Here is a 121,896-nt window from a genome sequence, read left to right on the forward strand (position 1 = left end):
ATTGACTGTATATAACACTATGTCAAATAATCCCACCTATACATTCTGTATGAATATTGTCACTCAAAATTTTATAATGATGTTTTAAGCCACTGTGACAGTTGCACTAATCAATACTGTTTTTTAAGATCTATAGAAGACTTGTGTGTAGCTGAAATTAGTAATCACAATAAAATTTGTTTGCAATCTTGACTTTGATGATTGTTAGACCTTAATATGTTAAATAAAAAAATTAGACCCGATCACTCATCTCCAACACTGACGGTGATAACAAACATGATCCATTATAGTCCAACACCACTGATCTGTCTACTAAAGCGAGTTATTTTACTGGCTTATAGAAACATCATTTAAAGGTAACGTGGAAGTGTGACGTCACATAATAAACTGCGTAGATGCGACATGTAAGTAAAAAGAGGGGTGTTGTTGACTGTAAATGCTAATTACAACTAAGCAAAAAGTTTTTAAGAGTCCACACTGCAGGATGTGCAAGTAGTTATCACTAAAGTGGCAGTAAGAACTACAGCATGATATTTCGGTTTCCAGCCAGTACAAACATACACAGAACAATTCTGTGGAAAGATTTATAATTTACAAGAGATCCTTGAAGGAGAGGATGTCACAACAATTGAAATGAACAGGTCTGCCCATGATCACAACCACCATTACATGAAAGTATGGTTACAAGAATATTTCTCAATCTGCCACATTATTTAAGTAAACTGATTGAAACGGAATATAGGAAAGATGGAAATGAAAGGAGACTGAAGCAAGATGAAGATCTTCGTAAGAGAAACAAACAGTGGTTAAAAGCTTTGCAAATGTACATGAAAATGTAAGCAGGTTCATATAAAGTGAAATGTGGCACCATGAGGTAATAAACGACTAACAATCTTTCTATAGGTCATCACTAAAAGGAATTCGAAAAAATTCAAAGGTAGTGTAAAGACTGACAGTTACATGAGTTCTGCATAATGTTCTGTTTTCGTGTTCAATAACTTTCGACATTTGTTAAAAGTCCATTTGTCGCTATGTAAATTGGAAGATATCAGTGATTCGTTCTTGTGTGCATATATTAAACGTACACATGTCTGTAGTACAGAGGCAAATAGCTTTATTTTTTAACATACAACGAGACGCCCGTTCTGGTAACCTGGCCCTCCATTTCACAGCTGCATGATGTTCTCATATTCGCTCCTGTTTGTGTAGAGTAGGTTATGTGACATCTCAAACTTGAATTACAAATCTATAGGCATTCAAAGATATTACAAGTATGTTTTTGTTCATTGATTTTATCTTTTGAGTTGCTACAAAGTGAAAACAGTTCTTCTTTTTCTTTAATAATACTTTAGTTTTCTGTTTTATATGTGGTTGGCAACCAGTAAACTTGATGCGGAGACGTGTGGTGTCACTGCTTACGATCATTAACATGCGGTGAACCAGCTTTATTGCCGTGCCCACGCACTATGTTGAAGGAAGAGGCTTGTTGACGGAATAACTAGAGCAGTTTTGGTCGTGACACATTTATTCTTCGGAAGACTTACACTATGTCACAAATGCAATGCGTCATTAATGTTCGACCGTACAGGCGTGTTGTCCTAGCGGTACGGCTCGATCAGAGATCCCAGAGGGTATACACTCCAATGATGAGCTGTGGCACATGCGCGTGGACCGAGCGAGATAAAGGCCGCGTTGCCAAATGTCCAGCTCCCGGCGCAAGCGGAAGTGCCGCCATGTCCACGGAAGGGAGGAAGTGACTGTCAAATGGAAGGGTGCACTCTGCAAAACGAGCGACTGTGTTTCAGACTGCGCGTACGCGTTTGCGGGGAACTCGCGTTGACTCGACGCACGCGGTCAGCGATGGCGAAGTCGGTGGAGTGGAGATGTGTGTCGCGCTGCATTGACCAGCTCGCACTGTTTACTTGCTTTGTTCCATGCGTCCGATGCGTGACATACCGTTGCCAAAATTCGGCGTAGCGGTATAGCTGCACTCGTGAATTTTGGGCGTCGTTACTTGTGTCGGCTATGCCGTAGTTCAGCCCCTCGCGCTTTTGAACGGTACGGCCGCCACACAGATCACCCCCCTTCGAGAGCTCCGTAGCTGCTAAAACGCGGCAATCTTTCTGTGGCGCTCGTGTGTTTAATGTTCGCGTCTTGCGTGATGACAGTGCAGCGGCGTTGGCAGGGGTCGGTTAGCGTTGGAAGGGCGGCGGTCCGTGACGTCAGCGCACCGGACCGGTGAGCGTCCGGTTGCCGTGTCCTCGCACGGTCGGCTAGTAACAGCGGCGCGAAGCACTGGCTACAACGGTCCGTAGCATGCGTGGCGAAAGAGCGCGCTGCAGATCATTTGGTATGACGTCTCGAAGGCACTGACATCTTAATAACAACGCCGAGCATCTACAAGAGCTACAGGAAAAGTTCACTATTTACATTGTTCAGAGTGGCAAGTCCTAGTGTTCATATGTTACAACGTTCCACAAGTTCACTGAGTGACTCACTCGCGGGAACACAGCGCAGCATTCGAACCGACCTCGACGCTCGAGACAACGGAGGTCCGGAGAATATGCGCGAGTGTGGTACCATCGTGACTCGAACGCGGGTCTGGGAGACGCGACAGATAATCCGGGCAGTGTAGAGTGCAATGTCTGGAGCTCAACAGCGACGCAGATACGTTAAACTGACGCGGATGCCGAACCGGCCCCGCCGCCCGACGCGGCGGAGGCAGAGGGTCGCGAACGCAGGTCCGGGAGCTGCGACGGACACGGGAGGCATTGTCTGGGGCTCCACTGGAGGTACCGGCCGAGGTCGCGGGCAGCTGGAGCCTGATCTCTACATTGGACGCCGGCTCGTGGACGCTGGATTCTGAGGGCGTTCGGCGGCTCGGGCGCGTGTTTGCTGTTTTGGGTGGCGTGGCGCATTGGTGACGCAGCACGGCCGTTTGAATCGGACGCGGCGGCCGGCGCGCATGACGTAGTCCACTGGCGGCTGCGGTGGGGACGACAGGTGCGCCTGTGGTGGGCGCGTTCCGGCCTTCGACCATAGATACTAGAACACTGGCCTTGCTGTGCAGAAGCTATAGGGCTGGTGTGGCTCCACAATAAACTACGTGACTGTTGGCAAAACGTGGCGGGATTTCAAAACAGCAGACTGCCAGCCTATGTTTGTATCGTATTTTCCCCACATTTCTCAATTGACTGCCAAATTCTTCCAACAAAAATTACTTTTTATTTGCGAAAAATTATACCAGAACTACATTTGATCTGGATTTGTTCACAGTACCATTTATAAAATCTAACAAATACAAAGAATGCCACTCTGGTGCGCAGCGAGACGAAATTACCATAAGCTATCAATTAAAGTAAAATTTCGTTAAAATTCTTTTAAACAGTAAGAGTGGGCTCATGTCAAAACTTTAAACATTGGATTCACCGCGTTTTGAGCTCTAGTCACTTATAAAAGAAAATGGGATATGGGAATCATGTCAACTATAGGCGCCAAAATTTTCAGTATCAATTTTAGGTGTACTTCAAAGGTTCATTTCCCAATATTTTTGCAAAAGTTTAAACTATCAGTTTAAAAAAAAGTGATATTTTAGATGAAAGGTGAGACTTTCAAGTTTCAGAAAATAATTTTGCAGCCTACATTTATTTAATAGTATTAGAAGGTAGAAAAAATTCTGTTAATGTGTCGACTATAGGTGCTCTTACCTTATTATAATCTCATTTGAATATACAAATCCTTGCTACCTGTGGGCTATTAAGTGCCTCAAAATGAATAGTGCATATACCAAAGTGAATATTGTGCACCGTAGTAAAAGATGTCAATTATGGCTCAAGAAACACCTATAAAATTTCAACTGAAACAGTCATTACAGCTCTCAGTTTAACCAGGGCAGGCCATAAATTAAAAGTTCCAAGAGACTATGCAATTATTTTAATTTTTTAAAAGGTATTTCTTCACAGTTGATGAAGCCAATCTCAAGGAAAACTCTTTTCAACGTTAAAACACTGATGTCAACTTCTGTCTCAAGATAGTCCTTCTGTGCGGAAACAAACTGCAAAATAATTCCCACAATGAACTGTGACAGTATATAATTTTTAAGAGAACTATCTAAGGGACACTTTTCACTCCTAATATTGCAAAACTGTACTGACCCTCATCCAGATTAAGAGCCATTTTCCAGAGCACAAACAGGTTAGAGATCATCTGCCAAAACAAAAACATTTGGTAGTCTCTCAGTACAATAAGAATAGGGGCTCTCATTTTAGAAAAATAATGCCTGTATAGTGATCTGATTTTGTTCTGACACTGTGTGGGATCATGAGGAAATTTTTCCTTGCCTCTGCATAATAATCATGTGGGTATAAATCAAATAAAACTCCCATTTAATTACATATTAATGATTATCATTGCAGTTTGTGAACAATTTGAATAGCTTACTACAAATGCAGCAGAAGACAATTAGTCAACCTAGAGCTTAAAAACTCACTTTTTTAACAGAAATTTTAGGCTTACCTTAGGAGTAACCTTTACAGATAGGAAAAGTTGTTCTTACGCTGAAAAGTAAAGTCTGCTTTCTGCAGAGTTCATAAACTGCCAATGCCATGCACAATGTCACATTTTCATGATGTTCTGTACCAAATTTTGGAAATTGTTGCATATGAATGAAATATATATACCTGTACTTGCTTCATTCAAACAGCATTCCGAATTTCTTATTGCAAGCTTATGCGACAAATCCTTAGTACCTGGTGTCTGTAGTGGATGCATATTGCCAGAGGTGAACACTATCCATTGCAGTAACAATTGAGGTAACAGAAATACTTTTGTGCTTGACACTCCAATGATATTTACAAACATGCACTGCGAGCACCATGCACAATCTCAGATTTTCACCAAGTTTCTTAGCAAATTTTGAAAGCTGTTGCATATGAAACTGGTTTATACTTTTGCATACGTACCTGTACATGCTTCACTCAGAGCCTAATGAATTTTGTATTACAATCTCATCTGACAAATCCTTACTACCTGGTGGCTATTACGTATCTATAGCAGACATAATTTACCGAAGTAAACACAATCCATTGCACCAACTACAGTTGACTAAGAATAAAGAAACTGTTTTTTACTTTTACTTGAAACAGCTTTTGGGGGTTTGAGTTTCCATAGATAACATGAAAAGAAATACATGTGCATTCTTTCAAGTGCTTTTCTCATTTTAAATTTATTACACTTTTTCTCAGTTGCTGCATGTATTCAACGAAAACTAACATCTCTTGGGAAAAACTAGATATTCAGAAAAAATTAACTCAATACTTTATTTCACAACATTATTTTATTTCTTACAAAATTTTATTCTACATTTCCTTTCTTTCAACACGATATTTTCCAACAGATTTATTTCTTAAGCCCATTTTCTAATGGGGCAGAACAATGTTTAACAGATAAAAAGATATAGAAGACACTGACAAGAGAATAAATCTAGTAAAAAATAAGGGCCCAAACAAATTAACAACACAACATACAGACCTAGAAGGAACAAAAAATAAAAAAAGACAGTACATAAATATATATTCTGTTAAGAGCAAAAGAATATCTAGGTTTACATAAAACAAATTAATCCAATTGGTCTGAAAACAGAAGTAAAGTCCAAACATATATTCAAAAAGGCTTTGTGGATGCAGTACGGGCACTTAAAAAGGCTAAGAACTCCAGATATCTCTTTAATTTGTGCAGACATGGTTCAAACATTAATAATAATAAACAACATAACCTTGGCAATTATTAACTCTAATGTAATAGGGATCAGGCATAGAATATTTAATGCCCCTTAAACAGCACAGTTTTTGTGTATAAACTCCTCATACAACCTTTCTGGAATTTTTCTGTCACAGACTTTCCAAAATGGTGATTTCTAATTTTAAAATACTCAAATAAAATTGATTTAATTAGAGCATTTCTGTGATTTTCTGTGGGCTCAAAGTCCATAATATGTTTGTTGATGGATTGAAAAACACTACAATCAACATCTGCCATAGCACATGAAACAAGAACAAACATAACATTTTTCTTTTGCAACATCCCCTTCGCCTTTTGCAACTGATAAGCTTGCTCTGCTGCTTTGCAAATTTTAATAACGTCAGCAGAAGGCGTAACTAAACCTCCCAAATTCTTTCTTCTGATTAGTCCAATGTCACTCTCCACTGCCCCACACAAGGAATTTGCACATTCTACACAATGTACTAACTTAGTCAATTTACACACAATGAATCCTGCTATGTATGCAACAACATTCTGTACATAATTTGACAGCTGTTCAAATGAGACAGTAGGAATGCTGTATGAGTGATCATGAGAGACTGATGCAACATCTAGGCCTAACTTCTCTGAATTACAATTGATAGCTGATGTAAATGGGTTAGATTGCATCACATCCAGTCCAGAAAATACACTGAGAATGGAACAATCTGCAGTATCCAAAGTAGATCCAAATTCTGACCCTCTTCCCTGCTGATGGATAAGCAATTGTTTGTAGGTTGCTTTGAATTGAGCTGCTGTGGGATTGTTGTTATCATCACCATATCTTCTGATTGAGCTGAAAAATGTCTATGTGGTCCTGTAGCAATTTATATGTAAGCAAGAAATTTAGTTTTGGTTGAGAGCTGTCTATGAGGGAAACATATAATTTTCTTGGGCTCTGTATACATACAAGAAAGCCAAGGAAACCAGTCTTTCTGTTAGTATACAAAATAAATGGCCCATTAGCCTCAAGTCTCAGCTCCTTAATATATTTTTCCACTTCATCAAGAAATGGTAAAATATGGCCAGCTGTCTGCATTGATAGAGGTGATTTATACCCTTTGGACAGGAGATTCCTACTATTGAAACAATCAAAAAGGTTGTTCATTGTCCTTATAAATTTAACTGTATGTTCACATCCTTTAAAGTCAGCTAGCTGCAAATCTTTATCAAGGAATTCTAGAGCATTAGCTACACTACCGCTAAATGTTTGCACAGCAATCCTGACATTGATTTTATGATGATACTACTCAATGTGTTTTGTTCTTACTTTTGTAGCAGCCAGAAGTTTCTCCACTTTTTGCAGCTCATGTAATTTTAATACATAATCCCATTTTATTGGATTTCTGTTTCCATCGAAAATGACATCTTTACCAGCTAATATATTGCGTATTAACTAGAACATGTGACGGAGCAAAGAATATGCAAACATCATCCTTACATAGAGGGTGTTTAAAAACAGATTTTATTCTGCACGTTTAAAGACAGGCTCCTAGCTTGTCTACCATTGCAGTGTTTACATGAGCACCATCAAAAGTAACAGAAATTACTTCTGCTCCAACATCATATGTAAATTTCAACACCTCCTTAAGTAGGTTTGATTTTTCAACAGCACCCACGCCATTGACTAAAAAGTAGCCAATTGGAATTTTCCATGAACCATTAACAGCAGTCAACATGAATGTTCATGCCTCATTTGCAACAGGCAGATTGTCATTGTCAAGATCTGTACCATAATCTATGTAACCAATAAACTTATTTCCACAAAATTCAACATGCTTCCTTATGGCAACCTCATCAAATGACATGACACAAAGCAATTTCTTACCTTTGCTAACGAGTTCCTGACACTTTATTCTAAGTGCTATTGCTGCTTCTTTACTGAAACCAGGATCCCCATCAACAACACTTTCAACAACATTTTCTTAATGTTCGTGGATGTGGCAGTGATGTTTTAAAATTTTTCCTTACATAGCTATATGCCTTGCTACTGTAAAAATTTAGTGTTAGAGCAAAGGTCCGAAGAGCTGCTGGATACATATTTGCTTCTTTACCTTTGCTGACACGTTGGAGCAACTCCAAAGTACCAGGTGGCAACATCTGATAGCAGAAAGCCACATCATTTAAGCATAAGTATTCCAACCTGCAATCAGTCATACGTTTTAAAAATGACAGGCATTGTAAATATACTTGCCTTTAGTAAATTACCCAGGGATTCATTTATAACACGATTATTTATCAAAGATTTCAAAGACAAGACTTTCTTCTTCATCCCACGAGATGACCGCTGCAAATTTTTTAACTTTCTGGCTCTGATGCTAATCTGCCGTCTTGCCACATCTATCACTTTTTCTGCTAAGCCAGGAGTACACAAATCGCTATTCGAAAAGTCCCCAATATACCTGAAACTTTTGTTTTTCGGGGTGTTCGTTTCCATATCGCATAACGTCACTGCAAACAAAACAAAAATGCATGTTTTGAGGTATAATTTGTGGGCGAAGCATGTCCGAAATGGCACTTAACGTAACGTGCTACAGTTCTATTATAATGCAATATTTTACTAACTCGCAGTTGTTACATTCTAACAACATTCAGACTTACAGGCATTGGAAGCACAGATTTCAGAAGAGGAACGCCTTCTAGTGTGTGATTTACAGAGCTTAGGCCTCTTCGATTTCATATGCTCCGGAAAATCGAAAAGTGTCGGGATAGCATCACTTCTTAGCCAATTCCCTCCAGTCTTAGCCCTATAAAAACATCACGTTTAAAAATGACAGACATTGCAAATACAAATTATAAATATACATTGTAAATAATAACTAACCTATCAAAACATTTCTTCTCGAAGTGCTTTGAGCAAAGGCGCGTATGTGCAGATGGCTTAAAGTTTTTCCGCTTCAGGGCCTGTATCCAAAGCTGCCTTCGGTTTTCATCCTTGGGGAACCTATGAGTAGGAACGAGAAACAGTTATACTTACTTCTGTAACCGAATTATCACAGATACTTTCCAAAATGTAGTACGAGTCTGACTTTACAAGCACCACTTTCAACACTTTAATTTACGTGATACTCTATTTCAAGTGCAAAAAACATATAAAAGTCACTTCAGCAGATTTCAACAAACGCATCTGCACTATCACAGAAACAATTACACGTGAAATTTAATGCCATTTCCCCCGACAAAATGCTGAGTACAGCCATAAGCGCAACACGAAACAACCATGTTTTGCCAACATTCACGTGACTTCAGCCCAGAGATGTTGGAGACACGAAAATGATGTCAGGGCCAGTCTATTATATTTATGGTCGAAGGTTCCGGGCGGCCATGTCGGCTGCCTAGGTGGAGTGGTGGTAGGTGTACGTGGCTACGTGATGACAGCAGGCTGGCAGAGGGAGTGGCGTCTGTAACCAGATCTTCCGCCGGGTCAAAGAAATGCGTGGCTGGTGGAGCTGGCAAGATGTAAGCTGGCCTGACGTGGTCGATTGACACTGCGGACGGCTTGACACTGCACTCGGTGACCAGCGTTTTGTCTTCTCGGGCGATCACGCGATGTGGTCCGCTGTATGGTGGCTGGCCGGATAGGCGGCTGTACTGCGTCCGTACGCAACATGCCGTGCGTGCAGCACTGCAGGTCGGCGTGCACGAATACCTTCCTAGTGCCATGCTGTGTTGGTGCGTGTGCTCGGAGGCCGGCCGTGTGAGTGCGCAGACGTCCTCCCAGAGTGGGTGCCGCGGCGTCGTGTGTTAGTGGTACTTCCTCGGCAAATCACCTGGGATTGTCAGAGGCTGTCCGTATACGAGGTCGGCAGGTGACGCATCGATCTCCTCCTTCGGGGTTACTCGCAGGCTGAGCAGCACCAGTGGGAGTGCCTCTGGCCACGAGGTGTCGTGGCAAGTTAGGGCAGCTTTCAGAGTCCTCTGGAGCCGTTCGACCATACCATTCGACGCCGGATGGTAGCTTGTTGTCCTGTGTACTGTGTAACCAGATGCCACATAGTCTGGCAACGTGCGTGAAGAATGCGCAGTCGAACCTGTGGCCACCATCAGTTGTCACGTGACTGGGACATCCGCAGCTTGCCACCCAGGTGTCGACGAATGCGGTGGCGACGGTCTCGGCGGCGATGGCCGTGACGGGCGTTGCTTCCGGCCAGTGAGTGAAGCGGTCCACCATAGTTAGCAGATACCGCTTGCCTTCAGAGACGGGCAGCGGGCCGACGAGGTCCATGTGCACGTGCGCAACTCGGCGTCTCGTGTCAGGGAAGGTGCCCACAGGTGCGTGGGTGTGCCTCCCGACTTTGGCACACTGACATGCTGTGCAAGTGCACGCCCATTTGCGGCAGTCCTTCCGAAGCCCGGACCAGACGAAACGCGCTGCCACAAGCGTCGCAGTGGTGTTGGTACTGGGGTGTGACAGTCTGTGGACGCGGTCAAAGGCAATGCGTCGGAATTTCTCCAGTTGAGATTTCACACCAAATCTTCCGTTCAGAGCCGGGGACAGGCACCAACTCCAGTTGCAGGCCGCTGGAAGTGTCGTGACGGAAACGGTGCAGTTCTTCATCACTCTCCTGTACTTAGGCGACGTCCTCAAAGTTCACAGGAGATGAGATGACGGCACACGCTCGGCACAAACAATAGGCGATGATATTATCCCCGAAATGTGTCAGATGTCTGTCGTGAAGTGCGACATTTACTCCAATTGCTGGAGTTGGCGCAGTGAACACTTCTGGGACGTGTGGGTAATCGTTTTGTGGTCGGTGAAAATTACGAATTGTCGGGCTTCTACAGACGGTTGGAAGTGTTTCACCATCGCATACACCGCAAGTAACTTTCGGTCATAAGCGCTCCAAGCGCATTGCGATTCGGACAGCTTTTTAGAGAAAAAACTGAGAGACTGCCAGCTCTCGCCGACGCGCAGTTCTAGCGCCGCACTGATGGCTGGCTTCCATGACTACAGCCAAGTTCAAGTCATGTACTGGGAGCGCGAGCAGCGTCGCTTCTGCTATATATCGTTTTGAGTCTGTGAAGCTTCGCTCCATTGCGTCATCCAATTCACAGGGGACTTTCCTTTCCAGATAGGACTGTGTAACGCCTTAGTCAACGGCTCTTGCACGGCGGCAGCATTGGGCAGGTGTTGACGATAGAAGTTCAACATGCCGAGGTAACGGCGTAATTCTTTGTGTGTTTGCAGACCAGCATGTTCAGTATCGCTTACAATTTCTCCGGTAATGGTGTCGATCCGGTGGGGGTAATTAAGTGGCCACTGAATTCGACTTCCGTCACACCGAATTCGCATTTTGCTGGATTAATAACGATGCTGGCTTCACTCAGGCGCTGTTAGGTGGCGGCGGTGGAACTCGGGTGACTTGGAATACACCAGGGCGTCGTCGACGTACGTGAAACAAAATGGCAAGCCCCGCAAGACGCCGTACAGGAACCTCTGCCAAGTCTGGGCAGCATTCCGAAGACCAAAAGTCATAAACAAGCTTTCGAAAAGTCCAAAGGGCGTTACAATAGCTGTTTCTTTGATGTCTTCGGGCGCCTCCGGAATTTGGGTGTACGCCTTCACACAATCTATCTTGGTGAACACCACGCAGCCTGCCAAAGCATAGCTGAAGTCTTGCAGGTGTGGGAGTGGGTATCGGTCCAGCACCATTCACGAATTAAGGGCACGATAGTCTTTACATGGGTGCCACGAATGGTATTTTTTGGGTACTAAGTGTAACGCCAGTGACCATGGGCTGCTCGATGGTCGAACGATACCTTGCCGCAGCATGGCCTCGAGTTCTGCCTTTGCTGCTGCAAGCCTATCGGGCGTGAGTCGACATGGACGACACGATGTGGGGGGTCCGGGTGTCGTTATTATGTGGTGCACCATTGAATGTTTAAAGTCTCTTGGTGCGCCGGCTGGGTAGGTGAGGTTGGGGAATTGTTCAAGGATGTCAGTGTAAGGTCTAGGGCACATCATGGATTTAACATGGTAGAATGTGGCCTGCCGGCACTGTGGCGCTATTTTTAAATTTGTTGTTGCGCCGATGAGCTGGCCATTTGAGATGTCGGCTAGCAGCCCGTAGTGGCCAAGAAAGTCAGCATCCAGAATCGGCTCACTAATGTCGGCCACAGTAAAGTCCACAAGAATGTGCGGTGTAGAGCTAGATCTAAATTGCTGCTGTGTGTGCCGTAAGTTTTAATAGCTGAATTGTTCGCTGCTGTGAGGAAGAATGCCTCGACCCACCTGCATTCTCGTAACATAGAACGGGGGAATATTGAAAGGTTCGAACCCGTGTCGACAAGATACCTCACGCCAGCACCCCGTTCTGTGACAAACAGATACTTTGATATCTCACTGCAGCCGGGTGTACCTAGGCCCGGTCACAGCTGACGTTTGGGTGTGAGCAAGGGGCGTGACACCTTGTTGCTTTGTTGCCTGGTACCAGCAGCAGCCGCTTTGTGCCTGCTCTGACGTCTGCGGGGTACTGTTGGAGCAGCTGTTGCTGTGCTGCCGGCTGTGCAAGCCGCGCCGCCTGTAGCCTGCTCTGCTGCTGCTGCAGTGTGTTCTGCCCCCTTGCTGTGAGCGCACCAACCGGTTGACTTGTGTGGGGAGAGTTGCCACCTCTGTGGCCACGTTTTGCACTAGCTGGTGCAGGTCAGCTTCCGATGTGACTGCGGGAGGCGCGTGCCGCCACGGAGGTGGGGGGGGGGGGGGGGGCGGGCGGTGTCGTAAGCTGCCGTGGCCACAGTGCTAGGCGCTGTTGTCAGCGCATCGTGCACCCAGTCGGCCAAGTTAGCAACGGCGTGCTGCTATCACTGCTTGCACCTGAGCTGGGAGACTCCACACCTAGATAGTGTGTAACAGAGAATCTGTCACCATGCTGGACTGCGCAAGGCTCCACAAGTGGCGCAGGAACTGTGGCGCCCTCTGGTCGCCACATTCCTCTTGCCGCAGCAGTTGCTGCACTTGTTGCTCCTCGGACAACGAGATCCGCTGGGTCAGCTCTTCCTTGAGTTGTTTGTAGGATGACTGCATCGACAGGGCAGTGATTATATGCTGCACTTCGGCTGCATAGTTCTGATCAAGCTGGCTCACTACGTGTCCAAATTTTGCCAGGTCGTAGTTTACGTGGTTGCTCATAAACACCACCTCCACTTGGCTGAACCACATTACAGGGTCGGGGGGGCCAAAACGGATGCAGCCTGATCAAAACCCGTCCAGTGCTTGTGGGTGTTCCGGCGATTGTAGGAGGCGTCAGTGTGGTGGGGATTCTCGCACCAAAATTGTCCTGAGTCATCTGTGGCTGCACGGCGTCTGCACTTGTAGCCCGTGCTTGTAGCTCACTCTCCAGTCTCTTGTTGCATGCCAGCAGGTCTTCAATGGGCTTCTGCAACTCTTCTAATGTCATGTTACTTAAAAACCGTCTTGATTGCAAATATTTTCATTCATATGACCGGTTTCGGTTCATTCAGAACCATCTTCAGATCTGATATTTCAGTTACAAGAGTAACCCGTCCAAATCCAGCAGTTTTCACATGCTACATCACATATAAAAATAAAAATATTTGCAATCAAGACGGTTTTTAAGTAACATTATAATTTCACTGATTGCTGTTGTCCCATAAGATATTATGTCTGCTTTTGCAAAATCTTCTAATGTCGCCATCTTAGCTTAGAGTTGAGTCCTCCCACAAGGGGAAAGCACACAATGAATATAACAAGACAAAGTAATACACAATAAAATAACACTGGACTGTTCAGAACGAAACACATGCACAAAAACAATACAAAAAAATTATGTTAAAAAATCTACGTAGCATTATTCGGGTGCGGGCTTGTACGTGCCAGCCTACTCATGGTCAGCGTTGGCGAAGTTGGTTGAGTGGAGACGTGTGTCGCGTTGCGTTGAACAGAAATGGAAACTCTGGAAACATCACACTTCTTATTAATATTGATGCTCAAACTTCATGGGGTTATTATACATTTATGGAGCGAGATGTGCTGTAGAACCATATGTACCTGCTGTGAGAAAATGTTTCAAATGCCTACGCTATGTTCACATTAATAATCAATACAGAGGGTAGATGAGGTGCGAAGTATGTGGTGGACAGTACACATCACAGACATGGATATCTCCATCCATGAAAAATTGTCTACGGCAAAGAAAATCATCTAGCCACAGATAGAAGATACTGTGAATATTCCAGAAGGAAACAAATACAAAAAATAGCTACCTATAACAACATATCTTAAAACAAAGCAAGAAACATGTTAAACTCATATAGGTACACAACTGCAAACAAACAGTTCAACACGATAGAATCTTCCAAAAAATACGCCCTGTATGCAATGTCAGATAAATAACACTGGATAATAGGTGGTGCACATGAGGAAATGAACATAAACCAACAACCATCGCTGAGACCAACCCATTTCACTCTTCGATGCAATGTGAAAACAAATATGGGCTCCCTGCAATAAGATATCACCGGCAACTGGAGTGCATAGCATTCAGCTCATGCACCATCCCAGCGACCAAGACAACCAATAATTTCACATCCATGTGTACCTGCACTCCACAAAGTCATCATCGGTAGAACACAAATTACAGACAATCACAGGTTAGTGGATAGTATCTTCAGATTAATATTGACCATAATGGAGCAAATAAAATTAATGGGTGGTGAAAATACACAACTACAAGAAACATTGATGAACTTATTAACCAAAAATTCTTAACATTTTACAGTGAGATGCACACTCTGCAGTAACCAATAATTAATGTTTGCTACTGTAATTACACTGAAATGAAGTAAATTTCGCAGCACTCTCAGATACATGGTTTAAACCTACTTCATGTCTAGTGTTTCTAGCATATGATGTTATAAGAACGGATAGAATAGGTGAGAGGGGAGGCGTAGCAATTCTCATCAAGAAGAATCTTCCTTTCACAATGTACCAATACAACTACCACCGCATGTAGAGCTTCAAGTTGTAGTTATTAGAATTCATTTGCAAATGCACAATTTCTCTCTAATCTCTGGTTACTGACTGCTAAGAACCAGAATTCAGGATAGAACAAAGAGAAATATTTTTCCCCAGATGAAACCATCATATCTAGTGTGTGGTGAATTCAATGCAAAAATATTTTATGGTGTTACAGAGTTACAGATGGCTGCAGGATACATTTGGAAGAGATAATTTAAGCATACGGGTTATTACTACTTATGATGAAAAACCAACCATAGTTTATAGCCTGAACAGACGACAGACAGCAGTAAATCTGAATGTATGTTCACCAGGATGGGCTACTTAAGCTCACTGAACAGTTCAGATTACTACAATGGGCTTAGGTTATATTCCAATTGCAATTAACCAAGGAATAACTCTGATGTTAGACAAGAAGTGGAAAATGGGGACTTAAAGAAACACAATGGGAGGAATACAAAGTATGGAGTCAGCACCTAATTTTAGAACTAAAAATATGCCCCATTTTAAAGGATGATTACAAAGCATTTATCGAATTAATAAACAAAGCAGCTGCCAAAAGAATGCCAATGAAGAAAATATCAAAGAAATCAATGAAAAATCCAACCATTTTGTGGGATGGTGAACACTGTATAGCAACCACAGCAAGAAAAAGCATGTCGGAAGAATATCATGTACACCAATCACTCAATAAGCACTTAAAAATATAAGAAAATAGATTACCAAGTGAAATGAGTTTTAAAGAGAGCTGGATAGTATTGTGTAACAAATTACATAAAGATGCTAATATTAATTCTAAACACGTGGATGACTCACTCAAAGACATATTTCTAGACAAAACAGTGTGTCTCTTGGTACTGTCAGATCCTTTGAGTCCTCCATGAGGAATATCACATGATTTCCTTTGTACACTGTGTACAGAGGAAGAACTGTTGACTGAGTAAAACAGTTCAACGAAGACAGCTCCAGGAGTGGACAATGTTTATTATCAAATGCTGTGGGACTTATTTGAACCTGTAAAAGGGAGGAATCTATTATCAAATATGATAATATAAATCATTTCCTGAATAATCGACTACACAGATCACTACACCAATTTTGAAACTGAGAAAGGATCTAGTGTCTGCCAATGTCTACAGACCCATAGCGCTATCATTTTGCATTGCTAAAACCTCAGAACAATTATTTCCAAGGTGTCTTGAATAGTGACTTGAAAGTAATAATATACTACCAGATTATCAAAATAGTTTTCAGAAACATCGCTCAGCATCACATGAATCTCTTTGGATGTGCAAAGTGCATTTGAGAAAGATAGTGTGCTACATCCATGTTTGTGGATATTGAAGGGGCATTCTCTTATTACTGCAAAGAACAATAGCGATAGTACTGCTGCACAATTTTGCTTATGGTATAAGGAAAGTTCTCGGTAAAAGGACTGTACTATTACGCCTAAAAAGTAAAACTGCAGGCCCAAGGTATGTCACTGTTGGCCTGCCACAGGGATCGATATTGAGCACTATTCTGTTGTAATTTTTACACAGTAGACTTCGGAATGAGGCTGCCAAAAGCTGTTCAAGTACCACAATGTGCAGTATGCTGATGATATATAGCTCATAGAGAAGACACAGCCTTGTCTGAATGTGTTGCACTCAATTACAAGAGTATGGTGGGCAACATATCGTAATAGTCGGCTATTAATATAAGGGGGGCGGATAATATCTAAAATCGACTATGGGAACATGTTATTTTGTAGATGCAACAGAAAAGCAAATTATTCCTACTACAAAGATTTTCTGCAATGAACCACTCACTGATAGAGAAACTTGACAGATTGTATCAAGGTGTCATGAACAGACATAGACTAAGCATGGCTCTAAAAATAGAATTAATTACAGACTTCATAAATTTAAAGGGCATTCTACCTACACTCCGAAGAGTACCAACACATTCTAGTTCAGACTACTACTGTAACGAAATAATATCGCCAGATGATGCCTTCTACCTTCCAACAAAAGTAAGTGCCAGAGCAGAACAATTAGAAAAAGACATGCATTTCTGATAGTTTCCCTGAATGTTTCCATATTTACAATGTCGGCTCCAAATCCTCAGATAATGTCAGATGGGTTGTGCATTCCCATGTCCATTCACAGGTTACAAAAAAATTGATTTCGCTTCCCAATGAAACTTCTAGTATCTCGACAGAAGATATAGCTATACCCGCAGTTTTAAAATATGCCCCTGATTCCCCCCCCCCCCCCCAAATTAGAATCATTTTGATTTTAATGGATCACAGAAGCCTACTCCAACATATGCAGACAGCTGTCATTCTCAAGAAATCTAATCCACTAGTAATGGATATCCAGGAAGCTGCAAAGGAAAACTAATATCTCAGAAAGAAGATAAAATTTATATGGATCAAAGGACATGCTAACATAAAACAAAATCAAAAGAAAACTCTGCTGACATGGCTTTCAGTATCGAAAACATCTTATTACCGTTACCAGATCTGCAGACCATTTCATAGAGAAGAATAAGACATAAATCGAAAGAAGAATGTCAATTATCAGTTCTCATCTAAGAGAAATATCATGGAAAAATATAGCCAAACATCCCCTCAGAGTCCAAGTTCAACGCAGTTAAGGCGAATAAAAAAAAAACTATTAGTTCCATAATTAACATCATATTTAATCCTGGATTATTCCTTAACCATCTTCACCGAATACACTTTCCAGCAAACCATAGCCAAATTCTCGGGCTGTAAGTAACCAATTATTGTGAATGTGGCGGAATAACAATGGGATTCAATCACTTTTTTGGATGCAAACCAGCAAATCGATTTCATACAACAACTTATTCGATGTCATCAACCATTAGAAACTCTCTTTCATCAAAGTCACATTGTAGTTTTAAAATTAACAATGAAATTCCTTGATAAACGTAACCTTCTTCCGTAAACTCCAGATAGATGGCCGTATAGGCTTCAGGCTTCAACCATAGGGGTTATATTTATGGTCGAAGGCTTCAGGTCAAAAGCCACTTTAAAAACATTGGTTGTTCTAATAACTTTGTACACAGTAACATCGCAGGCCAGAGTGAAACAAAACAGACTGTACTATATGTAAATATTGTGATTTGACGTTTATGTAACTGGAATACACATGTAAGTAGAAATAGTTACTCATAGGTGCAAGTTATATAATATTGTTTGCACGTCTTGTTATTACGCGTTGCACGAAGTTTATATTCATCTGTGGACGGGTAAATAATAATTTGAGTACGTTTTATTTCATTTAGTGACACAGTAACTGTAGTCGCCTTAAGACGGATAGATGAACGTTTACGCTCTTCTTGAAATTTTAGGAGGAGTGCAATACGTAATACTTACATTTGTGTGACCACCTCCGTGTGCTGTGCAAATTGGATGAACGCTCATTCAATTATAACAATGTACATATCCTTTCTTTCCCACATGTGTTACATACAACTAAGAGTTTAACTCCTTTTGGCGTTAAGAGTTAAAATTAGTCGAGCACCTTGTGTAAAAATTATTATTCGAAGCTATGATTAGTGTAAGTGAAACGTTGCTTGTAAAATTCATTCAGAGTTAACGCAAAAACACTATAATTATATTTTTTTACATGTGTTTGCCCCGGCTGATGATGCTGAACCAGTAAAACTTGTGGGTTTTATTTTTTTTCGCAATGAATTTCGACTTCCTTTTCTGTGCTTTCACTTTGCCTTGTTCATCTCTTCCCTGTGCCATCAGTTTGTGTTTGATGGTTTAAATTAAGCACGCATGCGCTCTCTCTCTCTCTCTCTCTCTCTCTCTCTCTCTCTCTCTCTCTCTCTCACACACACACACACACACACACACACACACACACACACACACACACACACACACGTGTGTGTGTGTGTGTGTGTGTGTGTGTGTGTGTTTTTCCCTTCTCTGATGAAGGTTTCTAGTTGGATGAAAGAGCTCACTCTCTGACAGCCTTTTTGTTGTTCTTATCTGCGACTCAGCAGCTCTGCTATATGATGAGTAGCAACCATCCTTTTCATAATATTGTTACATTCCATCCTAGATTTTTTTCCATTGTTTGTTTTGATTTTTGCTATACAGATACATACCAGGCAGCCAGTAGGTCATAGTAATATGTCATAGTATCTGGCTACAAAGTCAGCTCATTTGTATAACTGAAAGGGAAGAGTGTAACGAGTAGTACAAATTATCAAACTTATACAGAAATGACATTAAAACATACACCCCTGGTTGTATGATGGCTTTAATTTTAGATAAAGATTGGAATTTGCATAGATATTTTCTCTGGGCAGTCTATGGCATGGTACAAAAAGTGCATCATGGGAATAAACTCAATTATTTGCTGAACCTCTAAATGATCTTATTTTTCTGCTGTGAGGTTAGTGGTGAAACTAGTACGAAACTGGTGTTTAAATTTGTACAAAATGATCTGCTAAAAAAGAAAGCATGTCACACGAACAGGATGGGGAATTCCAGAATGAGATTTTCACTCTGTAGTGGAGTGTGCGCTGATATGAAACTTCCTGGCAGATTAAAACTGTGTGTCAGACCAAGACTCGAACTTGGGACCTTTGCCTTTCGTGGGCAAGTGCTCTACCAACTGAGCTACCCAAGCATGACTCACGACCCATCCTCACAACTTCAGTTCTGCAAGTACCTCATCTCCTACCTTCTGAACTTCACAGAAGCCCTTCTGCAATCCTTGCAGAACTAGCACTCCTGGGAGAAAGGATATGTGGAGACATGGCATAGCCACAGGCTGGGGGACGTTTCCAAGATGAGATTTTCACTCCGCAGCGGAGTGTGCACTGATATGAAACATCCCAGCAGATTAAAACTGTGTGCCAAACCGAGACTCGAACTCGGGACCTTTGTCTTTGGCAGGCAAGTGCTCTACCACATGAGCCACCCAATCACGACTCACGATCCACCTCCCACAGCTTCAATTCTGCCAGTACCTCATCTCCTACCTTCCAAACTTCACAGAAGCTCTTCTGCATTGGTCAGTTCCAGTTATGACTCGTTAATACTGTAATCATAGCAGACTATGAGGCGCTTCAGGCCAGAACCCTGTGACTGCTATGGTCGCAGGTTTGAATCCTGCCTCGGGCATGGATGTGTGTGGTGTCCTTAGGTTAGTAAGGTTTAAGTAGTTCTATGTGTAGGGAACTGATGCCCTCAGATGCTAAGTCCCATAGTGCTTAGAGTCATTTGAACCATTTAGCAGACTATGTTTTTCATATTCTTGTGTGGGCTGTGGAATGGTTTTCTCCACTGGGGAACAGTGACAGCATGGGGGTGGTCTGCCCAACGGCCAGTATGTCGTGTTCCATTAAACACCTGCTCATTGATCACACCATTTGCAGTCATACCAAGAGCATAGGAACTGGAGTTGCGTGATCTTCTTGAGTGAGAATCTGAGTAGTGATTGCAGATGCACCTCCATATGATGAGAAGTGGGAACACGTAATGCATCCTAGAATGTTGCTGAACATGATAGTTTTGATGGTCTAGGTGTAAGGGTGTGGTAAGGCATATTGTTGCATGGTTACTGACCTCCGAATCTATAAACATTTCTTCACCATGTGCACCTTTTCAAGAGTGCATTCAGCTCTGACTTCATTTTCATGAATGACAATGTGTGACCATATGAACCGGTGCACATGAGGAGCTCTTGGAAGATGAGGATATTCAGCGAATGTACTGACCTGCCTGTTCCACCAACTTAAATCCCATAGAGCACATTAGAGATGCATTGGGGAGAAGTATTGCAGTATGTTCAAATGTGCCATTGACCCTCCAGCAGTTGTCAACTGAACTGTGCTGGTGGAGGAATGGAACACCCTTCCAAGAACTCCTTACCACCCTTCTGTTCAGCATGTTGTAGAGCATGAATTGCTGTCCGTGGCGATAACACACCCTTTTAAGAACCATGCATGCATGTCCTAAGCAACTTTGCATTGTGATCAGAGTAACATAGGTACTGCAATATCATATTTATCTGCTGATACCGGGCAAGTGACTTTCAAATAAAATGTTTGACCTGTACGGGAATATACATTTTGGATGTATTGAGTACAGGTTGTAGACGCGTAGTTGACGACATATGGAACTTTGAGTCTGGCTGTGAGTCATGCATGAATAGCCAAATGAGGCGACTGCTCATGATAGGTGGGAAATCGGGGTTCGAGTCCCAGTCCTGCACAAATTTTCGTTGTCGTCATTCCATTCTGCAGGCAATGGTAGTCCACATTCGCAATTGCGATTCATTTAAACTATTTCATAATGTCTGTAGTCACCACAGTGCCTGTTCATTTGGACATTCATTGTTGTCAAAAAGTACTTTGCTTTGTAGTCAGAATAACATAGGCACTGCAATATTGTATCATAAGTTGTGGCGACTTCAGTGTCATTATTGTTTTTGAATAAAAGTGTCATTTCTTTTCATCTCATTGTGTAATGTTACTAATAATCTACAGTTACTAATAATCAAGTGTCTGAGTATCAGCCAGCTATACTGACAAATAACGAACTTATTAACAAATTAATTTTTCAGAGACTAAGTCCCATACTGCTTGCAATGTAGAAGAACTTTAACTTTGCTGCCTTAATCTCTGACCGTTGACGTCATCAACCACTAGATGTACATCGAGAACCAGGGGCTCAAGGGTGCAACAAATTGATAAAATATTACTATACTGAGTGCCATGATGACTATTTAGCAACAGCATGATGTCTTGTGCAATGGCACGGTGGGTAGTTATAGGGGTGGGTCCTACCCATATGCGCGTGCTGCTAGAGCGACTACAGCATGCGTACGGGATTACCACATAGCATCCTGCTATGGATGCTATGTCCCTAAGGGGCTCTGTAAGTGCCAAATATTGGAGCTTCCAATGACTAGCAAACCCCTATCCCCGCGTGCCTGTTCCGATCCTGCTGAAGGAGTGTCCACTCACAGGGTGAATGGGTGGGGCCAGATGGCTAACCTCCACATTGAATCTGCACCTTGAGCAACGTGAACATATTGCAGTATCGGCAGAACCCCTTCATGGGTATGCTGTAAGATACTTCGGCAGCAGAGTCCGTGAGAAAAACAAGCAACACCTGGGCAGCAGTCTGAAGATGTGTAACCAGCCAAAAGCATGTTCAGCTGTTCACTAACTGTGACCCACTTCTCCTTTGTCTGCATGCTGTGGACACATTCTGTCCATCCTAGTACTAGTAGCTTAATAATTAACCATAACAGCACACAGAGAAAGTTAATATTTAACGTGCCACTTTCCTGGTGTGTTTCAAATGGAGGCAGTTGCCTTACTGAGCTGTGTAGCTGGCCATTCAAAAGAAATGACAACTGCATTACAGTCCTGTACATGTTCATGCAGTTGAAAATCGTTGTCACTGAATGAATCAGCGAGTATGCTCAAAGTGGAACAATGAGTGGCTATAGAAAGTAATGCTAACAATGCGCCATCACAGCTGCAAGGCAAGGAGTGGGTTTTGCAGCCTTATCGTTGTACCCGAGGGCAAATCAGGTGAAAAAATATATCAAACCTGTAGGCATGAACCATTGGACTGTGGTATATTGAGCTGATCTGCCTGAGGGAGCCAGCAACTCTCTCGAATAAATGCATCTCAACTACAAGCTCATCAACTTGGTGGAAAGATGGCTTGCAAAGAAAAGATAACATGTTATCACTAAAAGGCCTCCTGCAGTATAGTGGAACAGAAATGGTTCAGATCCCATATGGAATAATTAAAAAACCCTTGCACAAAGTTTCTGGCAGTTATGTGCTAAAAGGCCATTTCCTCTACAATAAGGACAATATTTGTGTGTGTCATTGGGTTACAACATGCTTTTCATATCTGGTGCCTAATGAAGCAGTAGACAAATAGGGTCTTGCAGATCTGATCACACAGATCTGCCAGCCATTACTCATTTATGCAGATTTTTTTCTTCTTCTACTCCAAAAAGGTTAGGCAGTTGCCTACTTCAGCTTCTTATTCCTTCTCATTATAAAAGCACAGTGGTATGGGAGACCAGTTGAATTTCTGGGAGAGTCACGGTGTGACCTGCAATGAAAATTGGACTTCTCCAGGCACTCAGTTCATCAGTTTGAGCATCCACAATTTCAGACCTTTCTGTCAGAAAACATGTTGTGTAATATGATATAGATAACTGCTGATCCAGCCCCAAGAGTACACATGTGATTATAGGCATGCAAGGCATCCGCTTCATCTGGTATTTGAATCCACAACATTTTTTCCTTGGTTGTGGATCATCTTGGGGACCACAATAGATGTTCCTTTACAAAGAAATTTCTTTCCTACTTAAATTCATTAAATAAACATAAATCAATGTCATAAAAAGAAGTAAGTTGCAAATACAAGCTCTCTAGTCACTATCTCTTACCCAAATTCAGTTTACAATCATACAAAATAATTCTACAGATTCCTGTCATTTCCAGCATCATGGCTGAGTATTCGATACACTGTATATTCCTTGTCATCACCTTCATGTGCCATACATTGTTCAAATTAGTTACTTGCCCATTTGTCTTCAGTGTGCAGCAGTGAGCAAGAATTCAACCAATCTAAGCGTTTTCAGAGAAATGTCTAAATTTTTGAAAATTGCATCTACATGTTGATAAGGATGTATTTCTTTTTTTCTTTTTTCACCAGCACTTCAAGGATTGGATATGGTATACAGTAATTACAGTTTCATATTTAAATCTACCTCCAGCGTGTCTTATATGTTCCTTGAAAAATGATCACCCCATAGAAGGATATACTGTTAGGTTTTATAATCTGGACCTCACCTGTTTAGCGACAGTAAGGGGCTACTATAAATGATTCATTCATTTCAGAGCTCTAAATTTTCCAAAGTACTGCATGAAAGAATATACTTAATGCATGAATAGAACAATGAACTCACAGAGTTTGGATTTTGAACCCTAAAAATGTTTTATGAATGCTCCTTTGGCCATATGACACATGTCCATGTGGTAGTCATGTTCCTTTCTTACCTTATGCAGTAACATCCTGTCAATGCTCATCACAGTAGCGTTGATACATTATCTGAGCTGTTTCAGTGTTCTGTTCAGTGGGGGAACATAAACACTATTCCTAATGAACCCCAAAGGAAAAAGGCACAAGGTGTTAGGTTAGGGGACCTAGGAGGCAAAGGGCATACAGCTTTGTGTGTGACATTGCATGGAAGACAATAACCTTCAGTGAATGTCTTTCATGTGCCAGAACCTATTATTTATATGATGATACTTTTCCATAATTCGTTCTGAATGCATGCAGCGCTGTTGTATAACAGATAAAGATCTCGCATATTCCATCCACCGTACAAAAACTTTTTTCTTGCTTTGTTGCCATTAGTCAAGGCACTGCACTCAGAACATGAACTGATGGGTGCAGTGCAAATTCGGTGAGTTTATTGTTCCATTCATTCTTCAGTGATATTTGTTCATGTAACACTTGCAAAAAAATTTAGAACTTTGGAAACGAGTGAATAGTAGCCTTGTATATTCGTAATAATGTCAGGCTAATATATCAATTCAGTTACCTTACAGACCTCATTTCAGCTTTCTTAATCTTTTGAAAGAGTGAGTAGTAATGAAAATAACTGAAGCAGGTGGAAACAGATATTAGGAATTAAGGCAGTGCAAAAGTGTTAAGCTTTTTATTTGTGTATATTCATCTTATTAGATGTTAGAAATAAAAATAATAATAATGATGATGACAACAACAATAGAGTTACAAATAGCAACTTTTATGTTTATGTATGTTAATGTTTGTTTACACTAGTGATTTTTTTCAGTAGCTATTCTAACTCTGTAGACAATTCTGTTACTTTCTGTTCATAGGAAGGCCTTCATTCAAGTACCTGGTACTAAATGGCAGAAATACATGCTGATCCTGTTGCCTTTGGGTACAAGGCATATTTTGAAAACAGTAAAATGCACATATCTCATGAAATGATATGTGAGGAGAATAAGGAACAACACATGTTTAATCCAGATGTAGGTATCATAGTAATTCCAGATTGCAATAGAGCTTATTGTACAACTTTTTAGGTTTTGTGTGTGTGTGTGTGTGTGTGTGTGTGTGTGTGTGTGTGTGTGTGTGTGTGTTTGTTTGTTTGTTTGTTTATTTGTTTTTTATACATTATGTGTTTTATTTTATGTTCATAATTAGGTATCTTCCATTTGACTGCCAAAACATAAAATACTGTTTAGGTACTCATTTTGTGATAGATCCTGTGACCTAGGGGTTTCCAGTCACGTGCTGTACCATTAGACCATCAAACTTGACAGAGAGACAATTAAAAATAGATACTGATGACCATGAGTTCCTTTTCTCAAAACAATTCATGCTTAATCTTAGTTTTAATCTTTGATGGTTTTGTTATTCTTTCACCGCATATTTCTTTTTTTCTATATTTGTATTTTTGGTATTGCTCCTCACAAAAGGAATCTGAATATTGAACATTTACAAGCTGATATTAAAAAAATTAATTGCAAACTGTAAATATAACAAAGTGAATGTAGAGAAACATACTTTGATGGCTACTTCCCAGTCAGCAGTGAGAGAATAGAAATGGGATATAACATAAAACCTTTTGCTCCAGTAAGGTTAAAAAAGCCACACTAATTAAAACACAAATAACCAAAAGAAGGTAATGTAACAACTATACATCAATCATATAAAGTATCAACACAATTTGCAGAAAAAATCTACATAAGTGAATTCTTTGAGAGAATAAGAACATACACTATTATTTGTAACCTACAGTGATTCCATTATTTATCTGGGTCAGAGGAGAGAGACCAGCTTGAAAATTACAAAAATTAGTAATTATATTTATCAATATTTGATAATTATGGGCTTTGTCTCCTCTTCTCTATATTGTGATTTGTAACCACTCTGCCAGATTCTCGTGTTTTCATTTAGTCTCTTTACACCTTGAACTACCTTTCTTATACTTATTCTTAGCATAAATATGAGTCCCAGTTTGTCACAATTTGTTTCCTGTTACTGGTATCAGGGAAAATCTTTCATGTTCAATTTTTAAACACTCTTTATCCTATAAGTTATTTCTTCTTTTTTTATATAGAATAAAGGCTTATGAATGCCAAGAATTTGAGTGTATTTGTTCTTTCTGTCTACCTATTTAGTTTATAAATTGCTAGGGGGCTGAAAAATTCGCATTTGCGATAAATGCAAACACAGAAGCACATTCACCTGAAGATGCAATTTTATGTAATAAATGCTGTTTCATAGCAAATTGTGTACAAATGAAATATTTTGTCAGAGATAGTTTGAAATAGCTTAATTGTCTGCATATAAATATTGAAAAAGTAACCAGGTTTTGGTTACTGATATTAGACAACATATAGTGCTGTCCAATTTTGAAATATAATATGTGTAAGGTCATGTTTGCAATATAAAGAGCACACCTATGCACATGTACAATGACATATCAATGCACTCATAAGTTGTATTGAGGATGCGTGTGAAATGGTGGGTGGTTGAACGGTCTCCATACATACTGAGTAGGGCAAAGTAGAAATTAACTGTAGGACTGAGAACAAAGAATTGTGTACATTTTTTGCTACCTAAAGGCAGTATATAAAAATTGTGGACTTATTAATTGGCAGTTTTACGTGTGGAGTGTTTTGAACTATGGGTGTGTAAGATACCAACAGAGGTCATCCCAGGATTACCACATTAATGATGTTGCCAGCCTCGGCAGACAATTGTGTGGTAGCCATTACAAAATATTTATTCACTCTGCTTTGCTTTGCATTGTGTATAACACATTATTTTCTTTTCATGTTTTAAAATGAATGAAAAGACTATTCCTGACCCATCAAGGGGTTCAAGTATGACTCTCAAAACACCAGAAGGGATCAACAAACTGCATCTCAGTTCTGCTTTCGCAGAAATACATCATATGGGCATAGGCTGGCCGACCTGTGAGGGGAAGGCTGGACTTGTTCCCCTGCACCACTGCTCATCTATTGAGTGTGTGAAGTTTTTGTTTGTTTACGGTAGCTGCTGCCTGTTATGTTATAGTGTCCACAGTGTAGTGACCGCGTGCAGTGTCATCCTGTATAGTGTGAATAGGATTATTTTCAATTCTACTTCCAATTTAAGTATGTTGTCAGTTCCATCTTTACATTAGATCAGATGAACTTTTCATTCCAATTTATCCATAGCGAGGAGATCCTCTGGGATGTGGAACATGTCAGAAAACAAGAAACACAATAAATATTAACAAAATAAGAAGAGATATGCTGATGTAATTTCCACAGATCCAAAATGAAATTGCCCTACGTTTAAAAGGATATAAAAACTTGTCACTGAATTGTTAAATGTCCAATACACTTAAGTGCACATGATAATTCTTAGGCTATTGTAGCCAGGCATCATCAAATAAAAAAATAAAAAAAATTACCACACATATTTACAAGGATCACCTTACTACTAAAAATTTTTACAGGAGGACAGGTTCTACACAATATTCACATTGTGTGATATAACAACATATATGCATCAGTCAGTTCTGCTAAGAAATTCATCACTAGAGTAGAAGGAGTTGTCCAGCAATAAATCCTTTAGACTCTTCTCAAACTGAACTTTATTATTAGTTAAACTTTTTATGGCTGGTAGCATGTTGAAAATTGCTGAATAGCTTTCTGAACCAAAGTAAATGACATTAAATCTTTGTGAGATTGTTCTTATTTCTGGTGCTGATTCCGCGAGCTGTTTGTTTGGGGTGGGGGAAGAGGTATATTTTTAATGACAAATTTCATTAAGGAATAAATATACTGGGAAACAGTAGTTAGTATCCCCAGTTCCTCAAACAACTCTCTGCAGGACATTCTTGAGTTCACACCACAAATAATATGTATTATATGTTTAAATGACCCCAGAAAATAATCCCATATGATATTATGGAATGAAAGTAAGCCTAGTGCACTAGCTATTTTAGTTTTTATTGCCTTTGTGTGACAACATTCATGTAGCAAAATAGAGAGTTGCTCAGAAGCTTCAGCAGTTTTGTGGTGTGCTCCTCCCGGTTAACTTTATTATCAAGCTGTAATCCCAAGAATTTAACACTGTCAACTTTTTATATCTGCTTGCCATCACATTATAGGCATATAGAGGCAGGAAACCTTTTACAAGTTCTGAATTGCATATGGTATGTTTTTTCAATGTTTGGTGACAGACAGTTGGCTAGGAACCATTTATTAATGTCCATGAGAACTTCATTTGATTTACTATTTATTGCAATGTTTATATCATGTGAAAACAAAACAGTGTGGTATCTGGCAATGTTTCTGGTGCAAAGGTCATTGATATACATAAGAAAAAGGAAGGGCCTTAAGATGGAACCTTGGGGGACACCACATATTATAGTTCCTGGTTGAATGATGTCTATAGCTTAATGCATCTCTCTTGCCTATTGACACTCTTTGTTTTCTGTCAGAGATATAAGATTTGAACCGCTTTGCAGTGTTTCCTGTTATACCATAATATCCTAATTCACTTAAAAGGATATTGTAATTTAGACAGTCAAATGCTTTTGACAGATCACAAAACATACCAGTAGCCTGTAATTTAATGACAAATGAATTAAGTACATTCTCACTGTGTGTGCAGATAGTGTTATCAGTATCGGAATCCAATTGAAATCCGAATTGTGACTTGGATAGTATTTTGTGGTCAGTTGGTTAAGAAGGTGATTGTATATTATCTTTTCTAAAGTTTTTGAGAATATGGGCAAAACTGAAATTGGACAGAACTTTGATGATATATCTTTATCTCGTTTTTTATACAAAGGCTTAATTTCCGCATATTTCAACCATTCAGGAAATGTTGCACTGATAAAAGAGTGGTTACACAAATAACTTAAAATATCACTAAACTCAGAGACACACTGTTTTATCAACAATAGTCTGTAACATTGACATGTATGGGTCGTATGGCCCACAAAAGGGCTGTGCTGTGCTGTTGGTGCTTACATGCTACAGACTTGAAATCAGTGAGTTGGAAAAGAAAAATAGTGTCAAGAAACACTTTAAATCAGAGAAGCGTTCCGACATTCTGTGCACTGGGGAGAAAATGTTTTTACTTCTGAACAGAAACAATCATTTGCTGAAATTTTAAATAATGCCAAAGAAAAGAAATCCAGAGACTTTTTCGTTGAAAACTGTTGAAATTTCTGCAAAATAAAATATTCCATTCAGAAAGCTGTTACTATAGAGAATAAAAACTATTTATTCTCTTATTTATTATTTTATCTCCAATAGTTGTTTTTTAATTTCCCTTTTTTTCTCTTTTGCTAGGAATTTCATCTTTAAGCATGTATCATGACAAACTTTTAAATTTGTGTGCTGGACAATAACGAAAACCACTCAAATGTGAGTAGGATTCACACCCTGAGGGTTCTGTACTAGTGTAATTGTGTATATAGGTAAAGAAACTTCCTGGCAGATTAAAACTGTGTGCCGGACCGAGACTCGAACTCGGGACCTTTGCCTTTCGCGGGCAAGTGCTCTACCAACTGAGCGATGTATATAGGTAGTTAATCTGTAGATTTTGATGAGTGAGTTTGTGACTGAAAATGTGTGTCATGAGTGACCATACCTTCCGATTGCATTGACTTAGAAGCTTGAATTTTTTATGCCATCGAGAGACTGTAGACACTAGTATTTGGCATAAATTCCAACTTAATACCTATACCTGTACCTCTGAGAGAGGTGTCCTGACAGACAGATGACAAATTAATTGTGTAAGGGTTCCATTTTTGCTTACTGACGTATGTAACCCAAAAAGCGCATGCTCATATGCCAAAAATAGATGCTACATTTTCATTTCCTTACAAGTTGCAGTATATGTGCTAAAAGCTTTTAGAGACTCTAATTTAAGTTGATGATTATGCAGATGCTGTAGCTAGATTTCAGGTGCTAGAAGTGAAAATACTATTGTTGCAACTAAAGTACACCCATATTGAGAAGAAACATAACACCTTGAACGACTTGAGATAGGACGTTCATATTCACAGGACATGTCCATTAGTATTTGTTCTGTAGAAATGATTAGCATTTTAGTCACCTCGGTTTAGCATGTGTCCTGTGGCCTAGTAGGCACAGAGTCCACCATGGGCTCTGATAACTTGTTTCATGCTTGACGCCATTATTGACGCGTACAAGGCAAGAACGGCGCCCTGTGATATAACTATACTTGCTGCATTCAACTAGTTCCAAAGTTCATCTGCACCTGTCGTTTCATCATATCCCACACATTTTGATTGGTGACAAGTCTGGTGATCTGGCAGGCTCGGACAAATGGCTGACATCCTGTGACACCACAAAGGCATGTGTTCATGCGGCAACATATGGTCATGTTTTGTCTTGCTGTATGGTCATGTTTTGTCTTGCTGTATGGTCATGTTTTGTCTTGCTGAAAAATGACATCTGGGGTGTTGTGCAGAAAGGATGTTTGTACAGGTCACAGGATGCATTCACATAGGTCACACTGGTAATAATGTTCTGAACATGCACCAACTGCATGCCGCACCATAAGGCCTTGAGTGGGCACTATATGTCTAATGCAAATGCAGTCATTGTGATGCCACTCTCCATGTCTGTGGTGATCCAGAATGCAGCCATCATTTTCACACAAAAAGAACCTGGATACATCTGAAAACCCTTTCTGAAACCATTCCTCCACCAGTGATGTCATTCCATACACCATTGCCATCTATCATGTTTCTGCAAATTTGTGGAAGGTACATTCATCAAAGGTGGTGGAAAAGTGGACTATGTGCACTTAACCCATGCTGTAATGAATGAATAGTGATGGAGTGTCATCCCTGATAGTGTACGATGTGTTACACTGTTCCACTAGAACTCAAAAGGACACAGATATCTCCTGCAATGCCGTTCCGATGAGGTGTCGATCTTTTCGGGAGGGGGGGGGGGGGAGTCTAGGTTTTGCAGCTTGACCCATCTCATTGTGTTTTATAGCCTTTTGTGAGCTATTCTGCACACACTCGTTGCACTGCCGAAACACTTCGTCCCGCACGAGCAGCAGTTTCCCAGATCGATGCATCACTTCTCTTATGCCAATTATGTGCCCTCTTTCAAACTCACTCATTTGACTTAGTTTCATGCATACATCTGTAAGGCATCCTCCATGTCTGCTCAAGTCATACAGTTCCATTACCCTTGGTTTGTAGCAACAACGAGAGTGGCAGGCACACGTTACCAGCAGTTGGTATTACGCTGCTATGTCAATGTTGACCTTGAACCCACCAGCCAGCATGTTTCAGATGCTAATCATTTTTGCAGAATGTAGTACTGTACATGTCCCGTGAATATGAATGCCCTGTCTCTAGTTGGTCAAGGTGTTACATTTTTTTCTGAATATGAGTGTAAAAAAAAAAGGCTCTTGTTGAAACACAACATAATTTGGGAAATTCATGGCCGCAACAAACACTGAATGAGAATGAATGATGATATTTTGCCTTCTTAATACTTTTCCCTTCTTCCATTTTAAATGTAAATCTCAGTAATTAAATTTTTAATAAGCAGATTGCCTGTCTACAGCTTTTGTCTCAGTCTATTACATTTTCATCAGAAAAGGCATGACAGTGTTTTTAGTGTCAGGTGCCACTTGCTGTGGAACATCTGTTTGCATTTTGAGCAGTAGTTATTTGACAACAGTACATAATGCAGGTCCTTCCAGGAAGCTACCCAGTCTAGAATTGTTGTTGACATCTGCCTCCACCAAATGTCGACAGCCAATGAGATTGAATCGCCTTCCGGGTGCCTTGCAATGAGTAATGCTGGATGGTGATAACTGCTGTACTCCAGATTACACTGTCTTCTGTGGTAATAAAATTTCATTCATTGATTTCTGTAGCAAGATCTTGTGAGGATCACCATACCAAGCTACCTTCAAACTTACCACTGTGTCACAGACACTTGTATCAATAACTGCCTTCATTCTTATAAAATTATGCAAATTGTTAGGCTTTGTACTGCTTTGGGTTCTTGCCTTCTTCTAGTTCTTCGGTATTTCAAGATTGATTAAATTCATATTAGTGCATTATTGAATAGTGGTTGTAATTGGTATAATTGTCACTTCAATAAAAAGCAGTTGACATTTATAAAGTGAGACTCTGTGACAAAAGTCTACATCTTATTTACTGCCTAAAGAGGAAATGAAGTATGTGAATAGATAACACTCTAGGTTCAAGGTAAAAGGAAAGAAATAAAGTAAGTTTGTCCAAAGATTTAGATATGGTACTCAGAATGTGGCTGTTCCATTTATTCTGTTATCAGGTTCCATGGGACCATGGAAGTAAAGCTGCTTAACTGCGGAACATATCAGTACACACTTTACAAAATACTGATAGCAAAATTGATAAACAAAAGAAACTAAAGAATTAGTAAAGCATGAAAGAAATTGTGAGAGAGTGTTGCAAGGAACTCCCGTGCAGAATAGAAGGTGTGTCGAGCAAGGAAACCTCCCAACGTCGATTTGAAGACTTGTGGTTTATTACTAAGTTTGTCTCAGTTCTGCTTGAAGTCCATTGAAAATGAAACCTGCTGAATAGTCCATACCTTTCTTTACAAAACTTACAGGAAGAGTTATTCAAGTACAAATTATTTTTCTGTTGTATCTTCACTGGGGAATAATAATAATAATAATAATAATAATAATAATAATAATAATAATTTTTGTGGTCTCAGTCAAAAATTGATGAAATTGGAAAGGGAGGGCGAAAATTTCTCAAAAAAATTCACAGTGAGATTAATGTAAATGCCACATGGGTTAAAAGAAAAACTGCTGCCCTATACACACCTGTAGACAAGTTCGCTGATGCAATCATAGGAGATAGTTGAAGTTTGTGGTCACATCTGTGGAACAGATAACACTAGGTTAACTAAAAAGGTTTGTACTCAATATAAGAAATTCAAAAATGCAAAAATCTCTTGATTAGAAGAAACTAAACAGGACTTATGAGAAATGAACACTACGGAAGATACCATCTTGTTGATCACACATTCACAGAGAAAGCTATAAAGATCTCTGGGAAACAATGGACAGGCATATGCAGGAAACAACACAGATAATTCATGAAGAGATTTTGGTAAGAGAAGAAGAAAACAAAACCACCAGATCAAAGTAACAAGTTCAAATGTGCTCTTTAATTGGTCATAACAAAGAAAGAAAGAAGAATAAGTTCGTATAGATCAATGGCCTGGTACATGTTGAAAGACATTGAACTCCTTCTCAAAGACTTTTGTGTCCCTAACCAACCCCAATAATCCTCCCAACAGAAGCAGACCTACAGTTTAACCGGATTCTGAACCACATGTCATTCCTGGCAAATCTTCACATTATTTAGAGGTGAAGGGCAAGTTAAAGGCAGACAGAAAAATATACTGTTTCAACCAGGATTCAAGCTGCAACCTCTCAGTCTCCAAGCATGTGCTTTACCACTAGGTCACCAAGTCCAACGCTGAATGAATGTTGTCAACAATGATTCTTACGACTAAGCATACATATGGTGATGATAGAGATAGAATTCTGAGACACCTACACAACAGCCCCTGTGTAGTTCAGTAGCTGACACTGCAGAACTGCCTGAGTGCCTTTTTCTAGGCAAGCAATTTTCTTATCCGATGCACAGAGTTGATGCAAAGTATGCTACAACAGAAGATAGTAAAGTGAAAGCAATGTAAACAAGCCTTTTCATTCTGATGTCAAATGTAGTGGATGTTATTTTATAATAAAGATAGCAGCATTGTCTCTGCACAAGATGTTGAATGTTACAGTGCACTGCAATTTCTTGCAGTTGAGCATTAATCTGTTCTTTAATAACCACATAGCAATTGTACTGACTACCCTATTAGTTATGCTCCAAATATGGCACTTTTTAACCAGTTTTTTGTTCTGCTTCATTGGTTTGTAGCATCTTTCATCCCCCCCTCCCAGGGAAAACATCAGATAGATGCTTTAACTAACAACAATGTTTCTGTTGTTATGTCCAATGTAGAGACAAATTGGATTCAAGATCCTCTGACATTAATAATAAAATGCCACTTGCAATGTCTTCAACAATTTTGATTGACATCTGTGAGTTGTAATACCTGTTGCCACATGTGCCTTCTTAGTGACTGACACAAAAAAAAAAAAAAAATCGAAGAGATAGTTGTAGCTCATTCAGAATATGGCTGGAATTTGAATTTAAATTGGTAGTATTTTAGTACATGGAGTTAATTATATGTGGTCCATCGCAGAGGCTACCATACACCACTACTAGTCGTTTCCTTTCCTGTTTGACTTGCAAATAGACTGAGGAAAAAATGACTGTCTACTAGCCAACATATGAGGCCTAATTTCTCTCATCTTATCTTCGTGTTCCTTAAGCAAAATGTACATTGGTGACAGTAGAATTGATCTGCAGTTGGCCACAAATGCCAGTTCTCTAAATTTCCTCAGTAGTACCTCATGAAAAGAGCATTGCTTTCCCTTCAGGGACCCCTGTTTGAGTTCGTGAAGCATTTCCGTAATACGTGTGTGCTGATTGAACCTATCAGTATGAAATCGAGCAGCATGTCTCTGAATTGTTTCAATGTCTACCTTTAATCTGATATGGTGGGTATCCCAAACACTTGAGCAGACTTGAAAATTTGGTGCACTAGCATTCCCTACGCCATCTCCTTTATTAATGAGCTGCGCTTTCCCAAAATTCTCCCCATTAAACAAAATCGAGCAGTTGCCTCCCTGACTCTCAACCTGATGTGTACATTCTATTTCATATTGCTTTGCAACATTATTCATCAATATTTAATTGATGTGACAGCATCAAGCAGTGCATTATGAATGCTGTTTTTGAATGTTATATGATTGTTTTTCCTACTCATCCCCATTAACTTACATTGTTCTACATTTAGAGAAAGCTGCCGTTCACCATACCAACTAGAAATTCTGCCTAAGTCATCTTGTGTCCCCTTACCGTCATTCAAGGACGACACCTTCCCATACATCACAGCATCATCAGCAAACAGCCATAAATAGCTGTTCTACCAAATCACTTCTGAGAATAAGTGCTTGTGATGGACAGCCACCATTGAGGACTTTCCATTGAGTTCTATTACTTCCAAAGTCTTTGAGCCACTCACATATCTGGAAACCTATTCCATATGCTTGGACCCTCATCAGCTGTCTGCAGTGGGGTACAGTGTTGCTTCTATCCATGGTTTGTAGCATATAGTGATAGAAGGGCAAGTTTAGTTTCGCACGAGTGGCACTTTCTTAATCTACACTGATTTCTGGGCAGAAGCTTTTCTGTCTCAAGAAAATTTGTGATATTCAAACTCAGAAAGTGTTCAAGAATTCTGTCGCAAACCAACCTTAAGGATATTGGTCTGCAATTATGTGAGTCTGTTCTTTTACTTTCTTATCTTCAGGAGTCACCTGCATTCTTTTCCATTTGCTTGGGACTTTGTGCTGGATGAGAGATTCATGATTAATGCAGGTCAAGTAAAGTTCCAGTGCGTGGAGTAAATTCTGCAAAACCTAACTGGGATTCCATCTGGACGTGGCAACATATTTATTTTCAACTCCTTCAGTTGCTCCTCTATGCCAGGGAAGGTTACTTATATGTCCTCCATGTTTGTATGATCTTCCTGCATGAATGATTTCTGAAACTTTGACATTTAAAACTTCATCCTTCGTTTCACTGTCTTCTATTGCCAAACCCGACTGGTCAAGGAGTAAATGGACAGGAGCCTTCAACCTGCTTAGTGATTTTACATATGATCAGAATTTTCTTGGGTTATTGGCAAGATCTTTTGCTAAGGTATGACAGTGGCAGTTTTTGTACGCTTTGTGCATTGATCTTATGGACACATGAATATCTGACTTTACCTGTCAACATTTGTGCATTCTTTTTTGGACCGAGAGTGCAACAATCTCTGTTTCCTCATCATTTTCTGAATTTGATTATTGAACTATGGAGGGTGTTTCCAGCCTTGACCCACTTACTTGGCACATACACGTCCAAAGGACCATGTCTACATCCATCATATTGCAACTAAATTATGGCCATTCACTGTGTGAGTGGGATGCTAGCAACTGCTTGTCCGCTTTCTTCAGCATAAATACTTTCCTAGCCTTCTTGGAAGTCTTATTAACTTTAGTAACCATCATCACTATGATAATATCATGATCTCTAATCCGTGTCTCTATACCGACACTGTTGATAAGGTCAAGCCTATTTGTAGCTACTGGGTCTGAAATATTTCCTTTGCATGTAGGTTGTCGAACTAGTTGTTCAAGGCAGTTTTTGGAAAACATGTTCAAAAGTACTTTCCAAGGGTATCTGCTCATACCACCAGCAGTGAATCCATAGATGTTCCAATCTATACTTGATACATTAAAGTTGCCTCCAACTAGTACTGCATAATCTGGGTGTTTTCATGCTACTAGGCATAGCGTTTCCTTGAATGGTTCTACAAGTGTTATGGCGAAATCAGGTGCCTGGTAAAAACATCAAATAATCGACTTGGCTTACTACTCATGTCCAGCTAATGTCACAGACAGATTCAGTTTTGTTCACAATAGATATGATATTTTTATTGACAGCGCTGAACACTTGCTCTGCTATGACATCTAATATGTCGCTTTGATATATGTTGCATGCCTTACTAAATATTTCGGAGCTTTCTACTTTGGATTTCAGCCAACTCTCAGTTATGAGAGGAATTTGAAAATGATTGCTTTCCCTGAAGAGCTGTAAGTTCAGAAACTTTATTTATATTTCAGTTCCAAGAGTGATTTAAGTGTGACAACTTTTTCCTGGAGGGCAGTAAGTTCAGGAACTTCATTATGAATACTTTGGCAATTTATAATTAAAACTTTGACAGTCATATTGTCTCTACTTTGTGTGCACAATCTGATTTCGCTCTCTGCTGGCGAGTGTTTGTCAGAGGGCCTCAAACTACAACCTAGCCTAAAAAACCTCCATGTGCACTCCTGAAGTACTTTGCCACCCGAGTAGCTGCTTTCTTTGTGTCCTGTGCTCTTGGTCTATCAATGAAAGTTGTACAGTTCTTGACCCCATAACACAGGTCTAGAAATCTGTAGCCAAGGTCTTCATAAAATCAAAGGAGCCTTTGGTTCAGACCACCCACTCGGATCCAAGCCAAAGGACCCTGATGAGTTCTAGGAACAATGCTGCAAATTGTAAGCTCTACTTGCACCCTTCACATGAGGCCAGCAGTCTTCACCACTTCTGCCAGCTGCCCATATGAATTGAGGGTGGCCTAATAGCCTAAGTGACAGATTTCATTGGTGCCGATATGAACCACAACTTGCAGACATCTGCACCCTGCCTGCTTGATAGCTGCAGGCAGGACCACCTCTACATCTCAGATGGGGGCCCCCAACAGATGTACTGAGTGCACATTGAACCCTGGACACTATTTCCCTAAGGAGCTCCACAATTCACCTAACGTTGGAGCTCCCAATAACTAGTTAACTCCTCCCCATGTATGCCTGCTTGGACCTGCTGAAGGAGTGACCAACTATCATCTCACAGGGTGAAAGGGCAAGGCCAGCTGGCCAGTATCCACACTGGCTTTCTGCCCTGAACATCCTGCAATTTGGCATGCAGTGAACATTGATTCCCTGCGACAGGTATAGTGCAAGGTGCCTCGGCATCAGGTCTTTTGGGTGAAATGAGTGACACCTGAAGCATCCCATATAAGGTGCCAGGTGCTCCACTGCCGCTATATCCAGAGGCAGCAGCCTGGAAATGGCTGACCATGCCTACAACCACCTTTAGCAGCTTGCGAACTGTGGGCAGTTCCTCCTGTGACCACACAAAACATGCGCACATCCTATTCCTCCAGCTAACTTAAGGACTGAAGTATGAAACCAACAGAAAAAGCTAAATGTTTGGTTTGCTGGTCTCCTGGAGCTTCACCAGTGGAGGCTAGCAATTGACTGAACTATGCTCCGTGGTTACTGGTCTACCAAAACAAACAAATGACCACTGCACTACAGACAGTGAGAATGTTTTTGTTTGGTTACAAAACTGTGATACTACACCTCACAAATACAGAAATACACAATGAATTTATGTACTTAACTATGTGAGTTCACAAAAACACGCAAAGAATTTAAGAATTAATATAACGGAAAAGCTGCATACCTTACTTGCTAATCTCCCAGTGTTTCACCAACGAAGACTGACAACTGACTCAAAACTATTGCAGCAACACCCAAAACTCAACTCATGGTTACTGTGAAAACTTGTAAATGTTTTGAACTTTACTTGAAAGTTCTAACAAAACACTGTTTTTCTTATTCTTAAGTCTTCATGCATGGCCAACAGGCCTTACGGACGTCTAAATGTAAGCATAATTTTGTATAGCAAAACACTGCTCTGTTGATTGTTTAATGTGCTTTATACATTTCAAGATATCAATTTACTTTTTATTTTGTCTAAAATTTTGTTCTTTAATTTGTGAAATTTTGTTTTTTAATTTGTGTGAACATAGTTCAGTAATATATAATAATAATAATAATAATAATAATAATAATAATAATAAACTGACGTGAGCAATGAGTTACTCTCCATTATTATTATTATTATTATTATTATTATTATTATTATGTTGCACCTTGTTGTGTTGGTGAATGTGCTTTTCTTCCTTTCCTCGGATTTCTATACAAATCCGGTAGAGGGAAGGCATGGAATTAGATATTGAAGAATTTATGGAGGAAAGGGGAAAGATCCACAGCTAAGCAATAGATTTCAGAGATATATTTGAATTTGGAGGAAATGTAAATTTTCATACTCAGCTATAACATCTCTAAGTTTCCTCCTCATTTTTAGGAGTAAAATAAAAAATTGCATAAAAACATATTGTTGCTGTTGTTATCTTCAGTTCGAAAAGTTGGTTTGTAGCAGATCTCAAAGCTACTATATCTACACCTACATCTATACACTGCAAACCACCATGAGGTGCACAGTAGAGTGTACGTCCCACTGTACCAGTTATTAGAGTTTCTTCCTGTTACAATCACATATGGAGCACGGGAAGAATGATTGTTTGAATGTCTCTGTGCATGCAGTAATTATTCTAGTCTTATCCTCATGATCACTATGTGAGCGATACACAGGGGATTGTAATATATTCCTAGAGTAATTATTTAGTCAGTTCTTCAAATTTTGTTAAGGAACTTTCTTGGGGTAGTTCACACACACACACACACACACACACACACACACACACACACACACACACACGCACACTTAAGGAACTTTCTTGGGGTAGTACACACACACACACACACACACACACACACACACACACTCCCCTCCAGCACTAAACTGGTGATTCCTTGATGTCTCAGAATGTGTCCTATTTCCCTATCTCTTCTTCTGGTCATGTTATGCCACAAATTTCTTGTCTCCCCAATTCTTTTCAATACCTTCTCATTAGATACACAACCTACCCCTCTAATCTGTAGCACCACAATTTGAAAGCTCCTGTTCACTTCTTGCCTAAACTGTTTGTCTCCTATGTGTCACTTCCATACGTGGCGAAAACATAGGTTTGCCTTTCCTTAACCTAACTGGTAAGAGAAGTTGGAGGGTTAGTTCTGCCTCATGTGTTCCTTCATTTCTCCCGAATCCAAATTGATCTTCCCCAAAGTGGGCTTCTGCCAGTTGTTCTGTTCTTCTGTAAGGAATTCATGTTAGTATTCTTCAACCATGACTTTGTAAACTGATAGTTCGGTAATATTCACACCTATAAACACCTGCTTGCTGTGAAACTGGTATTGTTATATTCTTCTTGGAAGTCTGAGGGTATTTCACCTGTCTTGTTATTATTATTGTCCTGAAATCTGTGGAAGAATATTTTATTAATGTATAGGGGAGCCATTTTTTGTCTTTGTTACAGTGATATTTTGCATCTGATCCAATATTTACTTTTTACTCATTAACAATCTGTTTTTATGTTGTTTTCCTGCTGTAGTAATACTTCTGCATTTTCATAAAAATTAAAAAAAAAATCAATGTGTTGTGTGGTAGTAGCTTAATACTGTTATTTATTTTCTATTGGGTTTAAATTATGATACAGAAGATATTTTGTAAGACCCATTTTCTAGAAAAAAATATAATATACCGTATTTACTCGAATCTAAGCCGCACTTTTTTCCGGTTTTTGTAATAAAAAAAACCGTCTGCGGCTTAGAATTGAGTGCAAAGTAAGTGGAAGTTCTGAAAAATGTTGGTAGGTGCTGCCACAAGTATCTTCTGCCGTCGAATATATGTAGCGCTACACCAGCATGCTTTGCAGGCACAAAGATAAAAAGCTTTTTTTCTCTACCCCGAGTTTCAACCACTGCATTTTCACACATTATCCAACGAAGTAAATACAAATTCCGTATTGTTCATCTTCAAATGTAGCAGCCTTTCAATGTACTACGAAAATCCGACTGGCAAGACAGTTTGGGATGTTTGTGAATATGGCCAATTCTACGTTCTGAATTTTTTCCTTCCTGTGACAAGAGATTATTGCTAATAAGAACTTTTATGAATTGTGTATCACATGCAGTATTCTCTTCACCATAAGAATAATACGAATGCAAACATTTTGCCATGTATTCCTGCGTGTTTCCTGCTGTCTCATTTAAATCCTGTCTTCCTAATAAATTACGAAACTAGAGTGAGACAATAGCAAACGCGGAAGAATATACATATCATGTCATGTTTATATTCGTATTATTCCTATTCTGAATAGTGAAACAGTCAGAAATGATGCACTGCAACTGACTAGATTTTTAAACCTAAGATGACTCTAATTTCTGTGCAGAATGTAATGTACTAAAGAGCCGTCTGCAATAATTTTGAAACGTAGAAAAATTTTTGCTAAACTTTCATTCAGAACATCTGTCATATGCAGTCTATTATTTGATTATTGTTGATCATTATCAAAGAAAGCGGCAGTGTAACAAACAACAAATAGCAGTCTCTTGCCATTGTTTCGCTAATGAGACGATTCCTCTCTCTATTTTTTTTTACTTGTAAGTGGCGATAGCGTGCACAAAAGCAAGCCATGCCGCGAGCAGCAACAGGCCATAAACACACATTATCAGAATGTGACAAACAATGCATGGCACAGTACAACAATGCATTTTGAGCTTAGAGAGACGAAAACACCTATAACAAAGAGAACGGCACTTATGAGATAAAGAAAAGTAAGCAATCAATTCAAACCAGACGAAGCACGTGAGAAAGGCTCTCTAGTATAAATACGGATGGAGCGCCTGATGCATAGCAATGACTACATGGTAAAGCCTAACTGCTAAGTTTACCACACACACCAAACTACTGTAGCTGTATCGTCATTCATTCGACTTAAATTGTCTCATATTACAATGGACCAACTTTGTTTCGGTTTGGAGGTGCGGTCTAAAACGTTTCTCCCCCTTGAATTTCAAGTCTCAAATTTCAGGTGCGGCTTAGATTCGGGAAAATTTTTTTTCCTTGATTTCGAGTCTCATTTTTCAGGTGCGGCTTAGATTCGAGTACAGCTTAGATTCGGGTAAATACGGTAAACTTATAACCTGCCAGGAAGTTTCATATCAGCGCACACTCCGCTGCAGAGTGAAAATCTCATTCTGGAAACATCCCCCAGGCTGTGGCTAAGCCATGTCTCCGCAATATCCTTTCTTTCAGGAGTGCTAGTTCTGCAAGTTTCGCAGGAGAGCTTCTGTAAAGTTTGGAAGGTAGGAGACGGATACTGGCAGAAGTAAAGCTGTGAGTACCGGGCATGAGTCTTGCTTTGGTAGCTCAGATGGTAGAGCACCTGCCCGCGAAAGGCAAAGGTCCCGAGTTCGAGTCTCGGTCGCGCACACAGTTTTAATCTGCCAGGAAGTTTCAAGTTTCTTATAACCGCAATGTTTTCTTTCTTCAAGTTCCATATGCAGTTGCACTGTCTTATCATTTTATGCTGTTGATGAACACTTTGTGGTATTTTTGTTATTCAGTTTGTGTGCTAGCAGATATGTTTGTAAGGCATATTTATGCCTAGTGTGAGATGCTGTTGTGTTTAATTTTAGTTGGATATGAATCATGCCTTCTCTTATTCTGACGTTTCTTATTTTCACTGCCAAATGTCCAGCTTTCTAATACTTTTGCCCATCATCATTACATGGAGTATACCACTTTTTAGTTGCAAAACTGGAACACACTTATTGGAAAGAGTGAATGGATAGAAATCAGAGAACAAAATAACAGCACTTTCAAACATACGAGTATGATTGTTTCTCAACATAAATACTAACAGTGTTTAGAGTAAAAGTCTGTTCCAGTTCATCCTTTTTCCAGTAGCTTATGAGTAGAACATTTCCCTCCACCATCTAGCATAGATGGTATGAATAATTATAAAAAAAATCCAGGAAGGAATAAAGACGATGGAATAAGTGAAGACACCATAAGGGGAGGTGTCGAACATTGTAGTGCATAGAAGTTGAACATTGTAGTGCCATTTTCAAAGTTTTGTTCTTGTACATTGCGTTCTGAAGAAGAATCCAGTTGTGTGCAGAAGAAAAATCCAAATATGAAGTCTGAGTTACAATGCTCAACTTCTGTTTGAAATGCCTATTGTCTGTTTATAAGATGAATTGTGTTACTTTCTTTTTTAAATGTGCCAATTCCATTATTACAGGATGTGTTCACAGGTTTTGCAGAAAGTTGGCAGCTTAAAATGAGGCTTCATTTATTGAACTGTTGCCCATTTGTCACATGTAAATGGCATTACAGACAATCTAAACACCAATAACATCATTGTGGTTTTGTTTTAGGAGGAATGTTATTGCACAAAAGAAGATTTCATAGTTTTTGCTGAATTTTCTGAAGTTATGGGGCCAGTTCCTCTACTAACATTCCCTTTGGCAATCAAAGATGATCCAAAAATAGATGTCAACACGCTTATTCTGAAAATCATGTCTGTTGACTACCATGCAACTCCCAGGTAATGTGCTGCTGCTGCTACTACTACTACTACTACTACTACTACTACTACTAATAATAATAATAATAATAATAATAATAATAAACTGAGGGACAACATTTAGGAGGACGATGGTTCAAAGCCGTCTCCGGCCATCCTGATTTAAGTTTTCCATGATTTCCCTAAATCGTTTCAGGCAAATGCTGGGATGGTTCCTTTGAGAGGGCACAGCCAATTTTCTTTCCAATCCCTTCCTAATCTGAACTTGTACTCCATCTCTAATGCTTTTTTCAAATATTCTACCAATGAACCGAAGTGTACTACCTGCATTACCTACACTACATTTTTGCAATTTGTAAAGTGTGCAAAATTTTGTTGTTTTTGTAGTGGTCTTCAGTCCAAAGACTGGTTTGGTGCAGCTTTCTACGCTACTCTATCCTGTGCAAGCCTCTTCATCTCCTAGTAACTACTGCAACTTCCTTCCTTCTGAATCTGTTTAGTGTTTTCATCTCTTGGTCTCCATCTACAATTTTTACGCTCTATGGTTCCCTCCAATATTAAATTTGTGATCCCTTGATGCCTCAGAGTGTGTCCTACCAACCAATCCCGTCTTCTAGTCAAGTTGTGCCACAAATTTCTCTTCTCCTCAATTGTATTCAGTGTGTCCTCATTAGTTACATGATCTACCCATCTAATCTCCAGCATTCTTCTATAGTACTACATTTCTAAAGCTTCTATTCTCTTCCTGTCTAAACTGTTTATTATCCATGTTTCATAACCATAAATGGCTACACTCCATACAAATACTTTCAGAATAGACTTTCTGATATTTAAATCTATACTTGATGTTAACAAATTTCTCTTCACAACTAATAAAATATTCCAGACAATTATGGTGTGATCAAAGGGATTTCACTCCAAAATACAAAGTTTCGTCCCCATCTGCAGAGGACATTTTCAAGGGGATCGTAGCATTGTCGAATGTCCGATTCACACCTGGCTTGCTACTGACACTCTCCCATGGGTCAACCAAAGTATTGAGCCAGTAGCGAGCCAAGGTGTGATTTGGACGTTCAACAAAGCTATGATCCTCCTTGAAAATGTCCTCTGCAGATGGAGACGAAACGTCAAGTTTTAAAGTGAAATCCTTTCGACCATGGCGTAATAGCCCGAAATATTTTATTAATTGGTACAATTCCAGCTGTAAAAGTTTACATTTTACAAATTTCTGTCCTTCAGAAATGCTTTCTTTGCCATTGCCAGTCTGCATTTTGTATCCTCTCTACTTCAACCATTGTCAGTTGTTTTGCTGCCCAATTAGCAAAGCTCATATACTACTTTAAGATTCTCGTTTCCTAATCTAATTCCCTCAGCATCACCTGATTTAATTCGATTACATTCCATTATCCTCATTTTGATTTTGTTGACATTGATCTTAAATCCTCCTTTCAAGACACTGTCCGCTCTGTTCAACTGCTCTTCCAAATCCTTTGCTGTCTCTGACAGAATTGCAATGTCATTGACAAACCTCAGAGTTTTTATTTCTTCTCCCTGGACTTTAACTCTTACTCCGAATTTTTCTTTTGTTTCTTTTACTGCTTGCTCAATATATAGATTGAATGACATTGGGGATAGGCTATGACCCTGTCTCGCTCCCTTCTCAACCACTGCTTCCCTTTTTGAACCCCTCAACTCTTATAACTGCCATCTGGCTTCTGTGCAAATTGTAAATGGCTTTTCGCGCCCTGTATTTTACCCCTGCCACCTTCAGAATTTGAAAGAGAATATTCCAGTCAAGAGTGTCAAAACTTTCTCTATGTCTACAAATGCTGTAAATGTAGGTTTTCATTTCCTTAACCTATCTTCTAAGATATGTTGTAGGGTCAGGAGTGCCTCATGTCTTCCTACATTTCTGCGGAATCCAAACTGACCTTCCATGAGGTCGGCTTCTACCAGTTTTTTTCATTCTTCTGTAAATAATTCGTGTGAGTATTTTGCAACCGTGACTTATTAAACAGATAATTCAGTAATTGTCTAACCTGTCAGCACCTGTTTTCTTTGGAATTAGAATTATTATATTCTTGATGTCTGAGGGTATTTCAATGGTCTCATACATTTTGCTCATCACATGGAAGAGTTTTGTCAGGGATGGCTCTCCCAAGGCTTTGAGTATTTCTATCAGTATGTTGTCCACTCCCAGGGCCTTGTTTTGACTTGGGTCTTTCAGTGCTCTGTCAAATTCTTCATGCAGTATCATATCTTCCATCTCATCTTCATCTACATCCTCTTCTTTTTCCACAATATTGCTCTCAATTACATCACCCTTATATATACCCTCTATATACTCCTTCCACCTTTCTGCTTCTCCTTCTTTGCTTAGGACTGGTTTTCCACACGAGCCTAGTCATACAGGTGGTTCTTTTTTCTCCAAAGATCGCTTTAATTTTCCTGTAGGTGGCATTTGTCTTACCCCTAGTGATATAAACTTGTACATCCTTAGACATATCCTCTAGTCATCCCTGCTTAGCCATTTTGCACTACCTGTTGATCTCATTTTTGAGATTTTACATTTCTGAATATTTAAAGCAAGTTCCCTGTCTTTGCACAGCTTTCAAATGTTATCAAGCTCTGAATATTTGTGCAGCTGTTTAAGGCAGTACTTTACTATAGCTATCTGCACCATCTTGATGGGCTGAGGCTACTACTTAATATTGTCTGCATGGTTATTAAATGTACACCATGAACAGCAGTGCTCCCAAGTTACTTCTGTGACTGTCCATCCATGCTGCATCCTTCCTACCAGAAATCTTGAATCCATCCACAAATTTTGCATTTGAAAATAAGTAATGCAGTACTGAGTCATGTGCTGTCTGGAAGCCAGGAAGTACATCATCTATCTGACAGTCTTCATCCATGGCTTTCAGGTGTCTGAGAAAAGTGCAAGTTGCATTTCACTTGATTATTATTTTCAAAATCGACAGTTGTTGGCATGTAGGAAGCCATTGATATTTCTGAAATCCATGACGGTTGATGTGGAGGAGATCTTTCCATTTTTGAGGTACTTCATTGTATTTCAGCGCAGAACATGTTCTAAGTTTCTACACCAAAAGGATGGTGAGGATTTTGAATGGTAGTTTTGTGGATGAATTGTGCTACTCTTCTTATACGAGAACATTAACAATACAAAGCATTATACAAACTATTTAAGTTAGAAGACTTTCAAGAGAGAAAAAAGAGAAATCAGGTACAACGTAGGTGGAAGAATGGAAAAAACAACATGGGAAGAAACTGAAGTAATACTGGATTTACAGGAAACAAGGAAAGAAGAGGTATTGAAGATTTTGCATGATACATGATCAGTACAAAGATAAGAGAATAATACAGTAATAATAACAAATAATTACTTTATTTGTAGATTCTGATTTGTAAAATATTGCATTCCAATTTAAATTGAGAACATTTGTCTATTGCTCATCACCTGAAATTGTTTTTGTGACTATTTGGGCAGTAGTGATATATAAATGTAGCGAAAAAGACTTGAATATATGTTTCTTGTTCCATTATCATATACAGTGTGAAGCAGTTGACAGACCACCCAAACTGTACCCACAACAAGTAAATATATCAAGGTGAGATTTTTACTTACTTTAGTTGACAGTGTAGCAAGTTCTCTGATGTAGGCAAGAAATCTTTAACGTTTATAGCTGCTGACATATGACACAAGAGTTTTTTTTAACTATATATTTTTTTCTGTGGCTTTAAAAAGTTGCTTCAAAGAGAACTTAAACAACATAATATGTGGAAATTGATCAGATAGTGATAAGATTAACAGTGCCACAAGTCACTGTTCTGTTGTTAACTGTGATGAGTAGGCATACTGCGAAGATGGATTTGTCCATGATGTGTAAGTGATGTTGCATCCATAAACAGAATGTTGAAATCTTGTACACAAATTCCACATTATACGGCAGTTTTTTGTACGCACCATTTGGAGAACTATAACTGACTCTGGAAGTTATTACTGTGAAACTATTTACATGGCAAAATGTAGAAAGGAGTAAATGCACTGGAGTGTAATGTTCACAGAACACTCCTTTGACTGATTCCATTCACACATTTGAGCTACATCGCATTGTCATGTGGATTGTGTATTCCCACTGCTAAAATGTTAGTTGCACTTCTCTAATCAATTTCTGCTCTTTTTCATTGGCGTATTGTATTCTTCACAGTATCAATTTCGTGAATATTTTTATGATGTTTACTAGGACGAACTGTGAGAGTGTGGTGTGACCAGAATACCTTTCAGCATACAATTGGACTGTTACTATTTCAGTTTGATAAGTTTTGCCATAATTGAAAACCAAATCCACTTTTTGGGTGTAATATACTTAGCTTCATGAGCTGTTTGTGTGGTTGCTACAACAGCAGAGCACAGACTGACGGGCATTAAGAGCATCACAAACTGACCCTGTTAGATATTTATTTGCGTTTAGTACAGTATGGTGGATGTTTTGGAACCTCTTCTCCTGATGATGGGACAGTGGTTTGGATCACTGTATCTTATTACCGGTAGTGTTTGATCATGTACCACAAATGCTATGCTATTGACGTAATCTTTCCAGTGCTACAGAAAGAAGTGTATAGTTCCAGTAAGAAAACTCAGTGTCAAAATTCTGCAGCTATGAACATAAAAATTACTGAGTGCTTCAAAATATTCACCTTTTGTCCCAGACAATTTTTGAAAAATGCTCCATGATGCATTTACTCATTTGGGATATATTTGTGATTGTTATATATTTGAGGTTGTTTATCTTAGCTGTGTCACTCTGTATATTACAATAAAAAGTAATGTGTGCTATCCAGCAAATTTTTGAATTCACATGTAAAAGTGCATCTGATTGTTACATGCTTTTATTGACCGCTCCTAGCTGTCAACTGCTTGAAAAGCTACAGCAGCCAGCCACGTTTTACACAGCTATATGTATCGCAAGACACATTTCAGGGCTCTGCCACTATAGAATTGGCATAATACATATGTAGATCACATTTTAAGTTCTGCATCTACCTTTTGTTCTGGAATTAATAGCTCATTTTTCCACCTTTATATACATAGCACAAACACATTTAGGTTCACTGATGCACAAGTGCATCTGTGAACCTAAAAGTTATGTTGGTGTATATGCTAAAATATTTTTAAGTGATTCAGTTAGGCATAGTGGGTTCTCAGTACATAAGTAGTTAAGCAGAGTAATTTGAAAAGTTAGTTCCACTTATACAATACTGTGAAGCGTGCAGGAGATTGAAATTTTTATTGTGTACTGTTCTAAGTCTCCTTCATGGTCCAGCCACAGATGCAACCTGAGAATAATGGCTATTTATTTGCTTCTGTGGGAGCTTTTATTTTATCAGATTTTTTTTCATAATAATCTGTTTTAGTAAGATGTGTAGGAAGCTGAAGAATATTTGTATAGCAAAACTTGATCAAAGCAGATCAAGTATAATTCATAAATCTTGCCAAACCATACAAATATTTAAGTCTCGATGCGTTCAGTATACTTTTATATGCTAATTAGGGTTCCACAACTTCAGTCAGTAAAAACGCAACCCTTATAGGATGACTTTGTTGGCCATTTGTCTGTCTGTCTGACTGACTGACTCTTAAAAAGAGTTTTTCTCAGGAATGATCAGATGTGGCAAGTTGAAATCTACATTACGTACTAAGTTCTATGGTCTTTGAGCACTATAAATAAATTTGTGCTTCTAAGTCAATGCAATGAAAAGATACGGCCGTTTATGCTACATATTTTGATACTATCAAACTCGCTCATGAAAACCTACAGGATACTTGTCATTGGCCTGGAATCATGAAATTTGACAAGAAGCAAGGTTTCACAGTGCAATTAAAGGAAAAACCAGAAGATTGCCAATTTGTTATTACCCAACAGGAAAAAAAGAAAACAATAATTGTCATTTTTTATCAGACTGACTGACAGTCTGTTCGTCCATCCGTCCGTCCATCTATCTGTCTGATAATAATAATAATAATAATAATAATAATAATAATAATTTTTTTTTTTTTTTTTTTTTTTTTTTTTTTTTTTTTTGCAGGAATGGGTAGAGGTATCAAGTGGAAACTTATGTCACATACTAAAGTCTGTGGTCCCTTTGTGATGTAAAATATTTGAGCTTCTACTTCAGTGCAGTGAAAGGATAATGCCATTCATGTCACATATTTTGATATCTTGCCGCTATCAATATTGGTAACCCCCCAAGGGGGTTTGCCACTCTTGGGCAGGTTCGTGCTTGGCTACTATGGGTCCCCAGACTTTGCAGCATCTTTTCCCTTCCGTGCTGCATGTCTATCCTCTTGCTGTTCTTTTTTCCCTTCCTTGGGGAACATGTGTGGGATGTTTTTGGAAATGTGTTCAGCATTTTCAGTAGGCGATATCAGAATAGTCTGTCCACAGTCTTGTGCTCCTTTTTTTCTTTTTTCATTCCACTGCTGCTATCCTTCCTCTGCTTCAGCATTTGAGGTTTCTCTTTTTCTTCTTCCTCCCTGTGCACTCCTGAAGGCTGGCCCACACGTATGACACATAACTGGTGGCTGGGTAACACGTAATTCCCAGTCCCGTATTGACAGGTAGGGTCCGGACGTACCCCCTGATACAGGCTAGTCTCAGAGAGGGCTGATTGCCTGAGCTGCTACCTTCCTAAATTGCCGATTGGTCCCTCTGTCAGGTGTTCGGGTGGTGCGACCTGAGGTGTGAAGAATCACCCTTCTGAGGGGGCCACCAGTTGGAAGAAGCATGCCATCGGAGATGCTGGCAATCATGGGGGACTTTCTTGCAATGAGCCAATCATCTCCTTCACAGTCAACGTCAACTGAACATAAACAGAATGAGGCTAATGATTCAAATAACCTCCCAGCTGCACCATGGTTCCTTGTGGTTTCACATACTGAAGATGATCAGTCCTTTACTATGGTAAATCTATTTATTATTCAGAAAGGCGTTGATGCAACTGCTGGCCCTGTGAAACCCTGCTCCTGTTTACAGAATGCCACTTTGCTTTTGGAGGCTACTTCTTGCAGCTTTGCACCTCCGTGGCTATCCTTTTTGTGTCAAGGCCTTTCAATTGCTTCATTCTTCCCATGTGTTATTTACACTAGGCTGCTTGAAGGTCTGACCCTGGCAGAAATCCAAATGTACGTCTCTGATCAGGGTGTCATTGAAATCCATTGGGTGATGAAAAAGATAGATGCATCCTTAGTGCCCCCCCCCCCCCCCCCCCCCCCACACACACACACACTCACTCACTCACTCTTTTTCTGTCTATTGACAGCATGGTGTTTCCGGCTAAGATCAAAGCAGCCTATGAAGTTATTACAGTACGACCCTACTTTCCAAGCCTGGTGCACTGCTATCAGTGTCATTGTTACAACCACAGTCAAATGTGCTGTTGACATCCAGCTAAATGTGTAACCTGTGGTAGGTTGAGGGTAGTTGCCCACCTCCTCCTCCTCCCCACTGTATCAATTGCAATGAACCTTTCTCTTGCAGGCAGGCAATTTCTCCTTCATACATACAATCATATCTTGGCAGAGGGCACGTTTCTCAGATGCTAGCATAAAGCCACTGTCATATAAACACCTTTCTTCAATTTATCACTCTATTTCTCTCATCAGCTATGTTTGCCAGGTGATGGAATGTACGATTCATGCCTGGCTGGTATAGTGGCTTGAGTCGTAATTTACTAACCACTGCACAGAGTGGACCATCTTGTCACTTTGCCAAGCCATGTCACAAATGGTTTTCTGCTGAAATACCAGACTGCAGTGTGTTTTTCGATTTGGGGAAAGCCTATGACACTAGCTGGAGGGCTGGTATCCTCTGTACTCTCTGCACGTGGGCCTTCCTTGGCTGCAGGCCCCATTTCCTTTATGAATTTTTAAAAGACCATATTTTGAAGCTCCCTGTGGGTTCTGCCTTGTCGGACACTTTTATCCAGGAAAACAATGTGCCTCAGGTTTCTATTCTGAATGTCATCCTCTTTACTATCGTCATTAACCCTATTATGTCCTACCTCCCGCCAGGCATCTTTGGCTCACTTTTTGTTGACGAGTTTACCATCTTTTGCAGTTCTCCACAGACTTGTCTCCTTGAACAGTGCCTTCAGTGTTGTCTCTATCATCTGTACTCATGGAGCAATTGGTTTCTTCCACTGTCTTTACAACCTGGGCCTGTTGCCATTCCGTTTGCTGAAACTACAAAATTCTTGAGGCTCCTCCTCAGTAGGAAACTTTCTTGGTCCTCCAATGTGTCTTACCTGGTCTCTTGCTGTATGCAGACCTTCAGTGTCCTACATGTCCTCAGCGGTACTTCCTGGGGAGTGAATTGGAGTACCGGTCCCTTGTCTGTTTGAAACTAGACTGTGTGTGTTTCGTTTATGTGTCTGCACTTCTGTCCCTCTTTTGCAACAAGATGTGCATGCCATTTGTCTGCTGTGCATGGCCGTCCATCCTATGCCTCCTCCTTCGATGACTCCTTTGATTGCCAGTATGAGGTTTGTCCCTCTTCTCTCTTACCTCCTGGAGTTCACTGTCGGCTCTTGGTGTGGCAGCTTAACTTCATGCTACCTGCCACTTTAGCAATGGGTGTGAACCCTTCACCACCTTGGCTTTTTGCAGTGGCCCATGTTCACGTTGGCCTTCATTTGCTTCCTAAGGGCACTACTCCAGCCTTGCTTTATCACTGTAAGTTTCATGACCTTCGCACGGAGCTTCACGATAGTACCTTTGTGTACACTGATAACTCTTGGATGGACCATGTTGTCAGGTATGCCTTTGTCATTGGCGCCAACGATTTTTGTTATTGGCTTCTGGAACGCTGCTCAGTATTTATAGCAGAGCTCTTCACCCTGTATCAGGTCACAAAGTACATCCAGAGACACAGGCTTTTCACTTGCGTCATCTGCTCTGACTCTCTCAGTGCCCTTCAGAGCCTCTGCGCGCTCTACACTGTCTATCCCTTAGTGCAGCAGGTCCAAGAAAGCTGTCACTTGCTTACCCTTGATGGAGCCACTGTGATGTTTATGTGTGTTTCTGGTCTCCATGGTGTGATGGGAAATGAGGCCCCTGACACTGTTGCTGATGCTGCAGTCCTCATACCTCAGCCTGCTAGTTCTTCCATTCCCTCCAGTGATCTCTGTGTTGCCGTCTGTCAGGCCGTCTGTCAGCAGGTGGTGCCACTTTGATAGCAATATGGCGAAAGACATTAAACATCTAGTGTAGGACCTCTTGTTTCTCGTGGATGTATTTAATGGACTTTTCTCCAAGTACACTTTTTAAGCTGTCTTTCCTTCTGTCAGTTGGGCTTAATGTGTAGTTGCTTTTAACTCAATGTTGTGTATGTGTTCTGTAGTTCTGACATGGACACATATGACCCTAGTTGTTTTTGAACCCTAAAACAAAACAAAACAATCAATATTGATAATGTAGAAAAGAGCTTATACTGTAGTACTGTATCTAAGTATGCATTAGTTAGTCACTACTGTACAAGAATGCCACTTTTAATGCAAAGACTGTACAGCCGTGACAATGCTGTTAAGTTGCACAAAGCCAAGAAAAGAGGTTCGGCTCAGTGTGGCACTGTGGGTGTGGACATCAAACTGCACCACTCTTTACAACTATGAATGAGTTACACTCAGTGTTGGTACATCAAAGGAAATAGCTCATTCATGAGCACTCTGTTTGTTAGGATTTCTGATTTTCCTTTATTATTGACACATGCGGGCACACACTGGAATATTGTTCTGTACCTATGAACTCTCTCCTGCAGTCTGTGCAATGAAAGAGGTGGTTTTATGTACCAAGATCAAGTATTCCAAACAAATTTACTATCTTCATTATTTTCAGCCAGTTTTGGTTGATTAGAAGCACCTTACATGATAACAACACGTCGAATGAAAATAATGTATAACTAATTCTTAACAAAAGATTAAGGTAATCAAGGTCCACGAGAAAGGCAAACTCTTGGTGCCTGAAATAATGTTGCATTTCAAATGTGGTAAAACACAAATTTATGATACTTTAAGAGCAAAGGACAAGTTGTCAGTTGAATGGATAAAAGGAAATGGTCAAATGAAGAGAAAGACGAAGAAGACAGGAAATGAAGAAATTGACAAGATAGTGTGGAAATGGTTCATAAGTGTCTGGGCAAGAAACTTACCTTTGTCTGGACCCATGTTGCAGTGCGAGACTCTGAAAGTCTCTAAAAGAGCTTAAAAACTTGAAGTTTAAGGCATTCACAGGATGGCTGGATAGTTTCAAAACTAGGCAAAACATAATGTGGAAAGAAGTGTGTGGGAAAGCTAAGAATGTGCAGGACAGTGTAGCAGCATAATGGAAGACAATACTGTAAAACCTTATTGCAAATTGCAACCCAAAAGACACGTTCATTGCCGATGAAACGGGATTATTTTATCATGCACTGCCTTCAGAATCTCGAGCAATTTGAGGTGTAAAGTGCACCAGCAGAAAAATGTCCAACAAGAGGCTCACTGTACTGTTGTGTGAAAACATGTTAGTTGAAATGGAGAAGCCTTGGTGATTCGAAAGGTGGCAAAACTGCATTGAGACGTCATTAAGCTTCCAGTCCCATGGAAAAACAATAAAAAGAGGTGGATGGTGAATGCTCTTATGAAAGAATGGCTGGGCACTTTAATTACCAAATTGAAAGAAGGAAATTACTAAATTCTCCTTCTGCAAGACAATGCAACCCTGCACCCCAAAATCAAGTTGTCAAACGTGGAATTTGCTTGATTCCCAACAGTTGCAACTGCATCACACAATCCATGGATCAAGGCATTACTTACATATTCATGTCCCATTATAGGCAATTATTGAAGAATCCGAAAATGCATTTGTTCTCATACAGTCAGTTTCTGTCCTGGATGCAGTTAATTTGATTGGATTGACAGTAAGGGAAATACAACATGAAACTGTTACCAACTGCTTCAACAAAGCAGGGTTTGAAGGTCAAGAACAAGATACTTCTGTGGCCATCAAAGCTCAAGAAAATGCAGCAGCAATTGCCGAATTAATTAAAATGTGAAACATTTCATGTGGTGCAGATGACTACATTCGAAATGATGATTTTTGATCACCTCACTCCACTTTTACTTCAGCAACAGATTTCATACAAATCTGCAACATAGGAGATGATTAGAAAGAAACAATGGAAGGAAAAGAGGAGCAAAACGATTTCCCTGGAAAAATTAATATGCTTGAAGAAGCTGTTGCATGCATAAATGATGTCATGCAATGTGCAGTACACACTCGTCCTTCCAATCTGTTGGAACTATTACATAGTGCAAAAGTTGCATAGGAGGGGAAAAGAAAGAAAAAAAAAACTGTTTTGAACAGGAAATGCAAACAGTTTTCCCTCCTTGATACATGGTGCAAAAGTGAAATGTAAAGCAAATAAACATGGGAAGTATATAAATGAATTTAAGATTTTGGTAGAAAAACAGAAATGCCATATTATCTATTAGGTAGTCTAATAATCTAGTGTTCCATTGTACAAAATACAGTAAATGAACATCTGTTGTGCAGAGAAGAAAGTACGTTAATATATGCATAATTACAAATGTATATCTTTTTGCAGGATACCTACCAAATTTTATGTTGGCTAGTAAGTTTTATGCAATATAGAAACATGTCCAATTTGGAAAATTATTTCAGTCCCATGTGATTATGTCTGGAGCAAGCTTTACTGTAGTTCGTGCCACGAAAGAGATTTCTTGCGAGTTCTTGAGTGTCTGCCAATTAACTATTGTATTTCTATTACACTCTCTCGCATGTCAGACAAAACTCTTACCATTCATGTCACCCTTATCTGTATATGCATGATCCTTCCATTTAGTATGATCTGGCATAGACCACATACACTTAAGAAATATCCAGTAATGGCCATATAGTTGTTTTGTATGCAAGCTCTTTTGTCAGCAAATTGCAGTTTTGCAGTATTCTACCAATGAGTTTCAGCCTGCTATTTCCATTGGGTCATGCATGTCATTCTGTTTCATGCCCTCCACCACACACTGTAAGGTGCCTTTCAGAGTATAGATGTAGATATCTCACCCAATGTTACTCCAGTAGATGTGTGTGTTTAAGATATGATTTATCCCTAGTCATGTCTCATTAATCTTTCAGTCATAGAACACCACTGTGTTACATTTCATGAAGTGCAGAACTTTGCATTTGTCCAGATTAAGAGCTATGTGCTGGACTTTGTACTAGACTGATATTTTAATGACATCTAATTCAGCTGCATAAAAACCTGAGAGTTCAGCTAATATTATCTGCTATGGACCTATTACAGCTCTCCTGGGGGGCACTAAATATTTTTTCACTGTCTGTAGATAACATTCCACCCAGGATAGCATGGTTTGTCTGGCATGTTACAAAATTTTCAGTCTAGGTGCAAACCTTGTGAGATATTCTTTTTAAAAAGTGTAAATTTGGCACTGAAGTTTTGTAACACCAAATCAATGAGTTTTCCTCCAGCTGTGGTATTGAAGAATCATTTTTAAAGAGGACAAGTTGAGTTTCACATGACAGAAGTTTCCAGAGACCATGTGGATTTTCATGGAGAAGTTTGCTTTGTGTAGGAGGTTCAGGCAGTCTAGGATTTTGCTACAAATGGATGTGAGTGAAATAGATCAGTAGTTCTATCATGAGTACCACTTCCTACTTTGTAGATTGGTGTGACATGTACTCTTTTGCAGTAATGGATGTGTGTCTGCCCAAAGGATCTGTGGTAAGGTGTGGTCAAGAGCAGAGAGAGTTCACCTAAAAATTCTATATAGAACTTGACACGGACTCCATCAGGCTATTGGAATTTATTGAGTATTACAGCTGTAAGCTGTCTGTGGACACCACTACATTAGTACCAGGGAGCAGCAAAAGTGAAGGCTGAGAGTGTAGGTCAGTTCTCTCACTGTGTCTCCCACCCCCATTTTCTCTCCATTTCTTAGAGCCATCGGTAAGCCTTTGGAATAGTCTGGCTTGGTCTGTGACTGTAAGCTCATACTGTTGCCACAGTGTCATCTCCACTATGGGTGCCGCCCAGATAGCATTGTAAGAGACAACATCTATCAAACACTTATTGTTAACAGAGTTTACGTGAAAATACTGCACTTCATTCATGCTGCTGCTGCTGGCATGGCTTTACAACTTTGTTGCTTCCCTCTATGCCACATTCTCTTGTGTGTGCACTCCATGGAAATGTATGTGTGCAAAGAGACAAGTGATTTTCATCAGGTAGTACTGCTGTTTTTGTGTACAAGTGATAATGATTGAGATTTAAGGCAGACAGAGCCAAAGAAGTGTTGTGTACAAGGTATATGAATTTCCTTGTGAGACTACAGACAATACCAAAAAGGAAGTTTTTCTGGCACTACAGTCTGGAACAGCAAAGAGATGCGGTGATTCACTATGACCCATACAGAGAATATTTGTAGACACATGGACAACGAAAACTGTTGTCAAGAAATGAAGGTTCAATCTATGAGAAATAATCTGCATCCTGCAAAGAAATAAATAGTGATATATTTTAATACTGATTTTTAGATTTACTTTGTGTCCTAGTGAAAGGAAAGGTTGCATACAGAGATTGCACATTCAGAATGAAAGACGTGCAGAATTTATTTGAGAAAGCAACTGATGAAGTCACATTGGAAGACTGGGTTAGGTGGATATGCAACACCAAAAACCTGTAAGAAAACAACTTTCTGAAGGAAAAACATTGTCATTGATTGAAATTAGTCCCTGGATATTGAGTTTTCAGAACAGGACATTTAAACAGCAATAAATTGAATTAAATGTTCTGTTTGTGCTTCCTTCCTCTCTCCAAAGCTGGAAGTGCTGTTTCTTCTCTGTGCTTCATTTCCTGTCACCTTCCCTTTCCTCTATCCCAAAAACAAAAAAATATTAGTACAAGACACAACAGTCGCCTGCATATGTTGCATGTGCCGGTATGTTTGTCATTGTCATTTGTGGGGAGTAGAAGACCTGTATTTTCTGCTTTGCGCCAAGGTTAAAAGTAACCTGCAAAGATAAGGAATGCTTAAATTTTCACATAATCAAACATGAAATAGCTTTATAATTTAACAGATTATTAGTAATAATGTATTTGGACAAATGTGTTGTCTAAAACATTAAGAATACATTAATTTGGAGATGCTGCTGTTTCACTACAGTATTTTCTAAGCATTTTCCTGACAACTGGTTTCACAGCCATAATAAATTATTTAAAATAAGTCATTGTCCACTTCTGATTCTAAAACCATTATTGGAATGTATTATCTGCTGATTTTGAGTATGATATCATACCATTTTCATGTGAGTACCATGTAATTCATTTATCATACATGTGTCAGACAGCATTGTCTGATGGCATAACTTGCCAGGTTCAGCTCATCACACACTGGCTCAAGACTTCGATTTGTGGCAACTGAGGGACGGTGAGAACACTGAGAGTCAAACTGGCCTGCAGTCCCTCCTTAAAATCTCTGGCCCCTCACATGAACTAACATCTAAATCCATAGAACTTCTTACCCCACCCAAACCATGTAGCTCCACCTTTTACCTTCTTCCTAACATCCACAAACCCAATCGCCCTGGTCATTCCATAGTTGCTGGCTTCATAGCACACATCAAACATATATCTGCCTTAATTGAGCAACACCTGCAACCCATAGCACAAAGACTTCCATCTATATTAAAGATGCCAACCATTTCCTACATCATCTGAAATCTGTATGTGTCTCACTCTAACCACACACCTTGCTTGTCACCACTGATGCCACCGTACTCTTAACTGACATCCCCCATGTTCGTGGTCTGTCTGCTGCTGAACATTTCTCCAGTCAGTGCTCACCTATGACATCCTTCATACTCACCTTAATCAACTTTATACTTACCAACAGGTACTTTACCTTTGAGGGGCAGACATAGAAACGTATCAGGGGCGCAGCCATGGGAAACAAGATGACTCCTTCCTATGCCATTCTTTTCATGGTTTGCTTGGAGGGGGCTTTCCTGAGATCCATTAGCCTTCAACTCCTGGTTTGTTTTAGATACATTGGTGACATCTTTGTCATATAGACTCATGATGAGGCTGACCTATTAAAATTGTTGGAATCTCTAAATACACTCTCCTAATTAAACTTCACATTGTCCGATTCTGAATTCCATGTCACTTTCTTTGACATTGATCTCATCCTCACTGTAGGTCAACTGCATACTTCTGTTCACATTAAATCTCTTAAAAAACAACAGTACTTACATTTTGACAGTTGCCATCCTTTCCATGCCAAACATTCCCTCCCATACAGCCTTCGTGTTTGAGTCAAATGTATTTGTTCAGATACAGACTCTTTACAGCAGTGCACTATCATACGCACACTAGCATCAACTAGACATAATTACCTCATCAGCCTAGTTCAAAAACAGATTTATGGGGCCATCACATCGAAGCCTGGTACTGCTGATCCCTCCAAAAAACAACTTAGGAGTACACCACTTTTTACACAGTGTCATCCTGTTTTTGAATGTATTAATCAGTTACTTTGTCAAGGCTACAGCTTCCTAAATCATGCCCTGAAATGTGGTCCAATTAGTCAACTTTTTGCCCTCCACACCTAGAATAGCTTTTTGTTACCCTCCTAATCTCTATAATATTCTTGTCAGACCCTATGCTCTTTTTGCACCTGTCTCCCTATCCTATGGCTTCTACCCCTGTGACTGTCCCTGCTGTAAGACTTGCCCTGTGCATGCTCCTCCTACCACCACCCATTCCTACCCTGTAAGTGGCAAAACATATTTTATCAAAGGGAGAACCACTTGTGAAATAACATGTTGTATACCATCTGCTATGTAAACACTGTTCGACCTTTCACATTAGCATGACTACCCCCAAGTTATCAGTTAGGATGAATGGGCATAGGCAGAGGGTGATACTGGCAACAAACAATATCCTGTTGCAGAGCAAGCTCTACATCATGACAGTCCTGACCCCAGTACCTCTTTCACCATATGTGCCATCTTGATTCTTTTCTCAGACACCAGTTTCCCAGAATTCCACAGGTGGGACCTGGTAGTACAACATATTCTTGGTTCTTGCCATAGAACTGGCTCTACATCTTGGTTCTTGTCACCTCCTGCCTTAATTCCCTTTAATTTCTGTGGTCTTGGCATTTATTCACAGTAACTATTCTTTTCTTCACTCTCTTTTAGTTTTCTATATCTTTCATTTTCGGATCTATCTATCTTTTGCTGCCCACCCCCGCTCCCTCCATCTTATATCTATCACATAAAGTGCAGTTAGCTTTCCCCTCTTATCAACTTGTGCACTATATTTTGGCAGTAATCTTTCCTTTGTGTAGTGGCCTATCTTCCACCTTTAAGCTCCCCAGTTTTCAAATCTTGTCTGGCGCAGTCTCCAACAATCAGTCTTTCCTTCTAATCCTGTCTGGTAAGTCTCCCCTGATCCAGGGTTCTTGGCAACTTTTCCAAACTCTAGCCGTTTTCGTAAACCTCACCAATCCTTTTCCTTTGCCCCTATTTATTCGCTTTCAACCCTTCTCCCCAAAGAAGTAGCCACTGGCTCCGGAAGCTTGCAAACTTTAATACCTTTATATGTGTGTTCTGCTGCCATTAGGTGAGTAGATTCTTTTATCTATCCATTTACATTATATTTTCAAAAATTGGTTGTAATTGGTTCAGTTGTGTCCTCGTTATCCCTCTGGGAGTGATATGTAAGGGTTTGTGTAGTATATTCCTGGATTCGACACATAAGGTTGGAACCTGGAGACAGTGGCAGTGTTTGTGGGAGCTGTGCTTGTGTAAATATGCGCATGTTTCCTATTTTCGAAAAAGGAATTTGTCAGGAAGCTTAATTATTTTAGCAGTGTTTTTCACTGGGCCTGTCTGCGACTCAGTGCCTCCTCCATATGGTGAGTAGCAATCTATCATTTCCACATTGTTGTTCTCTTGTAGGACTGTTTGCATCTATTTTCAAGCATCTGCCAAATAGTGCCTAAGGGCTGGTATGATCATTTTGAGTTCTCTGCAGCAGCATTTATTGTGTTTTATCATTCCATATGCAATCAGATACACTGTTAGCCACTTCTGGCACTTAGCGCGACAACCCTGGTCTATTTGGGAGGGACTCTGTAACTTTCAGCTCTTTAGTACGAACCTCAGAAGCTGCAGTCTAGGTTGTCACAGAATCGATGAAATCTGTGGTTCAAGATGTGCACTCAGTTCAGAACACAGGACTAGTACATTTTAGGTCAGTGCTAAAGACTGAGATGTATGTTGATATGACACGAACAAGGCTGTTTGTTTCCACTTTCTGTCACTCACTGGACAGAACCATGTTTGACCTCTAAACCTATGATGACAGGCATAGTTGCTTTTTAATGAGTACAGTAATTTACAACTGGTTGCATCCTGTATCCTCAATTTCAATGAATGCATATGGTTCTCCTTCTCATTCCTTGTGGCCATTTCTTTAAGGGATACCATTATTTTCCATGTGTTTGAACTACCAACAATTAAGAGGTCCTTTCCATTGTGATGTAGATGGCTTTCCAACAGTAGAAATGTTTCTTTCTGGCACTGACTTAGTGTCAGTTTGGGACAGCACATCATACTTGTTGGTGAGGGGGATGGTCGCTGTACCCCAGGCTTTCCCATTGCAATGCTTCCCCTGTATTAGAGTATCTAGTTGTGCTACTTATACACCATTCACAGACAAGCAAATGGGCATGATTCAGAGCAGTGTTTTCTTGAGAAGAAGCAGCGTATGTGTAAATAGACAATTCTCGAGGTACTTTGAGTTTCTCAAGCAAGATTTTTGGGATAGTTTGTGTGACACATGCAATTGTAACAGCTTCCAGTTTTTTGACTTTAGTAAAACCAGCTGTTAACTGTTCCCAAATTTCAGCCTACTCATTTCAAGCCTGTAACAGCATTTTCAATGTGGTTTAATTCTAGTTTAGGTCGACAAACATATATATCTCAAAGTTATGTTAATTAAGGAGAAACGCATAAAAATCTTGGCATATAATATTGAAAGTCTAACACATTAGCAAAAAAAAAAAAAACAAAAAAACTTAATACAACAGATATATATCAGACTACAAATAAATATGTGAAATTTAAAATATTTCCCAGTGTATTAAATGTTCGAAGAGATTTTGGGATTGCAGCTGGTCATCATAAACTTCATTTCATGATATTTCAACTGCTGTATAGCCTTGCATATTAATGCCACATTGTTATATTCATTATGGCCTTTTGTGATTTGTAGCCCATGTAATTAATCACACACTCTGATACAATCATCTACATACAGGTGACTCCAGGCATCTCACTTGTGTTGCTACATCTGGTTACGTCTGTGACATGTAAAATGCACTTTTAAAGTGACTTTCTGAATGAGAATTATTTTGTGGCTGACAATTCATGAAAAGAATTGAGATGCAATTTGAAAACAACTATTTTATCACTCAATCACTGTCAGTAAACCATAGGTGGTGAGGAGTCAGGGAGTGAAGAATTATTAGGGAGAAAATAGTACAATATTCCTGTTGCTTAAACAATACTGTCAGAGTTCTTACTCTTTGCTGCTCCTGTGGTTGCATATATAATTGTCAAGTCAATGTCAGTAGTGTGCCACTGTGATGCCACAGGGCTCAAGGCCAAGAACTTTTCTATATTTCAATTTAGCAAGCATTTACTCTATCAGGGATGTTAAGGTTGTTTATTTCCTGTCTGAAATTACCTTTAGCCTCTCCACATCTTACACTACTTCTTTTTTAACTTTTGGTACTCATGGAAAATCATTTAAGGATTTTTCTGTACTACCAGTAGTTCACACTGTGTGATCTAATTACTGCGGCTTGATGAATGTCAGGATGAGGAATCCCAGGGAGAAAGCTGATATTCATTGTTTGATGTGGAGAAGACAAAAACAATAACATCTGAAGTTCATCATCTGTTTTGTTACATGCAGATATTTCATAATTAAAGTTGACGAAGAGTTTCTTTAAGACAACTGAGGCATTCACAGGCCCATCACATTAAACAAGATTATGCATGTGGTGCCTCATAATCCAGCCTGTTGAAATATAAATGATACCAGTAGTCTCTCATGCCCAAAGAGAAGTCATTAAGATGAATTCACTCCCATATTACTAACAGCAAAGCTAATTTGCAGGCATGGTGGGTCTCAGTGAGGAGGCTATGTTTTGAAAATAATATAGATGTTTAATCATCACACATTATACACCAAAGAACCAATAGATGGTTTCTCTCTCTCTCTCTCTCTCTCTCTCTCTCTCTCTCTCTCTCTCAGAATTAAGCACCACAATTTTGTCTTTATGAACACAAGCAAACAGTGACATTACTTGCTAGGATATATAGATTTACTGATTTTGCTTTGTGTGTTAAAAACTTAATGACACTGCTTTGCTTATTTCAGTATAGTTCTTTCTTAGGATTTTTTTTTTAGTTCAGTGACAGAATTATATGCCATAATCTTATCTTTATAAGTACAAACTAATGTTGAATATACATGGTTAGGATATATGGGTTTAAAGATTTCAGTTTGTGTATTAGAAACTTAATGTCATTGCTTGCTTCTTTTGATAGATTTTATTTATATTGTTTGCTAGGAAAAACATATTTATTTAGTCTGCTTTGTGATTAGGGTGCCTACTCATTATATCTTGATTTTGTTTTGTTTACAAATAAATATGCATAGAAAATGATTGAGTCTTTCTGAATACACCAGGATGGCTAAAAGACTGAGGATTATGTGATCTCAAGACTGCAGTGAAGATCGCGAGGTGAGACCTAATGCAACTTGAGGGCACCAGGCTTAACTGCTCTTTGGGAACCATTTCTGAAAGCAAGGTGCGACGTAACTCTGATTGAATGTATCATATATTATCTCGCTCCTCAGAACCCTTCACTCACACTGGCTGAAAGTTATTTCTCTCCAATGTAACATCATGGAAGTGGAAATTTTTTATAAGAAGTGGTGAAGCCGAGCGAGTTTTTATTCAACAAGTCCTGCTTATTCCTGTTTACCTTTTCACCTTAACATGTAAAATTCCCAGTGAGCTTATGTTATACCATGACCATAAACAAAGCATAAGGCCAGGATTTGCATGTTTCTAGACCTTAGTGTCAGTTGCTTTTTGCAGGGCCAGCTCTACATGGGTCTTTCCCATGTTATTGAAGCAAACAAGCTCTTCTTTCATGTCCCCAATTTTACTACTTCAAATGTTGTATACAAAGAAGCTTTATCATTAAAAAATGAATTCCACATGTTCAGAATCTTGAGCAGAGCTATAAATAAACACCCAGGCAATGCTGAGTTTCTTTGCTAGTGTTACACAAGTCACTCAAAATATCACACTCACAAATTAAACACTTCTCAGCTGTTGTTTACGGAAAACTATTTTACATAAAAACTCATTAATAAGTGCAAACAAGTACTCACATAATAAACTTATGGTAACAGCAGTGTATAAACATGAGCACAGTGAAGTTATTTTGTATATTCATGCAAGGTAAATGGACGGAAAGTGCTGGGGATGTATGTCTGTCTGCTAACTGACTAGCAAGCAGGTGAGTCCCACTCCCTCTAACCCACTATATCACAAGCAACACATACAGGTGGTTTCACAGAGCATTTTTAAAATCCTCTTTTTTATATATATTTAAAAAAAGGAATGTACAGACGATCTTTTTTATTGCTGTTTCCCATGGACATTCTTCCAAAATATGTTTTAAGTCAGTGGCAATACAGAGTGCAGGCATGCCCAAGGAATGTTTATTTTCCACTAAATAACTCTAAATGGCAAACAGAATTAGAAACTGGTATAATAAGGGAACACACACACACACACACACACACACACACACACACACACACACAACACACACACAAACAGAATCCATGCCAATCATTTGCATGCTGCACCGTACTACTAGACAGAAAACCGATTCTCAGTCCTATATGGAAGTTACAACTTTCTACAATGAAAGGCCACATCCCACGCCCTAAGTGCTGCTCACTTTTCAGTTTATGAGCCACCCACCCCATGTTTTCCATTTCTATGCATCCCCAGAGCTCAATTATCCCTTTATCCCTTAATCTCTTAATATGGCTCTACTGTATTTAGAGGTAGTACAGACATTCAACATTAGGTCTTAATCCTGTCTCTTTAACAGTAACTTCTATTAATAATCTGCGAATTTTCAATCCCTTGATCATGCAAATTGTAATCCGAAAGAAGAAAGGAGTAGGACCTTTTCCCTCATAAGTGTAACATTGTTTGATTTTGTTCTGGGAAACGTTTTTTTTAGGGGTCACAGTTTTTAAGTTCAACCAGAGAAGCATCAAAAAGTGACCTTCAAGTCATTATCCAGAGAATCTTTTGTGCAATTCTAAAGTGTCAGGTCATGAACCCATTATCTGACTCTCACCATTTGCCTCAATAGCATTTGCTGATGAGGTGACAGCAACTCTCTCTGAACATGAGATAGGTCTGTAGAAACCTATTGAGATATGTACTGTCTTAGGTTTGCTAATACAGCAGATCTCTGGAAGCCATAAAGATATCAACAAAATTATATTAGAAATGCACTAGTGTTACATTTTTCATTTGTCGGCACCACCATGCATCAGAATGCAAGGCACAAGGATGGGTCATTGAATGTATACACTTGAAATATATGAAAATTGATACGATAACAAGAGAAAGATACAGAATATTTCTATATTTGTAGAATGACCAAAATATGACACTTAAAATTCTTTGCACTATCTGGATTTGGTGTGATTACCTTCTTATAGTCTTTATATCATGACGATTTGATAAGCCTGACAACCTGTAGATGCCTTCATAAGTTTTCATACTTCCAGTAATTTATCATATGTTTGTTAATCAACTAAAAATAGTTGCAAAATGTTAGTAAATCTTCTTAGTGATTTTACTGATTCCCGTTTTGTGAGCCTTCTAGTTTTGTTCTTTTTGCAGTGTTGTTAAATATTAGTTGAATTCAGTAACTTCTATCCATTAACATGTTTCGTTAACTTTAAAACATAGTTTTCATTGTGAAGTTAATGTAATCCTTGTGGTTTTTCAGTGGCCAGTTTACTTTCTGTGAGGATGTGCAGGTTCTGCAAGCAGATGTTGTACCTGGCCTACATGCCTATGTTCACTACTGCACTCTCCATGACCTAGGGGCCAGGGGGTTTGTACGACCACTCTGCTTTGCCTATTTATCGACTGACTTAATAAAAGTGCAATCACTGTTTCCTACTCTTCGAGAACAGTTCCTAAAGGTTTGTTTAACATTATTTTCATATAACTGATAAATGTTTTTACTATGGTACTATAATTATTGATAGAGTGGATGTTAAGCAAAATGGAAGCATACTAGTTCAAGTGAAAAACTGAGACTATTTTTGGTTGTACGGTAGCTTTTTATTGACTCATTTGCTTCAGATGTCAGTAAGATGGTAGGTAACCCACAGTAGGTGAATGGAATTAACTTATATAGTCCAAAAAAAAGAAAAAAGAAACAAGACTATTGCCACTACTAAGGAGATGTTTCTCACGGCATATAAGTGCATATGGGCTGTTGTTCAAGTTTCATGTAAACCCACCAATTCACAGAAATTTAGTCTTTACTTTAATGAAATTCATTGAAAATTCTAACATTTCTGTTTTCTCACTCATTTGTCTTACAAATCTGTGAATGTTGTGCTGTTGTGCATCAGATTGTATGGATATTTTTCTTTTGTTTCTTCCAAAAGGCAACAGAAATCCTGCAGTTCAATAATCGACAATGGTTTGTGGAAGAACTTCTAAGAATGATGACCACTTTAAAGGAAAAACAAAACATATATTTTTCATTGAAACAGGTACATAACAGTTTGCATTTGATCTTTGTTTTTATTGCAACATTATTAATTTTTGGCATTTACTTTTCTGTTATATTGCTTCTAATTAATCACATTCTAGAAATTATTTCAGAGCCAAGAAATATATGTAAAACCTCATTCATATCAGCAGTACTGTTGTTTCGTAATCCCTACTGTAGTCTGCCTTTGTAACACATAGTGTGGCCATGTTAAGCATGTTCACAAAAGTTGATGATCTTGATTTAAATTGTGATGTGGCTTACAATTTGAACCTCCTAGAACTTTAAGTCTGACTGTTATTTGTGAGGATGTTTCTCATTAACAATTTTTTTTTTATAAAAACCTAATCAATAGGCAAATATCAGTAAATTCTATAGTATAAGTCAACAGTTAGCACAGCAGCTGTCTTTCATTGTTTTACTTATGTTTGAATGGTGAAAGTAAATGATGTGGAACTCATTTCTGATCTGAAAATGTAATTAATAGTCTAATTGACTATGTTGTAGTGAAAAGCGTTTCTTGAAAACAACATACATCACAGTGAAGGTTGATATACACAAATTTTGAAGCACTTTTATATGTGCCAGCAATTATGTAGAAAACTGGAAGTATTACATTCTCAGGTTTGTCATTACACATGTACAAAAATCGAATATTAAAACACGCTTGCATTGTCTGCATCTATAGGGTGACTATTATTGAACAATATGTAGAAAAAACTGTAAATTAGTTTCAAAGTACAGCATGCACACACTTTATTCAACATGTAAATGTCACTACAGATATTCAGATTTAGGTTATGACATGTTCAATATGCCTGCCATCTTTTGCGATGATGTGGTGCAGGTGAATAGCAAAATTCTGTATGACCCAATGAAGTGTCGGAACATTGATGCTGTCGATAATCTGCAGAATGGCTGTTTTAAGCTCAGCAATGGTTTTGGGGTTGTTGCTGTACACTTTGCCTTTTAATACTGCTCCCAAAAAAAGAAGTCGCATGTGTTCAGATTTAGAGAATATGGCGGCCAATCGAGGTCCATGCCAGTGGCGTCTAGGTACCACAGAGTCAGAATGTGATCCCCAAAATGCTCCTCCAGGACATCAAACATTCTCCTGCTTTGATGGGGTCAAGCTCCATCTTGGATGAACCACATCTTGTCGAAACCAGGGTCACTTTGAATAATGGGGAGGAGCTCATCTTCTAAAACCTTCATGTAGAGTTCGGTAGCCACTGCCTCTTCAACGAATATCGCACTGATTTTTCCGTGACTGGACATTGCCTACCACACAGTCACCTGTTGAGGGTGAAGAGACATCTCGATCACAAAATGCGGATTCTCAGTCCCTAAAATGTGCCAGTTTTGCTTATTGAGGAGCCCATCAAAATGAAAATGTGCCTCGTTGCTAAACCAAACCATACAGTGCATACTAATTCCCATCATGCTCCATGGCCAACTGTGCAGTTTGAATGTCCTAAAGGAAATCATTCAGAAGTTATGATGATTTTTTTTCATACAGCTCAATAATTGTCTCTCTCTACTTTCATATTCTGCAAACAACTGTGAAAAGGATAGTGGAGGGCACATCCCACTGTACCAAGTATTAGGGTTCCTTTGTGTTTCATTTGTGGAGAAAGATTGATTACATGCCTCTGTGCATGGTATAGCTACTGTAATTTGTCTTCATGGTCCCTAAGGGGATGTTACATCAAGGCTGTGATCTATTTCAAGATTCCTTGCTTGATATTGGTTTTTTGAAATTTGTAAGTAGGCTGTTGTAGCATAGTTGATGTCTATCTTTAAGCATATGCAAGTTCTGCACCTGTCTATATCGGTCCGTCCAAGGTATCGTGCTGTGACCTGCCTACCAATTCCAAATTTCTTTGATACCTTGTATGATCGTGCTTTTCTCAATAAGTATTGTTGTGGTTCTGAGTCAAATGCTTTTCAGAAGTCAAGTAATACTTCATCTACACAATTCCGTTGATCCATGGCCTTTGCAGTGTCATATGAGAAAAGTAGGATTTGGGTTGCGTATGACCAATGTGTTTGGAATCCTGCTGTTTGGCACAGAGAAGCCTGTTCTGTTTGAGATACTTAATTGTCTTTGTGAGCTCAGGATATATTCCAGCATTCTACACAGAAAAATGTGAAATGGGGAGTTTGTTTCTGCTATTATCAATTTCTACAAATGAACATTACTTTTGCATGAAAGCCACCACAATGTAGTTGTTAATCTTTAGCATTTTTAATGTAGTATTTTTGCATTATATGGATTAATATTTACAATGTAGCTTTGTGTATCAGTATGGGCATTGTAAGCTCTCTACCAGCAGAAGCAGATCTGACTGGTTGAATTTTCAATGAAAATCATGTACCATTGTAAAGAGAAACATTTTAAATAGAAGAGTTCTAGAGTAAAGTGTCGCTATTATTTTTTTTCCCCAATTTATTTTGAAAATTTAATTTTCATACAGGTCTAAGTTGCACACATTCATTCTAGGAGTCACAATTATGCTCTATATTTGAATAAATCTACTAGAGACATGAGTTTATTAGTTTTTCCAAATTAACTAATATAAGTTCAGTATCCTGAATAAAACACTCATGGTCACAAAATTTTGTGACAAATGTTCTAAGCTTGCACAACAATTACTTTTATTGTCATTACAGATGCGCATCTTGGCAGAAATCTTAATTAAATCACACAAATTTGATCTGTTTGTTATATGTCAGATGTTAGTGTTTTCAGAATACTCGTGGTTTTATTATTTGTCTGCCTGTATGCTCCAATTCTTTTTTAACTTTGTGTGGGTCATCGGTATTGTAACTATTTTGTTGCAGCCCACCATGAATTCCTCTTGTGTGCCAACCTGTTCATGTCAGAGTTATGCTTGCATCTGGTGTCCTCAATTATTTGTTCAATACTGTCTTCCCCTACAGTTTTTACCCTCTACAGTTCAACAGAATTTATTTATTGACACCGTAACATGTTCTGTCATTCTGTTCCTTTTTCTTGTCAGTGTTATCCATATTCTGCTTTTCTCACTGACTGTGCAGAAAACCACTTCATTTTTCAGACCACCTAATTTTTAACATCATTCTATAGCACTACATGTCAAATGCTTTGAGTCACTTCTTCTGTTTTTTATTTTCAGTCCATGACTCACTTCCAAAAACTGGCGTGATCTAAATGTACATTCTCAGAATTTTCTTCCTCAGATTAAGGTTGAAGTTTGGTACTAGTTGACTTCTTGTTGCCCTCTTTCCCTGTTTTGTCCACTAATGTCCTCTTTGCTTCACCATTATTTGTTATTTTGCATCAAATGTACCAGAATTCTGTCACTTCATCTATTTTATTATTACACAATTTTGATGTTAACTAACCACTACTAACCACATTTATGATACTCCCCCTTATTGTTGTCTTTTTTCAGTTTACTCTCAATCCATATTCTGTACTCATTAGACTGTCATTCCATTCATTAGGTCCTATAATTCTTTTTCATTTTCTCTGTAGACAGTAGTATCAGAGTGAATCTTATATTTGATATCATTTTATCCTGAGTGTTAACCTGACTCCTGAACCTTTCTTTTATTTCTGCCATTGCTTCTTTGATGTATAGATGGAACATTTGGGAAGAGAGAGAATGCATTCATGTCTTGCAACCTTTTTAATCCAGACACTTCATTCTTGGTCTACCATTTCTATTATTCTCTCCTAGTTTCTATAGTACATATTGTATATTGCCCATCTTCACCATTACTTTACACCAACTATTTTTTAGAATTTTGAACACCTTGCACCATTTTAAATTCTCATTCCCTTTTTCTAGTTTGACATATCCTATGAACATGCCCAGATCTTTCTTAGGTCTTGCTTTCACTGTCAAGCACAAATAAGAACTGCTTCTCTTTCCTAAAGCCAACCTGATCATCAGTTGCTCACTTTCCTTTTCCATCCTTCTCTATATGATTATTATCATCGACCTGGATGTGTGATCTATTAAGCTGATTGTATAATAATTCTTGCACTTATAGCAATACCAGAGAAGGGAAGTTGCTACTCACCATATAGCAGAGATGCTGAATCGTGATAAGCACAATAAAAAGATTCACACAATTAAAGCTTTCAGCCATTAAGGCCTTTGTCAGCAGTAGACACACACACACACACACACACACACACACACACAAATGCAACTTGCACACACATCTGCAATCTCAGAGAGCTGAGACCACACTGCAACAGCAGCACCAGTGCATGATGGGAGTGGCGACTGGGTGCAGGCGGGCAAGGGGGAGGCTGGGGTGGGTAAGGGGAGGGATAACATGGTGGGAGTGGCAGACAGTAAAGTGTTGCAGTCTAGATGAAGGGCAGGAGAGAAGGTGCGGAGGGGGGAGGGGGTAAGTAGCAGAAAGGAGAGAAAATAAAAGACTGGTTGTGGCGGTGAAATGACAGCTGTGTAGTGCTGGAATGGGAACAGGGACGGGGATGGATGGGTGAGGACAGTGACTAATGAAGGTTGAGACCAAGAGGGTTACGGTAACGTAGGATGTGTTGCAGAGAAAGTTCCCACCTGCGCAATTCAGAAAAGCTGGTGTTGGTGGGAAGGATCCATCTGGCACAGGCTGTGAAGCAGTCATTAAGATGAGGGATATGTTTGGCAGTGTGTTCAGCAACAGGGTGGTCCACTTGCTTCTTGGCCACAGTTTGTAGGTGGCCATTCATGCGGACAGACAGCTTGTTGGTTGTCATGCCTACATAGATTGCAGCACAGAGGTTGCAGCTTATCTTGTAAATCACGACTGATTTTACAGGTAGCCCTGCCTTTGATGGGATAGGTGGTGTTAGTGACCGGACTGCACCACTGATCCGCTCCATGAGGGGAGTGCCTGTGCTCCCCCGCCAATGTGTGTAAATTGTAATGGGCAGCATTCTCCACGCTCGCCTACATGCCTGGTGTTTGTGAAAGAAAGAAGGATTCAAGAGTACAAAACCTTAGATTGGCTCATCTACACCGAGGCTTGTCAAAAATATGACTGGCTCAATTCTGTGTCTGTGAGCTCTAGTTTTGTCTCAATTATGTCCATTCCCCTCCTACCCCCTCCTCTTCCTAGCCCCATCCCATTCGCCCCATGCTTTCAGCCTCCTCCTCCTCCTCCTCCTCCCCCCCCCCCCCCCCCCCCCCACTCCCACTCTCCCTCAGTACTCATACCCACCCCTTTGGGTGCTGCTCTCCCACTCCCGTCAGAGAAGTGCTCCCCTCCTTTGGTGGCCAACAGTACTGGACCTCTCTTCCAGGACTCCTCTTCTGGCACCTCCCTGAAAGGCGATCTCCTGCTCCACATCGGCAGTGCGCTCCGCGGCCGGTGGGCGCGAAGATTGCCCGGTGTAATTCCGCGCTTGCCCTCACTTCCCAAGAGAAGAAGCAGAAACGCAGGAACAAGGGCAAGGCCCCTTTGGTACCCCCTGAGGTGCAGCCTTCCCCTCCTACAGTCAATGAACCATCAGACTCTGACCCCACCTATATGGATATTATGCCATTCTTATTGGTGACGAATAGCGACTCTGTGGCGTGAGCGACTCTGGTCGATTTGCTTCCACTTTGGACTCCAGCTTGAGAATCTTCCAGTGGAATTGTAATGGATATTTGTGTCACCTTCCAGAGGTGCAGCCTCTTCTTTGCTTCTACTCTGCCACTTGTATTGCGATCCAGTTGACCCATTTTGTCAATTCTTACTCACCCATCCTTCGTGGGTTCCAAACTTCCTGTTTGGACCGAATTGGCCCCTTGTGGGCTTCTGGTGGTGTTTGCACCTTGGTCCGCAAGGACATTGCTAGTAAATGGGTTCCCCTCCATACCACTCTGGAAGCGATTGCTGTCAGGGTCCATCCGGCCACTCCAAACACAATCTGTAATCTCTACCTCCCACCTGACAGGCCACCCACATCCCATGCCCCCCACCACCCTTCTTCAACAACTGCCTTCTCCCTTCCTGCTACTAGAGGACTTTAATGCCCACAGCTCTCTTTGGGGTAGTCATACGACTACTGCCCTGGGAAGGACAGTTGCTGCTGTTCTGTGAGGGCTTGACCTCTGTTTACTAAATACAGGCACTCCCACACACTTTAGTATGGCGCACTGCACTTTCTCAACCATTGACCTCTCCATCTGTAGTCCCTGCCTTCTTCTCTCCATTCAGTGGGGCGTCCACAATGACTTATGTGACAGCAAACATTACTCAATTTTTTTGACCTTCTTTCAGTGTCTCTCACTGTCACCCTCCCAGGTGGGCCATATCTAAGGCTGATTGGGGTGCCTTCTCCTCTGTTCCCATTCCCCCTAGATGCCACACGACAGTGTTGATGAATCTACTCAGACCTTGATTGCCTCCATCCTTTCAGTAGCTGTTTCAGCAACCCCTTCTTCTTCAGGTTCACCCCACCGAAAGATGGTCCTTAGTGGACTCCGGAAATTGCTGCAGCCATAAAAGACCACCACTGTGCTCTTCAACACTTCAAGCAGCATCCTTGTACTGTTCTTCTTCTGGTCTTTAAATGACTCTGTGCCCGGACCTGCTACCTAATCAAATTTCAGAAACGGATTTGCTGGGAATGATATGTAGATGTCATAGGACCCCACATCCACTCTTCACAAGTCTGGGTGAATCTCTGGCGGACAATGTGTCAGAAAATTTCGCTCAACACTTTGTTTAAGCTTCGGCAATGGCTCAGTATCCGCCAACATTCATTCTCCTGAAAGAGCGTTAAGAATGACTGCCTTCGTCTTTTGTTTCTCGCTGCTCAGAATTGTATAATGTCCCATTCAGCTAGTGGGAATTTGCCAGCGCCCTCGTCCTTTGTCCTGATACTGCTCCTGAATCGGATCAGATACATAACCAAATGCTCGGAACACTTATCGGTGTCTGGCCACTGTCGTATACTGACCTCCTTCAACTGTCTGTGGGGTGAGGGAGTATTTCCTACCCAGTGGCAGGAAAGCATTGTTGTTCCAGTGTTGAAGCCAGGGAAGCTGCCTCTTCAGTTGGATAGCTACCATCCCATTAGCCTTACTAACACCCTCTGCATGCTCCTTGAACACATGGTGAGTCAGCGGCTGTTTTGGATCCTTGAATCCCGCGACCTTTTGTCATCGACTCAAAGTGTTTTTCGCTGTGGCCGCTCTATGGTGGATAATTTGGTCCACCTGGAGTCTGCTATCCAGTCAGCTTTTGCCCATCGGAAACACCTCCTTGCAGTCTTCTTTGATCTGCATAAAGCTTGTGACACCACCTGGCACCACCACATCCTCACCACCCTTCATGAATGGGGCCTTTGTGGTGCTCTGCCCATTTTTATCTGTAACTTCCTTTCTTGTCACTCTTTTCAGGTCCAAGTTGGCTCCTCCTACAGCTCTCCCCATCGGCAAGAAAATGGGGTTCCGTGCTGAGCGCCCCTCTCTTTCTCATAACCATTAATGGTCTGGTGACAGCTGTTGCGCCGACAGTGTCCCCCTCTTTGTATGATGATGATTTTTGTATATACCTCGCCTCTTCCATAATGGGGGATGCAGAATCCCGTCTACAGCGGGAAATCTGTTGGGCCCACTCAGGGGCTCTCTCCCGCGGCTTTCAGTTTTCGGCGGCCAAGACATGTGTCATGCATTTCTGCTGTCACCGTACAGTCCAGCCCCATCTGGAACTGTTCCTTGATGGCCAGCCCCTCGAGGTGGTGGACAACACGCATCGCTTCTTGGGTCTGGTCTTTGATGCCCGGTTGACATAGCTCCTTCGCCTTTGCCAGCTGAAGAGGACGTGCTGATCCCATCTCCAGTGTTCTTAGGTGTCTGTGCAATATCACCTGGGGTGCAGACGTCACTGTTCTCCTGCGATTGTATCAAGCATTGGTCCAGTGTTGTTTAGACTATGGAAGTCCTGTCTATGGTTCTGCGTCGCCTTTGACGCTGCAGATACTGGACCCCATCCACCTCTGTGGGGTCCGACTTGTGACTAGCCCCATGCTTAGCCTTCTCACAGAGGTGGGGATTCCACCATTGCGGGTTTTGCGCCAGCAACACCTGATATCTTATGCGCTCCACATTCACTACATCCCAAAGCACCCTAATTATGGTCTCTTTTATCCACACACCAAGATCCCACTGCCGCAGCAGTAGCCACGATGTGCGCTCGGCATGGCTATCCACATTCAGTAGCTCTTTTCTAAGTTCCAGTAATTGCCTTTACCACCTCTCTTCTCCGCTCACACACGTACCCCTCTGCGCTGTCTCTACCTCTCAATCTATTCAAAGGATTCCGCCCCTCCGATGGCTCTTCGCCACCAGTTCTCCTGTGTCCTCAGTTCTTTTCAGTGTTGAGAATTGATCTATACCAATGGCTCAATAGTTGCTGTGAAAAACAAAACAGCATCAAATGGCATAGTGGGCATTGGGAATTGAACTCGGCTATAAATGATGGCAGGGGACCAACAATAGTTCACAGTCTGGTTGGAGTACAGGCAGTGAGTACACAAACAGCAAAACTCACAGCACCTGAAGAAGCCAACCAAGTCAGTTGTCGAAATACTGGGCATGAAATGAAAACAACAGTTCAGTAGAAAACTTGGAAACACAGTGTTATGTATTTGAGACATTATTTTTTAGTAACTTGTGAATGAAGAGCTACATAATTATTTGAATGTTTGGTATCACTTAATGGTACCAGATTAGGGAAAATGTCTTCCTATACTGACAGCTGGTAGGTGATGACATTGACTAACAAACATGATCGTTACTTGAAACAGCAGCTGTGATTTAGCCTCTTGAAGCGAGTATGTGTATCACAGCTGCAGCAATGGATCAGTTGATTTACTCAATGTGGTGGTTCTTCAATGATTAAACACTGTACTAATTGTTGACAAACTGTTAGGGGACATGGTAGTCAGCCTTAACTGAATTACAAACATTTCATAGTAAAACTTCTTGAATGCTGTTTCAGTCAGAAAAATACCAAATGCAGTTGTATGATTAATCATTGCTCTGGAATGTGTACATCTAACAAGAGAAAATTAACTCTGGCATGTTTTGTCAGCCACCCAGCACTCACTAGCTCTGTCTTTCTCTCTTCTGTTCCAGAAGCTAACTGTTTTCACATTTTCTGTTATTTATTGATATGTAACTTATTTCTGTTCTTCCTCATAAAGTAATTTTATGCTTGTGTATTTTGAATAGAATCTTCTTCTTTTACTGAAAATTTGTTCCAGAAAGAGGAAGAAGGGATTGAGTTGTCAACAGATGAAGAGAAGATCCTTAATAGTTCTTCAATAGATCAGCTAGTTTCACAATACACTGAATATAAGAATATGCTTCATGTGGCAGAGCCATACATGGTAAGATAAAGTCTGTTATGTATTTATTAACCCAATTCTGTGGCTGACAATGATAAGTAAGAGCTACTTCATCAGTGTTTTAAATTGGCATTAAGACTCAAAGAAATAAGATCAAATTAACTTCAGGAGTCACCTTTTTGTTGATGGTATGTATCAACAGACATATCCATCTCTGTGTTTTGTTGTTTGTACAGCCCATAGTTATCTCCCTAACCAAAAGAAATGTACGAGTTTCTTTAGATAATTGTTGTTAAAGTTTGTGATTTTTAAACTTCCTTGTGTGTACTGTGATCAGTTAGCCTATAATTGTGGCTCATCATATGTTTGCCAATTTTAAGTTTCTTACCACTACTGAATGTCTGGGTAACATTTATTAATGCAATCAAGTTTTCATTGCTGTTAATTACATTTATATCAATAAATAAGACTGGAAATAATAAACAAATCGCTTCATTCTGAATGACTCCTAAATTCGGATGCATGTTTCAGAATGATATGTGACTGGCACATCAGTATATACTGTAGCCAGCAAGAAAGTTAATAGGATGACACAGTTGCAATGGACAACATTTTCAGATGTCAATAACATAGTAAACCATATTCTGCAGCTTCTTTACACTGGTGTCTTGAAACTTTAAACGCATTTTTGTGGAAATGATCCTGAGAAATAGCACTATATCCATAGAATGGTCCACCAATAAAGAACTGTAAACATGAACACACAGGCTGTCACAAACTGGGGATGTAAATAAATATTCATATTATTCAGCAGAATGAGCTTGTATATGACGGCATGGTCATTGACATGAAATGAAAGTTAAAAGCTGGTGGGATGTTTCCTCCTACACATTCAACCCTTTTTTTCCTCCTATAGCATTGAAATGCCATGACAGTAACTTCCATAGTTTCTAATATAGTGTGGCTTGACTTCTTCTACTGTGTAAAATTTTGGTTGATATATATGTAAAATTCAAAGTACCTGTTTTTATTTATTTATTTTTTTATAAAAATATTTCATTTCTGAGCAGTAGATGGTTTACTCTTTCTAAAAAAAAAAAAAAATAAAATAAAAAAAAAAAAATTGGCATATGGAAGCAGTCAACTTATAAATATTTGTGTAATAATTTATTATGTCAAAATCAGGCAGTCCTGACGTAATAAATTATTATGTGATTTACTCATTGTCTTCTTACTGTGAGCTGTGCATGCTTTCAGTCAGTGAACAGTTGTCAAGCAAGCAGTAGAAATGTTCAAATTACTGTTAATATGGGCCCAATACATTACTCGGCTCATTCCTTTTTGGTACCCTTTATCTGACTGGTACAGAATTGTACAGTTACTCAGAGAATTAGTGAAACCTGTGTAAAGACTATTATTACAATGGCTCCCTTCTTTGCACCTACATCTACATCTACATCCGTACTCCACAAGCCACCTGACGGTGTGTGGCGGAGGGTACCCTGTGAGTACCTCTATTGGTTCTCCCTTCTATTCCAGTCTCGTATTGTTCATTGAAAGGGGGATTGTCGGTATGCTTCTGTGTGGGCTCTAATCTTCTCTGATTTCATCCTCATGGTCTCTTCGCGAGATATACATAGGAGGGAGCAATATACTGCTTGAATCTTCGCTGAAGATATGTTCTCGAAACTTCGACAAAAGCCTGTTCCGAGCTACTGAGCATCTCTCCTGCAGAGTCTTCCACTGGAATTTATCTGTCATCTCCGTAATGCTTTCGCGATTACTAAATGATCCTGTAACGAGGCGCACTGCTCTCTGTTGGATCTTCTTGCTTGTGTATACATTTAATGTGATGACACTATGACATAATGGTCATTTCATTCATAAGCCAGTAAATGAACTGTGCTGTTGCTTCTTGAGACATAGCACAACATACTAGTTACATAATCTTTTTCTTCTTTCTTACAGAAACTGACGTTGCATGGTACTGATGGGAAACTTTTTTTGTTTAGAAATGTCATTGGCCCCAGACCACTGATGTTTTAGGTGATATTTCTCTCTCTCTCTCTCTCTCTCTCTCTCTTTCGCTCTCTCTCTCTCACACACACACACACACAGAGAGAGAGAGAGAGAGAGAGAGAGAGAGAGAGAGAGAGAGAGAGAGAGAGAGAGAGAGATTGGGGGGGGGGGGGGGGGTGAGTGTCATAGTTGATGAAGTGTTTGACATAGGCTTTGTTGTGATCTTGGCTGCCCATAATCACAAGTACTCACAATAATCACTATTTCAGAAAGTGGCTAACTTAAATTCTTATGCTCTTTTTTTTCCACAGCCTGAGTGCTACATTCCATAAAAACCACACCTAAATAGATGTTCTTCAGATTCAATTAACACCATTAATCTTTTTTAACACCTAACCTTTCCCCCACATCTCATTTAGTGATGGCATGTGGCCCTGTTGATGAGAATCCATTCATTATATGGTGATTAACACATTGAGATCCATACAGTTAGAAAAATTTAGGGCCCAGAAAACCAGTCATATATGCCATTATTCAAAATGTTACTGGCATATCTTTGTTTGAGACACCTTAGAGGGAACACACACTATAAACGATTAAGCTTCAAGGCTGACTCATCACATTTATTTTAGTTCTGCTATAGGTTGCAAATTTTACAGTAATGATGACAAAAACTTAACTATCCTTCCAAAAAGAATTTCGCTCGTAATTTGGTGTTCTGTGAAAAAGTCCAAAACATTCTGAATGCAAATAAATATATTGCAATCAGGGTAATACCAGCTTGTTTTGCCAATAGACTGTTTCACCTTATCCAGTCTTGCTAACCCATGTTAGATGCTGCTTCATTTCAGTTAGTGGAATTTATTAGTAAATGTTGTCTTACAAGCCCATTGCTGATAGTTGCACTAGGAAGAATTTCTTGAGACAGTGTTGTGCTTTTCTGGAAGAGTGCTTCCCCAGTTTCTTCAGACTATTCCCACTTAGATATGTTTCTCTCCAATCCAGAATCATTCAGTTCTTTCTCTAGATTTTTTTGAAATTTCTTAGTCCCTCAACAAATGTGATACATTGTAGCATAATTACAGAAAGCATCAGAACCTAATGAGTACGTGCATGAATCTCATGACAACGGAAGCTTGCAACAGCTCAGTCAGTAAAGAGAGCAGCTCTTATGTTCATTGCTGCTTCTATCAAAGTAATTATATACACTGGGAACAGAGGGTACCACCTGACAATGTGCAGGGACTGAGAGATCCATACATTGTTCTCACATAAAACTAGTTCGGTTCTCAAATGATAGGTGGCTTGTGCACCACGAAACATCATGGCTGAGATATACTCAGGTGCACTCCTTTGGACACACGTACTGTGGCTGGAGTTGCACTTAGGCTTGTATCTGAGAGAAGTAAGCTGTGTGTCAGCACTGGCTTTTGCCCTCTTCCTTATCTCTCATTTTCATCAACAACACAAAGTGACTCTAAATTATACAAGTTCTCATTGTAGTCTCCTACACTTATCACATGCTCATCAAATTTGCCTGGTTTCAGAAGATGTGCCCGCACTTCAAGAAGGAATGTGCTGTTGTGTGTAAAGATAGTAAACCCTACCAATTAGGTGGCTGAACCACTCCTTGGCGTTTCTTAGACAGCAATGCCACATAGTTTTAATTTTCCATACTAATGAACTGTGAATGTTGTGGGCAGTATCTCAGGACTGTATAGAGAACACCTATGATTGTGAAGTTTAAAATAAAAATTCTTAGTTTCCTGCATGCCCTGACCAAAGGATTATTTGCTTTTCAGTTATATGTAATTTCAAAACATTTAGATTACTGAAAATGCACCAGGGATTTAATAATTTAAGTAATGTATTCTCTAAAGTATGTGAGTAGTTGTGGCACCAGTAATATGTAAGCTTTTGTTTGCAATTTTGTTCTGTACACAGAATAACCAAACAGCACAGGAAGTTGTGAATGTTTGGAAAGGCAGCCTTGTGAGTGCAGAGATGATGCACACAGGTGTCAGTCGCTACATGGCAAAATTACGCCATGAATTGCTGAACCACGGTATCACTTCTGCACAGCACAATGGGCCATCACTTCGCGCAGTAGTGGCTCTTAGTCCATGGGGCCTTGCTTTCCTCTTGTGGGAGCTCATGTGTATCCAGCGACAACATCGCAGGTGTCGCCTCAGCAAGATGGTCTACATGTTTGCACAGGATGAGGAATTACTAACCGAGGTGCTTGACAAAATGCCTGAGATCATTCTTGTTACATTCAGTTTTTTCTTAGTCCCACTATAGTTTCATTATTATCGATTTTGTTTTTATCTAGTTTTTGTGTATTGAATAACATATTTTTAAGACAGATAAACTAGCTACTGTGGTTAATTAATTGCTTAAATTGCTGATTTAGTTTTTTCATAACCAAATGTGACAATTAGTAACCCTACGTAGTAATTCCCTAAACTGTCAAAAACACCATGACACTATAGACTTGGGAGCTTAAAATGAGTTTCAAGTAAACTAAAGTAGTCTGTGCTTTGTTGCAAGCAGTATTTACAAATTAGAATAATAATTCAATCTTTGGTGCAATTATGTAGTCTGGCAAATCAGGTATGCATGATATACTTTAGGTAATCATGTGGAAGAAACCTCCATATAATTATCAAGGAGCATATCTGCTTCTGTAAAAAGAACACTTAGTCTGATACATGTAGACTCACACAATTGGTGAGGTTTTAGATAGACTGTTTGGGGTCATATGTCATAATGCCAACAAAATTCTGTAAGGAGATGATTATCTGAATCATATTCAAGAGAGTATGTTCAAGGACCTAGTTTTGAATCTGAGGACGTTTCCTTTTCTTGGGCAAGTGCTCTACCAATTGAGATATCCGAGCACAACCCATAACAAACCCTCACACCTTTACTTCTGCCAGTACCTCTTCTCCTACCTTTCAGACTTCACAGAAATTCTGGAGCATACTTCGTGTGAAAGATTGCTTGTCCTACAAGGTATCTAGGAGAACTTCATTGCAGTTTGGAAGGTAGAAGAGATACTGGCAGAAGCATATCTATGATGGTGGGTTGTGAGTCAAGCTTAGACAGCTCAGTCAGTAGAGCACTTACTGGTGAAAGGCAGAGGTCCCAGGTTAGAGTCCTGCTCAAGCATACACTTTTAATGTGCCAGGAAATTTCAAAGCAATGCGAACTCCACTGCAGTATGAAAATTCATTCTGGATGTTTGTATCTGATTTGAGAGTAATGCACTGTCCTACCATTTGTCAGAAAACGATTTTTTCTCAGTTACCTTAAGGGGTAGTGATTGGAAGCTTCATATGAAGTGCTGAATAGTGTTCAGAACATTCATAGAGGTAGTTCAGCATGGTATTTACCTCATATTTTCTGTGTGAACTGTGACAGAAGAGTGCATTATGGAGTGGCCAAAAGATCATAATTGTCTTTGGGCAGACCATAGGTCAAGTAGTGAAGGAAATTGAAGTTTTTGCAGATATGTTGCCACAAACATTCTGTGAGCTTACAAACAGTGGTAATCATCATGCAGTCTTCCAAAAATAACTGGAATGAAAGACTGCATTATAGAGTGGCCAAAAGATCATAATTGTCTTGAGGCAGACCAAGGTCATGTAGTGGAGCAAACTGAAGTTTCTGCAGATGCATTGCTACAAGAGTTGTATGGGATTACCAGCAATGGCAAACATCATATCATCTTCCAAAAAATAACAATAAAACAATTAACAGTGTTAGCATTTGTGAGGTATTGTTTGATAGTTACATTTATGAACTCGAACACTTCACATGATTAAACTAATCACTCAACTATTACCTTATCAAGTATATGTTATTGGTTTCAGAACAAAGAATCTAGTGGAGTGTTGCTAGTGCCACCATCATGATGGAACTAAGTGTTGCACTACATTACAGATGGTGCATAATACGCTCAGAAATTATTCAAGACTTGTAGCCTCATTTTGTAGGCTAAAAATAATCCAACACCTCATTAAACATGTTTGCTCATATTTAATCAAACACACAACGCTAATAAGTCTGCAGCATACTGTTGCTGTTGTCACTGAAGGTAAAATTCTTTGGGTTCTTAGGCTGCAGTCCGCAGCTTGTAGCCTAGTGGCTAGTGTTACTGCCTCTGGATCACGGGGTCCCAGGTTCGATTCTCGGCCAGTTTGGAGATTTTCTTTGCTCAGGGACTCATCATCTCATCGTCATTCATGAAAGTGACAAGATTGGACTGAACAAAGATTGGAAATTTGTACGGGCACTGATATTCAGCGCAGTTGAGCAACCCACAAACCAAACATCATCATCATCATCATCATCATCGTCATCATCATCATCTTAGGCTGCATCATATTTCATGTACACGATCGACATTTCAACTCCTCTGCTGGCGTCCTGTTCAGCATTTTGTGATATTCACAATTGAATGAACACTCTGCTAACCATAGCTGAACATTCAGCTAGCCATGTACTCCCCAAGATCATGAAAAAGATCCAAGCAGAAGAGTTGCAATGTCGATCGTGTAGAAGAAATATGACATGGCCATACAAACCAGAAGATTTTACTTTCACTAATAACTATATTTATAAAATTATCTGCTACACAAAAATCTATTTAAATCAGACTGGGTAAAAATATTTTTGTTGTTGTTATTGTTTACAGGGGATACAGAAACACTCATCAGAAAGAGCATTACACGAACCTGAATATCTGTCACTACTTAGTGCTCTTACATACCCTGTAGACAGACCAGACAGTAGCCATAAACGTTGCAGTCAAGACAGCTTAGATTTCCTGGAAGCTAGTGCTGTGAGTACAAAAATACCAGTATCTGGTTTAGAAATAAGTTGAACAGTTCAGGAGAGTAAAATGCTGAAAACGTTTGTGACCTTTCTAAGCCTTCTGAGACTATTTCCTTAGTGCATAAACTTATAAACTTGATCTCTCCTGTTTCACTCCTCAAATAATACAAATTGATTACATTAAAATATAGGAAAATTACAGTGTGTGTGTGTGTGTGTGTGTGTGTGTGTGTGTGTGTGTGTGTGTGTATGCGCGCGCGCGCATTTAAACTTTACAATTCGTATAAGACATAATGAAAATCAAAGCTCTATAACTAGCCGCAATAAGATAATATATATAATATTTTACATGACACGCATGTTTTGACGCAATTGCCATTATCAAGTGACCTGCAAAAATAACATATTGGTAAGATTATCCATACGTAAATTATGGTTGCTTTATGTTTACAATTGCGTTGGTACTTACATATTGCATCTATTGTAAATTTTTTTGGTGTCGAGTTGTGGTAAGTACAACATTTTTTGTTGCTACAAAATGTAAAAATACATTTGACAGATGTTTTGACTGTTCAGTATTTTGGCAGTTCTTTACTGCAGTGCTATGTGTTTAAAAATATATATGGTTTACCAGAGATCGTCTTACATTTCCTTGTTTTAATTTTCCTTTGAATTTTATCTATGGTTTGTGTATATTTTGTTTCCCATATGACTATCCCTTTTGTATTCTGTTATGTCAATAAAGTTTTTGAGCATGTTTAAAGTCTGGTGTTCATGTAGAATTTCATGTGGGTATCTTCTTGTTTGAATATATATTTCTAGTTTTTTGAGAATGTTCATAGTAAGGCATTTTGTTATTCTATTTAATGTTTCTAATGCAGTTTCAGTTTTCTTTGATTTCTGGCGTTCAAATAATTTAGGGATAAAGCTATTTTAAGAAGACATGATTTGATAAGTTTCTGCAGTAGAAGTTTTCCTGTGCTGTAATAGATTTTGTTTCCTGCACTGTTATGTTGGTATATAGGTTTGTAATGTCAGATCTGCTGTTAGGTGGAATTTGTATTTGTACACAGACCATAGATAAAATTCAAAAGGAAATAGAAACAGTGAAATGTAACATCGTCACAGATAAGCCATGTATATCAGGTTGGTGCATAAGCTCGTAACATTTTTGTTTAGCATGTTGGTATTCTGGTTGCTATGAGTTTATTTATCAATTGTCATTTTTATTTGTAATTCATTGTTGTTATTTGAGTCTACATATTGTCATTTTGTCATTTGGAGATAGTGTGTGGAGCTTCGGATGCTAGAAAATAGCGTGCCAAGTGGAGGGCTCAGAATATTTCCAATGTCTTCCTCTGCTTCATTTTAAAAGAGGGGTGACAGCAGCGTAGGCAGCCAGAAACATTTGCAACAGGATAATGCCATTGGTCAGAATATAGCAAGAAAAATGTTTTCTTGTATTAAGGAGGATCGTTTAGACATTACTGACTCTCCATGTTCAAGAAGACCTTTGGGATTTGATGAAGATTGTTTAAACGCATTAATCCACAATGATCCATATCATTGTGCTCAAGAACTGACAAATGCGATAAACTATGATCAGTCGCCCATTGTGCAACATTTGCATGCAACGGGGTTCAAAAATGAGCTGTGTGCCCACTGCATGCTTGCTCTAAGCCAAAATCGCAAAAATCAGTGGGTAACCGTTTGTGCATCTCTGCTTCCTGGTCATCAGTTGGCTTGTGAGCAGCACCCACCTTGCCTATCCTGCATTGTTAATGGTGACAAGACATGCTGTCTATAGGCTAACATAAGTAAAAGGAAGGAATGGTTGAACACAAACAAAGCAGCAAACTCTTGTACAGAGACCTGCGCGCATCCACAAAAGATAAAGTTATGTGTCTGGTGGAACAGCGATAGTGTGGTGTACTAAGAATTGCTACATGTGATGTAACCGCAACTGCTGGCATTTATTGGCAACAACTGAGACATCTTGCAGATGAAATTCAAGAACAAAGGCATGGCAACACCCATCTGCTTTCTCGTAGACTGACAAAAAACAATATACAAGAATTGAGTTGGGAAGTCATTCTGCTCCCACCTTATCACCTGCTCTTGAATTCAGATTTTCACCTTTTCCACTTTCTATTGAACAGCCTTCATAGAACTTCCTTTCAGGATGAAATTGTGCTCCGGATATGGCTTAACAAGTTCTTTATGTCAAAACCACATGGTTTTTACAGTCGCAGAATCGAAAAGTTACTGAAGTGTTGACATACTGTTTGTGAGTACTGAAGGAGAATATATTATTGAAGACTAAAGTCTCTATTATGTGTATTTGGTGGGTTTATTAAACTTATGGAAAAGTGGTACGAACTTATCCACCTACCTAACACTTTGTAAACATATGTCATTCTAGTAAAGAACTGCCAAAACACTGAACTGCTAAAATATCTGTCAAAGATATATTTTTAACTAATTAATGGAAAATCTCATATAAAGATGTGAAACAATTACTAACAAAGAGATAGAGGGGCTGGCCAGTACTTACCTCAGCTCAGTACAGCCGATAGAAACACAAAAAACAACCGAAAATTTAAGCTCCTAGCTTTCAGAATAAATGTTCCTTCATCAGGGAGGAGAGAGGGGAAAAAAGGGAAGAAGGGAAAGTGGATTTAGTTACTCACAACCCAGGTTATGAAGCAACAGGGAAAGGAAAACAGGGAAGGTAGCAAGGATGGAGGCATGGTTGTCAGAGGGAAGCCAATACACATAATAGAGACTTTAGTCTTCAATAATATATTCTCCTTCAGTACTCACAAACAGTATGTCAACGCTTCAGTAACTTTTCGATTCTGCGACTGTAAAAACCATGTGGTTTTGACATAAAGAACTTGTTCCCTCTGACAACCATGCCTCCATCCTTGCTACCTTCCCTGTTTTCCTTTCCCTGTTGCTTCATAACCTGGGTTGTGAGTAACTAAATCCACTTTCCCTTCTTCCCTTTCTTTCCCCTCTCTCCTCCCTGATGAAGGAACATTTATTCCGAAAGCTAGGAGCTTAAATTTTCGGTTGTTTTTTGAGTCTCTATCGGCTGTACTGAGCTGAGGTAAGTACTGGCCAGCCCCTCTATCTCTTTGTTAGTAAAAGATATATTTTTATGTTTTGTAACTACAAAAAATTTTATACGTACCTCAACTTGATGAAAAAAAAAAAAAAGAATTACTGTAGATGCAATACTGTCATCACTTCCAACTAGGTGTAAGTACCAATGCAAATTTAAACATGAAACAGCACAATCTACATATAAATAGTCTTACCGAAGTTGTTTTGACAGTTCACTTGATGAAGCAATTAAGCCTAAACTGCCCTGTCATTTAAAATATTAAACACGTTGTCTTATTGCAGCTAGTTTTGGAGCTTTTATTTCCATTATGTCTTATTATGACGTATACTATACTACAGGCATAACAGAACGTAAAATATTTCCAGATTTTGGTTGCTGCTTGTATATTCATGCTTTGAAGTGTGAAGAAATTTTGATTTATGTCCCATTTGAATTTAATTGTGACGTGCACCCTATGACTTAAGTTATCACCTTTCTCCACTTGGTGAAAATTTCGATACCTTTCTGTTATTTTTTCCTGACTACACCTGTACTCATCATTTTTCCCCTTTTCTGTACAATTTGTACATAGTGTAGGCGAATAACAGCTGTAAGGAAAGCCACTGTATTAGCTTGAATTTCTCTGATTTTACCACTGAAGTCATTTCATTAGATTTGTATGGGGAGGTAGAATTATGTTATTAGACTTTCTTGGAATGCACATTTCTGAATTTTAACAGTAAACCTCTCAATGATACCTAGTACCTCTTGTAGCATCTTGAGCTGGAGGTGGATGAACACCACCTTGTCACTCTCCCTCTTTCTAAATGAACCTGTGGTTAAATATTCTGCTCTTCTTTGAATCATCTCAGACATCTGTATTGATTATACCTGATAGTGATCGCAGGTTGATGTGCAGTATTCAAGAATCAGCGAAATCTCATTCACAGGTGACTTACACTTCCTTGTCACACTTCTAACTATTATAAGTCTGACTTTGCTTTCTTTGAACATATTTATATGTACACTAGCTGTTACCTGCTGCTGCACTCACGTATCAATAGTTTTGTTATAATAGATGATAGTGAGCAATATGCTATTGTACATGCAATAACATCAGCTGCCCTCTCATGTATGCCTCTTTGAGTAAACATAGCTCATGATCTCCGCCCTGCCCTAACTGCCCCAATGCACAATGATGCGGTGCACTCAGTATTGCTGCCAAGCACTGCATGTTGAGGGGAATGGGCATGTATATATTACACAGCATGTATATTACACCATGTGACGTCCCCTCTCCGCTGCGTGCTGCTGATGTTGATGCTGTGGAGCTGTTACTGCTACAGCTCGGTCGGTGGAGTTGAGACGCAATGCACGATGATAGATGTCCTTGTTGGTTAACGAGAGACAAGATCTGAAAAAGCTCTTAAGAAATCGTTCCTCGCGTAATGATTAAAGTTTGATTGAGAGTCCGCAGTTTCCTTATTAATGCAAACTGCGCACTCTGATTGTCTCTTATGGTTTGAAGTTGAATTATTATGTGCCTGGTTAATACTTTAGAGCAGTAATTGGTGAATCTTCCCTCATGCGCGTTGTCCACATCACCAAAAGCGAGGAAAAAGTTCAATTACAGATTGTATTGGTCGTTGTTTGTTCGTTGCTAAGTAAAATTCTTCACTCTATATGATGCAAAATCCACAGATACTCTTTTACAATGTCTTAATTATCTTGCATCGTAATATTATGTATGTCCAAACCTTCCTTGTCACAACTAACAGTCCACAAATTTACTTCCAAGTTAGTCACTGTTCATTAACTTTTGACGAGCAATTACCAAATATTCATAAAAAGATGGAGGTGACAAGTTGAATTTCCACTTTTGATGAAGAATTTTATTGCTCATTTTCGCTAAATACCTTATAAACATAATGCTACATGCACACACGATTAATTAGCACTGGCAGTTCTGTTAGTTTCAAGTATCGAGACAATTACTACAGCTTTAACCCTTGGCGTAATTGTATCTTCTTCATGTATTCGTGTCAGTGTCTCCTACTCGAGACTAAACGTGTATTATAGTCTTTCGAAACTTTGTCCATTCCTTTCTATAAGTTCATTTATATGAATGTTGAATCCAATATTGCCTACTTCCATTAATAAAGTCCAACAACTTGGCATACACATTCAGTTCAAGTCACTAGTCTGAGAATCAATTCACAAAATCCGTGCATCTATGTCACACAACAACGACTCTTGGAAGTAAAACAATCTCATCGCGCTCCGTTCGCTCAACTATGGCAAGAGCTGCTCTCGTATGACTTTATAGCACAATAGCTAGCAAGCTACTTACCTTTTCCGTGAATGAATATTGTAGATGCATTGAATTTCTTCATTGCGTTTACAACTCCCACATAAAAGTTATCTCTAACTGACATTTCTTTGGACTTAACTTTCATGGTATTAATTTGCAATTATTACTTAGATATTCCTCCCCCCATGAACCATAGACATTGCCATTGGTGGGGAGGCTTGTGTGCCTCAGCGATACAGATAACCGTACCGTAGGTGCAACCACAACGGAGGGGTATCTGTTGAGAGGCCAGACAAACGTGTGTTTCCTGAAGAGGGGCAGTAGCCTTTTCAGTAGTTGCAGGGGCAACAGTCTGGATGATTGACTGATCTGGCCTTGTAACAATAACCAAAACGGCCTTGCTGTGCTGATACTGCAAATGGCTGAAAGCAAGGGGAAACTACAGCCGTAGCTTTTCCCGAAGGCATCCAGCTTTACTGTATGGTTAAATGATGATGACGTCCTCTTGGGTAAAATATTCTGGAGGTAAAATAGTCCCCCATTCAGATCTCTGGGCAGGGACTACTCAAGAGGACATCGTTATCAGGAGAAAGAAAACTGCCGTTCTACGGATCAGAGCATGAAATGTCAGATCCCTTAATCGGGCAGGTAGGTTAGAAAACTTAAAAAGGGACATGGATATGTTAAAGTTAGATATAGTGGGAATTAGGGAATTTTGGTGGCAGGAGGAACAAGACTTTTGGTCAGGTGAATACAGGGTTTTAAATACAAAATCAAATAGGGGTAATGCAGGAGGAGGTTTAATAATGAACCAAAAAAAATAGGAGTGCGGGTAAGCTACTACAAGCAGCATAGTGAACGCATTATTGTGGCCAAGATAGACACGGAGCCCATGCCTACTAGAGTGGTACAAGTTTATATGCCAACTGTCTCTGCAGATGATGAAGAAATTGATGAAATGTATGATGAGATAAAAGAAATTATCCAGGTAGTGAAGGGAGACGAAAATTTAATAATCATGAGTGACTGGAATTTGAGAGTAGAAAAAGGGAGAGAAGGAAACATAGTAGGTGAATATGGATTGGGTGTAAGAAATGAAAGAGGAAGCCGTCTGGTAGAATTTTGCATAGAGCATAAATTAAATGCTTGGTTCAAGAATCATGAAAGAAGGTTGTATACATGGAAGAGGCCTGAAGTTACTGGAAGGTTTCAGATAGATTATATAATGGTAAGACAGAGATTTAGGAACCAGTTTTTAAATTGTAAGACATTTCCAGGGGCATATGTGGACTCTGACCACAATCTATTGGTTATGAACTGTAGATTAAAACTGAAGAAACTGCAAAAAGGTTGGAATTTAAAGAGATGGGACCTTGATAAACTGACTAAACCAGAGGTTGTACAGAGTTTCAGGGAGAGCATAAGGGAACAATTGAAAAAGATAGGGGAAAGAAATACAGTAGTAGTAGTATGGGTAGCTTTGAGGGATGAAGTAGTGAAGGCAGCAGACGAACAAGTAGGTAAGAAGACGAGGGCTAGTAGAAATCCTTGGGTGACAGAAGAAATATTGAATTTAATTGATGAATGAAGAAAATATAAAAGTGCAGTAAATGAAGCAGGCAAAAAGGAATACAAATGTCTCAAAAATGAGATCAACAGGAAGTGCAAAATGGCTAAGCAGGCATGGCTAGAGGACAAATGTAAGGATGTAAAGGCTTACCTCACTAGGGCTAAGATAGCTACTGCATACAGGAAAATTAAAGAGACCTTTGGAGAAAAGAGAACCACTTGCATGAATATCAAGAGCTCAGTTGGAAATCCAGTTCTAAGCAAAGAAGGGAAAGCAGAAAGGTGGAAGGAATATGTAGAGTGTCTATACAAGAGCGACGTACTTCTGGGCAATATTACGGAAATGGAAGAAGATGTAGACGAAGATGAAATAGGAGATATGATACTGCGTGAAGAGTTTGACAGAGCACTGAAAGACCTAAGTCGAAACAAGGCCCCGGGAGTAGACAAAATTCCATTAGAATTACTGATAGCCTTGGGAGAGCCAGTCCTGACAGAACTCTACAGTCTGGTGAGCAAAATGTATGAGACAAGCGAAATACCCTCAGACTTCAAGAAGAATATAATACTTCCAATCCCAAAGAAAGCAGGTGTTGACAGATGTGAAAATTACCAAACTATCAGTTTAATACGTCATGGCTGCAAAATACTAACACAAATTCTTTACAGATGAATGGAAAAACTGCTAGAAGCTGATCTCAGGGAAGATCAGTTTGGATTCCGTAGAAATATTGGAACATGTTAGGCAATACTGACCTTACGACTTATCTTAGAAGAAAGATTAAGGAAAGGCAAACCTACGTTTCTAGCATTTGTAGACTTAGAGGAAGCTTTTGACAATGTTGACTGGAATATTCTTTTTCAAATTCTAAAGGTGGCATTGTAAAATACAGGGAGCGAAAGGCTATTTACAATTTGTACAGATGCCAGCTGGCAGCTATAAGAGTCGAGGGACATGAAGGGGAAGCAGTGGTTGGGAAGGGAGTGAGTTAGGGTTGTAGCCTATCCCCGATGTTATTCAATCTGTATATTGAGCAAGCAGTAAGGGAAACAAAAGAAAAATTCAGAGTAGGTATTAAAATCCATGGAGAAGAAATAAAAACTTTGAGGTTTGCAGATGACATTGTAATTCTGTCAGAGACAGCAAAGGACTTGGAAGAGCAGTTGAACGGAATGGACAGTGTCTTGAAAGGAGGATATAAGATGAACATCAACAAAAACAAAATGAGGATAATGGAATGTAGTCGAATAAATCGGGTGATGTTGACGAATTAGATTAGGAAATGAGACACTTAAAGTAGTGAAAGAGTTTTGCTATTTGGGGAGCAAAATAACTGATGATGGTCGAAGTAGAGAGGATATAAAATGTAGACTGGCAATGGCAAGGAATAGATTTAAGTGTAAGGAAATCGTTGCTGAAAGTATTTGTATGGAGTGTAGCCATATATGGAAGTGAAACATGGACAATAAATAGTTTGGACAAGAAGAGAATAGAAGATTTTGAAATGTGGTGCTACAGAAGAATGCTGAAGATTAGATGGGTCGATACCATAACTAATGAGGAGGTACTGAATAGAATTGGGGAGAAGAGGACCTTGTGGCACAACTTGACTAGAAGAAGGGATGACTTGGTAGGACATGTTCTGAGGCATCAAGGGATCACCAATTTAGTATTGGAGGGCAGTGTGGAGGGTAAAATTCGTAGAAGGAGACCAAGAGATGAATACACTAAGCAGATTCAAAAGGATGTAAGTTGCAGTACATACTGGGAGATGAAGCAGCTTGCACAGGATAGAGTAGCATGGAGAGCTGCATCAAACCAGTCTCAGGACTGAAGACTACAACAACAACAACTTAGATGTTTGGTAAATAACTAAAGATTACCTTTCTTTCTTCTTCCTTTCTACCAAAACACACTCTGTTATGCTTAATGTTGGTGTTTATCAAGACTTTCTAATGTTATATCATTGGCAAAGTTGCCGTACCTGTCAGGATAACTTTTCCCTACTTTACATCATGATGGTCTTTCCTAATTGGGTTTTGGCGTTGATTAGGGTGGTACAAACACAAATTTAATGATTAACCTCCAAAGCTACTTTCACATTTAATTATATTTGTAAGGAAGTAAGAATGAACACATTGAGGATTGCGTGAGCATTGTATCTAGCTCTTACATGAGTGCCTACCAGTAAATTGAAATCAGGTGCGCGTATGGCTTTACTGACTGCAAGACTCATTTGGGATGCCTGGTTACTCAAGGCAAGTCTTTTATTTGATGACACTTCAGTGACTTGCACATCAGTGGTGATAAAACAACAAATAGGACAACATGCTCCCAGTCCTGAGCAGAGTAAATTCGACCTCACTGAGAAATGAACCCAGGACCCTATGATTGAGGGTCAGCAGTGCTAACCACAACACAAAGAGCCATTGACACGTCAGTAGTTTTGTTATGATGAGTGACGGTTATATTATTAAAATAAAATGTGGACTTTCTAAAAATTATTAAATAATGTTAAACTGATAAAGGAAGAATTTTTTTTTAATTTGGTGCTGTGCAAATTTTATAATATTTGTACATGCAGTAATGATAGCCAATCTCACTTGGCGGTCTGTCATCCATGGCTGTGCTTGCATATTGCAATTAGATGCAGCCTCACTTAAAGCCTCCCATGTTCTACATGCAAAGGCGCGATGTCTCTCTGTTTGCTATGCAGCATTTAAATGACGCTGTCATTGTGAGTCTTCAGGCGTTTCAAAAAACTATAAGAGACACGTCCCCCCATGAACCATGGACCTTGCCGTTTGTGGGGAGGCTTGCGTGGCTCAGCGATACAGATGGCCATACCGTAGGTGCAACTGCAACGGAGGGGTATCTGTTGAGAGGCCAGACAAATGTGTGTTTCCTGAAGAGGGGCAGCAGCCTTTTCAGTAGTTGCAGGGGCAACAGTCTGGATGATTGACTGACCTGGCCTTGTAACACTAACCAAAACGACCTTGTTGTGCTGGTACTGCAAACGGCTGAAAGCAAGGGGAAACTACAGCCGTGATTTTTCCCGAGGGCATCCAGCTTTACTGTATGGTTAAATGATGATGGCGTCCTCTTGGGTAAAATATTCTGGAGGTAAAATAGTCCCCCATTCAGATCTCCGGGCGGGGACTACTCAGGAGGATGTCGTTATCAGGAGAAAGAAAACTAGTGTTGTACAGTCCGGAGTGTGGAATGTCAGATCCCTTAATAGTGCAGGTATGTTAGAAAATTTAAAAAGGGACATGGATATGTTGATGTTAGATATAGTGGAAATTAGCGAAGTTTAGTGGCAGGAGGAACAAGACTTTTGGTCAAGTGTATACAGGGTTATAAATACAAAATCAAATTGGGGTAATACAGGAGTAGGTTTAATAATGAATAAAAAAGTAGGAGTGCAGGTAAGCTACTACAAACAGCATAGTGAACGCATTATTGTGGCCAAGATAGACACGAAGCCCATGCCTACTAGAGTGGTACAAGTTTATATGCCGACTAGCTCTGCAGATGATGAAGAAATTGATGAAATGTATGATGAGATAAAAGAAATCATTCAGGTAGTGAAGGGAGACGAAAATTTAATAATCATGAGTGACTGGAATTTGAGAGTAGGAAAAGGGAGAGAAGGAAACATAGTAGGTGAATATGGGTTGGAGGTAAGAAATGAAAGAGGAAGCCGCCTGGTAGAATTTTGTGCAGAGCATAACTTAATCATAGCTAACACTTGGTTCAAGAATCATGAAAGAAGGTTGTATACAAGAAAGAAGCCTGGAGATACTAAAAGGTATCAGATAGATTACACAGGGTGTTATAAAAAGGTACGGCCAAACTTTCAGAAAACATTCATCACACACAAAGAAAGAAAATATGTTATGTGGACATGTGTCCAGAAATGCTTACTTTCCATGTTAGAGCTCATTTTATTACTTCTCTTCAAATCACATTAATCATGGAATGGAAACACACAGCAACAGAATGTACCAGCGTGACTTCAAACACTTTGTTACAGGAAATGTTCAAAATGTCCTCTGTTAGCAAGGAATCAGGCATCCACCCTCCGTCGCATGGAATCCCTGATGCGCTGATGCAGCCCTGGAGAATGGCGTATTGTATCACAGCCGTCCACAATACGAGCACAAAGGGTCTCTACATTTGGTACCGCGGTTGCGTAGAGAAGAGCTTTCAAATGCCCTCATAAATGAAAGTCAAGAAGGTTGAGGTCAGGAGGGCGTGGAGGCCATGGAATTGGTCCGCCTCTACCAATCCATTGGTCACCGATCCTGTTGTTGAGAAGCGTACGAACACTTCGACTGAAATGTGCAGGAGCTCCATCGTGCATGAACCACAGGTTGTGTCGTACTTGTGAAGGCACATGTTCCAGGAGCACAGGTAGAGTATCCCGTATGAAATCTTGATAACGTGCTCCATTGAGAGTAGGTGGAAGAACATACTGACGAAACTAAAATGAGCTCTAACATGGAAATTAAGCATTTCCGGTCACATGTCAACATAACATCTTTTCTTTATTAGAGTGTAGGAATGTTTCCTGAAAGTTTGGGCGTACCATTTGGTAACACCATGTATAATGGTAAGACAGAGATTTAGGAACCAGGTTTCAAATTGTGCGACATTTCCAGGGGCAGATGTGTACTCTGACCACAATCTATTGGTTATGAACTGTAGATTAAAACTGAGGAAACTGCAAAAAGGTGAGAATTTAAGGAAATGGGACCTTGATAAACTGACTAAACCAGAGGTTGTAGAGGTTTTAGGGAGAACATAAGGGAACAATTGACAGGAATGCCGTGGTGGAGGGGGGAGGGGTGGGGGGAGAGAAATACAGCATAAGAAGAATGGCTGGCTCTGAGGGATGAAGTAGTGAAGGTAGCAAGTAGGTAAAAAGACGAGGTCTGGTAGAAATCCTTGGGTAACAGAAGAAATATTGAATTTAATTGATGAAAGGAGAAAATATAAAAATGCAGTAAATGAAGCAGGCAAAAAGGAATACAAATGTCTCAAAAATGAGATCAACAGGAAGTGCAAAATGGCTAAGCAGGCATGGCTAGAGGACAAATGTAAGGATGTAAAGGCTTATCTCACTAGGGGTAAGATAAATACTGCCTACAGGAAAATTAAAGATGCCTTTGGAGAAAAGAGAACCACTTGTATGAATATCAAGAGCTCAGTTGGAAACCCAGTTCTAAGCAAAGAAGGGAAAGCAGAAAGGTGGAAGGAGTATATAGAGGGTCTATACAGGGGTGATGTACTTGAGGACAATATTATGGAAATGGAAGAGGATGTAGATTAAGATGAAATGGGAGGTACGATACTGCGTGAAGAATTTGACAGAGCACTGAAAGACCTGAGTCAAAACAAGGCCCTGGGAGTAGACAACATTCCATTAGAACTACTGATGGCTTTGGGAGAGCCCGTCATGACAAAACTTTACCATCTGATGAGCAAGATGTGTGAGACAGGTGAAATACCCTCAAACTTCAAGAAGAATATTATAATTCCAATCCCAAAGACAGCAGGTGTTGACAGATATGAATATTACCGAACTATCAGTTTAATAAGCCATGGCTGCAAAATACTAATGCGAATTCTTTGCAGATGAATGGAAAAACTGGTAGAAGTTGACCTTGGGGAAGATCAATTTGGATTCCGTATAAATGTTAGAACATGTGAGGCAATACAGACCCTTCAAAGAAAGATTAAGGAAAGGCAAACCTACGTTTCTAGCATTTGTAGACTTAGAGAAAGCTTTTGATAATGTTGACTGGAATACTCTCTTCGAAATTCTGAAGGTGGCAGGGGGAAAATACTCGGAGTGAAAGGCTATTTACAATTTGTACAGAAACCAGATGGCAGTTATAAGAGCCAAGGGACATGAAAGGGAAGCAGTGGTAGGGAAGGGAGTGAGTCAGGGTTGTAGCCTATCCCCCATGTTATTCAATCTGTATATTGAGCAAGCAGTGAAGGAAACAAAAGAAAAATTCGGAGTAGGTATTAAAATCCTTGGAGAAGAAATAAAAACTTTGAGGATCGCTGATGACATTGTAAATCTGTCAGAGACAGCAAAGGACTTGGAATAGCAGTTGAATGGTATAGACAGTGTCTTGAAAGGAGGATATAAGATGAATATCAACAAAAGCAAAACGAGGATAATGGAATGTAGTCGAATTAAGTCGGGTGATGCTGTGGGAATTAGATTAGGAAATGAGACACTTAAAGTAGTAAAGGAGTTTTGCGATTTGGGGAGCAGAATAACTGATGATGGTCAAAGTAGAGCGCATATAAAATGTAGACTGGCAATGGTAAGGAAAGCGTTTCTGAAGAAGAGAAATTTGTTAACATCAAGTATAGATTTAAGTGTGAGGAAGTCATTTCTGAAAGTATTTGTAGGAGTGTAGCTATGTATGGAAGTGAAACATGGATGATAAATAGTTTGGACAAGAAGAGAATAGAAGCTTTCGAAATGTGGTGCTGCAGAAGAATGCTGAAGATTAGATGGGTAGATCACATAACTAATGAAGAGGTATTGAATAGAATTGGGGAGAAGAGGACCTTGTGGCACAACTTGACTAGAAGAAGGGATGACTTGGTAGGACATGTTCTGAGGCATCAAGGGATCACCAATTTAGTATTGGAGGGCAGTGTGGTGGGTAAAAATCGTAGAAGGAGACCAAGAGATGAATACACTAAGCAGATTCAAAAGGATGTAGGTTGTAGTAAGTACTGGGAGATGAAGAAGCTTGCACGGGATAGAGTAGCATGGAGAGCTGCATCAAACCAGTCTCAGGACTGAAGACCATAACAAGAAACAAGAGACACATGATGGTCACTGCCTAAAATGTGACTGGCTTGTCACTGATATTAGTGTGGAAGAATGGATTAAAAAGGTTGAGGATTATAAACCATTGTATTCAATACATAGAACTGTATTATCTCAGATCAAACAATAAAAGGATTTCTCAAAGAAGATAAAGTTCAAAAGTCAAAGAGTAAATAGCTTTCCTAAAGAATAATTATTGTTCCAAATTTTGTATTATATTCTTCAAATCAATAAATGTTTTGTATCTAAGACTTTCTATGTAGGCTATGGTCTCCCTCAGCATTCAGATTATCTGCATATCAGTTTTTGATGAAAATCAGTTCAGTGGTTTAGTTGTGAAAGCGTAACAGACAGAAATATGCACAGTACAGTATATTTTCTTATTTTGAGGGTCAGTTTTGAATCACTGTACCAAGCATCAATCCTCTACAGGTCTTCATGCATTTCACAACAATTTTCTAACTGTGAGATTTCTCACACCAACAGAGTTTCTTGCATTATTTAGAAGTCAAATCAAGAACAGAAAAGTCTCTGTTTCAGTGCGCATGATGTTGTTTTCACACTTGTTGATTTTTATTCTTTAAAAACAATGCCAGAAGAAACGAAATTTTGTTGGCAGTGCAACAGGAAAGGCATGTTGTTTGCACTATGATCCATACATAGAATACTTGCAGTATCTGAGTACAGTTATTAATATTTTTTTTGGTTTTGCTTCACATTTTAAGTAAAAATGAATGGAAAGAGCTTGATAGTCAAAACACATTATGGTTCACATAATGACATATCAAAAGCATGATTGTTTTGCCATGAAGTGTTATACAAATAACATTAAAAACAGCATGGTGAGTTCTATTTGGTAATAAGTCTTTAATCTACCACAAAGCCAGTATAATATTCTGGAGACTCATATTTGGTTGTTTGGCCAATACTCAGACAAGAACTTCCTGAAACTGAAGTTCTACTATTTAACCATCTAAATAAAACATCCGAGTAGATAAGTTACTTGGGTGGTTGTTTTCCCAAATGGGTATACATACTGTGACATCTATTTCATCTCACGCTTAAACATAAGCAATGTATTGGTAGATAATTTGTACCATTAGATGAAGATATCTCGTATAAAGAGACAGTTAGCTAGTTGCATTTGTAAGAGTGTACAAATCTCAGGAATTGATTTCCAATTTATGTGAGATAAAAATGTTAATAATTTAATGTATGATTAAGGAATTTTCCCTGTTGAACAGATAATCTGAGCAACATGTTATAAAGAGAAAAGGGCATGTTATAGAGAGAAAAGGGAGTGCACTTAGAATAGATAAAAGAACCTAGATACTCACAAGTCACTATGTCATCATGAAGAAAAGGATTAAAATTGTATTGTGACATTTTTGTTTATTAGTTTTATATCATTGCAAGATTTATAGAGCCTGGCACAGCACTGTAACAGAGGGCCCATAGGTTAATTTGCAAAGTTATCAAGAGTTACATAAAAATTGTAATACAGAACAATAAAGATATTCCTGGATGGAATAATACATAAAATAAACAAGAAGCATGTAAAGCTTTACATGAGTCTAGGATTCCATCCATCATAATTCTAATGGCCCTTTTTTTGGCGTTTTAATGTGTGATAGCTGTTTTATTAGCATTTCGCAAAATGTGACCTCATATTTAAGGTGAGAATAAAAATGGACATGATATCTATTCTAGAATGTTTTCCTGCTACAGCAAGATTTAGTGAGGGAAGCAGGTAGCAGGCCTTGCTCAATTTTATGGTAAGATATTCTATATGTTGATCTCATTTTACATTCCTTTGCGGTCATAATCCTAAGAATTTGGCTTCTGTACTGTTATCAACTGGTTCATTATTGATAACAGGGAAACGGGATGTGTGTATCCTTGTTCAGACCATTGTGAAATGTTAGTGCAATAGTTTTATTTTATGACCCAGTGGGCCCGCAGTATTGAAGATATCTCTGAGAATGTAATGAAATCCAAATTGCTGCTGTAGGAGTTTAGTATTTTCGTGTGATATATCCATCTAGCCAAAATGGATCAATCACAGTAAAACACTAAACTCCTATAGCAGCAATTTGAATTGATTACTTAATTTTCTTTTACTGTTTACTAAAAGCTGATTATTCTGCACCCATTTATTTTGTGACAGTTCTGTGACTCTTCCTTACTTGCCCCTTTATTAGAATTGTGGTTACCTTTGGGGTTCACCATGTTTAATTGTTTATAATCTGACAAGTGTTCAGAAATAGTTATAATACTGACATTAGAATGCTTGATGCTCACTGTTTGCTTATGATTTCTCAGGAAGGAACTGATCCAACTGTTGGACAGACTTCAAGTATTGTACTTTTCAAGCTTTGACAGCAGAATCTTACAATCCACCATGTCAAAAGCTATCAATAAATTAAACTAAACTCCATCCAAACAGGCCCAGGCCCGCAAAGGCCCAGTAGTACCAATCAGCTGCTGTAACATCCTCAGCCAATAGCCGTCACATCACTGGTTGTGGCCACGGAGGGGCATGTGGTCAGCACACCATTCTCCAGGTCTTTGTCAGTTTTCATGACTGCAGCCGCTACTTCGCAGTCAAGTAGTGACTCGATTGGCCTCACAAGGACTGATTGTACCTCGCTTGCCAACAGTGCTGGGAAGACCCAGACAGTCACCCATCCAAGTGCTAACCATGCCTGATAGCACTTAACTTTGATGATGTGACGGGAAGTGGTGTTACCACTGCGGCAAGGCTGTTAGCCAAAAGCTATCAGTAGGTCAATAAATACTACTGTTTATTCCTGTCACTTGTCTTCTGGGGTTGGAATACAAAAATTTATGCGTACACAAATGGCAGTTATTGTTGATCTCTAATTTCTGAATCCATGTTTTTCATTATATAGGCAGTCAAAGAGAGTGGACATGTGGAATAAGGTGTGCTTGCTTGTGTGTGTTATATATATATACGAAAGTGCTGGCAGGTTGATAGATACACAAACATACACACAAAATTCAAGCTTTCACAACCAACGGTTGCTTCATCAGGAAAGAGGGAAGGACGAAAGGATGTGGGTTTTAAAGGAGAGGGTAAGGAGTCATTCCAATCCCAGGAGCGGAAAGACTTACCTTAGGGGGAAAAAAGGACAGGTAACACACACACACACACACACACACACACACACACACACACACACACACACACACACACAATCCAACCGCACATACACAGTCACAAGCAGACATTTGTATACACAAAGAGTTTGGGCAGAGATGTCAGTCGAGGTAGAAGTACAGAGGCAAAGATGTTGTTGAAAGACAGGTGAGGTATGAGCGGTGGCAACTTGAAATTAGCGGAGGTTGAGGCCTGGCGGATAATGAGAAGAGAGGATATACTGAAGGGCAAGTTCCCACCTCTGGAGTTCTGACAGGTTGATGTTAGTGGGAAGTATCCAGATAACCCGGACGGTGTAACACTATGCCAAGATGTGCTGGCCGTGCACCAAGGCATGTTTAGCCACAAGGTGATCCTCATTACCAACAAACACTGTCTGCCTGTGTCTATTCATGTGAATGGACAGTTTGTTGCTGGTCATTCCCACATAGAAAGCTTCACAGTGTAGGCAGGTCAGTTGGTAAATCATGTGGGTGCTTTCACACGTGGCTCTGCCTTTGATCGTGTACACCTTCCGGGTTACAGGAAGGGAGTAGGTGGTGATGGGAGGCTGCATAGGACAGGTTTTACACCGGGGGCGGTTACAAGGGTAGGAGGCAGAGGGTAGGGAAGGTGGTTTGGGAATTTCATAGGGATGAATGTAGAGGTTACAAAGGTTAGGTGGACGGTGGAAAGACACACTTGGTGGAGTGAGGAGGATTTCATGAAGGATGGATCTCATTTCAGGGCAGGATTTGAGGAAGTCATATCCCTGCTGGAGAGCCACATTCAAAGTCTGATCCAGTCCCGGAAAGTATCCTGTCACAAGTGGGGCACTTTTGGGATTCTTCTGTGGGAGATTCTGGGTTTGAGGGGATGAGGAAGTGGCTCTGGTTATTTGTTTCTGTACCAGTTTGGGAGGGTAGTTTCGGGATGCGGAAGCTGTTTTCAGGTTGTTGGTGTAATGGTTCAGGGATTCCAGACTGGAGCAGATTCGTTTGCCACAAAGACCTAGGCTGTAAGGAAGGGACCGTTTGGTGTGGAATGGGTGGCAGCTGTCATAATGGAGGTACTGTTGCTTGTTGGTGGGTTTGATGTAGACGGACGTGTGAAGCTCGCCATTGGACAGATGGAGGTCAACGTCAAGGAAAGTGGCACGGGATTTGGAGTAGGACCAGGTGAATCTTATGGAACCAAAGGAGTTGAGGTTGGAGAGGAAATTCTGGAGTTCGTCTTCACTGTGAGTCCAGATCATGAAGATGTCATCAATAAATCTGTACCAAACTTTGGGTTGGCAGGCTTGGGTAACCAAAAGGCTTCCTCTAAGCGACCCATGAATAGGTTGGCGTACGATGGGGCCATCTTGGTACCCATGGCTGTTCCCTTTAATTGTTGGTATGTCTGGCCTACGAAAGTGAAGTAGTTGTGGGTTAGGATGAAGCTGGTTAAGGTAATGAAAGAGGTTTTAGGTACGGTGGCAGGTGATAGAGATGAAAGGAAGTGCTCCATCGCAGCGAGGCCCTGGACGTGCGGAATATTTGTGTATAAGGCATCAATGGTTACAAGGATGGTTTCCGGGGGTAACAGATTGGGTAGGATTCCAGGCGTTCTAGAAAGTGGTTGGGCCTTTGATGAAGGATGGGAGACTGCATGTAATGGGTTGAAGATGTTGATCTACGTAGTCAGAGATACGCTCTGTGGTGGCTTGGTAACCAGCTATAATGGGGCGGCCAGGATGATTGGGTTTGTGAATTTTAGGAAGAAGGTAGAAGGTAGGGGTGTGCGGTGTCAGTGGGGTCAGGAGGGCTCATACCTCACCTGTCTTTCAACAACATCTTTGCCGCTGTACTTCTGTGTTGACTGACATCTCTTCCCAAACTCTTTGCGTATACAAATGTCTGATTGTGACTGTGTATGTGCGGATGGATGTCTGTCTGTGTGTGTGTGTGTGTGTGTGTGTGTGTGTGTGTGTTTGTGTGTGTGTGTGTGTGTGTGAGTGTATACCTGTCCTTTTTTCTCCCTAAGGTAAGTCTTTCTGCTCTTGGGATTGGAATGACTCCTTACCCTCTCCTTTAAAACCCACATCCTTTTGTCTTTCCCTCTCCTTCCCTCTTTCCTGAAGAAGCAACTGTTGGTTGCGAAAGCTTGAATTTTGTGTGTATGTTTGTGTGTCTATCGACCTGCCAACGCTTTTGTTTGGTAAGTCACGTCATCTTTATATGTGTGTGTGTGTGTGTGTGTGTGTGTGTGTGTGTGCGTGTGTGTGTTTCTTTCTTTTGTTTTCTGAAGAAGGAATTGGCTGAGAACTAAGTATGTAACAGTGTTTCCATTGTGCCAGTCTGTGACTCAATGTGTCACCTTTACAGCGAGTTGCAGTCTATCTTTTTCATATTATTGTTGAAATTCCAGCTTGGACTTTCCATTGTTTTGTTTTGCTCAGTGGCTTTTCTTTCATCCCACAACTCTATGATGTTTTCATTTGTTACTATCCTAGAAAGCATGAATGGACAACTGGCGTGGGATTGGTTTCTATCAAGCCTATTGAAGAAATTTGAGAAGTTACTCCTAATAGTTTGTTGAGAGGGATTCTTATCTCATTGCTGTGTTTTGTTTTCCTATTCTTTCTCACATTAACATTGGTACCTAAAAAATTCTTATCCATTATGGATACTATGACTGCTGAAAATGAAGGTAAATTATAATGAATTAGCTGCAACAAGTTGCTTTTGTCGTAGGCATTTATTTTGTGTGATGACATTTAAAGATGCCTGGCAACACATCTTCAGATGTGTACATTTTTGTACATGTCATGAATGTTTGTTTCTTTAGTAACGCCATTGCATAATCTTGTAATGGAAGTTTTTAAGATGACTAGTGAAGAACACAATACATAAATATACAGTGTTCATGACACGTACATAGATATAAACACCTAAAGATGAGATGAACATAAAATTAATTACTCTGAAAAACACTTATTTTGAGGCATAATTTATTGGCCTTACATCACAGGAAATGAGTGCCATTCATATTGATGCATTATCCCATTTAACGCCACACGCTAGGCACTGTTGTAATTCATCCAGCTGTTAGTTCTAATTATTCCTATTGATCACATTTCTTCCCTCATCCTTGCTTGTTTTCATGTGTTATTTTCCACACCTACCTGTGTCACATGAACATTTGAACCTCGACCTAACCCATCCCCTCTCTCTCTTCCCTTATGCCAACATATGTGAATTCCAGTACCTCATCGATTCTGTCCTTTTTCCCCTTGGTTTTGTACATTTTTTTACTTATTTGTTCATGCATATTTTTATTTATCTTCACATATTTGCGAATATTTTCATATATTTATGCATATTTTTACATATCTGTGCGTATTTTATGTGTCTACATATTTGTGCACATTTTGCATGTCTCTACATATTTTTATGCATCTTTTCTGTTATCCAGCTGCCCTCACAACCACCTAAAGCCTTTATTTGCTCATTTCCTACGTCATTTCCAGTTTCCCCAATGCCATCACTGCCACAGTGGATCCCTGCACCATTTCATAAAATATCTCTTTCCCTGCATGAAGCTGAGTCCCCCATCCTGTTCCTCAAATGCTGCCTAAGCCATTGATTACTCCCCCAACAGCCTAACTGTAAAAATTCCTTTCTCTGGATCCCACACCTCCTTTCACAGTGAACTTCACCTTTTCAGATTCTGCTAGTCCCTCTCCCTCAGAAACCTGATTCTGCAAAAACACATCTGAATGGCACAAACATACCAGAATCATCCCTATTCCCCCTGCAAGATACTGCTGCTATACACATCTCTGAAATTGAGTCTGTTACACTTAAGTGCCATTAAGAGCATTTCAGGCACAGTTTCCATAAGCTATCCAACCTGCTGATATCGTGATGTCGCTGTGGGGCACAACTGTTCAACATCCATCCCAACCACAGCCTCCCTCCTCGTCAACTCAGACCCTGTCTATCTGATCTCTTCAGTTTGCCACATCCCTCAAAACTTCTTACTGCCATATTCTCCTAAACTTCCTACTGCCACGTCCTCCAAAACTTCCTACCAACACTTCACTAAATACAGAGCTGAAACAATCCTAGAACAATGTTGTGAACCTTTCCACCTTTCCACCAAAATCCTCGCCCTACAGAAGTTTCAGTCTTATCCAAAAGCCTCACCTTCAGCCCTACACTGAAATTTAACCATGTTGGACTTATAAGAGACCTGCTCTCCTTCTCCTGATCCCTGCAGTGGAAACACATTTTTGCCACCTTTCATATCCAACAATGATTCAGATTTCTCACCTACCATGGACATGGGTATGTCAAAGTTACAAGGGCTGTTAGTGGCCATTGCGGGTCACTTTCGTAAGGGAAGCCACTGCTGAGATGTGCATGTCACATGGTGCCACTCAGTGGCAACTGTTTGTCACTGAGATTGTGGCTCAGGCTTGAAGCATAGTTCATGCTTGCTGTACTTCGTAGTTGTTTGTATCACACCATTGCACGGCCACATTCACTCAGTTTGTTTTCCAGTTTTGAGTGGTTACTGATTTGGTACTGTTGTATTACTACACTTACTTCATCAAGTCCTACACTTGTTAGTGCTTCATTCACTTTGTGAACTCAGTCGGTTGCATACTTATAGGAATGTTTGTTCATTTCATGTGGTTTGGTGTAACCACCTGAGCAAGTGATGATAAGCTCTTCACCTATGCCACGCAGGATAGCAAACTGGGAACAGGGAACTTTCTCACAGTGCTGTTTTGTTTAGCGAACCATGGATCCTGAGTTTGTCAATTTGTAGCAGCAGCAGCAGCAACAGCGCGGAATGCTGTTACAGTTTCTTCAAAATCACCAACAGATGGCAGCTGCTGTTCCTGTACTTCCCCCTCTACCATTCACTTCTTTTGATAAAGCAAGCGACAGTTGGGAGGTCTATTTATGATGTTTCAGATTGCACTGCAAGGCAAGTCAGACTGATGATCCTGGTCACTGTTGTGCACTGCTAGTGTCATCAAGTTGTAAATTTTATGAAGTGATGCAAAAACTACGCCTATTCTCAGACCACAGCAGTTTGAAGTTTTCTGACATTTGTAGTTCACTGACTGAATACTATGGTCATCAGATGCCCTTCATTGCAGCCAGACTCAAGCTCAATCAGTGTGTTAAATGAAGTAAACAATCCTATGCAGTCTGGACTGCTCATTTACAAGGCTTAGCTCATAAGTGTGATTTTGACTGTCAAAAGTGTGATGCATCTTATGTAAATTCTTTAATTCAAGACGTTATAATACATCTGGCTCCAGATAGTGAGGTTAGTCTAGAGGCCTTAGAAACTTCAGATTCTGCTTTGAGTGATGTGTTAAAAATTGCTAAGGCATATGAAGTGAGTGCCTCAGCACAGGCACTGTTCAATGATTTTTCGATGTTGTTAGTAGTACTGGTTATCACCGTATTCTTCAATCAACTGATTACTCCCTGTCAAGATCGCCATCTGATTTACTGAGCTCTCGTGCATCTGGTAGTCCGGTGACACTGTATTCAGTAGTCAGTGCTTCCTCGTCATCCATGTTGGTAGACATCCAAAGAATAAAGTGTTTAGTGTGTCAGTTGCATATGTGGGCCAGTGAAATATGCACATAATGTAGCGTTACCTGGTGGTAACTGTTTGCCACTGAACCTGTGGCCCGAGTTTATGGCACGGTTCATTGCTTTCTGAACTTTGTAGCTATTCGTGTCATGGCATTGCACAGCCAAGCTGACTCCATTTGTTTTCCAGTCTCGCGTGGTTACTGATTTGGAACTGTTGTTTTTGTGCGCCAACTTGACTATGTCCCTGACTTTCTGGTGCTTTGTTCACTTTGTGAAGTCAATGTATTGCAGACTTATAGGACTGTGTGAGGTTTGCTGTACCCACAAGGGTAAGTGATGATAAACAGTCTACCTATGCCACGCAGTGTAGAAAATCTCCAATCCCTCCAACCAAAGCCAATCTAATCCCAAAATTGAACCCTGCTTCTCCCACTTCATACCACAATCCAGCTATGATCCTCCCCCACTCCCATCTGACACACCCTGAGTATCTTCCAGGTATTCAAACAATCCTGTTGGAAGAACATCTGGAACTGAGCGTTATTGCAGAGGTTGAAAATACCACTTCAGTTGTAAATTTCTTTATTTTCACATGACCAGTTTTTTATGTATTTTTTGTTGTTGTTTCTTCATTTTAAATGTAAACCATTAAATTAAAATTGTGAACGGCCGGGCTTGTGACCCCACATTCTTCTCTCCATCAATAGATGGCAGCACTTTCGCCACACCGGTTTACCAATTTGCCGTCTCATTCACATCTGCTACTCCCTGTTCTGCACTCGTAGGCAGCACACTGTTCCTGGTACATGCAGCTCTCAGGGACCACAGCACAGCGTAAGTGTCATGATATCATTTGTATATTTCCCAACCCAAGCAGTCATCTGTAGTACTGTCTGGTGCCACTTTCGCATTGACATAGGTTTCACAGCACCTAGCCCGACCAGCAGTTTCAAAATGTTTTTTAAAAGTTTTTAAAACTTTTTAGATTTTTTTTGTTTTGTTTTTTATGTGTGTTGCAGCATATGAAAATTATCTCTCGTCTTTTGCTATTTCCTGTATAACACCAGAAGGTGGGCTTATAACAGTCCAAAATCGGTCACGTGAAAATAAAGAAATTTACAACTGAAGCGGTATTTTCAACCTCTGCTTCCAGGAATTCCTTACCTCCAACTTGGGCACACCATCCATCCTCAGATCCCTTCCTAAGAACACCAACCCTTCAGCAGAAGAAACTATAGCCATACCCAGTCTCAAAACAGATCCTGATGTAATCATTATACCTGTGGCAGTGTGGCAATTTTTTTTGGAAAACATGGAATTCTCAGGGAATTACATTTTACCTGGAAAAATAGGGGGAGTCTCAGAGAATTTCAGGAATTTGATAAAATCTCAGAGCAAACTGTTGTTTTTTTTTTTTTTTAACTTAGCATTGAAATTTAATTTTAATTGAGTTTTAAAAATCACAAATTTTAAAATATTTAATCCTTAAAAGTGTGTTAGACTTATGAATGTTATTTCGTATAAATTATCTGTATTTAAAAACTGCAGTTAAACTACTGCTTCTTATGGTTGGTACACCTCAGTGAGAGGAAAGGAAAGTCATTATCTCCCCACCCCACTCATCATTAATTTATCAGGAGCTCTTTATGACACCATCTTCCTCCCCACACCTGGAATTCTCAGGGTCCTTTTTTTTCCCCCAAGTTTGAGTATAGTCACCCTGTGCAGACAAATGTTCCATATCTGTCATTGTGAATCACAGTATCTAGCTGGTGGAAGGCCTCTGCCAATTGTCAGACTTCACAACCTCCAAACTGTGCCATAGAGATCCCATTCTGGAAGTCCAAATAACCTCCAAACCCTTCTTAAAGCCTTAGGCACTTCACGGAACCACGTCCCTGAATCCATTTCCCTCCTCACCCCTTTGATAACGTGCACACCCACCTTTTATATGCTCCCCAGAATACTCAAAACCCAACAATCCTGGATATCCCACTGGAGCTGGTTATTGTGCACCCACTAAAAGAATTTTGGCTCTCAGTGACCAGGAACTCCAACCAATTGCCCAAAATCTAACCTCCCACATCAGAGATACCTACCACTTCCTTTACTGACTCTGCACCATCCCCACTCCCTTTACCTCCTGGATTCCTATTTGTCACCATTGGCACGACTTCCCTATACATCAACATCCCTCATGCCCATGGTTTTCCTGCTATTGAACACTACCTCTCCCAACATTATTCCGACTCCAAACCCACTATTTCATTACGCATATACCTTACTAACTTTATCCTAATACACAACTAATTTTCCTTTGAAGGGAAGGTAACATAACATTTCCACAGCACAGCCATGGGCATCTGCTTAGCATGCTCATATTCCAGCCTGTTTATCGGTCATCTACAGGAAACCTTCTTAGCCTCTCAAGACCCTAAACTCCTGGTCTTTTTATTTTTATTTATTATTATTATTATTATTATTATTATTATTATTGCATAACTTATTTTATCTGAGCAAAGCACTCTACATTACCACTCATCTGTATTTGTAAATTATGAAAGGAACAGAGAAACATATGAATGTGCTTCATTTCATTTTTATATTTTGTGATGTTTCGTGATGAACATAATTTTATTTTTTTGTTTAAGATGCGCTTGTGTGTGTGTGTGTGTGTGTGTGTGTGTGTGTGTGTGTGTGTGTGTGTGTGTGTTGGAAAAGTGTTAAAAGTACATGGATTTGGCATCTGCATTACATTTGTATTCTATTTTCAGGTTGTTAGTCTAACTGAAGGAAGCAGCAGTTACCATTCTGCCCCAGAATCGGTCAGTGACATAGTGATTAAAAAACAGCGGAGCAGTAGTAGCAGCAATTCAGAAAGCAATGGAAGTAGTCAGCCAAGTTGTGAAAGTTATGTTGATGTTTCTGAACCAGACAGCTGGGCAGAATCTGAATCACCATTGCAGCATCTGGATAGTGATCAGCAAAAATTATTCACGTTTTGTGTATGGGACAGCAGCAGAAGCCAACTACCAAATGGACTACCAGGTAAAAAGTTTAAAAATTTCTCAAAATATTTATGCTGTAAGTGTCTTTGTGCCTGCCAGTATAAAAACAGAATAATATTTTGACTGGATTTCTAATTTCTACCACATGAGTTATACTAAAGAGGCATCAGGAAAAAATTGCACAGATATAACGCACCCACTTGTTTATTATCTCATGGGAAGTTACTAGAATTGTATTTCAAAAACAATGTAGCCACCCTGTAGCTGATATAGCCTTAATTCAATGCCTGTATCTTTTTGTTTGCACTGCTGTGCTGTAAGGATGCCACAAATGACAACCAAAGGAGTCCAACTTGAAAAGAAATGTGACCCCAGACAATCACCCCTGTTTGTCAGACAATATGGCAGGTGACAGTCAAGTTTCTATCTCATCGCTGTCTGGGGTGTCTCCAGACACGTCTGCACTGATGCTCGGGGCTCATTTCTGGGCAGGACTCATCACTGCAGACAATTCTACTCTAGTCAATGAGATTCCAGGGTGCATACATGTCTGGAGGCATCGCTGAGAGTGACAGAATACCGAACTGACAGTCATGGACCATATGGCCAGACAACCAGAAGTGATGGTCTGCAAAGCCATTTCTTTTAATAGCAAGACCCCTTTCATTGTCATCTATGGAACCCTTACAGAACAGTAGTATGTCAACGATATTCTACACCCCATTTTGTTGCCCTTCATGGCAAGCCATCCTCGGCTTACATTTCAGCAAGATGATGGTCACCTGCACATAGTGAGAGTTTCTACTGCTTGTCTTAATGCTTGCCAAATCCTACCTTGGCCAACAAGATAATCATATCTCTCCTCAGTTGAGAACATTCAGAGCATTATGGGCAGGGCTCTCCAACCAGCTTCATCTGACATGTCAGTTGGACAGAATTTCGCGTGATATTCCTGAGGAGGACATCCAACAATGCCAAGCCAAATAACTGCTTGCATAAGGGACAGAGGAGGACGAGTATGTTATTGATTTGCTCAATTTGTAGAGCTCTTTCCCTTGAATAAATCATCTAGTTTTTCTGAAATTGTAATTATTTGTTGTCTGTACATGTACATCACATTTGCTGGTTTTCATCCCATTTGAATAGTTCCTTTGTGGTGCATTTTTCTTTTTTTATTCTTTTTTAGAGTGTACATTAAGTACAGAATAAATCTAGTAGCCTTCTTTAGTTTGTGGTGTTTGATGCATCTGTGATTATGATAAATACTGGGAAAAATGTAGCAATGAGCTGTGTTCTTACTGTAAATTTTGAACTTGATGTTGAAACCTGTTGCTGTCATCAAATATTTTACTACAGGAAATAGCCTCTGCCCTGTGGTGAGTAGCAGTCTATCCTATTTCATGCTGTTGTATTACATCTTGTATTTTCTGTTAGACTAAGAAGAGAGACTGGTATGTAGGTCAGTCATTAAGTAACAGTATCAAGGTTCAATCTCATGTTTTCACATAGCATATAAGAAGAGGGAGGTATAATAATTTCTTTAACACTCGAGAAACACATGTTGGCGTATGCTGAAATTTTGATACATTCTCAGTCATTTTATATTCACTACTGTATGAATGTTATTTGTAGACATGTCAGTCAGTCTTCAGTGGAACACATCCACATTGCTCCTTTGTTTTCTAATGTAATCTGTTCACCTTCCAGTGGATCACTGCCTTTTCTTTTCTCATCTCTTGGAGTCCAGCAAATAAGTTATGTGGTTCTTAACCATCTTGTTGCCTGCCTACAATCCATTTCATTTTCATCACTGTCATAATTATGTTGTCTTCTCCTGGCTGTTCTCTGCCCCCCCCCCCCCCCCCCCTCCCTCTCCAGTCTCTTTTATTAATTCATATTTCCATTGCTTGCTGATCAATCCTCAATTTGTTAAAAGGTTTCGTGTTAAATGTGTACATGTGTCTCTTCCATAAGTAAAAATTCAGTAGTAGACACTCTAATTGTAAACTTTCCTTTTCAAAACATCCAGGATCTTTGTTTTGAAACACTGTTTCATTTACCAGAATAACTGTAGGCCATTTTTACTCATCTGTTTGTTCATTTTTTTGCTGTCCGTCTTTAGTAAGGGCAAAATAATTCTGATCTGAGTCACTTGATCAATGTTTTCCGGTGTTCAAAATCGTTTTGTATAGTTATAAGTTTTTATCCACTACAGAGTCCGTTTTCTGCCATTTTGCTGCTAAGTTTTACACCACAGACTTTGCTGGAGGTTTTACCAAAACACTGTCCATCTTAAACTCTTGTACCAACATTCCAGCATGTGCTCTCCAGAAATTGTGCTTCATGTTAAATTTGACAATGAACACTCTTCACTTTGTTGTGAGCACCTTTTTGTGTTGCATCCAACAGCTCACTAAACATGTCTACTCCTCTCACTCAGTCAAATGTAATGAACAGCACATTGCTCAGGACAGAGCATGTCAGAGATGCACTTAACAGACATGTGACAGCAATCAAAAGCTTGATTTCCAGCATTTTCTGTGATTTCCAGTTCTCCAGTTGCCCGCATCAGTCCTATAAGTGTTTTGTGGACCATCCTGTAGTTGTTCTATATGTCTGCTCTTAATGCAAAAACTCATCAACTGGTTCTGAACTTCCTCATTAATTTGTACAGTTTACTTTCCATTGTGTTGATTATACTTTATTGTATTCTCACTAGAGGTAGTGCATTCAGTGTCATCAATACTTTCCTTCATTTTAGATTTAATGATCTGAAAAACTCCTCTTCGACATCGAAAATAGTTTTAGAGATATGTAATCTCCTCGCCTGACCTTTTTTCGATTTTAAGTTTCCCACTATCCAGAAGAGGTCTAGTGGAGTCTGCAGCAATTACACATCTAGTCTTGAGCACACTAATGCATGTTGCATTGCTTCCTTGTTTCTGAGGGTTTTAGTACAAATTTTGTAGAAACTAAGTTAGAAGAATTCTCAAAATGTGTGAATCTCAGGCAAAATGCTAATTAATGCTCATTACTTCATTGTGTAATTTCATTCTTGTCGTGCAAGTGGTTCACTGTTTTGTATACATTTCTAAAGCCAGCTTATTCCTTTACCTACTTGAAATCCAGTGTTTTTTTCTATGGACTTAGTGATATTTTTAGTGAAAGTCTTGTAAATTTTGAAGTGGAGGTTCAAATAAATATCTATTTCATTTATAGAGTTGCAGATTTGATTTTTCTCAGTTCATTTTTATGTGTTTAATAATGATAAGTTGAGTACAAAATTATTATTGGCAGGAAAAAATTTATTGAAATTCTTCAAGAGCTTTCCCAAGGCTGCCCATCATGTACTGTACTCTATTCTTATTGGGAGGACAGTTGTCCTTGCTGGAAGTGAAGCAATGGAGAAGAAGGTGAACAAGATAATAGATGCTCTGGTAGTATTATTTCCTGTGAAATTTGAAGAGGTAGTCAGAATTCTTAGGTAATTTGTCTTTCAAGCTTCTTGCATCTCCTTAATTACAACATGATTGTGTTTTCCTACAGTAAAATATTGCTGTTTATAGGTGGCATCGTGGAATACTTGTTTCATCACATATCAATTCATATCAACTGATTGGGGTCTGTGTTCCAGAACGCATTTCTGTTCATGATATGATTAGCTCCAGAGACAAGGTATGCATTATTAATAATTAATATTGCTCAGCATAAATAAATAATATTACATATTGCATAATATTTGTAACTTCAGGTATGTGTAAACATGTCAGTGGAAGAACTTCTGCTATTAAGACAAAATCAGACATTGAATAACTAGAAATCCTGGACTCTTGGAGTTTTGACCTTATCTAACACTTGTATTTAACATCTCATGGTACTGTGCGAGTTCGTGGCTATCACTATCATTATTCAGATTGTAAATAAATCTATTTTATTTTCAAATGGTGACTGTGTTTTATGTATTGGTTAGAATCTAGCAGTATACTTGTGTGCAGTAATTAACCTCTCATTATTTACTGTTTGTGTAGGTTTCCAATTTATCGTTGTTAGACAATGTGCACATTATTTCACAAACTGTCCTCCTGGCAGTCAGATTTTGTTCATATCTTTGCATGTTGAATTTTGCAGCCATGCCTAGACATAAATGATAACAACACGAAGGGGGGGGGGGGGGGGTCAAGCTATGATTGTATAGTGTTGAATATTGCTATTAAGATAACTGTACAGCCTGTCTTACAGGGAAAAAAAGGAATAAGCTTCATGGGTAGTGGGTATACGTGTTTACAGAGTAAGAAATCTGGGCATTTATCAGTATCATTTTTAAGTTAAAATTCAAATAGAGCAACATGTGTGAAAGTGAAAAAAAAAAAAAACTAAAATAGTTGAAGAAAGAAACATAGCCTTTAAGTACACCTGTTGCAAGAAGGTGTCCTGTATCTTTACCAATGCCAACTGATGCAAGAACTTGAGAAAATGGGCAACTAATCAAAAAGATATAATTAAATAGTTATGGAATGTTCAAGATGCAATACCAGCAAGGGGACATTATGGACATAGAATCTTCAATTATCTTCATACTTACAGGACTTAAAAGTCAAATATCGATTTCGTGAAGCAAAAACACTAAAAATAAAAAACTGACTTTGAAGATTTCTGACAATTGTGAAGTGCAAAACATTTCAATACACTTACCAGATTTTAAACTTTTATTTGAATTCAGTATTTATTATCAAATCGAGATTTTAATTAACAATTATTGAATGATAATTTTTAATAAAAGTAGCATTTATTCATTGTTAGTTATTAATCACTTGAAAAAGCAAGTATTCATAATAACTTAAAATTTGGTACAAAAATGAAAAATGTACTTTTTTTATTTCTAGAGATTATCAAAAAATGCCAACATGATATTAGAAACATAAATATAATATTACTAAACATATTTATTTAGTTTAATTATTTATTGGTTGCACAGGATTTGTAGTACAGGGTGCCCCGGCAAGAAGTACACAAAAACATAGGTTTATATTTCAGTACCTATTATAGTTTATAACTTTATTTGTCTGATGTTGTTCACAGGAGCTCAAACTTTTTTATGCTTGTTGGTGCATTTCAATGTAGGCACCATTCATAGCTCAACAGATATCGAAACAGTACCCCACTTCTTGCCACACGTTCATAAGTATGACACACCTTGGTGTACATCAATTGTCTCGAATCTACCAGATCTCAAACTCTTGTTCCGTAAACATGTCCTTGATAAACACGCATGCACTGAAATAAAGCAGAGTCAAATCAAGAGACTGAGGGGTTCCAGGCAACAGGACCCCGTATGCCCACACCTTCCAGTGAAGTGCTCAGGAAACATTTTACGTTGCAACGTGGTAACATCAGCATGGTAGAGGGGTGTGGCATCATTCTGCTGGAAAATGACATCAGGAATCACCTGTGGAACTGTGTAGTTTGCCAACATGTAAGTGTGCCCCGTCATTGTCACACATGCACCATGCAACTCAGTGCTGTTTGTAAAATGATGAGTATCACATCTTGGAGAGCGTCTCTTTCTATTGCATATTTACTCAACTACATAAAATGTTGAGTTCTTTCTTCATAATGATTTGTTTGTGTGTCCTCTAGTCTGTACCCTGTATATAAACAATAAATATATTTTACAACTTCACGCCAGCTGCATGAACCAAGATGATAATCGTCATAAGAGCTGGCCACAATATGACTGCCCAGCTTATCACAGAACCCCCGCCATATTCAACTCTTGATAGCAAGCAGTCAGCAGCATAGACTTGAGACAGCATACATCAACGTAAACTCAGCCAGAAATTGTCCATTGTTTCAGGTTTTGTGGCTTTGGCACAACATTTTCCTGTTATGGGCATTTGCATCACTGATGTGTGGTTTTGGAATTCTAGCTTGCTCTGTGATTCCCAGCTAATGGAGCTCCCTTTGTGTTGTTTTGCTGCTGACAAGGTTTGTGTGGGTGATGTTAAGTTCTGCAGTGACTGTTGTCCTCTTAGTTTTTCTCACAATTCTCTTAAATGACCTCATATCAAGATAACTCAAAGCCCACTTTCGTCCATGTTGTGGCTTAACAGATGATGTTTTCCCCCTTTCCTGTTTGTGGTATAAATTTTTGATATGATGCGTCTTGGAATGCCAAATACTTCTGGTACCTTGGTTATGGAAGAATCCACCATATGAGCACCAACACGTTTCCCACGTTCGAATTCACTTAGCTCTGATATAATGCACTCACAACTACATGGAACACTGCTCTGACCATGACTGACTCTTGCAACATATTGAAGACATAACACAGGTGTCGTTCATGGTCAAATACATCAGTGTAACCTGCAGACTTAGCTGGTACATGCATTTTCCATTTTTTTCCAACAATATTGAAGTCAAATAAAAATATAAAAAAATCAACCTATAACAAGAACTGAACCAGCAATATCATGATTAGAAAGTTAATTTTTGGAGTGTTTTTTGTTTTTGAATATTGCTTTGTACTGCTTTAGGGAACTGATGTCTATGTACTGATCCGCAAGTTCTTTAAATATGAAGGAAATTGAAGACAGCAGCCAGTAAGGTCCACTTGTAAAATTGGCAAAATTAATGTAAAGTATGAAAGTAATGCTACAGGGAAAAAGGATTTAAAATATGGAAGCTGTGATAAAAGAGCAGTTCACGAAAAGGATAAAACATGCAGAAATTAATTACTGACTAAAAACTAAAGAAACAAAACAGTAAGACATTGAATCAAGAAACAAACATAAATGGTCAGCAAGCATACAAGTCGTCATTGAATGCATTCCTAAGCAGAAAAGTATATGACATGCAATGAAGCCCAGAAATGGAGTATAAATTGATGAAAGACATTAACAGAAAAGGGAGGGATCCAGCCAAACTAAACCTGGAAAGCAGACAATGCTCATTTGGGAATAAAACTAAGAATCCAACTATACGTGAAGAGCTTTCTACACTGCTCATAAAGTAGTTTTTCAAGAAGTTGAAGACAGATGTGCAGTGTAAAAGCTCTGCATATAATTTTATGAATTCAGTAACTAAATTTAAAATTGTAACTTTTCTTGGAGTGAAATGAAGTAAGTCAGTTCTATATATTTATGGAAAACATTGGAGAAAGTGTCCCATTTCCAATGCTTCAGCTTTGATGTGACCTTTGAGTAGTTAGAGATATAAAAAATAAAACAAATAGCTGTCAGAGAATGTGTGAGACAAAAATTGTAAGACCTCAAAAAAGGAATCTGAAGACAGATACTGAGATATAATTTTACAAAGTAATGGCTGGGCTCACATTGTTGTAGGAGAAGAATGTTGGGCTTTGACAGAGAGAGATATTAGCGAACTGAAAACACCAGAAATTAAGTTTCTTTAATCTCTGCAGCAGAAAGGATAAAATTGGGAACAATACTTAACAGAATTAGCTGTGAAATATATGTGAGATTAAGCTGCACGGGCCAAGCAGGAATAGAAACAACACATTCGGCATATGTTGGTGACTGAAACCCCAAGGCGAGTACTGCATTACAAACCTCAGTGCACAGACGGACAACAGCAGTTAAGATGTGATTCTTGAGTTTCTCCCGGCGTATTTCATAATCAAAATATCCACGGGTGTACTGCTGGTCTATAGTGTCCAACGGGCACAATATTTCGGCGATCAAACATGTCGCCATCATCAGGTGAACTGACGGACTGAGCTCCTGTGAACGCGCCGGCACGGAGATCCGTACGCTATGGCTGCTCAGGGGGAACTGGGTTCAGATGCGGCGGCGGCTGATTTAAATACCCTCCGCCTGTGGCGCGCTCCCTCCGCCGTCCACGCCCCGCGCCACGGTAGCGCGGTGGAACAGATTGCGACGGCGTCTGAGATGACGTCGGTGTGATGGCTCTGTCCGTCGTAGTCGTCACAACTATGCGTTTGCTCGATTTACTCTTGATTAACCCAATCGCTGGTTCCCAAGCCTTGCTAAGATTATAGCCACAGTAACGGTTTATGAGGTCGTCATTGGTGCGAATTTCGATGGCCCCTCTAACAACGCTGTCCCAGTATCTCGACGTCTGTACCAGAATCCTCGTACGGTCATACTCCATAGCGTGATTTTCCGACAAACAATGTTCAGCGACCGCCGACTTGCTCAGATACATCAGTCGAGTATGCCTCTGGTGTTCACAGCATCGATCCTCGACGGTACGCATCCTCTGACCAATATACGACTTGCCACATTGACACGGAATCTGGTACACACCGGCTTTCCTCAAACCGAGGTCATCTTTGGCGCTCCCCACCAGTGCACGAGTTTTATTCGGAGGACAAAACACAGTTCCGACCTGGTGTTTCTTCAGAATGCGGGCGATTTTCCCCGAGAGTGCACCTGTGTATGGAATAAATGCAGTGCCTACCTCCTCCCTCGTGACTTCATCCATCTCAACAGGTTGTGATGCAGTGGTTGTGCAGAGAGCACATTGGATCTCTCATTCTGAGTACCCATTTTTTCGAAATACAGTTCTCAGATGTTCCAATTCCTGGGGTAGACTCTCTGTGTCAGAGATAGTGCGTGACCTATGTACTAGAGTTTTAAGTACCCCATTCCTCTGTGAAGGGTGGTGGCAGCTGTCTGCGTGCAAATTCAGATCAGTGTGGGTTGTCTTTTGATACACCCCATGACCTAGGGTGCCGTCAGCCCTTCTCCTGACCAAGACGTCAAGGAAAGGTATTTTTACCCTTCATTTCAGTCTCCATAGTGAATTTGATGTTGGGGTGTATGGAGTTTAGATGTGTATGGAAGTCAAGGAGTTTACCCATACCATGTGGCCAGGTGACGAACGTGTTGTCCACGTAACGGAAAAAGCAAGTAGGTTTCCATTCGGATGACGACAGGGCTTCCTCCTCGAAGTTCTCCATGTACAAATTCGCTACCACCGGTGAGAGTGGGCTACCCATGGCGACTCCTTCTGTTTGTTCGTAGTATTCTCCATTAAAAAGAAAATACGTGGAAGTCAAGACATGCCTAAAAAGTTCAGTGGTATTCTCGTCAAACCTCTGACCAATCAACTCTAGCGACTCTCACAGGGGTACCATCGTAAACAAGGAAACGATGTTAAAACTCACCATGAAATCTGACTCATCCAACCTGAAGCTATCAAGGCGTTTAACAAAATCCACAGAATTACGGATGTGATGAGGGCATTTACCCACATAAGGACTTAATATTCCTGTCAGGTACTTGGCCAACAAATATGTAGGTGTCCTGATGTTGCTGACAATGGAGCGTAATGGTACCCCCTCTTTGTGAACCTTCAGGAGTCCATATAGTCTAGGCGGCCATTCGTGATCTGAGGGAACGCTCTGAAATTGTTGTCTTACCGGCTGACAAAGGCAATGCTACAGTTGTCTCCCATAAGGACTACACTGATAATATGCAGAGCCTGCGAAATGACGATTCCTACCGGAAGATCAGTGTTGACCCTACAAAGAAGGTGGAGAACAAGACGAGGGTTCTTCTCAAGGACGCAGATTTACCGGAGGGTGACGCTAAGAAATTGTTACCCCCAAGGTCCGGTACCGCCTAGACTACATGGACTCCCGAAGGTTCACAAAGAGGGGGTACCATTATGCCGCATTGTCAGCAGCATCAGGGCACCTACATATTTGTTGGCCAAATACCTGACAGGAATATTAAGTCCTTATGTGGGTAAATGCCCTCATCACATCCGTAATTCCGTGGATTTTGTTAAACGCCTTGATAGCTTCAGGTTGGTTGAGTCAGATATCATGGTCAGTTTTGATGTCGTATCCTTGTTTACGAGGGTACCCCTGCGAGAGTCGCTAGAGTTGATTGGTCAGAGGTTTGACGAGAATACCACTGAACTTTTTAGGCATGTCTTGACTTCCACGTATTTTCTTTTTAATGGAGAATACTATGAACAAACGGATGGAGTCGCCGTGGGTAGCCCACTCTCACCGGTGGTAGCGAATTTGTACATGGAGAACTTCGAGGAGGAAGCCCTGTCGTCATCCGAATGGAAACCTACTTACTTTTTCCATTACGTGGACGACACATTCGTCATCTGGCCACATGGTATGGGTAAACTCCTTGACTTCCTTACACATCTAAACTCCATACACCCCAACATCAAATTCACTATGGAGACTGAAACGGAGGGTAAATTACCTTTCCTTGACGTCTTGGTCAGGAGAAAGGCTGACGGCACCCTAGGTCATGGGGTGTATCGAAAGACAACCCACACTGATCTGAATTTGCACGCAGACAGCTGCCACCACCCTTCACAGAGGAATGGGGTACTTAAAACTCTAGTACATAGGTCACGCACTATCTCTGACACAGAGAGTCTACCCCAGGAATTGGAACATCTGAGAACTGTATTTCGAAAAAATGGGTACTCAGAATGAGAGATCCAACGTGCTCTCTGCACAACCACTGCATCACAACCTGTTGAGATGGATGAAGTCACGAGGGAGGAGGTAGGCACTGCATTTATTCCATACACAGGTGCACTCTCGGGGAAAATCGCCCGCATTCTGAAGAAACACTGGGTCGGAACTGTGTTTTGTCCTCCGAATAAAACTCGTGCACTGGTGGGGAGCGCCAAAGATGACCTCGGTTTGAGGAAGGCCGGCGTGTACCAGGTTCCGTGTCAATGTGGCAAGTCGTATATTGGTCAGAGGATGCGTACCGTCGAGGATCGATGCCGTGAACACCAGAGGCATACTCGACTGATGTATCTGAGCAAGTCGGCGGTCGCTGAACATTGTTTGTCAGAAAATCACACTATGGAGTATGACCGTACGAGGATTCTGGTACAGACGTCGAGATACTGGGACAGCGTTGTTAGAGGGGCCATCGAAATTCGCACCAATGACGACCTCATAAACCGTTACTGTGGCTATAATCTTAGCAAGGCTTGGGAACCAGCGATTGGGTTAATCAAGAGTAAATCGAGCAAACGCATAGTTGTGACGACCACGGCGGACAGAGCCATCACACCGATGTCATCTCAGACGCCGTCGCAATCTGTTCCACCGCGCTACCGTGGCGCGGGGCGTGGACGGCGGAGGGGGCGCGCCGCGGGCGGAGGGTATTTAAATCGGTCGCCGCCGTGACCGAACCCAGTTACCCCTGAGCAGCCATAGCGTACGGATCTGCGTGCCGGCGCGTTCACAGGAGCTCAGTCCGTCAGTTCACCTGATGATGGCGACATGTTTGATCGCCGAAATATTGTGCCCGTTGGACACTATAGACCGGCAGTACACCCGTGGATATTTTGATTAACAGCAGTTACATTTAATTTATGATAAATCTGGGCAGCCAGTTGATTAAAAATTTGTTTGTTATTGATTTTCAGGACAACAGCCATGGCTTGTTCTGTCTAAACTGAGGACTCCAGTGCTGGGGTATTTTTCACTGTGAACTGTGCTCTACATAAGCATGTAACTCCTGAGTCTCCTGAATGTGATAGTAGCACACGTCTATTGAAAGATGTAGTTTAAATTATTTGTATCAGAGGGAAATCCAACTGAGATAACTAATAAACTATATGACAGAAATACTCGTCAATACTTATCTGCAGTTGTTGAAATGTGTAGTGCTACTGATACAAATGTATAAAGGAAAAAGAGACGCACTACCTAGCTTCCTTTGACAGGAAGGAGCGAGGGATAGTTTGTAGAAGATTAAAAAGGAGGGGCAGGTCGTTCAGCAGTAGTAAAAGAGAGACCCATCTGTAGTGAGGATGAGGAGACACAAAGGTGAATGGGGGAAATTTTAATTAATTTTCATCTAAAGCAGACTTCAATTTTAGTTTCCTCAATCACAACTACAAAGTGAAAATTGTGGATGCAGCTAATTGGCCTATGATTTTAAGCTCTCCACCGAGAGATTGTAGCAGAAGTCACATAAAAATTTTGCTCCTGAAATCCTTAGTGTTTATCATGTGATTTTATCAGTTTTAATTTACAAAATATCAATCCTAGTGTAGTTGAATACTGTGCTTATTGAAACGAAGAGTGGAGTCAAAAACTGAAGTGAATATTAATAACCAATTGCCACTAACATTTTAAAGTTCTCATTGTCTTCTTGCTTTATTTTCAGAACATGGTGACAATACTGGATATAACAAAAGAACAGCTCTTTGGACCAGCATATTCAGGCCAATTTCTGTCATCCTTAGAAACTTCACCACAGTTCTTTCAGAGTGACCAAACATTGATCCTCTTCCTGCAGTCCATTGCTGCCGAAATTCTTCAGAAGCTGTTTCTTTTTAGAATGTCATTTGTCTCTCCTGTTGGTGACTCAAGAAATGCTGACCGCTCTCCAGGTGATATTCTGAGAGAGATGGGGGTCCACGGCTGTGATGCAGAAATTATTAAGTATCTATTCAAGATTGGAATTTCGGAAACAATTTGAAATATTACAGGAAAAACTTGAACCGTCTTCATTTCTTTATACTGCATTTTCCATTGTGTGCTGTATTTACCCAATTGCAGCGGTGTAATAATTTACAAACTGCCGTGGTTATAACCATATCATTAAATCTTAAGACAAGCTGTGATAATATTTTTTGATATTTTACATTTAGTTTCACAAGCTGTAAACATGGTTTACAGGAGACTCAGGGTATTAGAGTAATGTGGTAGTCGTGCGTGCTCACTGCCTCTGTTTATTCATTTTTGTTTTAACTGTCAGCTTCACGTTTTAGTGAAGCAAATTTAAGAAAAGCAATAGTGCTGGAATCAAAAATGTGTACTTGAATATTAGCTTTTAGCAGTATTAATAACCATGTGATCTGTTAAAACAAAGACATAAAAGTGCATTAAATGGTTTCATTGTTATGTGATCTCTCCATAGGTGATAGCTGATTGTATTTCATGATCAGTTTCTTTCAAGTAAAGATTAACGCAAAATAATCTTGACACATAAAAGCATTTTGGGAATACTGATTTCGAGATTTTCTTTGTCTTTCAAAGCATGTCAATTCCTTTGGGATGGGAAGTAATACAGAGATATCACATAAAAGAATGGGAAAATAATGAATTCACAAAAATTTTTACTGAAAGTCAGAAATGGGATTGCCATAGCTCATAGCTATTATTAGTGTTCGGTTTGTAAAGATGAGCAAGAACCAGAAAATGACAGTGAAATGAAATTTTATCTAACTTTAATGTGATTTGATGTTAGGTGTGAGTGTGAAATAATGTGAAACCAACCAAGCCAAACACATTGTTTGCATCACACAGTATCAATGATGTCTTTGAAAAATTGAGAGCATAACCTAATGTATTTATAATCATGTTACAAAAGTCATATGTGCAATATTTATTATTCATTTTATAATATTAAAAGTACAAACAGAATGACAAATTTTTAATGTTTCAGAAGCCAAGTCTGATGAATAACTGTTGTCTTTAAGAATTATATTGAAACAGAAGGCGATAAGGAAAATATTGTTAAAAAGTTGGTGTACTAAATTGATTTTTTCATTTATTACTGTTAAGGAATTACTGTTCATTATATATTGTTAGCACTAGAAATAAGTACTGCATTCATTAACCAATTAAGGTGCTAAATAATACGTTACTGAGTACAAAAGGGCTTCCTTGTATCTGTCGGTGGTCTTCCACTGACACTCTGAAGGAACAATATTGTTTGCAAATAATTATTTTAGACATGAACTGTTGTATGTTTATCATAAAGAAGGTAAAGTCTAGGAAATAAATGTTTTCCTAGGGTACTGCTTTGTACTTATATTCTTTATGGTACTTAATATTGCCTTTTGCTGACTGTGATATCATATTTCTCATTGCATTGACAATTAAAAATGTGTGCACCATTATACTTCACTAAATTACATTATTGATGTGTGATGTAACACTTTAGTACATACATTGTCCATAATTTTCAGAATTTCATGAAGATTCTTTTTCTTTGTAACCAGTGATTGTTTTTCTTAGATCTCATAGTAATTTGTTTTTGTGCTATCCATTCACAAGTACCTTACAAATTTCTGAACATTGAAACATATCTGTACCTGAATGTTCTGGGTGCAACACTATTAGCCTTTTGTAAACAGTGATTCACATATCAGGCTGGGAATAAGTAGTAGAAATGAAAT

The 121,896-nt window shown here is 39.7% G+C and overlaps 1 protein-coding gene across 2 annotated transcripts; it reads left to right on the plus strand.

Moving 5' to 3' along the window:
• Positions 1-17,784: 17,784 nt before the first annotated feature.
• On the plus strand, positions 17,785-121,617 carry LOC126336392 (guanine nucleotide exchange protein smcr8b-like). 2 transcript variants are annotated; one of them, XM_050000067.1, is made up of 12 exons: positions 17,785-17,936; positions 24,695-24,850; positions 42,738-42,907; positions 65,115-65,313; positions 65,788-65,895; positions 75,157-75,282; positions 79,204-79,497; positions 81,959-82,105; positions 107,491-107,764; positions 111,022-111,208; positions 111,291-111,399; positions 119,877-121,617. In XM_050000067.1, the coding sequence occupies exons 2-12, from the start codon at positions 24,725-24,727 to the stop codon at positions 120,189-120,191; spliced, it is 2,055 nt and encodes a 684-aa protein (XP_049856024.1). In that variant the 5' UTR covers positions 17,785-17,936; positions 24,695-24,724; the 3' UTR covers positions 120,192-121,617. The 2 variants fall into 2 exon arrangements, with proteins under 2 accessions (XP_049856024.1, XP_049856025.1); XM_050000068.1 differs by lacking the exon at positions 79,204-79,497 and having other exon boundaries at positions 17,856-17,936.
• The last annotated feature ends 279 nt before the right edge of the window (positions 121,618-121,896 follow it).

Source organism: Schistocerca gregaria, chromosome 2 (assembly GCF_023897955.1).
Source record: "Schistocerca gregaria isolate iqSchGreg1 chromosome 2, iqSchGreg1.2, whole genome shotgun sequence".
Classification (NCBI taxonomy): domain Eukaryota; kingdom Metazoa; phylum Arthropoda; class Insecta; order Orthoptera; family Acrididae; genus Schistocerca; species Schistocerca gregaria.

Excerpts from the sequence above, each read along its gene's own strand:
- LOC126336392 (XM_050000067.1), top strand. The coding sequence starts at position 24,725 with ATGGCAGAAATACATGCTGATCCTGTTGCCTTTGGGTACAAGGCATAT. Across the intron at positions 42,908-65,114 it reads GACTACCATGCAACTCCCAG|TGGCCAGTTTACTTTCTGTG; the intron begins GTAATGTGCTGC and ends GTGGTTTTTCAG. Across the intron at positions 65,896-75,156 it reads TATATTTTTCATTGAAACAG|AAAGAGGAAGAAGGGATTGA; the intron begins GTACATAACAGT and ends AATTTGTTCCAG.